General features: G+C 34.0%; 2 protein-coding genes across 2 annotated transcripts; one reads left to right on the top strand and one right to left on the bottom strand.

Moving 5' to 3' along the window:
* The first annotated feature begins 21,929 nt into the window (after window positions 1-21,929).
* On the top strand, window positions 21,930-98,168 carry LOC129221906 (sodium-coupled neutral amino acid transporter 7-like). Its single transcript, XM_054856282.1, has 9 exons — window positions 21,930-22,502; window positions 70,917-71,038; window positions 72,733-72,931; window positions 75,512-75,647; window positions 78,196-78,288; window positions 79,385-79,442; window positions 81,230-81,492; window positions 86,361-86,560; window positions 95,897-98,168. Exons 1-9 carry the CDS (start codon window positions 22,310-22,312, stop codon window positions 96,091-96,093), a joined length of 1,461 nt encoding a protein of 486 aa, XP_054712257.1. The 5' UTR covers window positions 21,930-22,309; the 3' UTR covers window positions 96,094-98,168.
* Window positions 98,169-105,115: 6,947 nt separating this feature from the next.
* Window positions 105,116-136,623, bottom strand: LOC129222490 (ionotropic receptor 93a-like). Its single transcript, XM_054857004.1, has 9 exons — window positions 136,477-136,623; window positions 131,537-131,719; window positions 127,166-127,269; window positions 121,374-121,464; window positions 115,478-115,633; window positions 113,960-114,119; window positions 111,164-111,381; window positions 107,520-107,800; window positions 105,116-105,540 (listed from the first exon to the last, which is right to left on the bottom strand). The coding sequence occupies exons 1-9, from the start codon at window positions 136,621-136,623 to the stop codon at window positions 105,264-105,266; spliced, it is 1,617 nt and encodes a 538-aa protein (XP_054712979.1). The 3' UTR covers window positions 105,116-105,263.
* Window positions 136,624-140,846: the final 4,223 nt, after the last annotated feature.

The following is a 140,846-nucleotide window of genomic DNA, read 5'->3' as shown; positions in this document are numbered from 1 at the left end:
ACTTTCACAGATGGTACATGGTGCAACATCTGCAAATGGCTATAGTGCAAAAAAAAAAAAAAAAGCAATGTGCATATTACTGTTCCATGAAAACAGATCTGTTGTGATCGAGTGTACGCAACTCAAGTTCTAGATATCCACCAGCTAAAACAATGAATCAATCAAGCCATTGGAGGAGTACTGGCTCAAATGCTGCAAAACACTTGATGTGAAGTTGAATTTCGGCTTTTTATTTTGAGTGCCTCTAACGGATCTCATGTGTTTCCTCAATTTGTTGTTTGTCCCTTAAATAAACAGTAGACTTTATTTTTGTTAGAAAATGGCAGCTGGAGTATACCTTTTACGTGAAAAAAAATGAGAGCAATTAGTCTTTTATTTCTCGAGAAATCCGTAAAAATTGAATTGTGAATTTTTGAAAGTTTCCCAATACTTTTGGTTATAAAGTAAGAGCGAGCGAGGAAAGAAAAGGTAATGCATTGTTGTTTGCTCACATCGGTTTTCGGTACAATTAACTTTTGATCACACCTCCAACCCACCAACAAATACAACAATGAATTACATGATCAATAGTAAAACATGCTTCATGCAATAAAAGAATTTGTGTACAGATTTAAAAAATAATAAGAGAGTAACACACTGCCCAATTGAACAATTCATAATTTATGCACTTGATAAGAAATACATTGAAGCATTTTGCTTAGGTACTGTTCAAATTGCACACATAGGGATTTCAAAGATTTATATAATTGTTTTCAAGGACTCTAGAAAAATTAAAATTACTTAAGACACCTCATTTGCACTTTTCAGTTTCTAACATTTTCGTACTTGATTGAAAGTTTGACAGTATTTTTTGAACTTTGTAAGAAACAGCTATTTTAAGTTTAAAAGAAAAAATAAACTGTAGATTTCTCATTACATCAACTTTATTTTCAATTATAAGTAGTGAAATACAGCTCTTTGTTGAAAAATGAAATTATGTTTTATTGCAGTAACAACCCAGAACCCACCACAGGTAGGTAGTTGCATTTTCTGTTCCACCCCGCAATTCCCGAAAATAGTTATTTACATAGCTTATGTATTTGTAAAAAAAATTACATTCACAATAACTATATTATTTAAAACAAGTTTCTACGTTTGGAGTAAGGCTTGAATTGGACTTTTGACTCAATTTTCGCATTGATGATCGCTAGCACAAAATTAAAAGTTTTTTTAATCCTACTCTTGCATCTTATACCTCAGATAAATTTCTGTATATTCACTGACCAGTTCCATAATGTTTTCAACTGCTTGATTTGATATGAGAATTTTAAGAATGCATATTTAAGCAAATGTAGAGTTTATAGAGATGGTAAAAGATCCCTTGTTTCTCACATGATCACTGAAGTGGAAGAAGAAAATAAATACGTTGATCAATCAACTGCTATTGTTCGAAGCTTCAAATTATCTTGATATTGGCGGAAGAAATTATCTTATAGCTATAGTTAGTTTTAAAAACTGACTTAAAAAAACGAGCAAAAGTATTTGATGGATATTGTTAAAGTAATACAGAAAGGCAAATGTGATATTGATCTCGTTCTCCTAAATTCAAGACCTTTCAGTCATTCGCATTCGTTAAAACGTGCTAACGGAGAACTAGGGCTGTATATTTTTCAAACTGAACTACAAATGTAATGTTGACACTCGTAAACTATATATTTAAAAATTATGTTTCTATGGTTCTATAAAATTAAAATGGTAAGAAAAGAACAGACTTCCGTGAAACATGGATCTGTACTTTTATTTTAATTTACAAAATCTAGAAATCAGCTGCTTGATGATCTTCTAAACATCGTGGATCATGTGATTAAAAGAAATGCTTACTTTTATATTTTTGAGAAATTGTTATTGGTCATGGTAGTGGACAAGAGGCGAAATATAAAAGACTACAGCAGGATATATACGCGAAAGATTACCCATCAAGAAACACTTCTATAGCTGTAAGAGAATTTCTTCCACCAATATTAACTTTTAAAGCTTCGATTATCAACGTATTTACTTTCCTCCACTCAATGATCACGTGAAGAAGAAGGATACTTGATTGTTTCTAAAAATTATTCATTTGCTTAAGCATACATGCTTAAAATTCCCACATCATGCTCAGGAAGTTGAAAGAATTGTAAAATTAGCAGTGAATCTGCAGAAATTCCTTGAGGTATTAAACGCAAGACATGGATTTATATGAAAAACTTCACACTCGCAAACATCAATGCCGAAACTGAGTCATACATCAAATTTCAAACCTTGATTGAAACGTACAAACTTCTTTAAAATAATATAGTAGTTATTGTTCTGTATATAATTACTTTTGTTTGAGAATTGCAGGGAGGAACAAAGTGCAACCACCTTCATGTGGTGGGTTCTGTGTTGTTAATGCAGTAAAATATAATTGCATTTCCAGCAAAGAGCTGTATAATGCCAACATGTTCTTAAAAAAATTATAACTGAGATCTAACAGAAGAAATACCGCAATGTGCAAAAAAAACTAAAAACGTCGATTTTTGGCTTTTTCACTTAATTTTGAGGCTTACGCGTCAACTAAAAACTGTAAAGAAATGAAAATTTTTTCAAAGATTTTTGAAAAGAGTATGAAAAAGCATTAAGTCGTTTTAGAACAAAAATTTTGAACATTGGGATTTTAATAACAATATTTGAAAATTGACCATTTTTTACCTTTTTATTACTTTTTGTTTAACTTTGCAAACTGCGCGATCTGAAGACGTAAATATTAATTTTTTTCATTGTTTTTCCCATGTTTAGGATGTCAATACACAACTTTTTTTTTTCTTGCTATTAGAAGTTGTTTCTGGAAAATATCCTTTTTTCGCCCCAACTTAATGTGGGCAAGTAAAACGGTTAAGATTGCTTTTTTTTTTTCAAAATGAACAAATTGGGAATTGTTTTGACCATTACGATACATAAAGAATACAAGACATAATGAAATTTGCATTGAAAGATTATTTTCAATTTTTTTCAATAAATTTGTATCTTCAAAAAGAAAAGGGGAAAATTTTCTTTCTTTTTTTTATGGGGCAAAGTGAAAAATTAATATTTTTCTTAAAAATAGTTTCTATTTGATAGTTAAATTATTTTTTATCAAATGGATGAATAAGTAAAAGAATGAATGAAGAAATTAATAGATATTGAAGCAATGTACGAATAAATGAGCATTGGCGTACCAAGAGATTGGCAGGAGTGTCTCTCGCCAGGAAGGCGGCATTTCGACCAATTTAAAAAAAAATAAGGAAAGAAGTTTTTATTGATTTTTTTCCCCTTGATCATATTAGTAGAAAAATGTTAAAAAGAAAAAAAGAAAACCTCGCAAGAAAAAAGCTACTACACACAATTTGTATACCAGGGAGTGGTGGTGAATGGCGTTCTATAACGGATGATCCCCCTTTTTTTTCGGGAAGGGGGGGGGGATAATTTGTCACTTGTTGTAAAAAGACATGTTGTAAAACATAATAAGGTGAGAAAACCTGTTTTGTCAATGTGTAAGGCGTTGGTTTTTCACATTGATATAATCTTATGCAAAAACTTTTCTGTTGGACGTCAAAGTTTTTTTTTTTTCTTTCTATTTTTTTTCACATCGTTAAAGTTCAAACAGACCTAAGAACGAAAGATTGATGATAGACTTCCCTGAGCATCACTAACTGCGCCCCCTCCACCACCCTACACAGTGTGGAGCTCTGTTCTCAAGCCCGGATTACCAATAGGCGAACCTAGGCCCTGGCCTAGAGGCGCAAGCCAAAAAGGGTGCATACCACGGAGGAAAAAAATGAACAACTCCTTGGGGGGGGGGGAGATGAAAGCGGCGTGCTAGTATTTGGAAAATAAAAATCCAGCTAGAACAGATTGCAACCTGTCAACCTGAGCAGAAAAAAAAAAAACAATTATGGAAGAGGGGACGTAATGCTTGAATCAAGGTACCGTTTCTCGTCAAAATAGATAATGTTTCAGGGGCGCAGACTCCAAGAATCCAACCCCACCGGCATCAAGCAGAAATACAACACCACAAAAAAAGGGCCGAATTTTTAAAAATTTAGTTAAGCTTAACAAAAAGAACAAATTATACTGCTGTGTTTTTGTTCTTACATGTTTGTGTTTTGACTTTCGCTATTATTTTCTCTGCTTTTTTTTTCTCGCGGAATTATTTTATGGAAAAACACCGAAGTAAAAGTTGATATTTTCCGCTAAGTGTTTCTGTTTACACAACTGAAGATCATTTTCTTGAAAGTTACACACTGAAAATTTGGCCTTGCTTGCTCCCCCCCCCCCCCCCTTTTTGTGCTCGGTATTTGAGCACCCTCACTGGTTTTCAAAACCCGGCGCCACTGTAAATTTTCAATATCTTTGATATGAACAATGAAAAATTTGTTGAAAATAATCAATTTTTCTCTTGATGTCTTTAAATCATGTCAGTAGGTTTGGCGGTAGGTTTAGGTTGAATTAATAAATTATTATTTTGCAATTAATAATTTATTAATTCATGTTTAGTTTTGTCAGTCAATAAAATAGCGGCACCCGAAGTTTACATTTTTGAAGGGGTGAAATTAATTTACCGAATGCAGGGTGGCGACAGATCAGGGAGATCAGGGAAAAATCAGGGAACTTTATTAATCAGGGAAAAGTCATTGAAATATCAGGGAATTTTGAAAAAATAACAAAAAATCAGGGAAAATTGATTTTATCAAGAAAAAAATTTTTTTTTTTGCTTTACAAAATTAAGTTCTCTAATTCCCTATGCATTTTCCGCCAATTATCTGTTCAAAAAAAAAAGAGTAAAATTAATGAGGTGCAATTATACACTGCCGCATATTTGCGCATCTTTTTTCCTCAACGTCAAACTATTGAATCTTACTTATTAACCACAGGATGAACTTCCTAAGATTGCTTCTGTGTCTGTTAGGTTGTTTATTTTACCAAGCTTGAAATTTCCTTTCACGCTTTCAATGCTACGTAAAATAAACAACCCTACAGGCAAAGAGGAAGCCTTCATTAATGCCTTAGTTCCTTTGCCTTTATTCCATTGTCTCGAAGTAATTAGCATACTGTAATCGCAATTTCAAGAAGAAATCTTTGGTTTTTGAATTAATACTACAAAAGCTTAAAAGTTATTGCTTCGTGTTTTTAATTTAATTGCTAAAATTAAACTTTCAATCAAAAAAACTTTTTTTTTTTTTTTTTGCCGTTATACTATTTGCAGTCACCACAGATCATAAAGGTTTTCTTTTCTTCAGTCTTTAATGATACTTTTATTTTATAACCTAGTTGTATTCTTCTTTTATATGTTTTGAAATTACCTAATTGCTTTTTTTCTATCATTTCAAAGTTGTTTGTTACAAAAGCAATCTAAGATTTTTTTCGCTACATACTGAAATCATTTGAAATAGAGTTAATTTACGTACTTAAGTAAATATCTTTTTTTTTATTGTTCAAATGCTGTATTCATTCATTAAAACCTGTGTTCTTGATTACAGAAAAGCTCCCTATGAATGGATGTCAAATGGTTTCATCTTTTTTGCATAAATATGTCAGTTAGTTATATAAGAATAACTACATTACTTCTATTCTTCTTAAAATTCTTATGCTAAGTGGTTTCTGGAAGTAAAGTTTTTTTTTTATTTTAATTTTCTATATTCTTTCCATATAAAAAAATTTAATATACTATTTTGTAGGTTCCCCCCCCCCCCCAAAAAAAAAATTTGACTTAATATGTTTTTTTTTTAAAGAATTTTATTTAAAAAGTAGCATCTTTTAAAAATATATCTTTAATTCAACAACTTAAAACGTTTAAAATACTGCATTTTATACAAACATACAATGGATTTCAAGTAGAGCAAAGAAAGAAAACCATTATCATTGGTAACGTAAATCAGGGAAATTTGGTGAACTTAATCAGGGAAATCAGGGAAAAGTCAGGGAACTTTTTTTCACAGTTCCTGTCGCCACCCTGGAATGAATCTTCAATTTTACGAAATGACAAAACACGAGTAAAGCACAATTACACGTGTAGCAAAATCTAACGAAAAGAGACAATAGACATCCTTTTAAAGAATATTGTAATGTTGTCTCCAAATTTTCCGAACCTTCAGACATTGTTTGGCGAATAAGGAAATTTTGGGGTGTTCACAGTGACCTCCTGTGGCCTTTGCCAGTAATATCCCCTATTTTGTACACAAAATATTTACCATAGTCTGCTTTAGTTCTCTACATACAAGCATTGCGTATATGTTCCTAATAAATAATTTCTTAGACACAATTTTCTATCTTTTCCTTTATAATTGTCTTTGCTATTAGGTTTTATTTCCAGCATATTATTTTTCTAAGTATTTTTTTTTTTTTTTTTTTTTCAAAATATCATCTTGAAGATCACAACAAAGTAGATAAAAATACATGGGATACCCCGAAATATGAAAGAAAACTTAAATACATTTATAAATAGAGAGACACCAGCAGTTCTTTAAATCTTTTCAAAGTAAAAAATGAAACTATCAAGGAATTCAAGAGTCATGATATTTAAATGTAAATAAAAAGGAAAAAAAAAATACTTAAAGATATCATTGCTAAACATCATCTCAGCTGAAACCGGTAATAGCTTTTTCTTAGGGCTACACATTTGTTTTCCAAACAGACAAAAGTTTTGAGGCAAAAAATTGAAAATTTCATTATGGGAAACCAAAACTGTTAAATGTTTTTGGAAAAGAAAAACTGGGGCAAGATGTTTTACAACATATTTTAAGAAATGAATGAAAGTTTCGGGACGTAGCAATGTGGGGAGGGTGGCGTTTTCTGAACCTAATCCCATCATGTTACATCATCAAAGGTAACCTAAAATTGCGAATTTTATAAATTTAACTAGCTGTACCCGACGCGCATTGCTACGCCAACAAAAAAATACATCATTATACTGATTTTCATGACAATCGGTTGAACGGGGCAGAAGTTGCTACTCTGCAGTGCCACCTGGTGGCGAGTGGTGTCAATGAGCATATTATGCACCTTCTTCGTGGAAAAATACATATATACATAGCAATTTTCATAATAATCGGTCCAGGTATCAAGTGAAGCCGTGGCTATACTCAAATTTTGTACTCACGCAGTTTGCAAGATCAATCACAATCGCTAAAAATATCAAATAGAAAAAGTTTTAAATCCCCCCGTTGCATGAAAAGAAATAAAACAATAAAGAAAGAATTTATTTGTTCAAACTCAAGAAAAATGGCAACAGCTAACTTCTTATCAATGAGATCTTTCACGCGAATTAATTTCTGCTGCCGATAATTTTATTCGTATTTATCCAATGGATTGTGACTTAAATTGGAATAAAAAAGGAACTATCGATCGGATTTTTTTCGAACTGGTCTATAAACATTCCCAGTACCAAAAATAACAAACGGTGAAAGTTTCAGCCAAATCTGCCGGGTAGTTTTTGAGTTCATGGATGACATACAGACAAACATTCATTTTTATATATATAGATTTCAGAAAAAAGTCCAGATTCCCCTAACCCAGTTCTACTAACATCTTCAAAGTTTATCTGAGCTTGCTTTTTATGAAACGTCAATTTCAAAAAGTTTCCGAGTGACTACAAGTGTCTCTTATTTTCTGAACATCATCGAAGACAGCCAATAATTTTTTTTATGGGACCTCAACTTCGAAACATCTGTGCAGAAGCGCCCCCCGCCCCCTCTAATTTCCATTTTGAATTTAGTCTAAAATCTTGGAAATTTTCCGAAAGAAAGTCCTCAAACTCCATCTCTTCATACTGCACCATCAAATCTTTTAGAAGTCCTACGAAAGCATATTTAGAATTTTTAATTCAAAAACTGTTCAGGGGAAAGCCTTTATATCATAATTGATCGTCTAAAATTTTGTTTCTAAGGCTCAAGACCGAAAAATTTCCAGGGAAGTGACATTGACTTCAATATCCCCCCCCCCCCTTCCCCAACTCATTTAAAATCGCCTAAGATTAGGACTTGAATGTTAAAAAAAAAAAAAACATAATAATAATAATCTGTGAGTCGCATACATCAGCCTTTCTCCAACATAATTAAAATTGTGTAAAGTTGTGTGTTTTTAGGACTTGAAATTTGAAAAATTTACGGAAGAAAGTTACCGAATTCCTACTCTTCTCCTTTTGTTATTAAGAATGGCTTACAATAAAGTATTTAGGTTTTCAATTTCGAAAACTTTCTGAAGGAGCTTGTCTTAACCCCACCCATTTCCCTAACATCATACAAGATGTCTTCGAATGTTTCTGTCTTTAATTTCAATTAAGTTTCTTGCTAAAGTCACCGATTGCCCAATCATCAAAAAAATATCCTCTAAAATTCTGTTTTAGGACCTCAATTTCTTCGTTCTTTCCCAGCATCATTAAAGTTTTTCAAAAATTTCGTTTCATGACTTTAATTTCGAAAAGAGAGGGTAGAGTTCCCTAACTCATCCCTTTCTGTAACATCATCAAAGATGACCGTTACTTTTAGTTAAATCGAATTAAATGACCTTAAATTGCATTTCTGAAGCGTCAATTTTAAAAATCTCCGGGGAGCACTCGCAAATCCCCGCTCTTCTGAACATCACTATGGGAAAATGAAACGAGCTGATGTGTGCCTCACATGACTTCCTTTTACTCCAACTTAATGTAATTTTCCCATTATTGGTAATTTTAATGTGATTCAATAGTTTACTCTCTAAATATCACCAGCAGAGACCAAATTGGAAACAGATTTTGAAAAAAAAAAATCGCCAAATTTGTTGCCAAGTTGGCGACAAAACTTAGCGACCGAAAGACTGATGATATATCGCCAAGTTTCCGCCAAATTGTAACACCACTTGAGTTTACATCGAAACTAGCAATGATTTCCCCACCCCAAAAAGGGGCAAAAGACTCTCTTAAAAACACCCGAATGCAACCAAAAAGGGAGGTACACAGCTAAACCCTACTAGGAGTCTACGTACCAAATTTCAACTTTCTAGGACATACCGTTCTTGAGTAATGCGACATACATACCCACATCCGTATATCCGCACATATATACTTTTACGTACATACAGACGTCACGAGAAAACTCGTTGTAACTAACTCGGGAATCGTCAAAATGAATATTTCGGGTGTCTATACGTTCTTAGGCAGTTATCCACGTGTGGTCGAGTCGAAAAGAAAACTCAACATTCATTCGGGGGTGAGCAAAATGCAAATTAAGGTCGATTTTTGAGTGAAATTTTTTTCGCGAATACAATACTTCCTTTTTTGTAAAAGAAAGTAAAAATAAAACCCATCCCTCAATTCTCAAACGGGAGAAGGGGTGTAAAATTTTCACTTATCCCCCGGACGCTGCTACAACTCTGAGAAAGACGGGGGGGGGGGGGAGTTTTCTATACAGTTCGGATATGTGAAAGGGGTGGGAGGGCGTAATCTTTAAGCTTGGCCTAGGGCGTAAATAGACGTTAATCCGGCCCTGTCTGTTCTGGTTTGGCAGAATGGAATTTAGCTCCATGGTGCCCATAAATTGACTTAAATCGATCGTTCCTATCTGCAGGAAAGAAGCAAGTCTTTCGTTTCCCATTCTTCATGCCACTTTTTTCACAATATCACTTCAACTAATTAATTGCTCTACTTAGAAAAATGATGAGCATTATTCACGATTTGAAACATTTCGTTACTCACTTTGAAAATATTTCAGGCGGAGTTTTTTGGAGTGTTATTTTGCCAAAAGCTAGGGTAACGGCACCAGTAACAGACATGCTATTCGAGTCTTTTCAAAAAATCGTACCAAGAGTCCACAATAAACCCTGGGGAAGGGGGGGGGAGGCGCAATTTCAGGGGTCTAAGGACCCTTAAGCTTCAAAATTTTCGACTTTCTGGAAAAAATATATGTTATGCATAATTTGATTCTGAACAATTTGATACCTTATTTTTTACCATACGCCAAAAACTTTTCAAGTTATGGCAAAAATGCGTAAACTTTCCCCCGTAGAGATTAATGTTAATAGAAGCTGTTTAAGCCTCTTTTTCTCAGGTAACGGTTTCTTCAGTTTTCTCGTTTTGCGCGCATGATATCTCAGAAAGTTTCTTATATATTTCCGTAAATTTTTTTATACATGTTTGTCCTGTATATATTTATGATCTGAACCTAAATTTTAACTAAAAATGAAAGGTAATATTAAAAAATATGTATATTTTTACCCAAAATTTTGGAAAATTTTGATTATGACTTGTAAAATTTCAAAAAATAAATAAATAATTTAAAAAAAATTAAACAATTTTAGGTTCAGTTCATAAATATAAACCAGACAAAAAGGTATGAAAAGTTTTACGGAAATATATAAGAAACTTTCTGAGATATTATGCGCGCAAAACGAGAAAACCGAAGAAACCAGCACCTGAGAAAAAGAGGCTTAAACAGATGCTGTTAACATAAATCTCTATAGGGAAAGTTTACGCGTTTTTACAATAACTTGAAAAGTTTTTGGCGTATGGTAATAAATAAGGTATCAAATTGTTCAGAATTAAAATGCGCATAACATATATTTTTTTTCCAGAAAGTCGAAAATTTTGAAGGTTAAGGGTCCTTAGCCCCCTTAGTTCGCCAGGGATGCTAGACCCCATAGACACGCTACTGTAAATGAATAAATAAATTAGTCAACATATAAGGGGGAAAAATAGTGAATAAATAAGAACATTAGTGATTGTGTGAGTAAATAAGTAAATTATTAAATGAAGTATGGTAAATGAATCAATTAATAAACGAATACGTAAGTGATTTAATAAAAAAATTGAATATATAATCTGAATGGATTATTTCACTTTGTCTCGCATACATTCGACTAATTGTACAAAATATTTAAAAGAAAAATGAGCTTAATCTATATACAGTAAACTCCCGATTATCGGCGGTCGGTTTATCCGCGGCTCGGATTATCCGCGGGTCTTTTCACTATTTTTTCAACGGTCATTAAACGTTTTTTTAAACTTATGATTGTGTTATTGTTCGTTTTTAGCGTTTACATATGTATATTTTTTACATCCAGTGTTAGTAAATGGAATGTAGCAATGTTTTTAGCAACAATTTAAAGGTGTTTGTGAGTGTTATTCATATTTTTTAGCTATGCTATACAGTAGTATTGTTTTTTTAACTATTATTCGGATTATCCGCGGTTTTCGCTAATCCGCTGTTACCATGCCACTCTATTCCGCGGATAATCGGGAGTTTACTGTATATATAAATGAATGTTTGTCTGTATGTCATCCATGAACTCAAAAACTACCCGGCAGATTTGGCTGAAACTTTCACCGTTTGTTATTTTTGGTACTGGGAATGTTTATAGACCAGTTCGAAAAAAATCCGATCGATAGTTCCTTTTTTATTCCAATTTAAGTCACAATCCATTGGATAAATACGAATAAAATTATCGGCAGCAGAAATTAATTCGCGTGAAAGATCTCATTGATAAGAAGTTAGCTGTTGCCATTTTTCTTGAGTTTGAACAAATAAATTCTTTCTTTATTGTTTTATGGCTTTTCATGCAACGGGGGGATTTAAAACTTTTTCTTTTTCATATTTTTAGCGATTTATTGATCTTACAAACTGCGTGAGTACAAAATTTGAGTATAGTCACGGCTTCACTTGATACCTGGACCGATTGTTATGAAAATTGCTATATATATGTATTTTTCCACGGAGAAGGTGCATAATATGCTCATTGAAGCCACTCGCCACCAGGTGGCACTGCAGAGTAGCAACTTCTGCTCCGTTCAACCGATTGTCATGAAAATCAGTATAATGATGTATTTTTTTGTTGGCGTAGCAACGCGTGTCGGGTACAGCTAGTATCAAATAAATAAATGCTGCTCCGAAAATTAGTAGGTTTCAACTAATAGTTAAAATTTTAATAACAAGAACTTTATCATTTTATAATAACAAAAAATTTTGACTTTCCACAAAATATATTTATATATGAGTATAAATTTTTGAAATTTACTTTTATTATCACATCCTTAGATCTTCAGGTAACTCTTCCAGACTGAAATGGAGTACATGTGGTACCTACTACATGTGGTACTACATGATTAAACGATTACTAGATAGGTAACACTAAAAACGGGAAATATTTTACTTTGCACCGGTATTTCACTTTGCCCCACACATGCCTCATTATCTTTTCTTTACTAATAATAAAGCTAAAAGTCTCTCTGTCGGGATCTCTGTCTGTCTGGATCTCGGGGACGTGCATAGCGCCTAGACCGTTCAGCCGATTTTCATGAAATTTGGCACAAAGTTAGTTTGTAGCATGGGGCACCTCGAAGCGATTTTTCGAAAATTCGATGTGGTTCTTTTTCTATTCCAATTTTAAGAGCAAAATTATCATAAGATGGACGAGTAAATTACGAAATTATCATAACGTGGAACCGTAACATGGGCACAAGCCAATTGGCGAGAAAATTCACCATACATTATTTGTAAATATACAGGCGAACCAAAAGATCTTTTAATTTTTCTATTACGGGCAAAGTCGTGCGGGTACCCACTAATGTACCTTATATAACAGCTAGTTATTATTCCTTCCATATTTCACTTTTACAAACAACAAATAGCTTTAAAGAAACAAGTGTCTTACAGGTAACAAGTGCATATTTTAGATTATTATGCAAATATATTTGTGTGCATCTGCGGTATTTTGGGAGTTAAAGTCAAATATTGGATAAGTACAGCAATTCTATGTCATTCGAATGGGTTGTAAAATGGATTTACCAGCATTTTTTTTTTTTTTTTTTACTGTATTACAACTTTAATATGTTTAAACGCCACAGAAATGAATATTGTATTTCAATTGTCGTATGAATAGTTTACGATTTCTTTTAAGTTCGAATTTGTCATTAGCATGGACAAATACTAGTGTCATCAGCATGGACATTAACAAATCCTGTTTTATTTTACAAAAATTTACTAACAGTAATAGTTTAAGGGTTTTTTTTTTTTTTTTTTTGAGCAATCACGATTGCTTATTGTTCTCATTTGACAGTCCTTGACGTTGTGGTTCCTTTTTCAGCTTGGACCAGCAGCACCATCGCCCACCGGCGGGGCGGCGCACAGTGGTTCAAGGGCGGAAAAAATAGCCATTTTCAAGTTTTAAGATAAAAAAAAAAAATTTCATGCCGTAATTACTTAGCCCTTGAGTTGTAGTAACTTACTCAATAAGAGTTTTTTGAAAAAAAAATTCCTTTTTCACAAAAATAAGCCAAGATTGTTGAACACTTTATACTTCAGTTTTCATTCGTTCAATAAGGAGGACTAAAATTTAATAAAAGTCATTTCTGACTGTTTTTTCACACTTCTAGGATGCATATTACATCGTAGTTAAAAATAAAAAAATCATAAAAATTGAAAACTACCTGAAATAAAAAAACATCATTTTCCAAAAAATATAATGAAAAATATTGTGAAATATACTTTTATCGGCGGCTTCCGGTGAGCTAAAATTTACATATATCAGTAGTTTAATACTTCCTGTAACTAAACAACAACATTTTAGCTGCGACCACCTGCGACTGTGGTCGTGGCAGATATTTTGTTTGATTTCCGCTATTTACAAACACCAATATAGTAAGCTATAAAATAACCCGTAACGTTATGACAGGGCTAAATTGCTTTTTTTATCAAAGAAATTGATCATCAAACTTGAGATGCTCCAGACAAAAGTATGTCACAGTTTCACTACTTTGCAGGAGAGCCTAAAAACGTTTGCTTACTATTTCCGAAAGTTGGGGCTCTTGAAACATTCATCAATAAATATAGAGGATTTTTTTAAACAGATTTACGTTGTTGTGGTTTAATGCTGAGCATTATTCTACATGCAATGCAATAGTAACCTGAAAATAACAATTTTCGGACCCGTTTCGTATGGCTTTAAAGAAGATACATATGAGAAAGAAATTTTTAAAACTCACACATAATTCTGTATGAAAAGTTAAATAACCATTTTGTTCATAAAACAATGAAATTAGAAAATCATCAAACGTTTGAAATTTCTGATTTCCTTTTCGAAATCATTCTAGTATAAAGCTGTTCTCAGTTTGTCAACATTGCCAGAAAATATTGTTCGACGGTATCAATTGCAATAAATAAACCTTGCGTGTGGCATACAGCTGATTTAATTTATATTTTTCGCTAAAAACAGAAATGAATTTGAACTACAGAGAAACTCCGATTTCACGTTTCTCAGTGGCCTGAATCAAACATAAAATACATAAAATATGGGAAAACGTAAAGTAAGAGAATTGTAGGGTCTGGTGGGGTAAAGTGGTCATAAAATCAAGGTTTTTTAACTTAAGTGGAAAATAAAAAAATTTTGAAAAAAAAAATAGAACCGACTTCAAAATTGCTCTAAAAAGTGAAAAATAATTTTATTCTTTAAACACCATCGATAATACTTTTAAACATAATTTTTGAAGTTGGCGCAAAAACGATCGATAAAATCATTCGCAGCCATAACTCAACTACAAGTATAAATTTAACCAGGTCCAGTTTCTTCACTACCACATGCATTACGCATTGATGACAGCATATTTAAGTAGCGATATAAATGTTTCGTTCCTAACTTTGGATGATTTTTTGATAAAAATATGAACGAAGCATGGTTACAATGGATTTTACGTTTTGTTTTTGCGCCAACTTCAAAAATTATGTTTAAAAGTATTATCGATGGTGTTTAAAGAATAAAATTATTTTTCACTTTTTAGAGCAATTTTGAAGTCGGTTCTATTTTTTTTTTCAAAATTTTTTTATTTCATTCTTTTTAGTGTAAATGTAGATATTTCAGTAAAAGTAAGAAGTTACCTAGTAAGAAGTTCGGTTCTATATCACTGTATTGCTTTAGAAAAGCCTTTATTCAAAATTATCATTACAATTACTATTAATGTTACTGTTATATGGCACCAAACTTTTATAACAATGAGTTTCATATTGTCGCGTAGATGAAGATAGCGAAGACAATGTGAAAGCCAAATGAAGCGAATACTTGAGAAAGTGCTGGAACTTTCCAGACTTGGAATGATACAGAAATTAATAGAACATTCGAGAAAATACGGGAAACAGTAGAAACGAAATTTTAGTAAAATTCACTTTGTTCTAGTCGGGATTTGAACCCGGGTCGCTCGTGTGGGAAGCGAGAATTCTACCACTGAGCCACCGTTATCCACGGATGAAAAGTGCGAACTTCGCTACAATATCATTTTAATTGCATAAAATTTACTGTTTTTTGCCCATAACTTTTTTTCTAAAGAACAAATATGGTCAAACAAAGTAATGGGACCTAAGTTGAGCCATCCCCTATCCATTAAAAAAAGAATCATCAAAATCGGTTCACTAGGTGAGACGCTATGAGTGGACAAACAAAAAAAAAAAAAAAACATACATACGGTATGAACTGATAACCGCCTCCTTTTTGAAGTCGGTTAACAAATAAAAGAAATTCCTTAAACATTTAAACTTTTTTTGTTGTTATTTTACATTACGTTAATGAAGAACACAATACATTGAATTTTAGAAAGAAAAATATTAATTTAAGTACTTTTATACCACTTTCTTTTCCCTATGTATTTATGACCACTTTACCCCATGGGGTGGGGGAAAGTGGTCATAGCATGGGGTAAAGTGGTCATACTTAAAAAAAGATGCAAAACCAGTATGAATAACCATATTATTTATATATTTTGGTTATTTATAATGATTAAACTTATAAACATGAGTATATGTATGTATACACGAGTACATACGTGCATACATGAGTATACAAGTATATACATGAGTATATGCATCTATGCATTAGATGCGAGTTCTGTACATGTCTAGTCGAGTATATACGTGTATATCCGAGCATATACGTGCGTACACGAGTCTTCACGAATATATGTGTGTCATGTGGAAATGTGTTTGGTAGAGTATAAACGAGTATTTACGCGTATTGACGTATATATACCTGTATAGACGAACATCATGTGCATGAATGTATATCTCTCGAGAATATACGTATATACACGATAATATACGAGTATACACGTACATATACGAGTATACACGTACATGTACGAGTATCACGTACATATAAGTGTACATACGTACATATACAGGTATACACGAGTATGCATGAATATATGTTTATATTTCTAATGCGTATATGTATTTGTATACACCAGTATGGACGTATATACGTACATATAGTTGTATATACGTAAATTAGGTGTATACACTAGTATCTGCACGTCATCAAATGCTTGTATGTAGGTGTCATCTAGTGTATGTATTCACGATTATATATTCATGGATATATCAGATGATTTTATGCGCGTGTATACTCGAGTATATAGGTAGGTGTTCAAGTATTTACCTGTTACGTGTTACGCATTTCATGAGGCTCCACCCCCTGCTCGTTCTGCTCGACAACCCCGTTTCCCACCAGCGGCGGGTGACAATTCATGCCTTTAATGTTTTTGATGATTTAATAACCGGCCCCTTATTTCCGGTTACCTAAGTATAAGAGGGGTGAGACAGGGCGAAATGGCTTCCCCTGAATCTCCTACATCCAGCAGAACCAGTATTGCCCTGGTAGACGTTGCCAGTCCGGAGGAGATTGGGTTACAGCCACAGACAGAAGCGCTCAGAAATTAATGCTATAGAGTAGGCAGCTCTGCCCCTGCTCGTTTCGCTCGCCAACCCCGTTCGTCCCCTGCGGTGACTCGAAACCGACTGCGTTTGACAATTATTAATTTCAAGTTTCTTCACCCGGATATCCGTCCCCTTAAGGTTTAGAGGGGTGAAACCGAACGGAATGGCTTAATCTGGACGTCCTGCATCCAACGGTACTAGCATTGACATGGAAGACATTGCCAGTGCATAGAAAATATGTTTAGATACGCACAAACAGACAGACGCGCAAAGAAAATAATTGTAAAGATAAGCGAGTATATACGTGTATAGACGAATATATACCTATATAGAAATATTCTTGTAGACACCCATGTAGGTATTTATTGGTGCAATTAGGTAAATGCCCTTTTTTAGTATACTTGTAACTCTAAATACAGGTGTATAATCGTTTATATACAGGTAAAAGCACGTGTTTACACTCGTGTTTACAAGTTCATACTCGTGTACACACGCATATACGAGTATATACTCGGGCCGACATGTATACCCACATACAGACTCATGTATGCATGTAGTTACATTTATGCTTCTCCATGCCCGTATATACTTTAGTATACAAATATATAGTATACGTATATACAAGTATATACACGTGTCGGCGCGCTCATATACGTATTTACGTAAAGCAATGTATTTATTCGGACATGTGCATCTATATACTATTATACGTGTTTACGTACAGATATAGTAGTATCACACGCATGTGTTCGTAAATTAAACTTTATTTCACACCATTTACTGTAAAAACAATACATGTTTAGTGAAATGAATATTTAATTAATATCTGCTTTGTACGTTAAGATTGAGTGACAGTAGGGCAACGATTTATGTTAAGCCTAATTATATGACCACTTTACCCCATCTTACTTGAATTGCTCTAAAATATTATGTAAAATAAATACAGGTAGCTGCTAAAGAGTAAGTGTTCTTGAGACATGTAGGAAGCTTCCTGTGCCGTCAGTTTGTTCGAAATTCACTTAAACAAAATTTCCCTGAGAAGTTAAAAGAGCTGTTTAGATTTTTAAGTTTTTCATATGCACACAAAATAATTTTTTTTTACTGAATAAAATATTGGCAGTTGTAAAATTTTGTATTGAAAATGTAGTTTCTAACTTCCCTACTCCAAAATAAAAAAATTATACTTATTCGAGCATTTATTTCCATGTTACAGCCATTTATTTGATGTATGACCACTTTACCCCATTGACCACTTTCCCCCACCAGACCCTATAGAAAGCAAAAATCAGATAAGGAAACAATAATAATAATAAAGGCTGCTACGATGACGCTTATAAAAAGGTAAAAACGCGATATTTTGCGAAAAGAACATTATTGTGCATACCAATTTAGATCATTCTAACATATTGAGTTACGAATCCGGGCGTTTAGGTTGAAAATAGTCAGTAATAATGAGTCATTGAATTCATTCAGGATTTAAATACTTTGCAAAGTTTTTTCCTGGTCTTTATGATAAAGAAAATAGTCTTTCACTATTAGTAAGCTCTTAAATACAGTATTGAATAAAAAAATTTTGAAAAAAAAATAGAACCGACTTCAAAATTGCTCTAAAAAGTGAAAAATAATTTTATTCTTTAAACACCATCGATAATACTTTTAAACATAATTTTTGAAGTTGGCGCAAAAACGATCGATAAAATCATTCACAGCCATAACTCAACTACAAGTATAAATTTAACCAGGTCCAGTTTCTTCACTACCACATGCATTACGCATTGATGACAGCATATTTGAGTAACGATATAAATGTTTCGTTCCTAAGTTTGGATGATTTTTTGATAAAAATATGAACGAAGCATGGTTACAATGGATTTTACTTTTTGTTTTTGCGCCAACTTCAAAAATTATGTTTAAAAGTATTATCGATGGTGTTTAAAGAATAAAATTATTTTTCACTTTTTAGAGCAATTTTGAAGTCGGTTCTATTTTTTTTTCAAAATTTTTTTATTTCATTCTTTTTAGTGTAAATGTAGATATTTCAGTAAAAGTAAGAAGTTACCTAGCAAGAAGTTCGGCTCTATATCACTGTATTGCTTTAGAAAAGCCTTTATTCAAAATTATCATTACAATTACTATTAATGTTACTGTTATATGGCACCAAACTTTTATAACAATGAGTTTCATATTGTCGCATAGATGAAGATAGCGAAGACAATGTGAAAGCCAAATGAAGCGAATACTCGTTAGTCTCAACTCGAGATCTTTATTCAGAACCACGAATGAACGTTACATCCTAACTTGAAAAAGTGCTGGAACTTTCCAAACTTTAAAAGATACAGAAATTAATAGAACATTCGAGAAAATACGGGAAACAGTAGAAACGGAATTTTAGTAAAATTCACTTTGTCCTTCCTAGTCGGGATTTGAACCCGGGTTGCTCGTGTGGGAGACGAGAATTCTACCACTGAGCCACCGTTATCCTCGGATGAAAAGAGCGAACTTCGCTACAATATGATTTTAATCATTTAATAGGGAAATTTACTGTTTTTTGCCCATAACTTTTTATCTAAAGAACAAATATGGTCAAACAAAGTAATGGGACCTAAGTTGAGCCATCCTCTATCCATTAAAAAAAGAATCATCAAAATCGGTTCACTGGGTGAGACGCTATGAGTGGACAAACAAAAAAAAAAAAAAAAAAACATACATACGGTATGAACTGATAACCGCCTCCTTTTTGAAGTCGGTTAAAAAAGAGACGAGTTGTGTTTCCTCTTCTTGTTCATCTTCATTGGCAGCCGAAGGGTCCACAAGGTTGGCTACGGATGAAGCAGTAGCATTTCTGTTTTCATGGATTATCTTTTAACAGAGTGGATTATGTTTAAAAATGCACAGAAGGAAACACGTTGCTTAATTTTAAAACTTTTTTTTTTCTTTTTTTTTTAACTGCCAAGGGAAAACGTAAAATGCGGGAAATTCATAACCAATGAACTTTCCATACGGGTTAAATTAATATTGTTAATACACGGAAAAACTGGAAATTGATGATAAAAATCGTAAAACGTGGGGAAAACGTTGATTCGGGGGACGTAAAATCGGGGTTTCGCAGTGAATACGATCAGCCAGCAGGAAGATAAATGTTACCATACAACAATTTCAACAATTTTTCATAGCATTTTTTGAGAAGATTCAAAGTTATTGAATTTTTTCCGGTTTTTTGTCGTTTTGAACCATTGTGCGGCGGCACGGCTGCTCTGGTCCTGAGCACTGTCCCCCGGAATCCACTTCTGCTGGGTGGTGGCGTCCATGTCATTCACACGCATGCTCATACACCCTCACCTACACGCGCGCGCCTTTACACACATACACAGGCCTACGTACACACACTTAAGTCTGCACACACACAACTATACACACATAACCACCCAGGAGGAGGGACATGCTTGGGGGGGGGGGTAGCCATTTCTAGAAACAATAACTCTAATGAGTAAGGTTTTGTCGCAACTCGTGATTGCGAAAAACATAATTTGAATTCAAAGTTTCAGAATTCAAATTAGAGTTGATTGGAGGAAGAGGGTCACAGGTTTTTTTTTTCTTATTTTTTTTATTTTATTTTATTTTATTTTATTTATTTATTTTTTTTTTTTTTTTGAAAAAAAATCTCCTATTTTCAGAATTACCCAGATGTGCTTTTAAAAATGCTCTATAGGCAAAAAAAAAAAAAAAATAATAGTTTAAAAGTTTGCATGATTAGTTTTTAAGCATTTTTTCATTGAATTTAAGTAGAATTTTGTTTTCTGAAGTCCGGGCTACTAATGATTTAGTTAAAATTTACAAGTATTGCGATGTTATAAACCTAAGAAACTCGGACATTTTGAGAGTTGTTCGGTGGAAAGGGAGTGATTTAAGAGTTACGCTTTAAAACTTAACGGTGCAAACACTGCATATAATGTAATTCGTTTTTGTGTTTTCTAAGGACAAAAGAGAAATTTTAAAGCATCAGATGACTGGAAATCAACTGTAAAATATCATTTAAATATTCTAAAACATAATGATGAATACCCCAAAGAAATAAAAACGAATTGAAAGAAATAATTATGAGTAAAGTTTTCTTTCTTTTTTTTTATTCAAGTATCGAGCAAATAGGATTTAAATTACTTGGAACATTTACGGACTTGTTAGGAGGCAGACTGTTTTTGGGGTATAAGAACAGGCTCATCATTTCAAAATTTTCCGCGGGGAGGGGGCAAGGGTTCGTGTTCAAAAAATTTTTTAGGGGAAAAAACAATAAAATAAGGACAGAACTAACTAATTTCATTGTTTCTTAGGAAGGGAAGGAGAGGGTCAAATGCAGGGGTGCCCCCTAAGAGCAAGGGCGCACCCCCCTGAACTGCAAAGACCGCCCCTAAAATCAAGAGTCCCCCCTAAAAAGTGATAAATACCCCTCAAAACCTCCTCCCCTAAAAATTTTAATGGCGCAGTCTGCGCAATGACCCGCCCAGCACCCTAGGTGGACATTCCTGTCAAAAGACCCCCCCCCCCCCCCGAGCGCCCAAATGACGGGTCTGTACAGGAGCAGGAGTTATAGGTTTTATAATTCCTGGAGTCAGTGTCAGAGCATTTAGATTTCCGTCTCAGTTTGCAGCTCTGTTGCGGAGTTGGAGCTGGAGTCGAGTACTTTAAAAGTCCAGGAGTCTGAGTCGGAGTGTGGAAATCAGTCATATTCCTCCCGACTCCGCTGCAGCCCTGTTTATTAGGTCCAATAGACAAAAATCCAAGCCCAGACAGGGACGGATTTTTTTTTCTCCGGCCGTGCAGATCCATAAACGTTGAGAGCTGCAAAAAAGAAAAGAAGGGGAATATGTCTTTTAAAATCTAAAAATAATTTTAAATATGATTAATTTAACTAATAATAATTCAAATTTGCTATTGACATTCCCATTTATCAGTCTTTCACAAGATTGAATTTAGATTCTGAGCACCAGAAAGTAAAACAAAAAGTGAAAACGCACTGAGCAATGTAATGAGTCCTACTTTCCCCAAGTGATTCATTAACAATAATAAGGCTGCAATACGATCGGGGAATCTTAAATTCCCTGTTTCTTCTGCCCAGTCGTAGTTATTTCTTGCGTGACGTCGAAACTAAACCAAGAACCACGTGAACGACGTCTATCCCCCCCTCCCCCCACAAGCACACGTAAAGGTTAATGTAAACAAGGCCAAAGTAGCACATGAGCGACCGGCTTGACTCAGATAGCAACTTTTAAAATCGTAGTGAATCTCTGGATGAGGAAACGCTTAAGTTGGGAAAATATCGCAGCATGAAACGCGTTGTTTTCGGAACAGTAGTACCAAGAACATTTTTAATAATGGCGGGAGATTAGAAACTTTCGTAAATTTTTATCTTTTAGTGTAATTTTAATTATTTATTTTTTACAAAATTACTGCTGAAAGATAAATTATACTACAGATTTAAACTCCCGCCATTTGAAAGGAATTTTTTTTTAAATTAAAAGTTTTTGTTGGATTTAAGAAATAATGTGTACATGCAAATTTAAAAATTGATAGATATTCATTTTTGGAAATTTTCCGAACGTTTGAGCGTAATGACAAGCTTAGAAGATTTATCAACGAACCTATTGTGGCAGTCGTTTTCTAAAGATGTCTATTCACAAGGAAAGTATGACTACAGTAAAAGCGGCCAAGAAACAATTTTGGAAGTCAGTGAGATTGACGAATCCAAACCATTGCTACAATCTAATCCAAATAGTGCATCTGGTAAAAAGATCAAGAAAAAAGGTTTGTTGATTAATTTATTTTTCTGTTTTGTTGTTTTCTTTCTTTTAAAAATTATCTTGAAAGTCCTTATGTTTAATATAATATTACATGTGTTTTAGTTTTAACCGCGACTGATTGATATTGACTTAAATGCATAATAAATAACTACATCGTTATCTCGTTCAGACAAACTCTGTAAAGAGTTTTCCCACCGGTATTCTAATAAAGAAAACCGCGCGAGTCCGTATAGGGCCCGATAGGAGACAAGGCGAGCCTCTGGTTCGTTTGTTCCCTTCCACCCAAAACACTTATCTTTGAATTTCGGGCCAGGGCCCCTAATGGGTCGGGCCTTTAGTTTCCGTTAAGGCTGACACGGTCTCTCGTCGGCATCTTTTTTTTTTCTTTTTATCCTTTCTTTTTTGCACCATTTTTTTCTCTGCGCCCTTTGAAGACCAAGGTTGGCGCCTTCTTGCAGACCCAGTCCGCCCCTGGTTGCACGCAACCTCAAATTTATTTTCAAAGTTACTTCAGAAAATTCAATGCAAAAGGCTCGATTTTTTTTCTAAACATGAAAAAGAGAAACATTTTTTACAAACCCATGATTTCGAATTTTTTTAGGGGGAGGGGGGGGGCAAAAGGTGTGTTCTCAATGTACATTTTACAAAAAAAAAAAAAAAAGCACGCCCACAAACAAGCAAATGTATATTGATTTCCCTATGTCCGGGATGGGGGGGGGGGCAATTTACCCTAAACGACCTGACTGATTTTTTAAAATATTATCCTGGGATTCTGAAGGTTTTTGTCGTATAAAATCAGAGCTGTGGAGTCGGAATCGGCGTCGAATAGTTAGAATCGGACTGATTTTGGGGTAAAAGAGTCGGAGTCGTTAGAAAACATGCCGACTTAGACTCTGCGTTTTTTTTTTCTTTGATTTCCACTGACTTTCTTTGCTGTTTTAATAAAACTAACTGCCGATCGGTTCGATTACATGTATAAAGGGCTACTTATAAGAAAATAACTGCCATTGACGGCAACCAGCTGTCTTGATTGTTTATCGAACTTTATGTAGCTGTTCCCTAGTTTGCTTGTTTTATAACTTTCTCTAATTTATTGCAACTGTTAACAAAAGGTTTTTCTGCCTAACACTTTCAAGTAATCACTTTCAAATAAACATATAGTAATGTAGTTTTTACTTCGATCTGAGTTATAAAATAATTAAAGGAATGTATTCTTGAGCAAGCCGCGGCCCGTAGTTTGCGCGGAAACTTCTGAGGGTGTTCGGCAAATTCAAATAAGTTTTGGCGCGAAATCATGAATCCAAAAGATCCGATAAAATATATCTGATGTTTTTTTTTCTATAAGCTTAGTTCTCAATAAAAAGTATGAAACAAAATAAGTATATGATTTCTAGGTTATAACACTCAATAATTGCAGTTAATCTTAAAATCTTCATATTAAGGTTAATTCTAAAGCCGCCAATAATAATTTAGAAATTGAGTGAAGAAATATAGGCATAGTAAAAGCTATTCGTACAAAGCTGCATACCACCACATTTTGCGTAAAATTCGCCCCAGACGTGCATGTACCCGGCCTCTCTCCGCAATATAGTGCGGAGAAATTTTATAGATGAATTATAATTTAAGATTTATTGGGGGAAAACTTCAGAATTCCTATTAAAAGTATTTATATCCTTTATAAACTTTGAAATTAACTTGAGGTGTCACCGCCAGATGGATGTCCCCTATGGTGAACTGCCCCCTCTCAAGAAAGTTTTTTTTTTTTTTTTGACTCAGCAAGAAAGCTTTTTTTCTCCCAAGTTACAACTTCAAAAATTGAAAGCACATGATTTGATTAACATCTATTGTATTTGTTGAACATTATAAAAGAGGAGAACATGAATCCTTTTTAGTAAAAAAAAAAAAAAAAAAGATTTTTACGTAATCTCACTTTAAAAATCGCAACTATTGGAAAACTTGATTTTCAAATCGAATTTCTAACGTTGTATGCATCTTTAGTTTACAATAAAATGCAACGCGAAAATTTCGTAAAAAGAATTAATATTTCAATCTATGTTTAGGGGGTTTCCCCTCTTCCCATGAGGGGGAAAAATTGAAAGAAAATAAATAAATAAATAAGCCAAAATCGGAGACGGAGTCGGAGTCGGCCATTTTCTTTCAGACTCCGCTATCCTGCATAAAATGCTTTTAATATAAAATTTCCTGCTCAGAAATTTATATAGAGACTCAAGAGAAGCGTTTTCACATTTTTAAACGAATTTTATGATATTAATGGAGCTTGTTTTGTATTTAAAAACTTGTCTTTTAAATGCACACTTTAGGAACTATTATGACGAGTATCTTTATATAGCTCTATTTTCTGGACAATAACGCAATTTTTAAGTTCTAAAGGTGTATTTTGGCGCTCTTTTCTAGAGAAATTTTTCGAAGTTCATGAAGTTTTATTTACAAACAGTAGTGAATTATATTGATAATAATCAATAGATTATAATCAATATTCATTAATTAATTATGGCAATAATTAAAATTATTAAAAAATAATAATTTTACTTATCCGGTAATTTTGATAAATTTTACCAATCGGAGATTTGTATTTTTTCGTTTATTTGGTGATGGTTTTTTAATAACCTTCGGTGACTTTTCTGAATAGTTTATGCGTAGTATTTATGTACAACTATACTACTTTTACTGTAAAATATTGTTCTTAGTAAATTACAACAAAATTTCTGCGACTAAACTAATAACAGTTCTGCAATGCTTTGTAAAGTACTTTTGTAAAAAAAATCAACGGTTCAAGAAATTGTTTTCACAAATTGTTACCACTTCGTGGTTCGTAAAAAGTTGTGAAACGCTGACGTACAGCAATAAATCCTTTATCTCAAACGTGTTTCTCTTTAGGTCAGGATTGGTTTAAACTAGGTTAAAGTTTGTCACTCAAGTTAACTACTTCAAAAATACAAAAACTAGTTTTGTATAAGTAGAAGGAGTTTTACTTTTGAAAACTTTATTTTTACATTGGGTGACATTAAAGAGTACTTTCTAGAGAATATTAGTTTTAAGGTACACACCACAGTTAAACAGATACAGTTAAGAGCTTGAGGTTGAAATAGTTCTTTCAATATGTTTGATTTTTGAGCAATACTTATGCCCTAGAACAGTGTTGCCCAACCTTTTTTTTTTCCTGCGGACCACAGCTCATATTAAGATCAATTCCGCGGATCTAAACAAATGTAACATTTAACTGTATTTTTTTAACTCACTTTTATTAGCTTCACCTGTATGTATGTATGTATGTATGTATGTATGTATGTATGTATGTATGTATGTATCTTGTAACGGAATCTTGCAGCTCAAACTTCGCCCACTTCCTGCGATCGGATTCTTTTGAAATTTGGCACGCGACCTCAGACCCGATGATTATGCAATATTCTGTAATCAAATTAATTAATTAACTCTTTTAATTGTTAGTTTCCTTCAATTTTAATCAATATGTTGACATAAATCTAACAATGTGAAAAAGGAAAAATTTTAAAAAATACATTAAAAATGCTCGCAAAAATTATTTAAAAATATCTGCAAAAACCTTTAATTTTTCTGCACCAGACAAAATTTGTTTCGATGTTCTAAGGTAATTAGAACATGAAATATGATTGTTTTTAACTAATTTCATGCCAAAATTTAGGTGAGCCTTCAACTGGAAACAATTGCTGATCAGACCATTGTTGAACAAAACTTTTGTTCAAATGCATCTCAAATTTTCAAAGTAATGTAGATATGATTTCCGCACACATACATCGATGACTGAGATGGATTAGCTGGATTAGACAATTACTCCATAGACAATTTATCAGCGAAACCAATTTATTTCTGCTTGTCTTCAAATTTGTAACAATCAGTCATAGCACTGAATGGAGATGATTAGTAGTCTTGAAAGCTTTCAGAATATATTTTTAGTTTCGCAACATTAATTACGACGACGGGCCACATAGTTTCACGGACCACATATGACTCGCGGGTCGTTGGTTGGGCAACAAAGCCCTAATAGAAAGATCAGTATGCACTTCACTATTAAAATTAGTTTTTAAAACTTCGCCGTTTTGCTAAACGAGCATAATGTTGCGCAAAGTATTTAGTTTTATTTATATACTTGATGACATTCATTCGTTTTTTTAGGTATCCATGTAATTTCGTGTAATAAATTCTGTAGACTGCGAAAAACTGTTTTGGAGCTTAAAAATTTGTTTTTGTAATAGCAGTGCGGCAAAAAAAAAAAAAAAAAAAAAAAAAAAAAAAAAAACTTCCGTCTTGATTAAAAATTATCTTCTACAATATTACCTGTAATTACTTTAGAATTTGGAGCATATAACCAAGCATTAATCAATAGTGCATCTGGAAAATTAACTGAAGCAAACTATACTTTTAATAAAAATACTTTTAATATACTTTTAACAAAAATACTTTTAATATAATTTTAACAAAAATACTTTAAATATACTTTTAAAAAATAAAAGCTTTACAGTACCATTAAAAAAAAAGTTTTTACTGGCAGTAATATCAAAAGCAATGAATGGATATATTCAGTAAGTTACCGCCCTATAGCCAGGGCTAAGGCAGAAATACATGAAATACACCGCCAGCTCAGCCAATTCCATGTGAGGACTGCAGTTTCGTGCTTATTAGCACTCATCAGCCCGGCATAGAAAGTGACTAACCTGGAGGTGGAAAACCTCTTAAGGAAGCCAAGAGTGCAAACAAACTGGTAGCTAATACAGAATTAGCATTGACTGAGCTGGCGGTGTATTTCATGCAGTGAATGAATGTTTTTCAGATTATAATGTTGAATTGATTCTGATGAAATAAAACTCTCATTTACTGTTTAAAAAGTAAATTAACAACATTTTGAGGTTTTGTAAAACTCTTTTATAGTTATCAATGTCTTAATAATTTTTAATTATTTAAACTCATGCATAGCTTTTAAGTTATTCCGATCCAAAGCTAGTTTGGAATTCAATAGTTTATCCTTTCTTGAACAGTAAATATTATTTTTGCAGATAGGCTGCAAAAAATAAACAAATAAAAAAAAACATTTAACTCTTCAAACCAAACGCCTATACTAGTTTTTATACAACGGGGCAATTCCACCGTATTAGACGTATTATTTTTGTACAAAAAACTTCATAAAAACTTCAAGTATGTTAAATCCTTGTTTTATTCCGCGTACTTGATGAAGCTTCTACATAATGCAATTAAATTTTGAAGATTTTCTCTAGTTTGTTTTGCTTAGCGAAGAATAGATCTCATAAGAGACAAAATTTCTCTAATTGATTCGTATTAATCATTTAAAAACTTACTTTCAGTTTTTGTATTTACTCAGGTGGAAATTTAAAAGATTTTATGAACAATTCCAATTAATTTGTATTGATGTTTGCCTTTTTTTTAAGTTTTAATGTACAAGTTATTTATTCCTTTTGCCTTTCACTTAATTTGAAAGGTTAACAATTAATTATTATTATTCGTTTTTCTTTAAATGTTGAAAGATTGTCTCAGTTAATAAATTAATGAATTTAGTTCTAGCAAAGAAACATTTTTTACTGCTTATTTTACTAGAATGTACGTTAAATACATTAAAAAGTTTCAATCTTTCCGAAAACGTTATTTTGAAACATCGATTTTTAAGTTCGATAGATCGAAACCATCAATGTCGCATCACTAGTAACGCAATGCCAGATTAAGGTATGGGCACATGAGGCACGGGCCCAAGGCACCAAAATATGGGGGGAAACCAATTGTTTAGCTAAAGTCTTTCAAAAAATAATAATAATTTCATATTGCTTAAAAGCATTGTAGACATTTTATCCAAAAAAAAAAATTCTCTTTAGAATTGTAACCTCTTTTGCAAATTCCAAAGACTCTCCTAGATTTAAAACTTAGAATATGTGTTCATTTTAAAGTTATATAACTGATACTTTTGATGATTACGCCTTTTTGCAATCAGGCAGAATTTGACGATACCTCGTATTGTAATTATTTTTTATTATATTATTTCTTTCCAAATATTTTAATTATTTCCCTAAATATCATCTAAGGAGCAGCAGTTCGTGCTCAGTGTCAGCAAAAGTCATAGACAAACCCTGCTATTGTGAATATTTTATGTATGTACTAGCTGCGTGTTGCCCGTCTTCTCAGAGTCTACCTTGAAAATAAAAATTGTGTCAAGTGACATACAGTGGCTCCCAAAAGTGTTCGTACACCTAGAAATTTTGAAGTAAAACCAAAATAACGCAAAACTGAATTCGAATATGAAGTCCATTTTTTTTTCACACCATTCCTATGCCATTCTAAATAAAACCCAGTAGTTGTTTTCAAAATATTGCCAGATTTTATTTTTGAAATTTGTCAAAAAACGAAGATACAGAGAAAAAATACGTTACAAAAGTCATCGTACACAGAAATATTTTCGAATAAATGCATGATTAAAATTATCATATGTGGTTTTTCTTATTATTTTTGCATTGTAATGACAATGTAAAGTCATTTGCCTTTAATTTTTTGTTTATTTATTCCTTAATATTATGCTTATTATTTTAAAATGGCAGGTATGCGTAGAAAACAACAAACACTATTCGAAATTTAATTTTTTTTCCCTTCACAGTAGCCATAAATTGGTTTGAAATGTCTCAAAATTAGTTAATTTATACCATTCTATAGTGAAGTGCTTGATAAAATGCTTTAAAGACAAGAATCGGATCGAAAACAAGGTAAGAAAAGGTCAACTGGCAAAGTTAACAAAGCGTGATCGGAGGTTTACAATTAAAAAAACTATGAAAAATAAACATTTGAGCGCTGAAAAAATTTCTGCAGAATCGAATGAAACATTTTACGTTTAATTTTAACTTAAAATTTTTCGCCAAGTTCTCTGATTAGCTGGATTAAAGGGAACATCTTCCCGCAGAAATTTTCTTGTTCGTGCGAAAAACAGTAAGCTTACGTTTTCCGTCGTAAAATTAATGATAAATAAGCTCAAAACGTTTTGGAACAACGTCTTACTTATAGATTAAAATAAATTCAATATTTTGGTTTAAATTGTTGTATAATTGTCAATGGAAGAAAAAAATGAGGAATTTAATCTTAAGAACTTAGTTGGATCGGTTAATCAGGACGGTGAAGGTGTTCTTGTGTGAGGGTGCATCTCAGCATCAGGAATCATAAATTTGGAATTTTTTGATGAAATAATGAATTATGCTGTTCATTTAAATATTTTAAGAAGCAATTTGAAACTATTACCCCAAAATTTGGTAATCGGAAACAACTTTGTTTTTTTATCAAGATAACGATAAGAACTAACGATTCGCGTTTGGCGCCTCAAAATTTGTCCTTAAGCTTAGAAATATCTCCTCAGTCGCCAGATTTAAACTTAATGGAACATATTTGGAGATATTTGGTGGCTAGAATATGAAAATACACCATTGAAACGAAAAGCGAACTAGAAACAGTAAGACTCAAAGTGCGTCTGAACACTTATTCAGAAATTGCATAAAAAAAGAAAGAAAAACAATGAAATCTATTCCCAGACGTTTAAAAGCTGTTGTTGATACTGCATGATATTCTACTAAATAATAATTTTGTAAAAAGTTATATTATTTACTAATTTTTGGATATTTTTTCAAAGTGTACGAAGACTTTTGTGAGATAAAATTTCCGGCACTTTTTGGTTTTTGATTTTTAAAAAATTAAGTTTTAATGTTTTATTGAAAATATTCGTGTAGTTTTGTTAAAAATAGATCTTAGATCTTATAATTAAATACCTATTCCGAAATATTAATCCTAACCAACATAGGGGACTATCTCATTGAAAGTTGTAGGTGTACGAACACTTTTGAGAGCCACTGTATATTCAGAAATCAGGCTGAGCTAAAAAAAAACATCATGCAAAATTTCCCTTAAAAACAATGACGACCGATATTAAAATATTTTTAAGAAGTTCAATCGAGAAAGATGGATTCAAAAAGTGTAACCATGGAAACACAAAATAAAAAAGTTTAAGGAATTAAAATGCGAAAGAAAATGGTTAACATTTTGAACGGATATGAGATTTTTTGAACTTGACTTAAAAAGGCTTGTAACTTTTTTTCCTTTGGAGATAAAGTTCAATTTTTTCGACCAAAGGTCGAGATAGATCGAGAGTAAAAAATGTCGCTTTTTTCAATGGTGTCAAAAAAGAAAACTGTGGGACAACCCCTTCACTTTTTATTGATACATATAATGAAGAAAGTAGTGCCTAAATTTCAGCTAAGACTAAAAGAATTCGAAGTAAAAACGCTAATAACTCCCGCCGTAATTAAGTTAGAGCGTTGAAACAAATTGCGTAGAACGCGGAAAATTCTAACCTTTCCAATAATATATAATATTAATATATGCAAGTAATTTTTCCCCCACATATTTGATAATTTGTGTGAAAATTCGGATTAAATTGGAATAAAAAAAGAACTATTCATTGATTTTTTTTGCGAACTGGTCTGCAAACCTTCTCAGGACTTAAAGGAACAAACTGGGTAGTTCTCGAGTTTTGCGGGTTCAAACACACAGACGCTTTTTGGAGACTTAATTTTATACTATGTAGAGATTTTTGTGAACAAGCTTTAATGTAGCTAAGCGGGTAATTGCTCGGCTGTTTGATAGAAACTTTGATGTCCATTTAACTACTTTAATAATAGAGTTGTACTTTTTCTTTCTGCATGTATCTGTTTTTGTTAATATTACCATGAAACGACGCCGACTGAATATGCATGAGAAATAGTCACGTGCGTACTATGTATTTATTTTGATAGTTTGCACGTGTGCAAGAGATTTGAATTACTTAATACTTTCTCTGTGTTTCGAATACGTATTACGCAGCACCATTCTCTCACTCCAGACGATTTCGTCATTTTGTGAACTGCGTGTTTTGAAAATTAACCACGATTTCAGAAGCACAATTTCGTAACTGTATCACGTTTCGAAGATGGGTAAAGCTGTCTTTCTTCTCATTGTAGGAAAGCTCCACCAAAAGTGTTTCTGAAAAATGCAGTTCGAAGAGTACAACTTTGTAAAAATCTTATCAAGCGATGGACTTGGATGACGACTCAGTAATTTAAAATTCAATATTAAAACATTAATGATAGTTATTCATTGACGAAAAAACATTGATGCTTTGAAACATTGATATTTTGATACATGCACTTCTTAAAAATGGTCACATTTTTATTAGTATAACTAAGAGCTTTGAACCGTCTAAAAATATTCAAAGATAAACAAAACAAATTAAAATCTATTATTTTCAAAATAAATCATCAAATTCGAATTGCATACAAAGGAGCCAAGTTCCTAACAAACATATATTTAAAATGCGCAATATTCATATATCACTATAAATTACTAAGAACACTTATGTAATAATTATATTTTATTTTTCAATTGAATGAGGCAGATAATTAAAATACAAATATTGAAGACAAATTATTATTAACAGCAGTTATGTCATTGTTTTACCCCCAAACTGTAAAAAATGAGTGAAGAATAGAAACAATTGAATTATGAAAACAATTCAAGGAGTATTACACATGCTTACAAATATAGCAAGTATGTCCCATTTGGAGATGCAGTGTCGATGTTTCTCTTCAAACATCGAAGTTTTTGTCTTTAATTTGTACCAGCCGTTATTTTTATGCTATCGATTTTTTATATTTTTAATGAAAGGATACCATTTAAAATAGGCGAATAATGGTTCTCCCTAATTTTACATTTTGTGTTTTATAACATGTACTTAACATGTACTGTAACCAGGGTTGTTTGGGCGAGGCCTTCGAATGGCTTCGTTCAAATGTAGAAGCTATTTTCACCCGTCATACCTTGACGGGCGATTTTTTAGTAAACAAAAAAAATGGTAAGGTCCTGCTGATGTAAACAAAAACAAAAGGAAAAAAAAAAGAGAAAAGAAAAGAAAAAATAACCATTATCTGTGTGTGTAATAAAAATTAAAAGTTTAATGAAGAAAAAAGGGCAGACAAATTTTTTTTTTACTAATGTTTTTTTTTTTTAATTTTCTTGGAAGAGCAAAGAATAACAAAAAAGAATAGGTGGGTCGCGGTCTAATGTGACCCGGGTCAAACAGAAATAAATTATTACAGCACTTCTTTGAAACCATGAATGATATAAATTAAAATGTCATTCATATCAAAAGTCTGGCACTTGATGTGCCACTGGGAATCAAAGGAAAAATCCTTCATGGGTACATGCTTTTCCTGTAGACTCTCTTTTTGAGCAATCACGATTGCTTATTGTTCTCACTTGGCTGTTTTTGATGTGCTATCATTTTATTTTCCCACCAGCACCCTCTGCCAGCACCACCGTCGCGTCGACCGGCCTCACGATGCTGCTCCTCTTGCGAAAACCGTCTCCAGGTTGCGTCCATATCCTACACACACGCACACACACGCACACATACACACACTCATGCCTGCGCACAGACACAAACACACACATATACACACACACATACCCACACACTTATGCCTGAACAAAGACACAAACACATGCCTACACACACACACACACGCCTGCACACAGACACAAACACACACCTACACACGCACACTCATACACATACCCACACACACACACATGCCTGCACACATGCAAAAAAACACGTGATTGCGAAAAACATAATTTGAATTCAAAATGTCAAAATTCAAATTAATTTTTTTTAAATTTTTTTTTTTCTTTTCTTTCTTTCTTTCTTTTTTTTTTTTTTACTTGGTGGCGTCAGTAGGATTGCGCTCTCCTTTCGAGGTTTAGTTAGCTTTCTGTAATTAGTATGCATCGTATATGATTTACCTTCCGTTACGTGGTTCACTCATTTTATTTTGTGCTATTTTCGTTGAATATATTTCTCTAAGTTATCTGTCCGTGTTAAATAGGGCATACAGAAATGCCCCAGACGTTATCAGACGACTTGTGCACAGTTTTCGGTGCTTTTACAAGCTTTGAAGATAATATGCTAATTTTTACTTTCATTTAAAACACACATAAAACGTGAGAGATGAACAAATATCTTTCTGCTACTAAGTAACAGAAAGAAAAACAACGTTAAGCATGGACAAATTTGCAACACTTATTTCGGGGTTTCACGAATCCCCTTTTTACATGCAGTAAATTGTGAATTTGTGGATGTAAAGTCATCCGACGAAAGTCACATTATCAAATATGGTGCATTTAATATGCATTTTGAAAACCATAGTAGTTACACGTTTAAACCTCAATATTTCTGCACCATTCAACCATTTGCTTTAATGGACATAATATATCTTTCTGACATGGAATACACCGACTTAACAATAAAATCTTTCGTGACAACAAGACAGCATGTCAATAGTATCGATAATACTAATTAAGAGATTACGATAATTTCGTAATAAAAAAATTAAGTCCAAAAAAGGTATGTTGAAGATATTTTGCCAACACTGTATGCAAAGATAACAGATTTCCTTTATCCAAGCGAAAAGGTTGGGAATTTTTTTCAAGTGCGCTTTTTCTCTCCACTTAGCTGTTAATTTAAAAACTAAAGCTGATTTAGTAAAATGAAATAAAAATGAGGTTCTTCTAAATATTAATCAAATTGATTGAATGTACATTGAAAAACGATGCATCCGTTTTGATAAGGAATAAACTTTGCTGAAAGTGTTTTGTTCTTAATGAAAGTGATAGCTTTTGTTTGTTTACATTAATGTTCAAAATCAGAGATAACTGAAATATAACTTCATGGCACAAGATATTTTCTACTTTGCTTAAAAGAGAAGCTTCATCAGCTCTAAGAGACAATCGGTATTAATACCGTCAATAAAAGTAATTTTACCATATCAGAAGTAAATTTGCCTCCTTTTAAATGCTAGTTTGTATCATTCCTGAAACTTGACATCAAATATAATGGATAATCCTTTCAATCAATACAGTTCATCTTCTATTTAAATGAAAAAATGAAAGTTGTCAAGCTTCGGAAATGATACAAACTAGCAGTTGAAAAGTGGGTAAACTTTTAGATGGTAGTTTGTACCATTTCTGAAGTTTGACAACAAATTAATGTAATGGATAAACCTTTCATTCAAAAAAGCTCATCCTCTATCTAAACGCCAAAAAGAAAGTTGTCAGCGTCAAGCTTCAGAAATGAACTACAATATGAAAGGGGAGCATATTCACTCCGGATTTTGCAAGGTCACCCTGGTTGGCGATGTTAAAGGACAGCATGAAATTTCGAAAATTTTCTTTTTACTGCGATTCAAGATTTTCCCGTTCTGAAAATGACTGCTATGCAACAGATGACGCCGTTCTGTTTTCATTTGGAACAGGAACAACTGATAGAATAGTTACTTTTTTGTTTATTTACCAACTCTTACTTTCTGTTTCTTTATCTTTGACCCACTGAAGCGGTTGCCCAGAACCAGCTAATACCGGTCCTGTTTGCAGTCATGTCTCCCCTCTTGTTTGTCCTAAAGGGTGCGCCATTAATCAGAAGATTTCAGTTCCTTTTTTTTCTTCGCTGATGAATTCAGATTCAGTATGCTGATGCTGCGCCAGGAAAAAAATTTGATTTATGATTGTTAGAACAAATCCGTATAAAATATGATAATTGTTGTTTTCATGTCTGAGAGGAAAATGAATTCGTGAAAAAAATGAAGCTGATATCGTGGAAGTACCTGTTTTCCTGTTTCATGGTCAATGTAAAACCCAGGGATTGATGTTTTTTTTTTATGTTTGAGACTATTCTAAAGTTTGAGTCGTAAATGTCGATAGATTGACTAAAACATCATACAAGGTATACTGTTGCATCCTTCCTAACAGCGAGAACCTGAAATGTATATTTAGAAAATATTTTAAAAAATAATCAAACAAAAGAATGTATGGTTTCATTTTTATCTACCATGTACAAAAGTGAATGTGTAGGGATTTGTGTGTACCTGTGAGTGTTTCGTATACAAAGCCAGTTCCGTTGGAATTTCGTCAAATTATTTTTCAGAGGTGCTTTGATGTCCATCAATTCACATAGGGGATTTTCAAAATTAAAAAACAAAAAACCGAAAAAAAAATCTCTCCAAAGCATTTTAAATTGAAATTTAGTTATAAAATTGATTGGAATTTCTGTACATAATTCTAGAACGAATCTTCGTATCTTTCCGAAATCTATGTCCCGTTCAAGCCCGCAATAAAACTACACTAGCAGAAAAGTTTTTCAAAGTCTGTGTACTAATTGGAACCCTTGGAGTATTTTTTTTTTAACTAATTAATGTGAAAAGGCTCAGCTCAACTTACCGTAGACTATCAAAGAATTTTGTGAAGAAATATTAATAAGTAAAACTAATTATGTCATGCGAAAGCGTTATTTCTTACTTTAATTTTCAGCACAAAGGTATTCATTTATTTATCTTACTAAAACGTTTTTGAGAGTTTGTATTTTGAAGGTAAAACAGCGGCAGACTTACAGGTCTTAAGTCTCAAAGCAGTTTTGGAGGCCAGTTAGAGATGAACATAACTACGTGAAATATTTTTCATATACCGTTTTGGATGCCCTTCGGGACCTCCGGGGGACATCGCAGTAGCGACATGATAAATCCGCTGCTGAAACAAAGGTGATACTTTTTTTCCATGTTTAAACACATGGAGTTTAATTTGTTAATTGTTAAAAACGAGCTGATGTGTGCCTCACATGACTTCCTTTTACTCCAATTTAATGTCATTTTCACATTATTGGTAATTTTAATGTGATTCAATAGTTTACTTTCTAAATATCACCAACAGTGGCCAAATTAAAACCAGATTTAAAAAAAAAATCGCCAAATTTGTCGCCAAGTTGGCGACCAAAAGACTGGCGATATATTGCCAAGTGTCTGCCAAATTGCAACACCACTTAAGTTTACATCGAAATTAACAATGATTTTCCCCCAGAAAGGGGCAAAATACCCCCGTAGAAACACCCGAATGCAAGCAAAAGGGGAGGTGCACAATTAGACCCCACAAGGAGTCTACGTACCAAATTTCAACTTTCTAGGACATGCTGTTCTTGAATTATGCGACATACATACGCACATACGCACACACGCCCATACATACATACGTACATACAGACGTCACGAGAAAACTCGTTGCAACTAACTCGGGAATTGTCAAAATGGATATTTCTCGTATCTATACGTTTTTCGGCCTTTATTTCCAATTTGCTCACTCCCAAATGAATGTTGAATTTCTTTTTCAACCCGACCACACTTGGATATGTGCCTAGAAACGTACAAACACCCGAAATATCCATTTTGACGTTCCCCGAGTTAATTACAACAAGTTTTCTCGTGACGTCTGTATGTACGTATGTATGTGCGTATGTGTGTGTATGTATGTTGCATAACTCAAGAACGGAATGTCCTAGAAAGTTGAAATTTGGTACTTAGATCTAGTGGGGTCTAGTTGTGCACCTCCCTTTTTGGTTGCATTCGGATGCTCCAAAGGGGGTCTTTTGCCCCTTTTTGGGAGAAAATCATTGTTAATTTCGATATAAACTCAAATGGTGTTACAATTTGGCGGACACTTGGCGATATATCGCCAGTCTTTTGGTCTGCAAGTTTTGTCGCCAACTTGACGACAAATTTGCCAATTTTTTTTTTTTTTTTTTTTTTAAATCTGTTTCAATTTGGCCACTATTGGTGATATTAAGAGAGTAAACTATTGAATCACATTAAAACTGCCAATAATGAGAATATTACATTAAATTGGAGTAAAAGGATGTCATGTGATGCACACATCAGCTCGTTTGTAAAAGGAGGCAAAAATGTGCTATCAATAGATTCCGGGACAAAGCTGTGTGGAATGAGCAAATTCATTAGAGAAAATATTAAAGATTTGAGGTTTTTTTTTTTTTTTTTGTTAATCATCAGTGCATTTCAATTTCTTCCTCCTTAGTCGCAATCGAAACACACTGACAGATTGCTGAACAGGTAATGGAGCTTACTCAAGAAGTAGCAATTCACGAGGTCTTGAAAAAAAACTTTGTCCTCAGTGTCACAAAGCATTCATTGAAAATATACTAAAAAATAACAGTTAACTTTTTTGAGTGAAAAAGAGCAAAACAAAACAAAACACAAAATGTAGTAGAAGTACTGACATTTCTAAAAATGTAATTGAAGTTAGAGGTTATGGTTAGTTTTTGCTCGACCTTGTTTTCTGTTTCTCTGCTTTTAACTCATTTATTTAAAGCACTTTACTCATTTATTATTATTACTTTGCAATAGTTTTTAAATTGTCAATATTTACTTTCTCTTGTCGGATTTTCTTTTTCCAAGTGTTTAATTTTCACAGATAAACGGAGAGCAAAAACTGTTAATGATTTAAAATTCATCACTCATCAATGGAGTGCAGAAGGTTATGTTTATTTCATTCCTTCTCATGAACAACATTGGTTAATGAAAAAAAAGAGAGAGAAGGAAAAAGTATGACGATTGTATCTATGTGTTCCCGATATGTTTCACTTATCTTTTAGATGCTTGATTATGTGGAATACGCGTTTCTTCAAATGTCGAGTCTAGAATGTGGATTATGTTCTCAATCTGAGATAACTTAAGAGATTATTCTTTGAATCTCAGATAAGTCTGATGCTCGTTCGATCCTTACGCCATTTCTTCCAGGGTTGTCAGACGTCCCGGATTTCAAGGGACAGTCCCGTATTTTGAAAAATTATCCCGCGTCCCGGTGAACTTCCATACGGGACGGCTTAGGTCCCGCATTCTAGCTTATAACAACATTTTATAAAACGAAACATTATTTTAAGGGGGAAAAATTAAATAAAACAAAATATGTAAAATAAAGAGCAATTAAAAAAAAAATCATGTAGCAGCAAACGCAAAAATTATTTTAGTTTTAATATGGTTTTTGTTTTGCCGGCAGACCATGAGAAACCGAATGATTGCTTCCTCTTTGCTCATTGACCAATGTTGGAAAAATATCTCTGCGCATGCGTCGTCAATCGCAATAAAAACGAATTTTTTACTTTGATCGGCGACATTTTGTAAAGTTTTATGCTTTGTTACGATTGAATTTTTCAGATTTATCATGAAGAGACATTCTATGTTGGAAAGCACCCCTTAAAAATACACCATATCCAGTAATTGCCCTCAACCTCAAAAATATCCCCCCCCCCCTTCACTCTTAGAAGCCCGTCCCTTATGTACTATTCTTAAATCTGGCAACCTTGATTTCTTCGGCTGTTGTTTATATGCAACAGCCGAAGGGTTTTTTTTTTTCCAAATCAAGCTATGCTTCTTAAAAGAGAAATTCTAATTCTAATCAGTTCTACGTCTTAAGACATCAAATATTTACACAATTAAGAATTAGCTTGCTTCTGGGAAACTACAGCAGCAAAAATCTCTTCACTTAGATTTTACGTCTGCGCAGTGTGTGCAGATGTAAAATATTGAATGCAATGCTTTAACGCAGAACATAGGTGACTTAATTTTTGCTGTTTCTCCTGGTATTTAAGCCAGCTTACGTACCAGCCTTTAAACAAGTCTAAATTTAGGGTAAATCCGGGAGGTAAGCAGCTCTTTTTTTTTATTTTGCTGCTGCGTAAAATATCTGATGGTGCTCGTAAAACAGAATAAATCATTTCGTGCAATTCAATGATAAATGTTTAACAAGTATATTTCGCCAAGTATACGGGGTGAGTTTAAACTCTTGGGCAAAACTTTAAGGAATGTTAGAGGTGACGATTAGGAGCAAGAATCATACAGGAACATTTTGTCACAACGCTCTAATGCACAAAAACGCCGTAAACTGATGGATGCATAACAGGTGAAAAAAAATCATTACACTATAGACTATTTTGCACAACATTTCAGTACCTCAAAACCAGACGGACGTCAGTCCAAAAATGACGATTTTCAGTTTATATTATTACACTAGCAAAAATACCCGGCGTTGCCTGGGTCAGTAATAATTATTAGAAAAAATCGTTACTTGCTTTTGTTTTCTGTTTTAAGTGAAAGAATTTAAAACACATCTTTTTGACGTGATTAAAAATCGAATTTCTTCCTTACCCATAAAACTAAAATAGCAATAAGTATAAAGAACAAAGTAATATTGATTTAGAAACGAAAGCACTATATTTAAGCATATACAAATTTAAAAAACATGAAATTAATCTTCTCATATTTAAAAAGATTAATCTGTTGATACTTTTTTTTAACATGGAGTCTAAAACCTTCTCTGTATGGCTAATGAAGTACGAAGTGATTTAAAAAAAGTAGCTGCGCTCGTAATCCCCTTATACTTGCTTTAGTTATTTCGGGAAATTTCAATCATTGTGGCTCTTGGTGCGATTTTACCGAATTTGCGAAAGTCGTTTCAGGGTACCTTCGATGATGCTCCCCCATTCTTTCCTTACTTTGTAAAACGATATGATATTAATTTTCGTTACAGAGATATCGTCGCTAGATGCTGAGATATTTTTGGTCACCATAAAATGGCGCTAAACAGTTTCATCCGAAATGTTACCAAAATAAGTAATACAATTTGGTGATTGTTTGAAATTGTGTAAAAAGGAAAATTAATGGAAGTTTTTGTGCTGTTTATGGATTTGCCTAATTTAGTTGCTGGATTATTTAACACAGTAAAAAAGGTCTTTTGAAAATTCTTTGATTGGCGATATTTTGTTTACATGGTGAAAGCTGAGAAACATTATGACGTAGTCTTCGGCTTCAAAAACAGCAACGTTGAAAAAACTGCCAAATGCATCAGCTACGGAAATCTTTCTGCAAAAATTTTGGCGATCTGCTGGTTGTTTGGATAATGAGTAAGTGTTCAATCAGCATAAATAATAATAAAAACCATTAATTACATTAAAGTTCCGTTTAAATGGAAAATCATCAGCCAAATCATGTATTATTTGCCAATCTTGTGCAAAAATCCTACTTCAAGATTTGACTTGAGAAAAGCCTTGAAAAATCACGAAAAGCAAAGAAAGTCAACAATACAACAATTGTCGCTATCGACAGGGAGTTGAGATGATACACTAAATACTGTATTGAGTTGGGGAAAGCCTTCGAACATGGATCTAAAAAGCTCATAACTCGTTTTTTATTCTACTTAGAAATTTCGAACAGGTGCCATCTTCAGCAGAAAAATCAGAGCTTTCGATGGACATATAATGTAAATATGCGCAAGTATTTTTTCATCCCAATATTAGAGAATTTATACAAAAATTGTGTTTTATTGCCCCCTAAGGGGGTTTTGCCCCCCATAACAGGACGAAAACTACCCTATGTGTTATTCTGATGCATAAGCTATATTATTGTAAAGTTTCATCAAAATCCGCTCAGTAGTTTTTGCGTGAAAGAGTAACAAACATCCATACATCCATCCATACATCCATACATCCATACAGACAAACTTTCGCATATATAATATTAGTAAGATTGTATGTAGCATCGTATGCCACATTGAGGCATGACAACGTAGTTTAGCTTTATCTTTACCTTTACTAATAATAAAGCTGAAAGTCTCTCTGTCTGGATATCTGGATATTCGGTTCTCTCTCTGTTGGGATCTCTGTCTGTCTGTCATAATTTCTGTGATGCGCATAGCGCCTAGACAGTTCGCCCGATTTTCATGAAATTTGGCACAGAATATATAGCATGGGAATGCGCACCTCGAAACGATTTTTCGAAAATTCGATTTTGTTTTTTTTTTCCTATTTCAATTTTAAGAAAATTTTTCCGAGCAAATTATCACAATGTGAAATAATAAATTACCAAATTATCATAACGTGGAACCGTAACATGGGCAAGCAAATGAACACAGCAAATTGGCGAGAAATTCGTCGTCCATTATTTGTAAATATACATGCGAACCAAATGACCTTTTAATTTTCTACTACGGGCAAAACTGTGCGGGTACCACTAATAAAAAATAAAATAGTAAAAAAAAAAAAAACAATTTTTATAATTTAACTAGTGCTGTAAAAGTGTATGTAAGCCCCAATCTTTGTTTGAGCCAGACAAACATTAATCTATTTAACATATAATTGGCTCTGAATTTAAATTAATTTTTCAATCCAGAATTTTGATTTACCGGATTACCCCCGATCCCATTTGAGCCGATTAATTGGGAGTTTATAGTATTTTTTAAACTGAAAACGATGACTAACTCGGTTCAAAATATGACAGCATATTAAAGAAAACGATCCGTAGCTTGTGTTCTAAAACGGTTCGGAAGTTCTTGATTGGGCTACGCTCAAAAGTGGACTACCTTGACGCTGACCTTATACCTTCGAGCTGAAATAGCGAATCAAGATCCCATGATGTAAAAGTATTTTAATTAGAATTTTCTTTTTTGCTTGTCTGTCGTCTGAAAGCTAATGCACCATTAAGCTCTCATAATCAAACCTATTGAAACTTTGTATTCCCCCCCCCCCCCTGGATACTGAAGGAGCTTCGTAATTTTGGTATCTCACGAACATTTAATTATACTACCTAACAAAGTTAATGAGGCTTTTAACATTTGGTATTTATTTAACTGATCAATTTAAAGGAGGATGTTAATACATAGTGATTCTCAATGTGGAAAAATTAAATGGTATTGACACATTTCGAGTTCAATAGATAAATTTTATTATTCTTATTGTGAAGAGAGAAAACAATTTTGATTATTTATGTACATATTGCACCTCGTCTACAAAAGTGACATAACTCAAAAAATAAGTAAATAAGTACGTAAATAATACGACAAATAATAATAACAATAACAATAGCTATAATATATTATTTCAGAAAAATAATTATTACTATAATCATTTTTCTGAACTTATGTAAAAAAATAAGTTCAGAAAAATAATATATAATTATTTTTCTGAACTTTTTTATTACTATAAGTATTTTTATTGTTATAACAATAATTATAATACTAAAAATAACTATAATAATAAATAATATATTATAACAGTAATTATAATAAAAATAAATAAAAACTTTGGTGAAAATCACTGATGAGAGTCCTGACTGAACCGAAGTAAGATTTTTAAAACATAAAAGCGATGCGTTTGATGCTTTTCGAGAAGTTAAAAATTTGTTAGAGAGGCACCCAGGAAACAAAGCTACATTAATTCAGACGGATTCAGGTGGGGAATATTCGGACGAAAATTTTAATACTTTTTTGAAAGAGTTATTTATCGCTCGTAGATTCACTGCAAAGCATACTCCCGAGCAAGGGGGGAGGAGTGAAAGACAGAATAGAAGTGTTTTTGGATATTACAAGATGTATTTTAATTCAGCCAGGTTTGTCTGTTCGTTTTTGGGCTGAAGCCATAGCGACATCATGTTAAGATAGAACACCTCCAAAGTCTTTAAATGGAAAAACCCTCGATAGTCTTTGGTTTGGAAGGGAACCAAATGTTGGATATTTTAAAGTTTTTGGCTGTGAGGAATATATGTGAAATAACTTAAAAAATAAAAGAAAATTAGAGGAACGAGGGATGAAGGGTATGTTTTTGTGATATGATGAGCAAGTAAGGGGTACAAGATTTATCTTGCAGGTAAGAAATTCTGTTGAAATAACTTGTAGTGTTAAATTTTTGGAATTTTGGAAATATAATATTCAGTTGCCGGATGGGAAGATATGCTTTTCATTCCAAAAACCGCATGCTCCATTTCAGCATATTGCAAAAATTAAGGTATTACATTTTACTGTGTAAAAAATAAATGAACTGCAAAATGAAATTTGCAAAATTAAACTTAGGTTAAATAGTGCACTAATTTTAAATTGAAATATCATATCGTCAAGTGTAGTATAGTCACGGATGAAAATAAAACAAATATAATTTTGAACGTGTACTTGGGGTTACATTTTAAACTAGTATGTTGTGGCCATCACGAAACTTTCTTCTATATTTTTCTTTTTTTTTTCTGATCCCTCCCCATGCTTGACGAGGAAGCAATATTCCCAACAAAAACAAAATTACACATGCAAAAACTTGACGACTATCCCAATGTCTGAATTATTGCAAAAGCAAAGCAAAGAGCGAAAATCGAAAGTTTTTTTAAAAGCCTTGCTTGAATTAATTACAAATATTTTATTTGTTAACAAGCATAAGATGGCAACAGTTAAAAATTTTAAATCATTGAGATAATATTTCCTATCATTTCCATACAATTAAAATCACGAGAAATACGCAGACGACAATCTATTACGATTTATCTTTCTTATTGTTGCATTAATAAAAATATTTTTATTCGCAAAAAAAAAAAAAAAAAAAAAAAAAAAAAAAAAAATCAACACCTCTTGGAGCGATCGGCGTCAAAATTGAACCAAAGCCTGTTTACACATGGATTCACATATATTCCAAATTTCAACCAGAACGTAGCATTACTTCTTGAGATAGGACACTCAAAATGGAAAAAAAGAACGGGTGATTGCGCTACCCCCTTTTTAGCTGTTGACACAAAAATAAAATCAGTTCTTATACCCACTAAGGGCTACTTGCCGATAAATTTTTCTTTCATTCCGTTCATTATTTCTTGAGATACAGCAGTCACAATTGACGACAAAAAACGTTCTATAGCTCAACCCCCGTTTGCGTTATTGACACCAAAATTGAATCAGCACCTGTTCCTGTTAATACCAACATATGGACCAAATTTTGTTTGATTCCGCCAGTTACTTCCTGAGTAATAGCAAGCACGCGTAACTCGAAAAACGTCCCATTGCTCCACCCCCCTTGGAGGAATTCGCGCCAAAAACTAATGGGCACAAGTTCACATAGGGGCACATATGTGTACCAAATTTCGTTCGATTTCATGCGGTAGTTTTTGTTGTAGAGCGGCCACAAAAAACTGGTCACACACAGACGTGACACACATACACACACACACATACACACACACATACAGACAGACAGACATTTTCCAAAAATGGTCGAAATGGACTCAGCACACCTCAAAACGTTCGAATCCGTCAAAATTCGAAATTCGAAAATTTGCACGAATCCAATACTTTCTTCTATATATTAGATATAGAAGAAAGTAAAAATGAAAATCACGAAATAAATAAAAGAGAGAATTACCAAAAAAAAAAAAAAAAAAAAAGAGAAAGAAACTGGCTATAATACATCAAACATGAGGACAAAGAAATGTTTATTAAAAACTATGTACGCTAAATCATAAACTTAACAAAAATATTCTAATCATAAAACGTCTGCTTTTTAAATCAAACTGGCGTAAACTCTCGAAACTGACCTTTTTTGACACAAAACAAACATCTGTCAACCATGACATCTACGCAAATTAAAACGAGGTGCGTTCCTTCAAATATTTTTTCCAGCTACAGCACTGTATACATACATATAAGTATTCGTACCAATAGAATGAAAAAAGTAACAACAAATATATTGGTAGCTCAGCCGGATACTGGATAATTAAATTAAAAAAAAAAGATCCACCTAAATATTAGAGAGCTTCAAAATTATTCTACAGTACCAATAAGAACAGGGAAAAAAACCGCAACATTTTTACTTTCTTCTATATCTAATATATAGAAGAAAGTATTGGATTCGTGCAAATTTTCGAATTTCGAATTTTGACGGATTCGAACGTTTTGAGGTGTGCTGAGTCCATTTCGACCATTTTTGGAAAATGTCTGTCTGTCTGTGTGTGTGTGTGTGTATGTGTGTGTGTATGTATGTATGTGTGTGTGTATGTATGTGTGTCACGTCTGTGTGTGACCAGTTTTTTGTGGCCGCTCTACAACAAAAACTACCGCATGAAATCGAACGAAATTTAGTACACATATGTGCCCCTATGTGAACTTGTGCCCATTAGTTTTTGGCGCGAATTCCTCCAAGGGGGGTGGAGCAATGGGACGTTTTTCGAGTTACGCGTGCTTGCTATTCCTCAGGAAGTTACTGGCGGAATCAAACAAAATTTGGTCCATATGTTGGTATTAACAGGAACAGGTGCTGATTCAATTTTGGTGTCAATAACTCAAACGGGGGTTGAGCTATAGAACGTTTTTTTGTCGTCAATTGTGACAGCTGTATCTCAAGAAATAATGAACGGAATGAAAGAAAAATTTATCGGCAAGTAGCCCTTAGTGGGTATAAGAACTGATTTTATTTTTGTGTCAACAGCTAAAAAGGGGGCAGCGCAATCACCCGTTCTTTTTTTCCATTTTGAGTGCCCTATCTCAAGAAGTAATGCTACGTTCTGGTTGAAATTTGGAATATATGTGAATCCATATGTAAACAGGCTTTGGTTCTATTTTGACGCCGATCGCTCCAAGAGGTGTTGATTTTTTTTTTTTTTTTTTTTTTTTGCGAATAAAAATATTTTTATTAATGCACCAATAAGAAAGATAAATCGTAATAGATTGTCGTCTGCGTATTTCTCGTGATTTTAACTGTATGGATATGATTAGAAATATTATCTCAATGATTTAAAGTTTTTAACTGTTGCCATCTTATGTTTGTTAACAAATAAAATATTTGTAATTCATTCAAGCAAGGCTTTTAAAATAACTTTCAATTTTCGTTCTCTGCTTTGCTTTTGCAATAATTCAGACATTGAGATAGTCGTCAAGTTTTTGCATGTGTCATTTTGTTTTCGTTGGGAATATTGCTTCCTCGTCAAGCATGGGGAGGGATCAGAAAAAAAAAATATATATATAGAAGAAAGTTTCGTGATGGCCACAACATACTAGTTTTTAAATGGTGGAAAATTAGACAGTAACAATCTTTATTTAAAATCTATGGACATTAAATGCTAAATAAGCGACTTGGAAGTCGCCAAGTAAAAATAAAACCAAATCAATATACAGTGGCTCCTAAAAGTGTTCGTATACCTACGATTTTTAATGAAATATACCTCTATCCATTGGTTGAAATGAATTTTTCTGAGTAGGTATTTAATTATAAGATCTATGATCTATTTTTAACAAAACTGCATCAAAAAAAAAAAAAAAAAAAAAATTAATAACATAATAAAACTTGATTTTTAAGAAATCAATAATCAAAAACTGGCAGAAACTTTCATCTCATAAAAGTCTTCGTACACTTAAACAAATTACCGATATATTAGTAAATAATCTAACTTTTTATTAAGTTATTGTTCAGTTGAATATCGTTCAACATCCACAACAGCTTTTAAACGTCTGAGAATAGATTTCACCGTCTTTTTTTTTTTTTTTTTTTGTGTGCAATTTCTGAGTAAGTGTTCAACCACACTTTGAGCCTAAAACTGTTTCTAGTTCGCTTTTCGTTTCATAGACTAATAATAAGAGTAGACCGAGCTTTCTCATTCTTGCTGATAAAGAAAATTGGTTCATAGATGTATCATGTGACTAGTGGAAGGGCTTGGCGAAGACTTTGGCAGCATGGTTGCTAGATGGCAGCATTATCTATAGTTTGGCACTCGACATGTATTTTAAGACAATATGTTTTCATTAAAAAAAACTTCCAGGTGCAGAGACTGAACTGTTTCTTTTAGTTATGCATTATTTTGACATTAGTAATAGTTTTTGATCAGTTTTCGGTAACTTTTATTTCATTTGGAGCTGTCAGCGTTGGCGTGAACGAAATGGCGTAAACGTTTTGCGTTAACGCAAAAATGTACTAATCGGTATCTTAAATTGAAACTGTAGGTAAAAATCTTACCGTTTGCTGATTCTTCTTGGTCGCTTGCATCTTTTATTGCTTGGAGAGTTATTGAAATTGACTAAAGAAAATGCACAATGCTATCTAAACGAAAAACTCACTATATTAACAAAATATTTACAACTTAGAATAACAAATTTACAAATCGGACTCCATAAAAGATCATTCTTCCGTGTTCCATCAATTCTATTTATTTTATTTCGCGCTGGCGTTGATCGTCTGCTACGATTAACGCCCGCTGTTGCTAGGATATCCACCAGTCACATGGTTTGGTTTATGAGCAGCAAAAGGGTTGCCATAGCTCGGTCTACTCTTATTATTAGTCTATGTTTCGTTTCAATGCCTCATTTTCACAATCTAGCCTCCGGATATCTTTAAATTAAAATAGGCGATTGAGAAGATATTTTCTAAGTATATGGACAATTTTTCAGGCAACAAACGTAAACGTTGAAAATCGTGTGCTTTTTATCGTTATTATGATAAAAAATAAAGTTGTTTCCGATAACGAAATTTTAGGCTAATAGTTTAAAACTGTCTTTTAAAATATTTAAATTAACAGCATGATTCATTATTTCATCAATAAATTCCAAACTACCAGGTCCTGATGCTGACATGCACCCTCATACAAGAGCGCCTTCACTATCCTGATTAACTAATCCAACTAAGTTCTTAAGAAAAAATTCCTCATTTTTTTTCTCCTTACAATTATACATCATTTTAACCAAAATTGTTGATTTTCTTTTCGTCTGCAAATGAGACGTTATTCCAAAATCTTTCGAGCTTATTTTTTATTGATTTTGCGACCAAGGCCGTAGCCAGGAATTTTTTTCGGGGGGGGGGGGGGGTTCAAAGTGAACGAAATTAATCTGTGAAAAGACAGAGTTGTACAAAAGGTTACTATGTCTTTTGACAGAATGGGATCATAGGCTGCTCGTACGGGAGGAGAAGAGGAGGGTGTTGTTAGTATTCACTTTTAAAAATGGTGGTGGTGGGGGGGGGGGGGGGGCTTGCCCCGGTTTTTTTTTTTTTTTTTTTGAGTGATAAATTAATGGTCCGTTGAAAAACGATATTTTGCTGGGTAGGCTAATTTATTTTCCGAAAATAAAAACTTAAAAATTACAGAGGTTTTTTTTTTTTTCTCATGGCATTGCACATGCACAAGTATGGAACTTTTAATTGGAATCGAGATTTCTATGGTGGTCATCCGGTATGGTGGTATGATTGAGAGTATTTTGGACTTGTACAGGAAGGAAAGGTAATGGACAACACTGTACTAGAAGAGGCTTTTGGGAAGAAGGGGTTGAGTCACTCTCTTCTCCTGCTTCATTTTTTAAATAACTGTTGAAATAATTATGAAGACTTCATGTTCATCTGCCAACTTCCTTTCTGAACTATCTTTTTCATAAGACTCTGTAACATCTATCCGCTGCTCTAACGTTAAAGTAACTCGCTTATTCGACATGTTTTAGCACCGGCATACACAAGACTAGTCACAGAAGTGAACAGCAGACATTCCTCATACATGCTCCTTAAATTCACACCAAACCAGTGGCGGATTTACTAGGGGGGCGGTGGGGGCAATCGCCCCCTCCATGACCGTCATTTGTTGAAACCAGTTACATTGATATTACTAGCAATCGATAGTATTTTAATGAAATAAATTCCATAGTTTTGCTATAAACTTGTTTTAGGCAGTTTTGTAGTCCAGGATGTGCGGAATTACCCATTTTTTCACGTTCGCCGAGCTCGCACCCTCCCTGTTTAAAGTTTAATAATTTTTATATTTGTATATGTAAGTCCACTTTTCCATCATCATCTTCCAGGACCAAACTATACATGTACAATAAGGCGTTGCTATGATTTAAAATGTAATGTGAGTAGTGTGGGGCAAAACTAGTAGATTCAGACTGGGGGGGGGGGGGCAAACCCGTCATTTCGAATTTCTTCGGGGAGGGGGGCATTTCAAATTTTATCGGAAAACAACAAAATCCACGCTCACTTACATGGAAAAACATTAATTTTTCAAATGCCGAGGTGAAGAGGGGGGGGGGCAATATACTCCCTACCCTACTGTGTGACGGATTTGGGAGGATGGCTTTAACAGTTTTCAACCGCCACCCCCTTGAATAGACTCTAAATCCGCCTCTGCACCAGACTAAAGCCCTCGAACGGAGAAGAAGTAACGACATCGTTTTCCCCCATTGTCTGGTGCCGCTTTCAATTCTTATTGGATGTGACCGATCACGTGGGTCATCATTTGACATCTTGGGGCCAAAATCTGAGTGCTTACCGGTCTTATAACATTGCGTTCTCGCTATTCTTGCTCATATTTATTTATCTGGATATTTATTTCTTCGTTCATTTGAGCATCTACTTACTGTGCCGTTAAGTGCGTTAATTAGGCAGGATCGGTCACCAAAATATATCGTTTACCTAGAGGGAAACGAAATAAAGAAAAACGTAAAATCTGGGTGCATTGAATCGGCAGAGATGACTTAACTTCTTTTATCTACCCCCCCCCCCTCCCCAGTGTGTATCCCTGTATAACTCAATGATTTTTGTATATATTTTTAATATTCAAACTCACGTTTTTTTTTTTTTTTTCCAACGCATCGTAGTTTAAAATATTTCATTCCTTGAGTTTTTACTTTTTTACAGTGAGATCTTGTTCATTTCTTCTTTTAGGATTATTTTAACAGAATATTTTTTTGCCATTTTTTGTTTTTCATAAAGTATTTACTGTAACTTTTCCGTGTAAACACGAATTTATTAAATGGCCAGATCCTTATTTATTTACTTTTCTTCAACAATATCAATATATTTGGCCAAAATTTAAAGTTTAAATTATTTCAGCGCAGTTAATATTTAAAGTTTTATCGTCAATGTTTCTATTTATCTCAGATCTGTAATCTGAATGCTTGTTTAGTGAATTCGGGGAAAATGCCAGTGAAACGAAAGCAACATTTTGAAACAAGCAACTATTACTTTTATGTTTAACAAAATTGTAAGCATGCATTAATGTGCAGTACAAAATCAATAACGCGAGTAATTAATTCATCTCTTTATATGTATTTTAAAACTTTTGTTTAAAATCTTAAGCTAATTTATTACTTTTATGCTATGATTCTGTGAGTTAATATGACAAATGTCTCCTTTTATTCATTATCATTGACATTTAAAAAAGAAAACAATCGATTATTCACGGACATTATGTTGTTGAGAGAGTTGATGTTGTATAAAAACATTTATACTAATGCAATATCTTACATTTTAACAATTTTGCAATATAAAACTTGAAACACTCACTGTATCTTGCTGTTATTTTTAATGAACATGCTACTTTGACAACATTTATTTTATTTTATTAAAAGGCAGAAAATCTTACTCTGCATTTCATTACGTTACTCATTCTAAGTTTTATTTAAATCCAATTTGTGTAGTGAAACTTTAATGCTGAAGACGATTGTTTATATCTTAAGTAAATGATTAAATATAATTATAAGTTTTCAAAGAAGAATTCAATCCTTGAAATAAATAGCGAAAGTTTGTTTTAATCCATGAGTTTTATGGATGAAAAGAAAGCCACTTTATTTTCAAATGCTACATTGTTTTAAATTCGAAATTTCATTTCAGTTTAATAATAAAATCTTATATTCTATACAAACTGGAACTGCAAGTATTATATTTATATATTGGTTATGTTACTTTAAAATTCAAAGAATCACTTGCAAAATTCAAAGAAACCCTTGTAACATACAGCTTAATTTTGTGTCTGTACGATAAAAAAAATCTACTTTTTGGTTAATAAAGTATATCTGCTGCGATTAATCAATGGATGATTAATTATTTATGCTATTCTGATAATCAATACAATCATAATATCTATTCTTTCAACATAAATATCCTACTGCCATGCTTTCGGGGACGAGCGTAAAAAAATATTTCGCAAAATGGTCGAGAATTATTGTGAAACATCTTTTCACATTAAAATGCCTTAATATCAAAATTAGTTTCCTTACCAAGTAAAAATTTAAAAAAATGTGCATTCAAATTTTTGTTATCTCGAAGAATCTAGGAAGATTTATTAACAAGGAGTTACTAAGAAACCACTATTTCATCATAGCAGGCATAGGAAGACAGCCGGTGTTTGGCCCCAACATGGCCGACAACTCCCCGTGTCGGGACAGAGAAGACCTGGGGGACTTTGCTGTTATCATCCCAGAAAAATTTTCGGACAACGGGTGAGTTAGTGGTCGTTTGTGCGCGAAGAGTGAAGGAAAGATTTTCGACTGGTTTAGTGGACAGTAATCAAGTTGATTCCAATGATTTATTATTATTATTTTTTATAGCATCAAACACTTCACACCTCCCAGAAATTTCAGGAAGGTGGGGGGGGGGGGGGTAACACTCACTGACCATCCGACGTTTTTTTTTTTAAGCATTTAAAATTTTGAAAATTTCGGGGGGGGGGGGGGGGTTGACCCCCGGACCCCCCCCCCCCCGCGCTGGCTACGGCCTTGTTTGCGACGGAAAACATAAGCTTTCTGTTTTTCACACGAGCGAGTTTTCTGCTGGAAGAGCTCCCATTCAATCCAGCTCCTCAGAGAACTTAAAGAACAATTTTGGGTAAAATTAAAACGCAAAATTTTTCATTAAATTCTGCAGAAGCTTTTACAGCACTGAAATGTGTATTTTTCATAAAAATTTTTAACTGTAAATCCCCTATCAAATTTTGTTATTTTTGCCAGTTGACCTTTTCTTACCTTGTTTTCGATCCGATTCTTTTCTTTAAAGTATTTTATTACGCACTTCACTATAGAATGGTATAAATTAACTAATTTAGTGATATTTCAAACCGATTTACCGCTACTGTGATGAAAAAAAATGTGTTGTTTTTCACGAATACCAGCCATTTAAAAATAATAAGCAGAATATTAGGTAATAAATAAACCAAAAAATTAAAGCCAAATAACTTTTAAATGCCAACATAATGCAAAAATAATAAAAAAAACGACATATGATGATTTTAACTATGGGTTAATCCGAAATTATTTTAGTGTACGATGACTTTGTGGCATCTTATTTCGCTGTCTTTTCTCTTTTTCACCCATTTCAAGTAAAAAATCAGTAAATATTTGGAAAAAAAATACTGAATGTTACGTAGAATGACTTAGAGATGATGTGAAAAAATATTGGACTTCCTATTCGCATTCAGCTTTGCGTTACTTTGGTTTTACTACAAAATTTCAAAGCGTACGAACACTTTTGGGAGCCACCGTAGATGACAGTAGTTGATAGGAGGGATGTTATAGAAGACAAATCGTTAAAGAGAAGTGATGAATATAGTATCAGAAAGAAAAAAGGTTCGAAATGAATAGATTGCACTGCACTTAAAAAAAAAAAGGATTTTAAGATTGGTTAAAGTTAAAAATTTAAAGGTGAGTGTAATTCAAAAAAAAAAAAAAAAAAAAAATTTTGAATTTTGACATCTTGAATTCAAATTATGTTTTTCGCAATCACAAGTGTGTGTATGTAGGCGTGTGTGTTTGTGTGTAGGGGTATGTGTATGTGTGTGTAGGTATGTGTGTTTGTGTCTGTGTGCTGGCATAAGTGTGTGGGTTGTTGTGTGTATGAATGTGTGAGTGGGGGGTATGTGTATGTGTGTGTAGGTATATGTGTTTGTGTCTGTGTGCAGGCATGAGTGTGTGGGTAGTTGTGTGTATGTGTGTATGTTTTTGTGTGTGTGTGTAGGTGTCTGTATGTATGTGTGTGTATGTGTAGGTGTCTGTATGTGTGTGTGTATGTGTTTGTGTATGTGTGTGTAGGTGTATATACAGTCCAGTCACATTAATGTGACCACTACGCACTTTCCACGTCAGAGTTAAATAACCAATCAAAGAAGGCAGGTGGCAGCACAAAGCAGTTGAGCGTATATAAAGGGTGTGTGAGGGCTTCGGAAAACACTTCAATCGTTGGCGTAATGCAGAAACGAAGCGATTTATCCGACGTCCAAAAGGGCATAATCATTGGCTTTCGGGCCAAGGGTGGAAGCATTTCCGAAACGGCTGAGTTTGTGAACTGTTCGCGTGCCGCCGTGGTAAAGTGTACCGTGCATGGCAAAATAGGACTGTCCAAAATCAGCGACGTGGCAAATGTGGTGCACCACGGGCCATAGATGACAGAGGCGAACGACGGTTGCGGAGATGCGTTCGGGCAGATAGACGGGCTACCGTTGAGCAACTGACCACCAAAATGAACCAAGGGGCTACCAAAAGTGTCTCCCAAACTACTGTTCAGCGAACATTGCTGCGTCTGGGCCTCCGAAGCAGACGCCTGGTTCGTGCACCTATGCTGACTGCTGTTCATCGACGACGAAGGCTAGAATTTGCACGCCAGTACAGCAGCTGGACGTCCACTGAGCGACAGGTAGCGTTTTCAGATGAATCGCGTTTTATGCTCCATCGGACAGATGGACGTTGGCGTATAAGGCGTGAAACCTCTGAAAGGAACCACCCTGCAACCATTGCCGGAACGGTCCAAGCTGGAGGCGGGAGCATTGTGGTCTGGGGAATGTTTTCCTGGCATTCTCTGGGTTCACTGATCATTGTGGAAGGCACGATGGATCAATATAAGTACGCATCTGTCCTTGCGGACCATGTCCACCCCTACATGCGCATTGTTTTTCCTCAGGATGATGGCATCTTCCAGCAGGACAATGCGAGGTGCCATACAGCTGCCAGTGTACGTGCGTGGTCCGAAGAGCACCAGGATGAGTTTACTGTCCTCCCCTGGCCTGCAAACTCACCTGACTTAAACCCAATCGAGCATCTGTGGGACCATCTCGATCGAGTTGTTCGCGCCATGGATCCTCAACCGCGTAATCTAGCGCAGCTGGCCACCGCATTAGAGTCGGTATGGCTCAACATCCGAGAGAACACCTTCAGGGACCTAAAAGTGACTCTCTTCCTGCACGTCTCGCAACAGTCCGCTCTGCGAAAGGTGGTTATTCTAGCTTTTGACAGATGGTCACATTAATGTCACTGAACTGTGTATGTGTAAGTGTATGTACGTGTTTTTTGTGTGAGTGTACGTGCGTGTATGCATGGGTGTAAGTGTAGGATATTGACGCAACCTGGAGACTTTGCTCGCTAGGGAAGCAGCATCGTGAGGCGGCCGGTCGACGGTGATACTGCAGAGGGTGCTGGTGGGAAAATAAAATGATAGGAATTCAAAACAGTCAAATGAGAACAATAAGCAATCGTGATTGCTCAAAAAGCGATTTTATCACAAGTGCATACATACAATGTTCCAAACTGCTCACCGTTCAAAAGAACGGTCGTTCATTTTCTAGGTGAACGAACGGATCCGTTCATTTTAAAGATTCGTTCTTTTTGACCCGTTCGTTCATGAACGACGCATCCCTAGTTTCAACTAAATAATTTGCTGAACAAAATTTTTTAGTTGAAATATTTTCGTCTTACACATCTGCTTTAAGTTTTGCCAAATGTACTTCCTCCTAATACTTCCTATGCGTGCCAAAATTTAACATTAGAGGTTTTGATATTATTATTTTCATTTTTTTCCTAGCGAAATCTTAATAGAGCTATTTAAAAACGGAAAGAAAGACCGAACATCTATTTATAACAAAAACACCTTCACAACCACATACTTTAAGTACCCATCATTAAAAATGTAGATGAAATTCAAAACTCAGCTTCAGTTGTTAAAAATAGTTCAATCATTAAGAAAATAACTTTTCCTGTCATGTCCCCATGTTTAATTTTTTTACTTATAGGAATACATTATATTCCAACAATCTAAAAAGAGATGAAGGCTAGTGGAAACCATTCTCCAATTGACCTTCCAGAAAATTATATATATAAAAAAAGAAATCTTTTCAGGGTCTGACAAACCAGTTTTTCGCGCCATTTTTTAGAGATCAATATTCTAACAGGAGAAATTGGATGTAGAGAAGGATAATTACGCATAAATTTCGTCTGCAGATGATTTTTTCAAAAGACAGAGAAGAAAAAAATGTCCAAAAGTTGGCGACAAATAACTATGTATGGAAAGCAGATATTTTAAATGTTTTTATCAGTGGTGCTCAACTTTTTCTTCCCTGAGGTTCGTACCTTGTAGTAAGAAGATTCTCGCACAAGCCAGAGCACATATAAAATTTCAAAATATTAAATAAGAATTTGAACAATGTTGGGAAAACATGCAAAAGAAAAGAGAATTACAAACACCAATAACGGCTCTTATAATTACTTGATGCATATTTTATTAATTCGAATTCTGCATCTATTTTTCAGAAACTAATTTCTAAAGATTTGGGTCTAACTTAATGACATTATGACGAATCGTAGTTTTCGATTTGTTAAATTGAACAAAACAACGGGCCACATAGATCAGCTTTGCCTTATTTGCGGGCCGCATTTGGCTCCAAATTAGTAGGTTGGGCATCACTCCTTTTATTATACCTGTTGTATTGTGAGAGTTTTTTGTTTTTTAAACTCCTCTCCCCCTCCTCCTTTTTCACTAACTTTTACAAAAAAGGAAGTATTGTATTCGCGAAAAAATTTCACTCAAAATTCGGCATTAATTTCCATTTGCTCATCCCCGAATTAATGTTGAGTTTTTTTTTCAACCCGACCACACGCGAATAAGTGCTTAAGAATATATACAGTGGCTCCCAAAAGTGTTCGTACACTTTGAAATTTTTTAGTAAAACCAAAATAACTCAAAACTGAATTCGAATATAAAGTCAAATATTTTTCCACATCATTCCTATGTCATTCTAAGTATAACCCATTGATTTTTTTCAAAGTATTGACGGATCTTCTTTTTGAAATGGGTCAGAAAACGAAGAGACAGAGAAATAACACGCACAAAAGTCATCGTACACGCAAATATTTTCGAATAAATTCATGATTAAAATTATCATATGCCGTTTTATTAGTATTTTTGCATTGTGTTGACCCTTATAAGTCATTTGGCTTTAATTTTTTTGTTTATTTATTCCATAATATATTGCTTATTACTACAAAATGGCTAGTATTCGTAAACAACCGCAAACTCCATTCAAATTTGAATTTTTTCCCCACAGTAGTGGTAAATTGGTTTGAAATGTCTCTAAATTAGTTAATTTATTTGCTTATATAGTAAAGTGCTTGATAAAAGGCTTTAAAGAAAGGAATCGGACCGAAAACAAGGTAAGAAAAGGTCAACCGGCAAAGTTGACAAAACGTGATCGTAGATTTAAAGTTAAAAAATTTATGAAAAATACACATTTGAGTACTGTAAAAGTTTCTACAGAGTTAAATGAAACATTTTACATTTAATTTTCACCTAAAATTGTTTGCCAAGTTCTTTGATTAGCTGGATTAAATGGGACCTCTTCCCGCAGAAATTTTCTTGGTCGTGCGAAAAACAGAAAGCTTACGGTTTTCGTCCCAAAATCAATGATAAATAAACTAAAAACAGTTTAGAATCATATCTTACTTACAGATAAAAAGTAATTCAACATTTTTGGTTAAATTGTTCTATGACTGTAAGTAGAAGAAAAAATTAGGAACTTAATCTGAAGAACTTAGTTGGATCAGTTAATCAGGACGGTGAAGGTGTTTTAGTGTGAGGGTGCATATCAGCATCAAGACTTGGTAGTTTGTAATTTTTTGATGGAATAATGAATCATGCTGTTCCTTTAAATATTTTAAAAACCAATTTTGAACTCTTAGCCAAAAATTTGGTTATTGGAAACAACTTTGTTTTTTATCAAGATAACGATAAGAAGCACACGGTTTTCAACGTTTGCGTCTAGTGCCTCGAAAATTGTCCTAAAGTTTAGAAAATACCACCTCAATTTCCAGATTTTAACTTAATGTAACGTATTTAGAGATATCTGGAGGCTTGATTACGAAAATAGGGCTTTAAAACGAAAATAGAGCTAGAAATAGTAATACTCGAAGTGTGGTAGAACACTTACTCAGAAATTAAGCTAAAAAAAGAAAGAAAAAGAATGAAGTCTATTCCCAGACGTTTAAAAGGTGTTATGAATACTGTATGATATTCTACTAATTAATAACTTAATCAAAAGTTAGATTATTCAATAATATATAGACATTTTATAAAGTGTACGAAGACTTTTGTGAGATAAAATTTCGGACACTTTTCGGTTTTTGATTTTTAAAAAATTAAGTTTTAATATTTTTTGAAAACTTTTCATGCAGTTTTGTTAAAAATTGATCATAGATCTTATAATTAAATACCTATTCCGAAATATTAATTCTAACCAATGATTTAGGGCCTATTTCGTTGAAAGTCGTAGGTGTACGAAGACTTTTGGGAGCCACTGTAGGCACCCGAAATATCCATTTTGATATTCCCCGAGTTAATTACAACGACTTTTCTCGTGACGTATGTATGTATGTATGTATGTATGTATGTGCGTATGTGCGTATGTATGTCGCATAACTCAAGAACGGTATATCCTAGAAAGTTGAAATTTGGTACGTAGACTCCTAGTGGGGTCTAGTTGTGCACCTTCCCTTTTGGCTACATTCGGGTGTTTCTAAAGGAGTCTTTTGCCCCTTTTAGGGGGGGGAATCATTGTTAATTTCGATGTAAACTCAAGTGGTGTTATAATTTGGCGATACACTTGGCAATATATCGCCAAGCTTTTGGTCGCCAAGTTTTGTCACCAAATTTGGCGATTTTTTAAAATTTTTAATCTGGTTTCCATTTGACCATTGTTGATGATATTTAAAGAGTTTTAACTATTGAATCACATTAAAATTGCCAATAATGGGGAAATAACCTTAAATTGGTGTAAAAGGAAGTCATGTGATGCACACATCAGCTCGTTTTCTTTTGTTGAAGTTCATCGATTGATAAAGAAAGCAATTTTTTTCAGTCATTCCTTTTGTTCGATACTTAGGTAGTAACCCAAACGAAGGACCATCTTGTGCAATTATGTTTGGCTATAAAACGGCCAAAGCACAAAGCGCCTCTATGATAAATTTTAAGCTTTAAGCATCGTGATTAAGGATGAAAAGTACATATCGCATGTTTTTTCACGCATTTTTTCTGATATACAGTAAATTTTCTAATATAAAGTAAAAAATTCTGCTGATTTAATGGAAAATGCTCATATACTCGTACTTTTGAACAGTTTGATCTTTACAACATTTTGAAGCCTGTAAAAAATTACATATTACAAAACTTATAAGCAGCTCATATGACTGTTTGAACGTGCCGATTTATAGCTTTTAAGTAATTGTTTCAGTAAGTCGAAATAAATCATACTAAGTTGAAATAAATCATTAAATATCATAGTCTGCGTTGTTAAAAGTAGCTCATGTTGTGAAAGCGTTACTTTTACAGGGAGCTTGTTAGAGATGCCCTCCTGTGGTCATTGGCTTCCTCCGAGAGTTCGGGGAGCTACTGCAATGCGGTCAAGAAAGTTAACGGCAAATATTTATAATCATTATTTCTAAAGCTTGTCAAAAATGGAGTTGGCCCGTTGATCTGGCGAAGGGGCCTTGGAATGAATATAGTTCTTGGTAATGTTACTTAAAGTCGATTCTTAGGGTTTTGTTGGCAATGTTGTCCCTTTTTTTTTCGCTTAAACCAGTTGTGCTGAACGAACGGTACGCGGACCATATGTGTCTCATGAAGTGGACCAGTGTGTCCTATTAATTTATACAATGTTAGGAGACAAAAATCACTTTCTGGAACTTCCCAAACTGACTGCCAGCGAAACCATCGTGGACAATCCTGCCGTGTGCAGGTAAACGGCAGTATCTGCAGAAATGAGTTTTCGAGATATTTGAAAAAATCTGTGTCGGATTCAATATTAACTATAGGAAAATCTTGGAATAAAACGATTTTTTCGCGCCTTTTTTTCGGCGGAAACCAAATAAGCAAGCTTCTACAATAAAGCTAACATATAGATGACAAAAATGCAAAAAAAAAAAAAAAAAAAAAAAAAAAAAAAATGAAAAATGAAAAATGAAAAATTTGCAGTTACTGCCCTTTACCTGCACACGGCAGAATTCTGCTTTAATTCCAGCCAAGTAGCAGTAAATCAAATTACTTTTACACTTAACCGCCACTGAACTTTTTCTTTTTCTTTCCTGTATTTTGGACTCCTAGTCGCAGGCAATTTGTCAAAATGTTACTAATTTCAGACAAGTGCTCTACAAAACAGATACACATTTCTCATTGGTAAAATAACCATGGAGTAGGGATGACAACAATGCTTAATTTGCTTTTTTCTACCCTTTTCCATGTTTTCGAATATCATTCCGAAAACAATAATTAAGATTTTATGCGTGTTTTGACTCGTGAGATCAATCTTAATATAAGGTTTGGCTCGCTAGTGAAAAAGGTTAGGCCCTATACTGACTTAACTAGTAGTTCTGGTGAAATGAAACGGGGTGAATATAATTCTTGGATTAAATCCAAGAGTTTGGTACTAACTGCGCCTTAGAAATTTTTATAGCTTCAAGTTCTTATTATGATAAAACTTGTGATAAGAATACTGCTATACTATTATTTACAATCTAATCGCAACAATGTTGAAAGCTCAGCATGTCGGCAAAACGTTAATTGAATGGTCATATTTTGTTCTAGACTTTTCGTTCTCATTTATTTTATTATTTGCTTACATCAAGATTGAACTCCCAACTTTTGAGAAATCGTTGTAGAAGTTCAAGTAGCGTCTTATTACCGTTAGGGCAAACGGAGAAGCTCTCTCTTTCTACCCCCCCCCCTCCCGATTCGATATGAGAAAGGTTTTTTTGTGCATAAAATCTCTCTAAACCATTCATTGAGTTGCTGTGTTTAAAGTGTCAGCCAAAAATTATCAAGATGAAGACAATATTTTTACTTTATTACTTTGGATAGGTTCCAAGTGTTCGCAATTTACTTGACTCATCTCACACCACTATTTATTACTTTGGATAGGTTCCAAATGTGTTGGCAACTTACTTGACTCATCTCACACCACTATTTATTACTTTGGATAGGTTCCAAATGTTGACAACTTACTTGACTCATCTTACACCACTGTTTATTACTAAAGTTTTGTTCTAATAAGTACCTATTTTAAGAACTAACGTTTTACACGGCAATTTACATGGTAATTTTGTTTAATGGAGTTCTTTGTAACATTACTCGTAGCCTGATATTAATCAAACGAAATTGTACCTGAATGGTAATTTTATACTTTAATTAAACATCTTAAGTTTGTGCTTCAAAATAATACTTTATTTTATTACTTAGTTTATTTCATAACATCACAACTTATTTAGTGTAATAAATAATGCCTATTTAGCGATCCTATGCTTTGATTTAACATTTTATTACTTCCTTTTACAAAAAATGAAATTTTGTATTCGCGAAAAAAATTTCACTCAAAAATCGGCCTCAACTTCCATTTTGCTCACTCCCGAATAAATGTTGAGATTTTTTTTTCAACTTGACCACACGTGGATACGTGCCTAAGAATGTATAGACACCTGAAATATCCATTTTGACCATCCCCGAGGTAATTACAACGATTTTTTTTGGGACGTCCATATGTACGTATGCATGTATGTGCCTATGTGCGGATGTGCGTATGTATGTCGCATTTTTATGGGAAATCGTTGTAATTTCAATGAAAACTTCAGTGTGTTATAATTTGGCAAACTCTTGGCGATATATCGCCAACCTTTTGGTCGCCAAATTTTGTCGCCAACTTGGTGACAAATTTGGCAACATTTATTTATTTATTTTTTCAAATCTGGTTTTATTTTGGCCATTATTGGTAATATTTAGAGAGTTGACCATTGATTCACATTAAAATGTCCAATATTGGGAAAATTAATCTGTATAAACGTTTTTTTTTTTTTTGCTCCGGTTCGCAACAAAGTTGGGGTAAAAATATTTAAAGTGCTTCTTTGCTTAATCCAAGGCACTACTATCATTAAATTGACGTAAAAGGAAGTCATGTGATGCACACATCAGCTCGTTTATTTTACTCTAGGCATTATTTGGACCTAACATGACTCTTTACAAATACTGTTATCATTTTTTCAAACAACTGAAGTTTAACATTTAGCAAGGCTCTGATTTTAGTTTATTTTCTTTACTATAATATCTATTTTATTTTGCATTTGTTACATGTTAGATCCAATGAAATTTTTGTAAAGTTTGCTTCCTTCGTGTATCAAGAGCCTCGAAGGGAAACGGGATAGAATCTTTGGATACATCTAATTCTGAAAAATAAATGATGACGCAGATTCAGTTATAAAAAATGAATGGAATTTTTCCTTTTTTTTGTATAGAATACAGTAAATTTGAAATGTGTGCAAAAAATGTAAACTAATGTGTTTTCGTGCAATTTATAAAAGCAGCTATATACCTTATATAGTATGTATTTAAAACATGTATGCATGGCGGAAATTTTTTACTTTTATTTCTTTCTCTCCGATGGCAACGATCTAAATTTAAAATTTAAGTATGTGCACTAGTACTCCTTGAGGTTTGGGTTGCCACACTGTTTGATCACAGGACGCCCCTGGTACACGTTGACTACAGCGTGACAGTGGATCACTGTACATCACACATAGTGATTGCAATACCGTTATCCCGGAATACTAAATACCGGTATTTAGAGCAATTTTGCAATTTCGCAATACCGGTATTAGCTGAGGTAAAATACCGGTATTTTCGGTATTAGTTGAAAATAATAAATAGTTTTAATTAAAGAATTTTCAATTTAGCTTATTAAATATTAACTTTTATTTTAAATGTAACATTTTTTTTTTCATTGCTAAAGAACCAAAATCAATCTATGATGTAAAAATTTGGCTTCAAAAGCAGGAACTAATAGAATATCATTAAACAAAAGTAGCGGAAAGATTGCAAAATGATATTGTCATTACTAGATGGTGAGATGAACCACATTTTCGTGCGCTTTTGTGCACCATGTTTTCATTTTTTTCCACTTCCCTGATCACTCATTTTCTCTTTTGTGAAAGTTAATTTCGAGTGTAAGTTTTGAATGCATTTGTCCTATGACCAACTTATTCCAATCATCAATTGCAGTAATACTCTAAGATTTATATTTTAATTATTTGTTTTATCTGTACTAAATTTTGACAAAAACTTTTTCTTGTGAGCACAACAAATTGTAGTTTGTTGTCACCAATATTGGTTTGTCGTCCTGTCTCGCTATTGGCTTTATACTTGGCAAGATAATATTTAGAAATTATATGGAGCCTCGAAAATTTGCATAGAGGTAAAGCATAATCAATTGAAACATATTTTCAAATATTTACGCAGCTATAACTCTAAAGAATTTGGAAAAGAAAGCGAAAACGATTAATAGAAATTAACAAGATCAAATTTAGTCATGTTTATCGTAAATTTCAAACCAAAGGAAAAGCAAACACAAACCTCTCCTGCTCAAGAGAAAATGATGCTAATATTGGAAAAGTATTGTCTCTCGGAAAGAAACTACAACTAGCTATAAATTGAAAAAGAATAATAATAATAATAATACATACATACAATACAAATGAAACACACACAAACAAAAAGACTTATCCAAAAATAGTACGAAAAAGACCGCATTATTTAAAGATGAGGCACTTCTAAACAATTAGAGGAGGTGTATCGCGCATTGTTAACAATACCACCGACCTGCATTCAGAAAGAGTATTTTCAACTGTAGGAAAGTTGATTACTAAAATAAATTCCAGGCTTAGAAACAATTCAATAGATCCATTATGGTTTTTAGTAGAATAGATTTTTTTGCGACATTTGATCCTTCATTTTATATTTCCCCAGAATACGTTTTCATAAATAATCCAATTTTAGTTCAAAATTATGAAATGTGGCAACGAAACAATATGTTTTCAAGCGTTTTTTTCAGAAATTTCAAATACCGGCATTCCGGTATCACGTTTTAAAAATACCGAATACCGGTATTGAATTTTTGGTCGGTATTGCAATCCCTAATCACACAAGATGTGGAACTCTTTGTTCTGCCATTGTTTCAGGTTGCATACCACGCGGTATTGCAGCAAGACAATTGCGGGCCTCATGCCGTACGGCGAACTCATAACCACTTGACCTAACATCCTTCCCTGACTGGCGGCCTCTCGAGATCTGAATACCATAGAGCAGGGCTGTCCAACTGGCGGCCCACGGGCCGCATACGGCCCGCCAACACATATTGTGCGGCCCGCATCGATGTTAACATTCCTGCCTTTGTCAAGAAGGCGGATCGGCCTCAGTTTTCCCAGTAAAATGTAAGCGAATTGTTTTAAAATCCTTGTTTCATTGTTTTATAATTAATAATTCAACTATTAATTGTTATTGTATAAGAGGTAAGAGGTTATTGTTCAACTTTTTCAAACTGCGGCCCTCCAGGTGATCAGTGACCGAAATTCTGGCCCGTAGGCTCTTTGCAGTTGGACAGCCCTGTCATAGAGTATCCGTTGGATGAACGGAGGACCGTTGGCATAAACCATTGATAAACACTACGCAATAAAATGAACTTTTTGTATGCATCCTGATTTTACATAGTCAATTCTTACTAATTTTGGGTCGAAAAAAAAACGAATATGTAACTGATTTTTTTTTCTTTTTTCGCTCTTGTTTTCAAGACGCACAAATGCCCCCTAGCGAAAGTTTCGCAGCAACTACCCGTTGATTCGAAGGTAAATTTAAAAAGAAAGAGAAAATGCTGTGCATTAAATGTAATGGGGTTGTATCCTTTAGTCAAAAGTAGTACTTTTAGTCACTGAAATTGATAGAATAAGCAAAAAAAAAAAACATGGACCCAGAAATTCTTTCCTTTTCCCAACAGTTATTTTTTAATTAATTTTTTAAACTGTTCGATTTTTCAAACAACGCGTGGTCTTCATGATGTCACAAATGATGCTCTTTGGCGCATCTTTGTACCGCGTTTCCACGAATCAAGAAGCGAATTAAAATTGCGCTCTATGTGAGAATTAAATATTTTGCTCTGTGAATGGCAACACAGAATGGCATTTCATCATTTGTGATGTCATCGGCAAGAAATGTAAACAATGAAAGCTCACCAATTTAAGTAATTTTTTAAAAATATTAAACTTAAACAAATTATTTAAAAAATAGTTAGATCCTACGTTTTAAGCACGTTCTTTCAGAAAAAAATACTTTTAAAATTTTGGAAACGATAAATTAATATCATTAAATTGACGCTATTTCGTTAAACAGTGTTTATTTTCAGAAAGCAGTGATTGCTTTTGTTTTATTGCAAAACGCTTCATTTTTAACTTGCTTCTTGAACGTCAAGGAAGGATCATCTCTTGTAATAGCCCAGCAGCATTCGGTAAGCATTAACTCGCCCAAATGTCCCTCGTATCTGCCTTCCATTGTAAAGATATCTTGGTGAAACCTTTCCTCATCCTCATCGCTCATAGCTCCACAGTTTTTAAGCAAATACGTATCCTGGAGGAAATGGAGTTTGAGAGACGCATATTTCGCCAATGGTCACAGAACTTCTGTAGAGTTTTCTGACCAACTGTATTAAATTCTCGTCATTTCTGCGTATCCATTACAGAGATACCTTGGTGAAACATTTTCCCATGCTAATCGCTCACAGCTTCACAGTGTTTTGTCAAAGTATCCAGCTAGAAAAGGAGGAACTGGATTTTCAGAGACATATACTGTATCAATGGTCACAAAACTTCTGTAGGAGTCATTTGACAAACTGTTCATATATTTCGTCTTCTCTGCTGCTTAGAAATACATGTAACACATCGCTAAAACGCGTCTAAAGGTGTTTTCTCCTCCCCGCTAAAAGTTTTATCAAAAACAGTTGTTGCTGTCTTGTGCCAGCTGGGCTGGCAATTTGGGTTGCGTTGCTTCACTTTTCCAACTGTACCGTAATTTGGTGTGAAGTCCGACTTCTACAGTACACACATGCCATAGAGACCCGTTAATAGGGTAGGCAACCATTCACAGCATAACAACACATTCACACAAAGGAAGCACAAGGATAGGAGAGAGCAAGTACATCCATGCTCGAGCCAGGACTCGAACCCGGGACCACCTCATCGCAGTCAGACTCCTCTGACCACTAGACAAGGCGGGCAGCATCAAAAACAGTGATCTTCATAAATGTGTGTATTTGGAGGGCCCTTAAAAATTCTGTCCTTAACCTTAGCTTCAACATATCTTGGGTATTTTCCTCTTAGGTATTGGAAAACCATCTTTGTTCATACTTTTCACGAAATTCTTCATCATTCCCAGCAGAATGAGTATGTAGTATGAGTTTTATTTCGTGAGTATGTAGTATGAGTTTTATGTCGTGAGATTTTCTACTCAACCAGAAGTCGAAGTCTAAAAGACAGTCAGTTCCATGGGAGGTGTTCCTATGTGCTGGAAAAAAAAAGGAAAATTAGTTATATTTCACAACTCTAATTGGGCTCTCGAAAGAACTGTATCTTGAAAACAAGAGCTAATCTCAACTTTTTATGGTAATTTTGTGTTATTTAGAGAGATAAAATACTTGGGAAATAACTATTTTTTTGAGTCGGATGCAGTTTTGATGTTGGAGTGTAATTTGCACCGAACAGTGGATATGGCTTGGCTAAAAAAAAACTTCAAGCAACCATCAACGAACTCATTGATGGTCGGCCTGGATTAAGGCCTCTATAGCTGCCCGAAGTGGGCACATTAGATACTGAATAACTTAGTTAAATTTTACTCATTTTCGTCTGTTTTTAGATCATTTGCAAATCTATCTCACCACTGTCGCTCTGAAATTTACATGGCACTACGCATATTCTTTCTTGTTGTTGCATTTATTTTTGAGGAGTGTGTGTAGTAAAACAGTTCTCGCGTTCAGAGCATCAGCAACTGGGTGTTTTATTTGTTTTATATAAGTAATGTAAAAAGTTCTGGAAGAATTTTAGAAATATTTTGTTAAGTGCACATGTGCTTGTTATTTATTTATTATTTCTTCGGAAGTTGATCATTAGATAACCGAAAAAAAAATTCTGGAACAAAATTTGACAGCTGTTGCAATCCAGGCTAGATTTCACCTATCTGATAGAGATATGTGTCATCATCCTAAGTAGGGCAAGATAATAATAAAAAGGCGGGAAAATTCGATGCTCCGTTAATGGAATATTCAAGTTGTTATCTACATGAAAGCTGTAAAGCTGAGCTAAAATAAATTCCTAAATTTGTACAACGTAAAATTATAATTATGAAATAAAACATTATAACTGTTTTATCACAACCATTTGTAAAAAGAAAGTTTTATGGATGGATTTACGCTCAGTTGTCTAGATAAAGATATGAATAAAATGGTGCTGAACGGAAATATTATTTAATAAAAACAATGTGAATCTATTTCTTAAAGTTTAAAATATATATATATATATATATATATATATATATATATATATCCCACTTTCCTACATATTTTCTTGTAAACAGGCAGTTTTTTTTATTTTAGTTTTTTATTTTACAGTGCAGACTTTTAGTTAAGGTAGCCGCAGAGCTTTAACATCGGAAAATACATTGATTTTTTGTCAATATGCCAACAGAGTGGTGTAGTGTTTAGATGCTGGGGTCTTACTCCCAGAGGCACAGGTTCGATCCTGGTACCAGTCGGTGGATTTTCAAGATTCAGAAAATCGATCGCATCCATGTCGTTTGATTATACGGCATGTAAAAGGTCCCTCAAGTACTCGTATGAATTAGAGTACTCTTGGCAAAATTAAGTAGCCAGTGCAGTTTCACATCGAATAGAATCCAGGCGCCTCCATCTAGTGAGGAAACTGGGCTTCAAAATTCTCGTGGTAATGACCGATAGTAGTGCTTCATGATAGATTGGATGTCATATCGAGAGATCGCACAAGGGTACACTAGGTAGGGCCTCTAACGCTGCGAAAATTATGATTGAAAACTGGGTATCTATTAGAGCTTGATAACCGCTGTTGTAAGGAATTTTTCTCGGACATTCTTTTTCATCTAGTTCAGTTGATGAGTTATGAAACAGTTAGGCTTTCTTACTCGGCATTTGGTCTTATGCACTTCTTATTTAGCCAACAATTTAGCTACGAAAGTACAGAGTGGCCAATAGAAAAATTAGCCAAGGTTCCATATTACGAGTACATATTTTTGTAATGTATTGTACGTTATGTACTGTCTTCCATAAAACTGTGTACGTATAAGGTTAGATGAGGTTAAATGCACAGACTAACTACAAAAAGTGGACATAGTTTCCAAACTTATTGTTTAATCGGCATGCTGGTTTTTTGATAGATTATTTACATCATAAGCAGCAATTGCAAATTTCTTTAAAAAAAAAAGAATAAAAACGTTTAAACGCATGCAAGGATAGGACGCGCGCGCTCTTTTAACACTGATAAAAAATACAGAGAATTTTTTTTGAGCAATCACGATTGCTTATTGTTCTCATTTGACTGTTTTTGGCGTTACGCTGATTTTATTTTCCCACCAGCACCCTCTGCCAGCACCACCGTCGCGTCGACCGGCCGCCTCACGATGCTGCTTCTCTTGCGAAAACCGTCTCCAGGTTGCGTCCATATCCTACACACACACGCATACATACACACACACACACACCTACACACACACACACACCTACACACTTTAAAAGGTTAAAAATTAGAGGTTAAAAATTCTAATTTTTAACCTCCATAATAAAAAATGCCATTCGGAAATAATTGAAAAAATTCGTCATTTTCTTTTAAGTTTATATGAGAAAAATTTTACTATAGACATTCAGTGGATCAGGGGACATGCAGGAAATCGTGGAAATGAAAAAGCAGACGAGCTTGCCAAGTTAGCGGCTCAATCAGAACTTCCAATTAGTTATAAAAAGGCTCCAAAGAGTTTCATTTCAAGACAGATACACGAAAAAATTGTCGACTTGTGTCAAAAAGACTGGCTTATTACTCAACATGGGAAAATAACTAAAAGATTTTTTCCATCTGTTCATGAGAGATTGGACCAAAATCTTAATCCCTCATTTATACTCACCCAAATTTTATCTGGACACTGCAGAACAAGTGAATATTTATTTAGATTCAATCAGGCGACCTCCCCTCTGTGCTCTTGCGACCTGAATGAACTTCAGACTGTTGATCATGTTTTATTCTTTTGTCCTCAGTATGACTTTCTTCGATATGAACTTTATAAACAAGTTATAACAAGTGGACTAACGTGGCCTCCAAAAATTTGCTTGCACCTGAGTACATTGTGCAATTCCTTGAATTTATTCACAGTATTCCTTTTCTTTGTCTTTGAATTTGCAATCTGTTTTTCATCTTTGTCTGTCGCTGTAAGGACACTTGATTTACGTTTTGTTTTCTATGCATCTTTAGCTGAATGTAATAGATTGTGGATGCATGTGGTATGACTTGCGTCATGGAGCATGCTGTAAATAAATTATTTAATAAAAATATTAAAAAAAACACACCTACACATACACACACACACACCTACACATACACACACACACCTACACATACACACACACACACACCTACACACACTTACGCATACTCCTACACACACATACACACACTCATGCCTGCACACAGACACAAACACACATGCCTACATACACACACACGAACGCCTACACGCACAGCACTGCATACACAACACTCACACACATGCATACATACACACACATGTGCCTACACAAATACACACACATGCACGTACACAAACACACACGTGCATTCATACACACACACTCGTGATTGCGAAAAACATAATTTGAATTCAAGATGCCAAAAATTCAAATTAATATAATTTTATTTATTTATTTATTTATTTTTTTGAGCAATCACGATTGCTTATTGTTCTCACTTGACTGTTTTGATGTGCTATCATTTTATTTTCCCGCCAGCACCCTCTGCAGCATCGCCATCGACCGGCTCCTTACGATGCTGCTCTTCTAGCGAAAACAGTCTCCAGGTTGCGTCAATATCCTACACACACGCGCATACATACACAACTACACACACACACATACACAAGCACATACACACAAACAAACACATACACACACTCAAACACATACATACACACGCACGCACACAAAAATACATACACCTACACACATACACAAGCACATACACACAAACACATGCACACACTCAAACACATACATACACACACGCATACATACAGACAGATACACATACATACAGACACCTACACATACACACACACACACCTACACACAACTACCCACATACTCATCACACTCATGTCTACACACAACTACCCACACACTCGTGCCTGCACACAGACACAAACACATATGCCTACACACACATACACATTCCCCACCACACACAAACACTCATACACACAACTACCCACACACTCATACCTACACACATGCCTACACACATACACATAACCCCCTGCACACAAACACACATACCCCCCACACATATAAACACACATGCCTACATACACACACACACACACGCACTCGTGATTGCGAAAAACATAATTTGAATTCAAGAGGTCAAAATTCAAATTAATTTTTTTTTAGAATTATGTTTGCACGGCTCGATGTGGACGAGAATTATACATACAATGCAGTAATAAGCAGAAAATTTTGAACTTACGTCTGTCTGGCTCTGAGGTACCGAAACGACAGTTATTATTTTAAATTATCCTTCACAGTTAATCGTTTCGGTCATCTGTAATCAAATTTATCTTTTTCCGGGACGAGAAGTAAACCGTTCCGGACACCGGGATTTTGTCTGAAAATCGGGACTGTCCTGGTCAAACCGAGACGTCTTCTAGCCCTAACACCTAGAATATATTACTGTGTCTAGATAAATTGTTTATGTTTGTTTGCATTTTATTGTGATGCTTAAATATAATGGGGAAATATAACCATAGTATTTGTCTTAGTTATTTTGTGCATTTAAAAGCAACGTTTACTGTTTTAGATATGTTTCTCTCTCTCTTTTTTGAGAAAGACACGATGTACAAGTCAACATGTCTCTGGTCAATATCACCCAGTGAAGCAGATATTGCCTTGAATAATTCGAAAATAAAACGAATATGTCTATAAGCAAGAACAGGGGTGCTGATAGAAAATAAGGTTGCTGAAACCTTCAAGAAGAGTTGAGAAGATGGAAGCTTGTTATGTTTTGATTACTGAGGCAAAAATATTGCCCCAAGTCAGATAGTGATCAAAGAAGAAATCCAAACTGAAAACATTTTGACACATTCCTTTAGGATAATTATTCACTTGCTATTGGATACAGGTCAAGTTCAACGGCAGAAAACTGATCAAAACATTTTTGTGTTGCTTTTTTCCAGCAGAAAAATCTATTTATCTTCAATTAAATATTCACTGGTAGAGAACTATACTGTTCCAAAACACGCAGATGTCGATGAAGTTGAAAGTAACAACGTCCAAATATTGGATGAGCAAATATTCACTCTTTGAAGACCTTACAAATTGCATGTATTCAGTTTCAATTTTGAAATTATGCATAAACATATTCAATAATGTGTTCGTTGCCGTACAAGTATTGAAAATAAAGAAAATGCTTTTGTTGAAACAAGCTTCTGAAGAAAATTATTTTAAGCACATTACAAACTTGTAAATTTTGTAGCAAGTTGTTGAAAAAGTCTTTTTTTATTCCTTTTTAGGAGCCGGATGGCTAACAACTGCTTTTCTAATTGTGAACACAGCATTGGGCATCGGTATTCTCAACTTCCCCGCTGCATATGACCAAGCTGGTGGAATATTGTATGCAACGTGCATTCAACTTGTAAGCTTTTTCTTTTTTATGAAAGCCAAATTAAATTTATTCCATTGCAAATGCTATATTTAATCTTTAGTATAAATAAAATAATAAGTGTGTCTGTGAAAGTCTTTCCGTATTTTAGGCTAAAAAATGTTTTGAATACAAATCATAAAAAAATATAGTTCTTCCTATTTCGATACTTTACCTCTGGAGGAATGAATTAAATTGAAATATTTTCTCAGATAATAAATATTATTTACTTTAGTTATCATAGATTTATTAAAGTCGAAGGTATATTAAACAAATAAAAACTTCCGCCATTAGCAAAAGACAGCAGCGTATAAGCCGACCACAAATAATCCAAAAAAAAAAAAAAGCTGCAGTCGTTCAGGGTATCTTTGAGCCATAATTTCTTTATTCTGAACTGACTTTCTCATATTGTAATAGTTTTCCTGTATTAGTTGGTTCAACTAAAGTGTTGTATAGTTATCCAAAATTAAGAATTAATATATAGTAAATCCATTGAGAATGAATGAGTAGCCTGAATCAAAGCTACCCTGTCATTTACGGTCACTTTGAACGACATCGGGAATAAGCAAAATAAATTATCTTTAAAAAAGTAGTGCAACTTTAATGCAACTATTTAAATTTTCTAAACGTCTTAAAAATGCCCTTTAGTACTTAACAGCAGTACAAGATTTCTGTGACTTGTAATAGTGCGCATTACAATGTAGAAAGAGCAATATCAATTTTTTCAAAAATCGTTTTCAGAAAGTAACTTCAAAATAATTGAAGATGCAATGTATATTTGCTGTGTATCATATCGCCAACGCTCATAGGTAAAATAAACTTTCATTACTTTGCCGGAAACTACTTACTAGTTTTTTTTTTAAAGTCAAATACACAAAAAAATTTGAAGAAATGTGAAATCAAACGGCTTGGCTCAAAAAAAAAACCCGAATGGCTGTACCGTTTCTCCTTGCATCCAGCAGTTTTAGCTTTCTTTTATTCCAAGTAGAAGTAGTAATAATAATAATAGTAGTAATAATAATATTACCAAAAAATATAATGTCAATTATTATTATTGTAATAATAATTATTATTAATATTAGGATAATTATAACAAATATAATAATAATAATAATAATAATTGTTACTATAATCATAATAAATACAATAATAATAATAATATTTATTATTTCTATGATTACATTAAATATAATAATAATGATTATTATTATTATTATTATTATAAATATGATAATGATAATAATTACGAGTATTATAATTATAATAAATGTAGAAATAATAATAATAATAATTATTATTATGATTATAATAAATATACTAATAATAATAATTATTACTACTGTAATAAAAATAATAATACTAATAATCATAATGGTGAAAAGGGGAGCATAAACAAGTGCTTTGTGAAAAATATTGATTACTAATAATATTGACAAAAACAAACTAACATAACTCGCTAGTATATCGCACAAAATAAGCGATGAAGTCAAATTGCAAAATGATGTCCGCCATAATGAATGTCGGTTTGTTCTTTGATATTGCACTTTTATTTATTTCTCTTTCATATTGCATTTTTATTGCTCTTTCATTTTGCATTTTTATTTCTCTTTCATATTACTTTTTTATTGCCCTTTTATATTGCATTTTTATTGCTCTTTCGTACTGTACTGTTATTTTTCTTCTTTTAGATAATGGTGTGTCTAATGATGTCAACAATGTTTATTCTCGCCTACTGCTCCGATGTGAATGGTGACAAAACCTATCACGATGTCTTACTGTCCATGACTGGTAAAAAAGGGCAACGAATGGCAGCCATCTCCATTACCTTGACTTTATATTGTGTATGCGTTGCCATTCTCATTATTATCGGTGACCAAATCGATAGCTGTAAGTCTCTTTCGAAGTCGTTTTATAATTGTTCAAAAAAAAAAAAAAAAAAAGTAAGAAAGAAAGAAAGAACTAAGATTTTGTCTCAATCCATTTTTTGCAACGGGATATAAGAGCACATTACAGTGAAAAAACGAGCTGATGAGTGCATCACATGACTTCCTTTTACTCCAATTTAATGCATTTTCCCATTACTGGCAATTTTATTGTGATTCAATAGTTTACTCTCTAAATATCGCCAACAGTGGCCAATTTTGAAATAAGATTAAAAAAAAAAAAATAATTCGCCAACTTGGCGGAAAAAACACTGGATATATATCGCCAAGTGTCCGCCAAATTATAACACCACTCGAGTTTACATCGAAATTAACAATGATTTCCCCCCCCAAAAAGGGGCAAAACACCCCTTTAGAAACACCCGAATGCAACCAAAAGGGGAGGCGCACAACTAGACCTCACTAGGAGTCTACGTACCAAATTTCAACTTTCTAGAACATACCGTTCTTGTGTTATGCGACATACATACGCACATACGCACATACGCATGTACATACAGACGTCACGAGAAAACTCGTTGTAATTAACTCGGGAATCGTGAAAATGGATATTTCGCGTGTCTATACGTTCTTAGGTCTTTATCTACGTGTGGTCGAGTCGAAAAACAAACTCAACATTCATTCGGGGGTGAGTAAAATGGAAATTAAGGTCGATTTTTGAGGGAAATTTTTTTCGCGAATACAATACTTCCTTTTTTGTAAAAGGAAGTAATAGGTTAAAGAAGACGCAGTGCAATGAAACAATAATTTCTTCTTTTTTTTCAATCCGCAATATTGGACGCACACAAATATACTTGATGTATTCTTTTAATTTGCATTCTCCCCTTCTAAACATAGTTTTAAGTAATATGTTTCCTCTTGGAAAAAAAGAACAAAAAGTAAATATCCGAAAGTGTATTGTCAATGTAAACATACTAAAAAAAATATATATATATATATAAAACCAGGGTTCGTCAAGACCCATGATACAAATGCGCTTTTCTGCTACTCTTTCATAAGGGGTAGGATCTTATAGTTTCAGCACATTTATTTTTTTTCATTCTTTTCATATTTCAGAAATATAAGCTCTTACAGAGCACGAAAATTCAAAAGTGGAAGATATTTCATATTTGACTTCATTTGAGTTTGTTGTCGTATCTTCAAAAAGAAGTTTCATATTTGACTTCATTTGAGTTTGGTGTAGTATCTTCAAAAAGAAGTTTCATATTTGACTTCATTTGAGGTTGCTGTAGTATCTTCAGAAAGATGTTTCATATTTGACTTCATTTGAGTTTGTTGTAGTATCTTCAAAAAGATGTTTCATATTTGGACTCCATTTGAGGTTGCTGTAGTATCTTCAAAATGATGCTTCATATTTGACTTCATTTGAGTTTGTTGTAGTATCTTCAAAGAGATGTTTTATATTTGATTTCATTTGAGTTTGTTGTAGTACAGTGAAAGCTGTGAAAGTTGTTCACTTGCAGTGCACTGTTTTAGTGGTCAACTTAAACAGGTGGTCAACTTATAGAGGTTGTATTATAGGATATAAATTTAATTCTGTGACTGAAAATAGCGGTCAACTTAGACAGGTGGTCAATTTACAAAGATGGCCAACTTTACAGTTTTTACTAAATCTTCAAAAAGATGTTTCAGTTCACCCTCTGCGATTGAAACGTAACCAGATTGTGTCACACATCTTATGTATCCTGATGACCGGTTGGTGCTGGAAAAGTCAGGGTCATGGTTATCATCACCTTTAGAGTCTGTAGCAGTATAGTTTACTAGAGTGGTTATAAATAAAAGCTTTTTGCTTACATACTTATTTTTGAGCAATCGAGATTGCTTAAGTTACTTTAATTGTTTTTGAGATTTTTTTCTTCTAAATCGGATAAAACTGATTAAATCTCAGATATACTCTTGCATGTAACTACATTCTTCGCTTATGCTCGAAATTTCGCTCCTTTATAATGTTCTTTCATAAGTATATGACCTGTTAATGTTAGGTGCTGCTGTGTTCTTAGTGAGAGTGTATGTATTACATCTCTGCTGCAAAAACCAGTAATGCATTATTTTATACCAGTGATATTATATTCATTAGTGGTACGTTAGTGGTTGTACCCCGACCGCAAGTGTTTCGTTGTGCCCACAATGAGGTTACTGAATGAAAGATTGTTTACAAACTTTTAATGCAAATGGTTTTTACTTTGGTTTTGGAGATATAAAGACAATATTGTATAGAAAAAATAATTATTACATATCACATAAGGGTTAAGAAACAAAATTGATTTTACAAAAAATTTACTTCCAACGGTGAAAAACCAATGATCTTTTATAACTAATGTTGGAGATGTATAAATGTATACAAATCTCACCTGTAACTGGAATATATAGTTGTAAAATATTTATACTAACTGCAACTTTCAATAATTTACCTAAACAATTTTAGAAGCAATGTTTCATTAAAACCTGTCTTCCTCTATGCTTGAAAAGGTCAACGTGTTATTGTCAAGTAAGTATTTATAAAGTTTTATTTTACTTTGTCTAGTATTTTCATCTATATATGGCCCTGGTTTTTGCAACTACTGGTATCTGGACCGCTGTTTCACGATTCCTGCCACGGCAATTTTCTTTATTTTGCCCACCTGCTTTTGTAAAAGAGTGGACTTCCTTGCAGGCATTGGGTAAGTGAATCATAATAAACGATGAATCTGTAAAATACATTGCTAATTACATTTTACATGTGAGTGCATTAGTGATAGCTAATTTAGCAACGGAAGATGATTTAGGATAGTTTCATCCAATTGTTTTTCATTAAATGAATTTAAACTGCACTTCTCAACATTAAACTCAAATCATTAAATTCGACGAATTGTTTTGAAACTAATGAGCCCAGCGGGTCACCGAGTCAGCTTTTAATCCTCAGGCCGACAGCATTATTATATAGCTCAGGTTAATTTCCAATATAACGAGCTGATGTGTGCATCACATGACTTTCTTTTACTCCAACTTAATGTCATTTTGTCATTGGTAGTTTTAATGTGATTCAATTGTTTACTCTCTAAATATCACCAACAGGGGCCAAATTAAAACCAGATTTAAAAAAAAAAAACTTAAAAAAAATCGCCAAGTTGGCGGCAAAACTTGGCGACCAAAAGACTGGCCATATATCGCCAAGTGTCCGCCAAATTATAACACCACTTGAGTTTACATCGAAATTAACAATGATTTCCCCCCACTTTTTGGGGGGACAAAAGACCCCCTTTGGAGCATCCGAATGCAACCAAAAAAAAAAAAAAGTGCTTAACTAGACCCCAGTAGAAGTCTACGTACGAAATTTCAACTTTCTAGGACTTACCGTTCTTGAGTTATGCGACATACATACACACATACGCACATATGCACATACATACGTACATACAGACGTCACAAGAAAACTCGTCGCAATTAACTCGGTGATCGTCAAAATGGATATTTCGGGTGTCTGTACGTTCCTAGGCATATATCCAGTGTGGTCGGGTTGAAAAATAAACTCAACATTCATTCGGGGGTGAGCAAAATGGAAATTAAGGCCAATTTTGGAGTGAAAATTTTTTCGCGAATACAACACTTCCTTTTTTGTAAAAGGAAGTAAAAAGTGCGGCAACTCTATTCTCTTCATAAATTAGTAAATTTGATACGTAAATCGAGTTAAATCTTTCTAATGTGTGTAAAAGTTCACATCAAATCGAAAAGTGTAGGAGCTCCTATGAAAATCTAACCCTGGCTCAGCGTAAGAAGTAGCTTAAAAGTTCAATTTAATAGATATAAATCAAATACCGTTTTAACGAAGTACAAGGGACCAGTAAACTCATATCCTTGTAACGAAATTTCATTACACCGATATTACTAGTTTTGATATTGTTCCTATGAAATTTGAAGGGACGAAGTGAGGGTATAGGGATGACGTTTTTGTGTCCTATATTCACCTCTTCAGGGGTGATGTTAGCCCCGAGTTCATTTCAATGTACGATAGCGCAAGGCCACACAGAGTTAATATCTGGAAGGTTATGATATTCGCCGAATGGATTGGCTAAGAACATCTCCAGACTTCAAACCAATAGAGATAACTCTCTCAGGAGGGGTGGTTTCCTTCAGTCAAAAGTACTACTTTTAGTCATTGAAATGGATAGAATGAGCAAAAAAATTATATGTTCCCAGAAAATACTTTAATTTTCCCAACAGTTATTTATTAATTAATTTTTTAAAATGTCCGACTTTCCAAAAAAGGCGGGGTCTTTATGACGTCATAAATGATGCAATTTGGCGCATCTTTCTACTACGTTTCCACGTTATGATAATCAATCAGCGAATTAAAATTGCGCTCCACGCTTGCTACCAAACATATCGTTGCCAATACAAGTGAGTAAAGATGCGAATTAAATATTTTGATGTGTGAATGGCAACACAGAATGGCATTTCATCATTTGTGATGAAATGCCATCACAATCATTACACCACACAGTGCCACATAGTGTCACATCATTACACACGACAGAAGTGTAAACAATGAAAGCGCAACGATTTAAGAAATTTTTTTAAACTATTAAACTTAAATAAATTATTTAAAAAATGGTCAGATCCTATGTATTTAAGCATGCTGTTTAAGAAAAAAATACCTTTAAAATTTAGGAAACGACTCCATTCTCAAGCCCCCTCAGCGGACCATCCATGGAGTGAGAACAGCGTGGTTAAGCGAGTGAGGCCAATTGCCCCAGGAACTTATAAATTGCCTCATTCCAAGTATGGAATTATGCTGAGAGACCTGTATATCTGTTAGAGTGCGGACCATATCCCCTACTAACCCAATTTTTATTCAATTTTTCAACCGCTGTTTCATACCTTCCGACTTTAGCGGGTGTTGTTCATGATCATGCTTGTGTATTTTAAATGTTGGATGATTACTTGTTTTGTATTGTACCAATGTATGTGCATGATAAATTTCATTAAAATCGGTCCAATAGTTTTAGAGATAATTGACAAAATCTGATTGAGATTTTGTCGATTATCTCCTTATTGATTTCACACAAGTGAAAAATTGTTCAATGAATTATGTTCTTTCACATACTGATTTTATGACATGAATGTAATTTGGACTATTCTATGAAATATTAATGATTTATCTTTAATCATAAAAAGCTTTGGAAATATATATAAAAGTTTTACTAAGACCACAGGTTTTATTTTTTTTAGATCCATTGGAATATTTGCCATGTTGTATCCAGTATTCCTGACTGTTTATGGTTACTTCAAAATAGATATTAAACCATCTACGATCAAAACACAGTAAGTAATTTTCAGGCTTCTATACAGAACGGTTACACAGTCCAGCTTGTATGCACTATTTGTGATACTCTATTGAAAGATCAATTTTGTTCGTGATCTATTCAAATCATTCATTTAGAATTTTATTTCACATCACATATTTGTTAATATCATATTTTTTCTCACACAAAATCGTAAACTCGTAAGAACCGACATTAAATATATTAGTGAAAGATTCAAGTACAGGTTCACTTTTATTTTTACCACGTTTAATACGAAATCCCGGCTAAAACAAACATTTTGTTCGGTAAGCTTGGTTTTCACTTAATTACATTTAAAATTTCGAATTACGTGCATTAAATTGACAGTCTCGGCCTAGACAAACAAAATGTTTTTACCTGTTCGCTGAAAATGTTCCTCATTGAATAATATAATTTTCATTTTTAGAAATTATGAATAATTTTGTGAAGGTCTATTGTATATCGAGCAGAAAATGTCAAATATTTTGTATAGCCAATACATTTTTTACAAGTTCTGCCGTGCTAAGCGCAAAAGTTATATCTGCAGCAGAATCCAAAATGAGAAATTGCTTTTTAAAGTTTTGAGCCTCCATGTATTTGTTCAGATGCAACGTTTTCGAAAATTTTTTAAAAATATTTACCCTAGATGAAAACGAAATGGAATCTTAAGTATGAATAGGGGGGAGGGGTTTGAAAAATCTTACGTACTGTCCAACCACGGATTGCATGGATTTTTCAAACGTCCAGATAAGACGAATCTATGTGAATAAGGGGAAAAGTAAAATTTTGATGCGCGTATTTCGCTCATTTGAATGAGACTCTGCTTCTGCAAAAGCTGACATCGGTAAAAAAAATCATAGATTCGTCCATTTCCGGCTGTAAAACGGATGTTTGTCTTTCCATACAATCCGTTGTCAGACAGTACCCTTACATGAGGGTAGGGGGAGTCAAAAATTTAGAAAATCATCCTTACGTTAATGAATGGCCTTTTAGCTGTACTGTTTGTTGTTATCCGCATTTTGTGATTGTTTCCATTATGATACACATTTTATATATTTTTGGAATAACTTTCCAAATTCTATCTCTTTATTATCTAGCCCCGATGATCTTACCGCTATGCTTGCTATGCTTCCAGTCCTCGGACTTGGGTATCAGGTATAGAAAATTTATCAGTTTCATCTCTCTTTTTCTCTTCCCCTTCCTTTATTATTGTTCTTTAATCGTTTATGGGCAGTTCCATAGGTTGCCTGACGTTTTCAAAAATAAACCATAAGCCTTTGTCCCATTCCACGCAAAATATCTCTCGGTCCATTGTTGTATTTAAGCGAAATGTAATTACATAATTGAATGCCAAAAGATGATTTAAAAAAAAAATAGTTAAAAGCATGGCAAGCGACTAAAAAGCACTCTGTCAGTTAACATTCAAAAATCAACCTAAAAATTCTATTAAAATTACATCATTAAATTCAACGTAAAAAGAACAATAAACCAGGGGAAATGATTTCTTAAATAATGTATATTTTGCGTAGAATGTGGCAAAAGTTTTATGGATTTGCTTCGAAATATAAATCAGCTACCCGAGTAAGGTTTGCCCAAATGAAAAGTGGACACGTGCTATAATATCTAAATGAATGATTCAATTACAGCGCCACTGCACAAGTATATAAAGGTTGGTATGAGGTATGCATCTCAGATTCCATTCAGCGGTGAAAATGGTTTGCAGTAGAGGAAATTGTACAAAAGGAAAGTTGTGCTATCCATGGAAGCTTTCAAATCGGAACAACGCGCGGTAGTACAGTTTCTGGTTACGGAAGGTGAGCGTAATGCTGACATCTATCAGCGAATAGTAGCAGTGTATGGCTATGCTTTCAGTCCTAGGACTTGGGTATCAGGTATAGAAAAATTTTAAGTTTCATCACTCTTTTTCTCTTCTCCTTCCTATATTATTGTTCTTTAATCGTTTATGGGCAGTGTCGACCACTGTTTAGGTCGTACGGGGCTGTGAACAAGTGGTGTAAAAGTTTTCGAGAAGGGTGGCAAACGACATCGGATCTGCCGAGATCGGGCCAAGCAAACATCGCAATCACTAATGATTTCATTGCCTTCGTTAATGAAATGATCCGAACTATTCGGAGGATTATGACACGTGAAATCAAGGACGAACTCAACCTGAGTAAAGGAACGGTTCACACAATCATCCACAAACATCTGCAGCTAATTAAATGTCCACAAACACGACCCTGAATAAATTCCATTGGGAAGTTTTGGAGCGCCCTCTGTATAGTCCGGACTTGTCACCCTGTGACTTCCACATCTTTGAGCCATTTAAGAGAGCATTACAAGGGAAACGTTTCCATTCTGCTGATGAAGCGAAGGAAGCCGTGCAGGACTTCCTCAGGAATGAGCCCCGATCAAGGGCGCCCATATGCAAAATTGTAAGGGGGGGGGGGGCTCAGATATTTTCCCCATGGTTTAGCAGGATATTTTCCTGATTTTAGTGCAGATTAGAGTTATCAAAATTTGATGTTTTTAATAACTTATTCATTAACGGCTGGAGAAGAAATGTTTTCACATTTTTTGCAAAGAAAAAAGTACTAAAAGCAAAGAAGTTCTAATTTCAAAAGGGGTGGGGGCTTGAGCCCTCCCCTTGCCCCCCCCCCCCCTATATGGGCGCTCTTGGACCCGATCTTTCTACAGCAAAGGCATCGACCAGCTGCCGAAACGCTATGACCTGTGTTTCAACGCCCATGGCGATTTCTTTAGATTTACATTAAAAGCATTATTTTTATTCAACGTGTCCACTTTACATTTGGGCAACCCTTATAATTGCCGTTACATAAAATTCATCTACTTCAATTTTCATCATAATACTCGTAGTTGTAGCCAGTGAATACTTCTATGGATAATTCTGAAATATTTATGCATTTCGTGTGTTTTCGCAGTGCCAAGAAGTGTGCGTTCCAATTTATTCCTGCATGAAGGACAGAAATCTCTGCAACTTCGCAAAATCGAGCTTCGTGGCTATGGGATTTCTCTTCGTGATCTACTCGATTACCGGATGCTTCGGATACCTGACATTTGGCTCCGAAGTGGCACATAACGTTATGAAGATGTACAATGCCAAGGATCCATTCGTTATGGTTGGGGTTGGTGCCCTAATCCTCAAAATGATTGTCACCTACCCAATCCTAGCACTGTGTGGCAGGTAAGTCAATTTATTTTGAACTAGTGGTACCCGCACGTCTTGCCCGTAAGAGAAAATTAAAAGGTCTTTTGGTTCACCTGTATATTTGCAAATAATGTATAGTGAACTTTCTCGCCAATGGGCTTGTGCCCATGTTAGGGTTCCACGTTATGATAATTTCGTAATTTACTCGTCCATTTTATGATAATTTTGTTCTTAAAAGTGGAATAGAAAAAGAACCACATCGAATTTTCGAAAAATCGCTTCGAGGTGCACATCCCCATGCTACAAACTAACTTTGTGCCAAACTTCATGAAAATCGGCCGAACGGTCTAGGCGCTATGCGCGTCACAGAGATCCTGACAGACAGAGATCCGGACAGAGAGAGATCCTGACAGACAGAGAGAGATCCGGACAGAGAGACTTTCAGCTTTATTATTAGTAAAGAAAATGACGTTATAGCAATAATATGTTTGTCTAAGTGTCAAAAAAAAAAAAAAAAAAAGAGAGAGAGAGAGAGAGAGAGAAATATAATGTTTCTTAAGAAAACAAAGTGTTTCAGTTTATTGTTTAGTGGTGGTTTGTGGGAGGCGGGGGGGTAATGGAAGTAGTTACCTCTTCCAGGAATCGGAAGTTTTTTTTTTTTATTTTTAAGTTTAATGTATTTAGTTCAGTTTTATAGAAAAGTATCGAAGTATGTAAGAAGGTTTAATAGACGTTTAAAATTTGGCTGAGATCAAATAAAAGTCAAAATTAAATCAATTATTTTAGGAAAAGTTTGAAAGGACAAAAGTTTGAAGGACTTCTCCTTGCCTTAGGAGCAATATTAGGCTTATTCGAATCCAGCTATTCTTAGGTTAACAAGCTCACGGTCAGGATCCCCCATTCTCAAATTTTGCTTTTTTTTGCGTAGAACACATATTTGTTCGAATTTTAACGATTGAAAAAAAAAACAAAAAAAACAAAAAAAAACATTACCATAAGAGACTAAGTGGCAGTTTGAATCCTATATAAACCTTCATCTAACAGGTGAATTTGTTTCGAACAAACTTGGTCGAAAAAAAAACATGCTAAAAAGGAAAAAAAAAGCTATGATCTTTAGTGTGATTATGTTTTTTTTTTTTTTTAATTTTTAGGTTTTTAATTTAAAGCAATGTTTTAGCATTAGCAATTACGAGAGAAACACATACCCCTCCACCTAAAAATCATGAATGAAATCGATATATTTTTACTCATAGAACTTTTAACGTTCTTTTCATTACCACCGTAGACATCCGCTCTAAAACCACCCTCGTTACAATTTCAGAACTTTGGAGACGGATAGAGTAAGCCAAGATGACTCGGAATTATCGTGTCTACCATCTTTCGCCCCAATTCCCCAGAGGGATTTCTGCTAGAGCGTATGATGGATGGGAATTTCGGAATTATGTATATAGCAAAACAATGCAAAGGATCGGAAGTACTTTTTCCCTACTTTCCTGAAGCTGTGGTGCACTTAGAAACATTAGAAGGAAAAACTGCCACATCAGTTAATACTAGTTAAATAATAAATTTACGTGAACAAAAATAACATTAGACCTAGTGTTTGAAATCTTCCGTGCCATGCAAACAGTTCTGAAACTGCATTGTTGCATGATTCTTATTCATCGGGGATACACTCTACCCCTCTCCGAAGCTTTGCAGCGGTTAACTGAAGCACCCTATATACATTTAAGAGAAAAAGCAAACCAAAATCGTTTTGAAATCTATTTTAGCCAAGATTTTTTATAATTTTTTTGTAATAGAATTTATATAATAAAAAAACCTTGTTTATTTGAGGAACAAACTGAATCATATTCACTTTTCGTTAGAACTGTAGTTCCTTCAATGATAAGAGCTATATCCAATGAATAAACTGTTTTTTTTTTCCATCTTGGTTTTGATGGCGTTTGATTATAATTTCAAAATATTTCAAATATTCTTGATTTTTTTTCACTTTTATATTAATTTGCGAAACTAAAGTAAGGGGTTTCATGAGCTGAGTCTGAGAAAAAAAATCTTAAACTTGTGAATACAATAGGTTACTGATTGAAAACATAACTGTCTATCTATTTAATAAGGTTCTTTTCGGCTCAAGGTATCTCTTCCGGTTACTTGCTTATTTTTTTAAGTTTTCTAACACTTGAAACAAAAGGATCTTTTTTTTTTTTAATTCTTGAGGCTTCCTAATACTCTCTTTAGAAATTTCATTTTATTAGATGAAAACATTTTAGTCGTTAACGCGACCGTTATCCTCTACAACTGTAGTTAGAAGGTCTAAAACAAAATATGTGTAGCAATTAATAATCAAATTCTTGAAATATAATACCAACACACCACCACACACAAAACCACGTTCATTCCACCCCAAAATGAAAGGTAAGTGGTTTTGCATAAGAGAAAATAGCGAAAGCCTTTCCGTTAAAAAAAATCATGGAAATGTTTAATGGAGGGAGATATTGCAAAAACATTAAGCCTGTTTAAAAAGTAACAGTATCGGACAATTTTGTTCAATAAAACTGTACAGGGTCAAAGTTATCCTTATATTTTTGCATTAAAATACCATATTTTGGTTGTCTAGATTCTAGCGCCTTCTGAAACTAGGTATAAATCTTTTTGGGGATTTAAGTATTTTAGTACAGATTAGCTTGAAATGATATCTTACGATGTATTAAGTATTTTGATAGTAATAATTTCACATAAAAGATTTTGTTTAACCTAAACTAGTTACAGGTTTCATAATTTGTGAAAAAAATCCAAATCGTGTGACTGAAATAGTCCAAAGGACCAAGGACCGAAGCTGTTTTATACTCGTATTTTAAAGTGCAGAAAAATGACAACATTGCTGACATTTTCTCACATGGAGCAAATTAATTTTTATCAAGAAAGAACTCAAGATTATAAATTTCGCTTTTACATAATTGCATTGTAGCGGTGTCTAATGTCAAATTAAACTTCAAGTTCTAATTTTCGGCTAGACATTTATCATTTCCTCAGCGTAATCTGCTACAACATTTATGTCGTCAAATAAAATGGAACAATTTTACCTGTTGAAGCATTTAAACAATGAGAAATAGACAGATGAAAAAAAAAAATTAATTTAAAAAAAAATTGAATTTTGGCCTCTTGAAAAATGTAGGTTGGTGCAAAATGCAGTAGCAGCTGCAACCAAGAATGGTATGCAAAATGTGAAAGGTTTTTAAGTAAACAGATTGTAAATACCTTCGTAACGTTATTAATACATTTTTTAACAGTGTAAAATTTCAAAACCTTTAAATTTCTCCATCCGGATAAACCCTTTTCTTGACAAAAATACCAGGGAAGTTGTAATTGAAAGTTGAAGTTTCAATTGCATTTGATTCATCATGCTGTGTAATAGGTGGTTCGAAAAACTTTTGATTACTTTATTTCGGAATCGCGTTACCTCTCAAAAGTTGTAGTTTGGTATCGTCAATGGGGTCGTTTCCAAAATTTTAAAAATATCTTTTTCTGAAAGAGCATGCTTAAAAACATAGGATCTGACCATTTTTTAAATAATTCATTTAAGTTTAATATTTTAAAAAAAAATACTTAAATCGGTTTCATTGTTTACACCTCTGTCATGTGACATCACAAATGATGAAATGTCATTCAGTGTTGCCAATCACAGAACAAAATATTTAATTCGCATCTTTACTCACGTGTATTGGCAACGATATGACTGATAGCAAGCGTAGAGCGCAATTTTAATTCGCTGCTTGATTATCATAACGTGGAAACGTAGTAGAAAGATGCGCCAAATTGCATCATTTGTGACGTCATAAAGATCACGCCTTGTTTGAAAAATCTGACATTTAAAAAAAATAATTAAACAAAATTTGTTAGGAAAATCAAAGTATTTTCTGGGTCCATGTAAATTTGTTTGCTCATTCTATCCATTTCAATGACTAAAAGTAGTACTTTTGACAGGAGGAAACCACCCCATTAGGGAAAAATAATAAAAATATTCCAAGTTGACATCTTCAGTTCGCGTATGAGGCTGAAAATTTGACAAAATATGCTAAAAATGGAATTTTTCAAAAAATAATAAAATTGTTTTTTAAATCTTTTTATAGCGCAACAGCCATAAATTGGCATTATATATACAGTTTGAACCTAAAAAAAATTTTATAGCTTTTACATAAGATGTTTTGTTTGCACATGCGCCTTAAATTGGGCTAAAATCTCCTGCCCAAACTAAGGCGTATGCGCGAACTAAAGATCTTAAGTAAAAGCTATAAAATATTTTTTAGGTTCATACTACGCTATATGGTGACAATTTATGGCTGGGGCATTATGAAAAAATACAAAAAGACTAATTTTATTATTTCCTGAAAATTTCAATTTTTAACATATTTTTTCAAACTTTTTGCCTCATGCGCGAGCTGAAGATGTCAACTTATAATTTTTTTTTCTTTCCTAATTGAGGATACTAAACTACAACTTTTGAGAGGCAACGCAATTCCGAAATAAATAAATCGATTTTTCGAACCACTCCACTGGGTAATGTCATCTTGTGCAAATTGCTAAGCTACTTTAGGAATAGTGTAAGCTTTAGTTTGTAAATGAAAACTATGTCGAAGATTAAATTCAGGAATCCCTAGCTAAGCCCTTTTCTGATTTTTTCCCGCAGTTGGTAACTGTTAGAAAAAATCCGAAAACTTATTCATCTGTCTTTTTCTCCCCTATCTCGAAGTCTGCTTTAGTTCAAGGTATTTTTCGTAAGAGAATTTCTTCGATTCTACTGACCTTACGTTATTTGCTATTAAGCTATGCACCAAATATATTTTAATATTTCCAATTCAGAAATTATGTCTACCTTCCTAATGAAAAATAAACTTATATTCATTTAGAGATGCCACAGCGGGGATTTACGCCGAAATTCGAGGTCTTAAGCCAGTCGAGCTCGCAGCAGGTGAAAAAAGTCGCCGTTATGTCTTCGCCGCCATTTGGTTTACAAGTTCTCTATTTCTTGCAGTAGTTACGAGTGGCATCGGAATCGTCATCAAATACTTAGGTTCTGTGGCCTCAGCAAACATATTCATATATCCAGGTACGTTTTTTTTTTTTTTTTTTTTTTTTTGCGAATATTGTTGACGCGATAGGAGATAGTGACTTCGTTAAGAAAATTTGAATATTTGTCTTGTATGATATTTCCTTCTCATCAAAAAAAAAAAGAATGCATCAGTGATTTTTACTTCCCTTTACAAAGTAAAGGAAGTATTGTATTCGCGAAAAAAATATCACCCAAAAATAGGCCTAAATTTCCATTTTGCTCACCCCCTAATGAATGTTGAGTTTATTTTTCAACCCGCCCACACGTGGATATATGCCTAAGAACGTATAGACACCCGAAACATCCATTTTCACGATCCCCGAATCAATTACAGCGAATTTTGTTGTGACGTATGTATCTGCATATGCTTCTCGCATAGTGATGTAAAATACCCGGGTATTTATTTTTAGGGGTAAATACCCAGGGTATATACCCGGGTAAATACCCAAACTGGGTATTTACCCAGGTATTTATTTCAAAAATTTATATTCAACTAAAATACTTTTCTGTATGTATTCCGCTATGTATATATATATATATATATAACCAACCATATACAAAAGAATACATTTTTGCCCAAAAATTGTATTTTGATCACATATTTAAGAAATTATTGTGTGAAACAACTTAGCAATCTAATATGATATACATATTAAATGTGTTAGATATGCCTAATCAATGTTGATAGCGAAATTTCAAACATAAAAATTCATTCTACAAAAAGTAAAAAGCTTAACTGGTGACAAAAAAAAACCATCAATTTTTTTAAGGTCCTAGTTTTTTATAACCCAGTAATATATCCCTGCATGACATCAAAATGTAACGAAATGTCGCTCAATTTATTGATACTATTTATTTACCTATATCTTTTGCAGAAATTTCCTCTAAACTTAGTTCAAGTGTTCAGGCGTATTCTGCATCTCATACAGTGCCGTATTTACATATGGGCTTACTTAGCTATAGCCCAGGGCGGCACTTTTTCCCCATACCTTTTTACCCTTTTTTACCCCCATTTTTTTTTATTTTTTTTTATATAGTAATGAGGACATTGGAGTGGCCTTTCATGGGTTCTTTCATAGGATGATCAACCAATTTCATATTTACATACTAACTGCAGATATAATTGCCTGTTTCGCACCTCAAATCAATTTTAAATTGTAATTTGCTAACTGTATAACAGTACATTATTATTACTACATTACATTTAGCAATATCTAAAACTTCAGAAACTTCTGCTATTTTTGAAAGTTTGATATTTTTATAAATAATCTTAGGGAGTAAAAAAAAATAATTAAATAAAAATATCATCAATTAAAAAAAGTAAATGAATTACTATAATGAAATGCTTCAAGACGATAATTATTATTACTTAGAATTAGCGATTATAATTTTGTTAGTTTAATGTTGATTATTATTATTGCATTTCAAATTTGATTTTGATCAAATTTCATTAAAAAAATGATTTAAATTTAAAAAAAGGCTGATTCAAATTTTAAAAAAATCAGATTTAAGTATTAAAAAGAAATCGTGATTTTTTCCTCCCCAATTCTGTAAATTAACACAACTAGAGGGCGGCCAGTTTCAAAAGCCCGGGGCGGCTTCACATCCAAATACGCCTCTGATCTTATATAACAAGAGATACAATTTAAGACAAATTTAAAATAGAAATTCAAAGAAATTGAAGAAACAACGACATTAAAAACTGAAAGAATAAATACAAAAGTGTACCGTAATGCCAGCGCAAAGTGCTAGAAACAAAAACAGTACAAACATATTCACACAAACAGTCAAAATACAAATGAAAAAAGCAAATGAAAAAAGTGAGAGAATCAAAATGGTAAATGAAAAAGGTGAACCCAGGACCAACACTTTATCAAGGGGGGGGGGGGGGGATTGGTCCTAAAGTTCACAAGGCATGTGATAAGTGCACTTTATCAAGGGGGGGACCCACTTTATCAAGGGGGGTTTTCCATTTTGATGTTCTCGCTTTTTTTCATTTGTATTTTGACTGTTTGTGTGAACATATATATATATATATATATATATATATATATATATATATATGAGATGCGTACAATGTCATAATTGGAGAAGTATGAGCAATTCAATGATGAAATTCAATTATAGTGCCTAGAAAGAGTAGTGTGCCGATCGGCGGGGAAAAAGTGAGGTCAGATCTGAGGAAAATCCAGGTGGCGCTGCACTCGAGTAGTACGTTATGCTCCTCAATCAGACTCGTTTTAAATCAGCGATTGCATGCTGATTTCGCAGTTTAAAAACCCCATTTTTCGGATTAAACTTATTTCTGCGCAAAAGACAAATTCTGTAATAAGTGCTAATTGTTACATGGGTGTTCGTTTATTTTTTGAAGCATATAAAATTACCTTATTACCTTATTATAAAACTACCTTACTTCAATGAAAATAGTAGACTATAAGGGCCCATTCATTAAATACGTAAGGGTCCCAAGGGGGAGGGGGGTTGGAAAAGCCTCTACGTACCCTTACTTGGGGGGAGGGTCAAACTCATTCTTACATAATATTTTCCAAGTCGATATTTCACATTAGACATTGCGCGGTCAAGTGATTTGGCAGAGATTATGTTCTATTTGCGTCTGGAAGGTAAGAAACGTGTTAGGATAAGATGTTTTTTTATTTGTTTTACAAAGAATTTATAGTGTAAAATATAATAAAGGAGTCGCATTACGTACGGCATGTTTTATTTGTAATTAATATTACATCAAAAAAAAAAAAAAAAAGAAAAAAAGTCGAAAAAACATTCAGTTTAGATTCTTTTCAGTAACTATTTCTTTACGCAAAAGGTTTAATTTAATAATGTGAATTTAATAACGATTCCAGTGATGTAACGATTCAAGATTTGTTATTTTATCATTTTGAAAAACGAAATGGAATCTTACATAAAAATGGGGGGGGGGGGGGGTGTTAAAATTCTTACGTACCCTTACATGGGGGAGGGAGGGTCAAAAATTGCCAAAATCATCCTTACGTAATTAATGAATGGCCCCTAAGTATTCAATAACAGTGCGTCTACTAATAATAAAGCGGAGTCTCTCTGTCTGGATTTCTGTCCGGAATTCTGTCTGGATCCCTGTGACGCGCACAGCGCCTATACCGTTCGGCTGATTTTCATGAAATTTAGTACAAAGTTAGTTTGTAGCATGGGGGTGTGCACCTCGAAGCGAATTTTCGAAAATTTGATTTTGTTCTTTTTTTATTTTTAAATTTTAAAAACAGTTTCCGAAGCAGAATTATCATAAGATGGACGAGTAAATTACGAAATTATCCTGACGTGGAATCGTAACATGGGAAGAGCGAATGAACATAGCCAATTGGCGAGAAATTCATCATCCATTATTTGTAAATATACAGGCTAATCAAATGACCTTTTAATTTTCTCCTTCGGACAAAGTCGTGCGGGTACCGCTAGTTACAAAATAAAACTGCTTCTAAATTATTGAAGCTAATTAAAATTATCAGGGCTTCTCAGTCTGAGTCGAAGAACAGGATAATCTACTTTTACACCTTTGACCAAAATAGTAGCATTGATTTGTAAATTTTCTTCTACTTCAATAATGATCTTTTTATCGTCAATATTATTTTCCACATAATTTTCATTATATACAAAAACTACAATATTTGGAGATTTTTTTAATTTCATACAAACCCAATATTCGTTAGGCAAATTAATATGAACAATTTCATCTATAATAGATTTATACGTGGTTATTTCAGTTACATCTGCGGAAAGATCAAGTTTTATTTTTTTCAAACAGGGAACATTTTTCTTAACTGCATAATTCCTGATGGACCTTTGCTTTGGTATTTTTTTAGTAAAGTATGTTGGCAGATTTGGGAAAATTGTCGTAATTGCCTCGTCTTTTAAAAAAAGTTTTCCCTGGGGAATCAAAACTTCCTCACCATTTATAATATGCTCATTATGCGTTTCAATAAAATGTTTTTCGAAATGCAGAGCACAAATTGAGCAATATTTATCAAAAACTTTTATCTAACCTGGGAATTAACGAGTTCCACTTCTTTAGTTTTTCTTCATCTGCTGGAGCTTTAAAAAGCGAAACTTTTTCTTTGCATGTTTTGTATCCACTTTTGCACCCTGGTACGAAACAAGATAAAGCTTTACTTCTTCTAATATTAAACTTTGATGCCTCCATTAAAAGCCTTAAACGCTGTTTCATGAAATATTCACGAAATAAAGGTAAAAAAGAGAAACGCGGAACTAAATTGTAACAAAATCCCGCGTCTACTAATGTAAGCACCGCGAAATTGAACGTACACCTCGACCGCACTGCCCTCTAGCGGTTTTCATACATTTTGTCTTCAAGAATCGAAGGGGAAAAAGCGCCGATCGGCACACTATTCTTTCTAGGCACTATAATTCAATGCAACTTCATGATGAATAAATTTTCATCATGAAGTACCGGGGAGTAAATGCAAATAAGCATGGCAACAGAAAACAGTATTTTGATTTTATTATTTGCTTATTAATGTGCAAACTGTTTCTATATTTGCCACGTTAACAGTAATAAAATAAATAACATCATAATCTTTTTAAATTCTCAGTTTATTCTCCCAAACATCCCTCATGCTTCCTTTTTTTTTTTTCCATTTTGGATATGACTAACCTAAATTTTGATTTTGAAATCCTGAAGTACATCATTGAATTGCTCATACTTCTCGAGTTATAACATTGAAAATAAAGATTCTTTGGTTCACGATATGTTTCTTTCATAATTTCATCAAATCTTTCAATGAAAATATTATAAACTGTGTAATACATATGTATGTATCAGTTTTACCAATTATTTCATATTTAGATTTAAAAAAAAAAATTCCCATTCACTTTTTGCATTTTTTTGTAAAATACCCAGTTTTTGGGTATTTACCCAGGCCTTGGGTAAATACCCGGGTAAATACCCAAAAAATATTTACCTACCCACTGGGTATTTACCCGATCCACATCACTATTCTCGCATAACTCAAAAACGGTATGTCCTAGAAAGTTGAAATTTGGTACGTAGACTCCTAGTGGGGTTTGGTTGAGCACCTCCCCTTTTGGTTGCACTCGGATGTTTCTAAGGGGGTCTTTTCCCCCTTTGGGGGGGAGGGAATCATTGTTAATTTAGATGTAAACTCAAGTGGTGTTATAATTTGGCAAACACTTGGCGCTATATCGCCCAGCTTTTGGTCGCCAAGTTTTTTCGCCAACTTGGCGACAAATTTGGTGGGGTTTTTTTTTGAAATTTAGTTTTATTTTGACCACTATTGGTGATATTTAAAGAGTTAACTGTTGAATCACATTAATTTCTCCAATGTTCGGAAAATTAATCTGTATAAAACGTTTTTCTTCTTCAGTTAACACAAACTTGGGGTAAAAATACTATTTAAAGTGTTTCTTTGTTTGCTTCAAGGCACTACTATTATCATTAAATTGACGTAAAAGGAAGTCATGTGATGCACACATAAGCTCGTTTTATATATTGAGTTTTTCTTCATTCTTCCATTCTTTTTCTGCACTTAAAAATCTCGCAGAAATTCCACTTAAGAGTTATTTTCATTTGCTACGTTTCCTCAAAATTTACTATGAAACAAACTCGCCAATTTCATGAAAATGAGCAAAACATTGAGCCTTATCAGTAACAAAACAAAATGCACTATAAAAAAAAAACACTCACCAGAAATTTATTTCTGGTTTCTGTTCTTTGAATTTAATTTTAATCAAAGCTAGAAAATTGAAAGTAATTTTTTTCTATTTATTAAGTTAAAAATAAACTTGAGGCTTTAGGAGGAGAATCTGATAAACTAACAAATAGGCAAAAAAAAAAAATCACTTTTCTACTGCGAAAGTAGACTGAGTTATAAAGTTTTGAAAATCACTATTAACAATTTCTTCTTGCCAGAAAAAAAATATTTAGGGGCTTTAAACAAATTGATATTATTTTACATGTGATTTGTCTGTAGTTTACATGTAGATACTATTCTTTATAATTTTTACCTGCACATAATAACACCTCACATAATTTTTCTCTACCTTAGCCCTGGCTTAAGGGTGGTAACTTACTGCTTAAAACCTCTGTTTGCTTAAATTGTTCTTACGAAGTCAGCTTTCTTTAAAAAAACCTAATACAGTGAAACCTGTGTGTGACGATACTGTCTATAACGATAACCTGTCTATAACAACATTTTTTTTTTTTTTTTTGACCCCAGCAAAATGTCAGCATGAATAATCAAACTGTCTATAACGGTAACCTGTCTATTACGATATATTTTTAGGTCCCAACAGTATCGTTGTAGAAAGGGTTTACTGTACTGTAGTTTAACATATTGCTGTCTGTGTTAGAGTATCAATTTCTTTTTACTGAATAAGATTGCTAGAACCTGAAAACTGTATAAGATTTATGTTTTGTAATTTTGATTGCAACATTTATTGACTACAACAGTATAATTTATAATTCCGTGCATGATTTAAAATACTTTTCGGGTTTAAACTGCCTTATATCACGGTTCAAAAGTTCTCTATTAGGTCAGGATATGGTAAGTGGGTAGCCATGTATAGGGTCTGGTGGGGGAAAGTGGTCAATGGGGTAAAGTGGTCAGTCGTCAAATAAATGGCTACAGCTTGCATATAAATGTTCGAATGAATGTGAAAATTTTATTATAGAGTAGGGTAGTTAGAAACTACATTTCGAGTACAAAATTTTACAACTGGCAAAATGTTATTCGGTAAAAAAAAAAATATTTTGTGTCAATATGAAAAGTTTTTAAATCTAAAGACCTCTTTTAACTTCCTTGGGAAATTTTGTTTGTTAGAATTATGAACAGATTGACTGCATAGGAGCTTCCTACATGTCTCAAGAACTCTTACTCATTAGCAGTTAGCTGAATCTATTTTAGATAATTTTTTAGAACAATTTTAGTAAGATGGGGTAAAGTGGTCATAATATTACGCTTAACAAGTATTGTTCTTCTAATGTCACTTAATCATTAAGTATAAGGCAGATATAAATTAAATATTAATTTCACTTAATATGTATTGTTTTTTCAGTAAATGGTGTTAAATATACGAGTATATGCGTAAGTATACGCATATACTCGTGTAGGCACGTATATAGACGTATTCACATAAATGCACCAATAAATACATATATGGATATCTGCAAGTATTTTTAATCTATACAGATATACATTCGACTATAACGTATATACTCGTTTATATATATAAACACTTATATACTCAGGTAGACACTCATATACGCGTGCGTACTCGAGTAGACACTTACATACAAGCATATGATATACAAGTATACAGGATGAGTTTAAACTTTAAAGCAAATTGCAAATTATTAAAAGGTGTTAGAGGGGAGGATAAGAAGTAAGAACCACATAAGGAAACAAACACAATACTGACGCGCTACATGCACGCAAAGTCAGAAACTGGTGGATGCAAAACTGGTCAAAAATTTATTACACAAAGACAATTTTACACAACATTTTAGGTTTCAAGAAAATTTTAAAGCGATTGATGAAATTTGCGGCCTGCAGCTGTGATATATGTGCGTCACAATCACAAAGCACGCTCTGTTACAATAACGAGACTTTTGAAAAACTTTCATCAGCCGATGCGCCTTTGTTGCGATGCTTGTATTAGAGCTACAGGCCGTAACTTTTAACAACTGCTCTAAATATTTCTTAAAAACTAAAATCTTGGGCAAAATCATCTTTGTGTAACAAATTTGTGATTTGTTTTCATTCCATCAGTTTCTGGCATTGTGAGCATGTAGCGCGTCAGCGAACGTAAGTTCTTTATAATTCTTTGCTTCTTATCCTCCCCTCTCACACCCCTTAGATTTTTGCCCAAGATCTTGTTTTCACTCTGTAGGCACACATGTATATAAGCTTGTGTACTCGTGTATACATACATGTACTTGTGTATACACGTAAATGTACGTATATACGTCTATACGGGTATATAACCATGTTTGCACGTATACATACGTATACGCGTGCTTCACAATGTGAGTAGACACGTACCCCCAAACATACACTGGATGTATCCACGAATTAACTCGTGTATACCCGTATATTTGTGTATATACACTTATATATGCGTGTATGCGTTTACTGTACACGTATATACTCATGTATGCACGTATATACACAAGATACAAGTGCATACACTCATATGATGTTGGTTTACACACATATATACCCGTACATACACGTGACACGTATATACTCGTGTATACACGCATACACTCCTGTAGCTTATCACGTAAACATGCTTATATACACGTATATGCTTGAGTAGGCACGTGCATGCATGTATCTGATGCATACATGTATCTACTCATATATGAACGTGTTTACTAATGTTTACACGACACGTATATACTCGTGTATACTCACATACGCTTGTGCATATGCTTGTGCATATACTTGTAACTATAAAAATAAGCGAAATATACAAATATTAGGGTTGTTTATAATGGTTTGGCATCTATTTTTAACTATGACCACTTTACCCCATGCTATGACCACTTTCCCCCACCCCATGGGGTAAAGTGGTCATAAATACAAAGAGAAAAGAAAGGGTTATAATGCTACTTAAATCAATATTTATTTTCCTAAAACTCAATGTACCGTGTTCTTAAATAATGCAATGTAAAATAAAAACAAAAAAAGTTTAAGTGTTTAAAGAATTTATTGTATTTATTATTCACCTAAGTTGAAAACCTACGATTTTATGACCACTTTACCCCACCAGACCCTATGTAATTAGCCGTAAATTACCACCGAAACCAGGGCTAAGGCAGAACTAACGCAATACATCAGACAGCCCGATTATCACATCCAAAGACTGCAGTTTCGTTCTTATTAGAACTCATCAGCGTGCATTAGTGAATAACAGAGCTGGAGGCAGATGTCATCTCATTAAAGCTAAGAGTGCAACAAACAAACTAAAAAATACATTTATCTCACCAACGAGTGTCCGTGAAGTATTCACGATGATGAGCATTCCCCGTGAATTATTCACGGGTCGAACCTCAGCATGGTGCGGACACTCGCTGGTGAGATAAATTTACTTTATCTACCAGTTTGTTGGCACTCACTGCTTCAATGAGATGACATCTGCCTCCAGCTAGGTTATCCTCTAATCCAGACTGACGAGTTCTAATGAGAACGAAACTGCAGTCTCTGGGTATAATAACCGGGCTGTCAAGAATATTGCACATGTTTATGTATTTCGTGTTTTTGTGTGTATGTGTATGTACGAATAAAAAATATCAATATGTTTCAGGAATTTGTTTGATGAAAGTTGTGCTCAAAGAAGATCCAGACATAGTGAAAACAAGAAGCAAAGGTCTGATAGTTTATTCTATATTTATTGCCGCTGTGGGAGCCTTTTGCTTCGGAGAAGTTCTGCTTACCGCTATTCTGAACTCAAAATCAGAACTACCCGATGATCTGTGCGTGAAGGAGCTCAAAGCACCTTGAAATACCCACCTGTATTTCGATGCTTAGTTTGAGGCTTCTTTTCAAGAGGAGGGAGAAATCCAGCGCTCAACGATTCGAAGAATTCAGTGATAAAACTTGCACAATCTTATTTCTTATTGTTAGAACGAAGCGTTTGTAAATTTTTCATCTAGCAACAAAAGTTTTTGTTGATTATTTACTCTGGTGATAATCTTGTAAATATACATTCTTATTATGAAGAATTTTATGATATTAGTGCCAAAATGTTAATGATTACTTAAAAAGAAAAGTATAATTAAACTCCACTTTTTGTAAATCTTAATTTATGGCAGATAACACTAGCAAAAATGATAGGTGAAAACGGTGTTGGTTGAGTTTGCGGACCAGGACCCTTCTCACAGGAGGTAGACGGATCATTGACTCTAGAACCAATATTGATTTCTGCTGAAATTTAGAGCTATTTGAGATAAAATGTCAGATTGTTGGCTATAACAACAGACTCTGCTATGTATAAAATTACTTGTCAATTTCTGTTTGAGTAAATTTATGAAAATTGTGATCATGGCTATAGTGATCAGTCAAGTACATCCATAGCAACATCACAATTCAATACTGTCATGAGCAGGTAAACGGTAGTAGCTGCAGAAATGAGTTTTCGAGGTACAGTAAAACCTGTGAAGTTGACCACCCTTGCAACTTGACCACTTGTCTAAGTTGACCGCTTTTATCTGGCTTGGAATTGGTCATTACCATATAAATCAAACTCTGTAAGTTGACCACCTGTTTAAATTGACTACTAATGTAGTGAACCGCAAGTGGTCAACTTACACAGGTTTTACTGTATTTGAAGAAACGTGCATTGGATTCAATACTGACAGTAGGGAAATGTTGGTATTGGACGTTTCTTTCCCGCTATTATTTCAGCGGAAAACAAATAACCAACCTTGTACAATGAAGTTAACGTGCAACAGATAACGATAGAAAAAATGCAGTAACTGCTCTTTACCTACCCATGGCAGAACACTGTTTTCATAGTTCTGTCATCTTATTAATGTCTAGTTTATATTAATATATTAGTTTATATTAATGTATAATAGTTCCAAAAAATCTGGCATGTTTATAGATGCAGTACTTCGAGTGCAGATCTAAACATCTCTTCTTAAATTTATACTCACCTACTTGTTAACGTTCCCTCTGGACAGTATGCAATGTGGCAGTGGCCAATAGGTGAGTTGGTGTAAACGTTCCGTTGGTATAAACGCTACTATGATGTCAATTCAAACTATCTTTTAAAATTTAGTTGAAAATCGACATCAATAAATGTCAATGATAATTGAGTGCCATGCTTCATGACTTTTGAAATTTTTTATTTGATACGCGTGTGTCAACAGAAATTTGATTTAAGTTCTAGAAGTGACTTTTTGTTTACTTTCTTTGACCCAAGTCCTTTCCGTCTTCTAAGACTCTATGTGCATCCCTTACACTTTTCTTGTTAGTTTTATTTTTTGGTGGTACTTTTACATTCCTCCAAGAAAATCAGTGTATATTTATTGTTCTGATACTATTGCTACTGTTAAGAAAAGTTGTACTGATTCGTGATTTTTTTTGACAGTGATTTATGTCAACTCTCCGCAAAATCATAGCGGAAAATTGTGTTTCGAATCGTTTTATTTATGCTTAGAACTAGCACAATACATATATATTTCTTATGTAGTTTTTGCAAAGTTTAAAACAGCAGTTTTGCCAGGGATCCGTGAAAAAATGTATTTTGCAGTTTTTCCTCTGGAAGAGAGTGTTTCATCATCATATGAATCAGCAACTGTTCACTGTTGGTAATGTTCCACAAAAAGACTATTTACTATTCTTTTTTAATGGTTCCAAAGTAAGCCAAGATGTTACGATTTTGATTCTATCGGACCCTAGACAAAATTGCTTTATCATTTGCGTCTCAAATTTATACTATCCGGATAGAATGATTTTTTTTCAAGCCAACATTGTTGTAATTTTTTGAGCCTAGTAATATTGTAATTCAGCCAAGTGACCAAACTTATGTAAAAAAGAAAAGAAAAATAAAACCTCTGTTATTAAAAAAATTATTTTATAGTTATTTTGCTGTTAAAATCTTAATCTAAGAGTTTAATTGTACTTTTTCATTACTCAGAGCGAATATTTTGACCAGGTGGCTCTATTTCCTAATGCCGATATCAAAATACTCGAAGTTTTTTTTCCCCTTTAAATGTTTGAATTTTGATTCGCAACTCCAGAGCTCGAATACGCTACCTTGCGGTGATTAACAACACTAAAGAAAAAGGTAAATCATTCCATTCCACGTGTTTTCTTTGGGGTAAATTACAGGCTTCAGACAATTTGTGATGTAATGTAATTTCAGAAGAATAGAAGAGAAAGCTTCCCACAAACACGACGAAAAATTACTGTCATTCACTAAGCGTCAAAGCAAGTTATAAGTTACGGCGTGTGTTTGTTTTACCTTTTTCATCCGCCATTAGACAGTGGCTGCAGCGCCCCCTATAGTTTATTGGAGTTGCGAATAGTCTTATGAACAGAAGTAGCATTTTTGTTGAACAAGACTGAAGTGAAGAGAAATGTTAGTTGGAGTAAAAATAAATTTTTTGGAAAAAAATATTGTATTGTATTGTTTGGAAATAACGCCAAGATTTTTTTTAATTGTTTTTTATATGTTGCAAAATCAGAGATGTCTGCAGAGGACTTTTAACTCATCATGCTAATTTCAATTCATTTTTTAACGTATCGAAAGAAAATACTGTAAAATGCGGACACATTACACCTTTTTCACCCAATTTACTTGACAAACTCCCTGATTGAGTCGATGGGAGTAAAAGCCTGACCAACTACACCATAACGAACCACAACCAACTTCACAATTCAAAAGAAAAAATAATTATTTGCAGCAGCACAGTAACGTAAAACAAAAAACTAGTATAAGTCTATTTAATAGTCCAAAATAATTTTATCTTGCTCACATAACTATCTCTCCTATCACAACGTGCCAAGTTTTGAATTGAATAGAGGAAAAGCTACATTATCATTTTTATTAGAAGTTATTTATCACAATAATTTGTTTCAAACACAAATGATTAGTACAGTAGATTTAAAAAAATTAACGCAAGCACATATAGGAGCCAAGCGGAATGTTAATTATTTTTTTGAACCTTTAGGTATTACAATACAGGAAACAAGATTTCTCTATGTGTTGCTGTCCAATAATGAGGATATAAATCATTTTTAAAAGTAAAATGACTCGATTCCTCACTTTGTTATTCCGTAATAAAAAATCTGATGCCGCCTCCACCACAGCCTACCTTTTCCATTAGATAATATATGTCTTTTGATAACTCAAAAAAATGGATGCGTACATTCATGCGTGTGCGTTATGTTTTTTACACGTTTTCCTACACATATGAAAGTATGATAAACATATAGACAATTGAGTACTTTTCCGTGGTATGTTATGCTTGTAATTTTGCCTAAATATGAAGAGGACACAGGGGCCATATCAAAAGTTTGCTTTTGTGTTTTTTCATCAGTTAGGTTGTTTCTCATTTTTCAAAAATATTGTGTTCTGAAAGAGCATAGTCAAAAGCATGGGGTAAGTTACCTTTTTTCTTAAATTTGACTTATTTTCTCTCTCTCTCTCTCTCAAAAAAAAAAAAAAAATCTTAAACGACATTCAGCCGTTGCTTTCATTTTCGCTGTGATGTCAAAAGTGAGCAATTCCCTAGGGTTACTAGAATTAAGGTTCAGGACACTGCCAAACTTCGTTAAATGAATATTTTATTTAACTAACAATTGTCGTTCCGCTAATAATTGCTCTAAGTAAAACAATCACCAAAAGACGATATCTCCCCAGAAAAGACAACCACACGCTCCGATTCAAGATGGTTTTTATGACTTGTGATGCCACTGGATGAAACAGTTTGATTTAAAAACCAGTAGTTAAAAAAAAGTAATAATAATTGAAAACAAAATGTTGGGAAAATAAAAGTATTTTCTGAGTCCATGTTATTCTTTTTGCTTATTTTACCAATTTCAGTGATTAAAAGTAATACTTTTGACTGAAAGAAATGTCCCGCAATGTTGTTTTCGCTTCAAACTCTTAATATGTTACCTCTGCGCCTTATTATGACCATTTTTGCAATTGGAAGTATGTATCTAAAACTAACGGTTGCGAAAAAAGGGGACCTTGCAGGTTGAGCAGGGACACGCTGTAGAACAAAACATCCGGTTGCAACGAAAAAGAGAAGTGCTCAATTAGACGCTGTACTGTACATGTATTAAATATAAAATTTCTTCATTCTACGCCTAACCGTTTTTGAGTTATGTGAGATACGTCGATATGTACTTACAGACGTCGTGACAACTCTATCAAAATCAATTTAGGGATGATCAAAATTTATAGTTTGAAGTACCATACATTTCGTTACCTAAATACGTACAGGCGTCACGAAAATATTAATTCAGGAATGATTAAAGTGGAAATTTACATTGAAGCTTGAGAAAAGTTTCGGTAGTAACAGTTTCTTTTTTTTTTTACTTCGTACATAGAAGTATTTAGCTTTTACTTGATAAAAATGAAAATTAAAAAAGAAACAGAGAAACCAAAAAAGGATGTCTACAACAAGACTCAAATGTTAAAATTTTGTACAGACTCTAAGTACAAAATTTTAACATTTTACAGCTACAGTGGCTCCTAAAAGTCTTCGTACACCTACGACTTTGAACGAAATAGGCCCCATTCCATTGGTTAGAATTAATATTTCGGAATAGGTATTTAATTATAAGATCTATGATCCATTTTTAACAAAACTACATAAAATTTTTTTAAAAAATATTAAAACTTAATTTTTTAAAAATCAAAAACTAAAAAGTGCCGGAAATTTTATGTCACAAAAGTCTTCGTACACTTTATAAAATTTCTATATATTATTGAATAATCTAACTTTTGATTAAGTTATTAATTAGTGGAATATCATACAGTATTCATAACACCTTTTAAACGTCTGGGAATAGATTTCATTCTTTTTCTTTCTTTTTTTTTTGCGTAATTTCTGAGTAAGTGTTCAACCACACTTCGAGTCTTACTGTTTCTAGCTCTATTTTCGTTTTAACGCCCAATTTTCGTAATCTAGCTTCCAGATATCTCTAAATACGTTACATTAAGTTAAAATCTGGAGATTGAGGGGGTATTTTCTAAATTTTAGGACAATTTTCGAGGCACCAGACGCAAACGTTGAAAACCGTGTGCTTCTTATCGTTATCTTGATAAAAAACAAAGTTGTTTCCAATAACCAAATTTTTGGCTCTGAGTTCAAAATTGGTTTTTAAAATATTTAAAGGAACAGCATAATTCATTATTTCATCAAAAAATTACAAACTACCAAGCCCTGATGCTAATATGCACCCTCACACTAGAACACCTCCACCGTCCTGATTAACTGATCCAAAGAAGTTCTTAAGATTAAGTCCCTAATTTTTTCTTCTACATACAATTGTACCAAAAAATACCCAAAAATGTTGAATTCATTTTTATCTGTAAGTAAGACGTGATTCTAAAACGTTTTTAGCTTATTTAGCATTGATTTGCGACGAAAATCGTAAGCTTTCTGTTTTTCGCATGACCAAGAAAATTTCTGCGGGAAGAGTTCCCATTTAATCCAGATAATCAGAGAACTTGGCGAACAATTTTATGTGAAAATTAAATGTAAAATGTTTCATTTAACTCTGCAGAAACTTTTACAGCACTCAAATGTGTATTTTTCATAATTTTTGTAACTTTAAATCTCCGATCACGTTTTGTCAACTTTGCCGGTTGACCTTTTCTTACCTTGTTTTCGGTCCAATTCCTTTCCTTAAAGCACTTTATCAAGCACTTTACTATACAAACAAATAAATTAACTGATTTAGAGACATTTCAAACCAATTTACCACTACTGTGGGGAAAAAATTCAAATTTTGAATGGTGTTTGCGGTTTTTTACGAATACCAGCCATTTTACAGTAATAAGCACAATATTAAGGAATAAATAAACAAAAAAATAAAACCAAATGACTTATAAGGGTCAACACAATGCAAAAATATTAATAAAACGGCATATGATAATTTTAATCAGGAATTTATTCGGAAATATTTGAGTGTACCATGACTTTTGTGGCGTGTTATTTCTCTGTCTCTTCTTTTTCTGACCCATTTCAAAAAGAAGTTCCGTCAATATTTTGAAAAAACCAATGGGTTGTATTTAGAATGACATAGGAATGATGTGAAAAAAATATTGGACTTCATATTCGAATTCAGTTTCGAGTTATTATGGTTTTACTAAAAAGTTTCAAAGTGTATGAACACTTTTGGGAGACACTGTAACCATTTTGGAGTTTTCGAGATTCATAACGGGACACAAGAGTTCTTTCGAGAATGTTCGTACGACAGTACAAAACTTGCCAAAACGGTTTCAAGGATGGTTAAAATGGATGTTTTTTTCGTCGATTTTTATTGCCTGTAAATAAGTACTTACATACTTACAGACATCAATGGAAAGCTGCCCTAAAGTGTTTCCACTATTGGGATATTAGGTTAAAATATTAGTGGGTAAATTTTCAGCAATTGTAATTATTTCTGTACTTTGGGCAAGAAAGTAAATTGTTTCTTCTAAAATTTTACATATACACTTTGTTTCTGTTCAACTTTAATGTTTCAATGTGTTACAATAAATAGTTTATCCTCAACGGTTTCCTAAAAGTCATATGTGAGCATTTGTGATTAATGTTTGTACATATAAAATCCTATAAAGAGTATAAAGCAACTGATTTTTATTAAACTTAAAATATTTTGCTCTAATCACAGATTATATTTTTTGAGAACTAAAAATACGACTTGGTTAGGTCTTTGAACACGCACATTAGGGTGGTTCGAAAATACATGTAAAAAAAAGTTCCTCCTAGATAACAGGACACCCCTCAATATTTTTAGCCATGTGGATAGCAATATACTGGAAGAATTTTAGCTTCGTATTTCAACTGAAAGAAAGTGCTCCAACCCCCTCCCCTAAAGAACAAACGTATGGGGAGGGGGGTTAAAAAATCCATTGAACTGAAAAAACAATGCTACACGTTATCATATACACTAGTAATATGCATATACATTGCAATAAAATAATTATTTACAAAAAAAAAAAAAAAAAAAGCTGGGAAAACTAAATGTTTCTAAATAGGGGGCATTTTCTATACTACGGCTAATGTTAAATTGAGGGGTCAATGAGCACCCTCTTAAAATTTGAGTAAGAAGCTAAAATTTTTTCAGCATGATACTAATAGTAAGTGTAAAAAAAGTAGGAGGTGTCCCGGGTCTAGCAGAAAATAGCTTTTTTTGAACCACCCTAATTCACATGCGTCTAATGATATTTAAAATCCTTAAACAACAATCAATGGACATGAACTGGTCGTCTGATCTAATCGCTAAGCCCTCCCCCCCCCCAATAAAAAAAACATACTCATGTGTCTAATAACATTTAATATCCTTCTTTAGCCGATAGTCAAACTGACGGCAATGACAACTGTCCGTCTGATTATTGAATACCACAAAAAACATGAAGGGTTCCTTGAAAAGAATATACAGCAGAACTTAGAAAGAAAACTAGAGGAAACACTGAAATAAAATGTTAGGAATTTTGTTTTAATATTTAGGGCAACTGCTTCATTGCTAAAGCTTGACCACGGAGAGATGGCGTATGAACTTGAAGCGGAAACGTCATTTGTATCGTTTGTAATAGATACAGAATCGGCCAGAAAGTGCCGAATAGTAAGAGGCGCATTCTCGCTGATCCTATCAATTACAAAATATAATCAGGGATCGATTTACTCACCTGGGTGCCCCGGGCACTGACAGATATGGTGCCCCCCCCCCCCCCCCCCACACAAAAAAAATATGAAGGTAAGTGTTGGACATTATTTTGATAGAAAAAAAACTTTAAAATATCGTTTTCGTACGGAAAAAGTTAATAATTTAGATGTTTTGCAAAGAAATCATTTAATATAAATCTAAAATAATTTTATGGTTTTCATGTTAGAAAAGTTTTTACAGTCGCAGATAGAAAAACTATGATACAAATGGCAAAGGTAAATCATAATGTGCTTTCTGCGCATCAATGATTCTTTATATTTTCCCCTTTGTTTTCTTGTAGTAAATTCATGTATAATGTCCTCATAATCAATTTTTAGGTCAAACTTACTTCTATTGATAACAGAGTTAATAAAGATAATTTATCATCAGAAATGAGTACGCAAAGGACACTTAATTAAAAGGACTCTGCAATAGCGAATGATCGTTCTCCACAACAATTGGCTAATATGCTTTCATTTAATAAAAAAATTGTCAAATGACAAAATTTTTTTTGTTTCCTTCAGTTGGAGGCCCTGAACACTGGTCCCTTAAAAAAAAATAATAATTTGAATTTTGTCATCTTGAATTCAAATTATGTTTTTCGCAATCACGAGTGTGTGTGTATATGTAGGCGTGTGTGTTTGTGTTGAGGCATGAGTGTGTGGGTATGTGTGTTTGTGTCTGTGTGCAGGCATGAGTGTTGGTATATAATGTGTGTATGAGTGTTTGTGTGCGTGGGGGCGGGGTATGTGTATGTGTGTGTAGGCATATGTGTTTGTGTCTGTGTGCAGGCATGAATGTGTGGGTAGTTGTGTATATGTGTGTGTATGTGTTTGCGTGTGTGTATGCGTTTGTGTATGTGTGTAGGTGTAGGTGTCTGTATGTATACGTGTGTGTATGTGTATGTGTATGTTTGTGTATGTGTGCGTGTGTATGTATGCGCGTGTGTGTAGCATATGGATGCAACCTGGAGACGGCTTTCGCTAGAGGAGCAGCATCGTGAGGAGCCGGTCGACGATGATGCTGCGGAGGGTGGCGGTGGGAAAATAAAATCAAAGGACGCCAAAAACAGTCAAATGAAAGCAATAAGCAATCGTGATTTCTCAAAAAAAAAAAAAAATGATGACAGAAATTTGGTGCCCCCTTTCCTTTGGTGCCCCGGACCCGGGCCCCGAATGCCCTGCCGTAAATCAGTCCCTGAATATAATAACAAACCACCTATTACAAATGATGTTTCCGCTTAAAATGTCATCCGCCATCTCACCGTGGCCAAGCTTTAGTTACCACAAAGAAAGTGCCATTTTTTTTCGATATGGTTTTCTTTTCAAGCACCGGGAGTGTCGAGCTTTCAGAACCCTTAAGCAAAACTCCACTGATAATAGAGTCAGTCCTATGGTTGAACCCAAGGCCAGAAGATAGAATGGTCCTTGAAGATCCTGGAGGCTCACTTTTGCTCGCCCCTTGATGGTGGTTTGTACTTCGAAACATTCTCCCTTGCTAGGACTGTATTTATTTTTCCAAAATCTCAGAACTCCATGCTCTCTCATTTGTTGAATCCTTGATGTAGGAAAATAAAAGAAAAATGCACTATATGAGTGAGTTTACAATTATCGTAGGAAACTATTAAAATCTTAAAATAGGCGCTAATGGGAAAAAAAATTTGTCAAAACTAATTCATAATACTTTTGTATTTTTCAGAAAAAAAGGTTTATTTTAATTCCATACTGTATGCATGTCGAAATTGGGGAAAAAACTTTTTTTCTATGGAAAGATAGTCTTTAATTAAATGAAAGACAACACTTTTACATATTGAGCGCACTTATGAATGCTGCGCATTAAAAGCTTATGGCAGAACTACCCTATGAGACAGGATTCATCACCCCAATAATGTTCGCACTTATGCCAATACTAGCTTTGAGGAGGAAAGGTTTTTAGCGCGTGTTAGACAGAATCATTATTTGGCGAATAAACAGTACGTTTCTGCCTTTATTTTTTCTGTCTGAAAATCGAAAAGCGATTCGGATAGTCGGAGTTCGAATAATTGGAGCTCTACTGCACTTCATTTCAGGGTTGGGGTTTTGGACGTCCAAAACTGGTTTTGGACAGAAGATGGGGTTTTTTCCGTCCAAAAGTTCCTAAAACTATCCAAAAGTGTCCGAAAGTGTCTTAAACTGTCCAAAAGTAAGTTAAAGCTAAAGGGATCTAAATCAATTCGCATTTACTGCAATACATGTAACGCATAAGTATAAATATTAATAAGATTTAATTGATGAGTATTTGATAATGTTTTCCTATGAAATGTTCATTTAAAAAATATTTTATGAAAAGTTCCATTTGTAACTCAAAGGAGTGCAATTAAATGTAATATTTTGGTGTAAAAATAGCTTAATTTTTTTTAATTGGATCTGCATACAGAGAACTTGGTACTCTCGAATAGTTCTTTTGCGACTTTCGGTTGTGTTGGTGAGCTTTTTGCACGAAGAGGCTCCATTGTAGCATTGGAATAGCTATATGCTGTATTTTCTTCAAAATTTGTGCTTTATTTACGTTGGTTCTTCACTTTAATCATATTGTAGCACAAAGCTTATGTGATTATTTTTCATTTATATTCATAAGTGTTGAGTTTTACCACTCAACTAATCCCCCATCCCCAAAAAAAAGCTTTTCCTATGCACACCCATGCTCTTGTGTCTTATATAGATGCTTGAAAACTTTATAGATTTTAGAAAGAGAACTAAATGCCTCTAAAATATTATTCAACATCCGTAAACTTACTTTTTGTCTGAAAAAAAAAATCAAATTAAAAAATATATTTCGCTTAGTGCCTTCTTTACTCAAAATTTTGGAGTTTCTGGTTTCTGATATTAATATTGTATTTGAAAAGATCAAAAGCATTCGAACTGCTAAAACTGATTAATATTGCCCATAAATGAATCGATTGTTTCAGAAAGGGCTTAAGTCCAATCGATTCCCGTAGGACTTCCGTCCTATCGGAAAAAATCGATTCAAGTGAGGATTTATAAATGAAAATACAAAACGAAAGCAAAATATGCAAATTAATTTGAAGTTTTTCACACTTTTGCTGTAGCTGTTGCTTGAAACCAGTGTAACTTATACAAAAAAAAAGAAAAAAAAAACCCTCTTAAAAACTTTTGGAGTTGCTATAGAAGCAATTTGAATGAATTAAGAAAACAAAGATCGTAATGAGTACGGAAAAAGTTCAAAATCACCACTTTCCTTATAGGAAACGCCTATAAACTAAAGGATAAATTAAGGAATTGTTAGGATTTGATGCAGGAAAAATTTAATGACTATGACTTAACGGAAAATTTCTAAATGGCTGAGGTAAAGTCTGATGCAAAGTAAGGATTTTTTTCCAAATAACATCGATTATTAATTTTTAACTCTGAAAAGTGAGGGGAAAAGCCCCTTTACTTTCTAAAGTGAGGGGGTTGTTGCCCCCCTCCCCATCCCGTACGGCCGCCTATGTTGGGTAGAGTTTTCTCAGTAACTCATAGAAAATGTATGCTACTTACTCCTCGTTGACGAGAGCAATCATGGAGGACCCCCTCCTCATTCCAAGAGCAAGATCCATCCTCGAGAACTCTTCATTGGCTAGTGTAATTCTGCATTTTCCTTTTTCGAGAAAATCCTCATTTATTAAACGGTTTAAGAAGTTGACGTCATCGATGAAGACGGTTTTGCCTTCTGCCACCATGTCTGGTATCGGATGATGTTTGTCCTGTATTTGGTGGCTTCGACGAAGGTTACTCAAGTAGACTTCGCGAATTTTCTTGTACAGAGTAATGTTGGATTCCTATGAATGGAATCAAAGAAAAACGTCAATGTGCACTCTAAAATCAACAATTTCAAAAGTGATGAAAAAGTACTCAAGTTTGAACATATCGCAGAGTGAAAATAACTCCGACAATGTGGTATTCGAATTTAAAAAATTCAGAGACACAAATCAACATGTGCTCATTTTTGAGGTATTTGTGCTCATCTTTGTATTTGTAATAATTTCAAAATTGAATATGTATGAATCGAGTTATGCAGGGGAGACCGGGGCAAGATGACTATGTTAACAATTTTCGTTATTTATTTATTTACTTTTAAGGATAGTAAAATTAATTTTACATGACTCGTTATAGCAGTCCTTTGTAGTATAAAATTCATTACCAATTTAATTTTGGGAATAAAAATAATGAAGGATATTTTTATTTTTTCATAACCTTACCATATCGTCATCTTGCCCCAATACTGGGGCAAGATGACTTTCACTTTGGGGCAAGATGACAACACTGAAAAATGTTGAACATATTTTATGTTTTGAGTATGTTACCTAGTTTAACAAATGATAACTGTGTTTTTACATCTTACAAATTATCAAAATAAGCGTAACACATTGTAGCGTAATGTTGAAGTATTGAGTTGTGCAGCTAGCAATAGACAAATAAAAATGCCATTTTCATACTTGGAACATTGCTCATGCCTCCACTCTTGGCTTTTACAGCACTGGATCCATTCTTCTGTTGGATGGTCACAATATTCCTCTGGACAAGCAGTGCATACTATAACACCATCCTTTAAAGTTGTTGCAACTAGATTGCTTGGCAGGATTTGTATAGATTTGGACCTACAGAAACTTATTAGATTAAGTTTTTGTTTACTCCCGTTTTAGCTTCACAAGCTTATTTTCCCTGTTTTTTAATACTCTTTTTTTTCCCCTTTCGTTTTGCTCCTTGTTCTGACATTTCGTTGATAGGTGTATGTAAGAATGTTTGCTCTCATCAGTTTTCTGCTTTTCCCTTTTTTCCCCCCTCACATTATGTTGCTATAGGCAATGCATAGAAACCAGAAACACTAACAGGCTTCTTTGGTGCATCGGAATCAGCATTTGCCATAAGTTCTGCTTCGTCTGGAGGATTTATATGTTAGTCTTCTACTCCCTCGTCATCTTGCCCCGCGTTTTGGCTCGTCATCGTGCCCCGGACTGCCTGTTTGAACGGATTCTTCTCCATTGCCATGAAGGAAGGCGATTAATGATGGTAATAGGTGGTATTTGAACTAAGTTACTCAAAAATACTAAAGAGACACGAGAAATCTTACCTGTATCTGTAGCAGAGCTTATTTACATATGCATAAAAGTTACAACGTGGCAACGGTAAATAATCAAAACTTCAGAAGTAACACAAATGTGGCGATTTCAGCGTTTTTATACTATTTCTGAGCGAACAGCAGATAGGAGAGCCAGTAGTATCCAGTTAATGCTGTTACCTATTGGTAAACGGAAAAACTAAGGCATTCGGCATCTTGCCCGGCTCGTCATCTTGCCCCGGTCTCCCCTACTCACTTTTGAGTATGAAATAATTCAGCACACTTTGTGAAAACATGGGTACTCATATTTGAAAAAAGGTTTCAAGAAAATTTGAAAGCATGAATGTAGTCATTTTTGAAAACTTCATTTTTCTCTCTGTGTGTGCGATTAGTGTTAAATTTCAGTTAGTTAAAATAATAGAACACAGTGAATTGGGGTTGAAAAGGTAAATTAACTTAGCACCATTTTATATGATTCAGCCTATTTGACAGCAAAAGAAACTGTAAAAGACCCAATGATGTGCTCTGCTGACGAAGTTATAATATCCATTTTCTATTTTTACTTTTACAAAATAAGTTAGCAACAGCACATAAAACGAGTTCTCTTACAGAAAGAAAATTGTTCACCTGCAGTTACCAGATACTAGCTTGCAAACTTCAGTTAATATAGAGAACATACAAAAAAAGTTGGGGCTTTTTTTACGATTTGTTTTAACACCTAGTTGCCATGTTTCGTGGAATTGCCCTTTATCAAATCTTTCATTGACTTACGATTATTTTCCAATATCTTTTTCCAGTAGATGACAGTCTGGAGAAATGGAACAGCGCTGGAATTATGCCGAAACAAAATGTAAAAAAAATATTTCTAGCTTCTCCAGTAGATGTTGCAGCTTTAGATTCTTGTTGCTACATCTACTAGCTAGAAAAAAATCATATTTTATTTCGGAATAAATGCAGCACCGTTCTATCTCTCTCAACTCTCCACCATTGATCTAGCGTTTTCTATTGGGGTTCTTAATATCCCTGATTTAAAATGAAAAACTCAAAAAACTATAATGAGATTGTTTAAAATTTGATTAAGACAGAATACAGGAAATGATTTACATGATGGTGTTCCATATTTTAACGATTGATTGCATTCACCCTAACGTTAAACTAGAAACTCACAAAATGTAAATATACAAGAAATTTTCGGAACAGAATTAAATGCACTTAGTAACTATGACTTGGTCACTTTATTCAACTGAAATCTGATTTCCTGCCGTGGACCAAATTTTAGACCGTGGACCATAGTTTGGAGAACCCTGGCGTAAGACGACAAATTAATGAAAAGCTGCTTAATTAGGGTCTTAAACCGTCCTCTGTTTCACTTGATCATTTTAGTTTTTGAATGATTATCTTCTAAATTTTACTTTAGTACACTCATTCTTAACCCCTTCAGTCGGAAATATGAAATACTTGACCAAATATTTTTGTATTTGGTACACAGTATACTATGGTAAAGGGTATCTTATAGACAACATTTCAGGTTTGTTGGAGAAAAATTTAAAGAGATATGTTACGTTCAATATTCCGGACTTATATTTTTGAAATTAATATTCGATGTAAGAAAGTGATAAAATACCAAACAAACTTCATTATAAAGTGTTGTTTAAACAATAATAAAACATAATATAAGCGTTTGAAACGATTAATTAAAAATTATATATTTTTAAAAAAATCAAGAAAAAAACCTCGCTTTTCGGACGAGAATCCATAGTTGGAAAAATGAGCCGCTCTCTCTCTCCCAATCCTTTTTGTCAGTGTTGCCCATCCCAAAACGAAAAATTATTTCACAGATTATAATAAGCAGATTGGCAGAATGTAAAGAGTCAACTACAAGAAAAAATCACGTAAATTAATAAATTATTAAATGATTAACAGCTGTTTAAAATGTATGCCCGGTATACCGGACGCCAGGTCTGAAGGGGTTAATATTTTTCAGACAACCAACTTGCTCCCAGGAGTTTTTGCACGGAATTCAAGCTCATTTGAAAGGCTTTCACTCACAAACACATGTTACAGAAAGAGTAGAATGTTATACTTTAAAGTCTTCCAAAACTGGGCAGCTCGATTTGATGGAGAGGTGAAGTGTCTTGTGATTGGCGAGATCTTCCAATTTCTTCAGCACCCACTTCATTTCTGGAAATGCGAGGAATGCAATCAGGTTGGCGCTGTAGGTGGCCATAATAACCATTACGCCTAACCACCATGACGAAAGAACCAATCGAGCTGAATTGGTTACGGGCAAAGATGTTCCACCTGTGAGTAATTCAACTTGTTAGTTTCAGTTTTTCCCAGGAAACCACTAGTTAGTGTAATAATGAAAAAAAATAGTAGCTATCGAAAGAGCTTGTTGCTTGATGCATACTGTCCGCCTCCGAGAAGTTGAGCTATTGCCTTGAGCAAGTCCATTTCTTTCAAGGGAGAGCAATCAGTAAGAAGAGGAATTGTTAGGCGCAGAGTTGAGCTATCATTAAGCTTTGTGACCTTCAGCCGTTTTTCTTCACCCCTATTTCAACAAATGGAATCGTTTAATCGGCCGATCAGCGGAGTTCAACTTGCCAGAGGTGGACAGTAACTTATTTGTCGTGTTTTCGCTACAGATATCCAAGTCTTAAAGCCTGCCAAAGTTTTAAGAAAATTCGCCAAATTTAACGATTTTCTGTGAGTAATGGAAGAAATTTTTCATACGATTTACAGATGGATGTCCCGCCACGCGCAGACGGAGAAATCGCTTGGTTTTTCAATTTCTCACCAAGCCTTTAAATTTGGCACTTTTCTTAAATTTCCGACTAGCTTTAAGACCTTCAATTTCTAAGATTTCGACTGCCGACCAAACATATGATCAAGACCTTATATCTGATAACGGAGGCACGAGGGCAAATAACATTTGTGTCAAAATGTGCCACAATATGTCTTTCGGTTGCCACTCATTTGAACTTTTCCCATTGTTTCACTGTTCGTGTGTTTTCCTGGTTAGATTCGGTTGAGACATCGAGGTCACGATTAAGGAACACCGGGTTGGATGCCCTAGCTATCACAGAATGTAAACACAAACCGAGTACTGGTAGGATTCTTACTCGTAAATCTGTGGGCTCGAAAATCCTGAATATCGGCAGTGGAGCAGTTCCTTTGAATACAGGATGATGAAGAAAAATTCCTTTCCCATCAGCTCATGTCTAAATTGTGGAAGGGATTGGTAACGGTAATTCTTGATGGTTAAAATTAGTTATCACTTGAGTAAGATGTCAAATCTCTAGAAACAATACCACCCTTCTTTCTGTGGATAGGACTATTCATAAACACGACAATACTAGCTACAATCGTGATGAATTCGCAGTGACCAAATTTGTTATACACGTTAAAGCAGCACGTAATAAAAAACAAAAACAAAAAAAAAAATTGAATTCTTAAATTTTGAGTTCAAGTTATGTTTTTCGCAATCACGAGTTGCGACAGGACTCTACTCATAGGAGTTATTGCTTCTAGAAACGGCTCCTGTCTCCATAAGCCCGTCCCCTCCTCCTGGGTGATTACGTGAGTACAGTTGTGCGTGTGTGTAGGCGCGCGTGTGTGTAGGTACGAGTGGGTGTAGGCGCGCGTGCGTGTTGTGTAAGCTCGTATGTGTGAGTAGACCTGTGTGTATGTACGTAGGCGTGTGTGTATGTGTATAAAGACATGCTTGTGTGAGTGTGTATGTGTGTAAAGACATACTTGTGTGAGTGTGTATGTGTTTAAAGGCGTGTTTGTGTGATTGTGTATGTGTGTAAACGTGCGTGTGTGTAGGACATGGACGTCATCGCTCAGTAGAAGCAAATTCCGGGGGACAGGGCGCCGGCAGAGGCCCCTTGTCCATGCTGAAAAAGGAACCAAACATCAAAGACGGTCAAGAGAGAACAAAAAGCAATCGTGATTGCTCAAAAAATTTGAACTTTGACATCTTGAATTTAAATTATGTTTTTCGCAATCACGAGTGTGTGTGTGTGTGTATGTAAGCGTGTGTGTTTGTGTGTGTGTGTTCGTGGGGGGTATGTGTGAGTGGGTAGTTGTGTGTTTGTGTGGGAGGTATGTGTATGGTGTGGGTAGTTGTGTGTGTAGGTGTGTGTGTATATGTGTTTGTGTGTGTGTGTATGTAAAGGTGTCTGTATGTATGAGTGTGTGTAGGTGTATGTGTGTGTGTAGCTGTATGTGTAAGTGTAGGCCAGCAAGTGACGCAACCTGGAGACGGTTTTCGCTAGAGGAGCAGCATCGTGAGGCGGCCGGCCGACTGTGATGCTGCAGAGCGAAGCGAGGGGAAAATAAAATCATAGGAATTCAAAACTGTCAAGTAAGAACAGTAAGCAATCGTGATAACGTTGTAAAATAAATAAAATAGTTTTTTTATACAAAATCACCAAAATATGAATCGTCTGTTCATTTTTTTGCCGAAAGTGAAAACAATCTCCAAAATTATACCTTATTTATGAAGTTTGATAAAGCAGCAAATACAAATAATAAAAAAAAACTTTGTGCTGGAATTTTAAAAGGTAACAGCGTATGAAATTCACAAATTTGCATTAAATTGCATACACGTGTTTCAGAGTTAGAAGGAACTCATTTTCAATGAACTAGAAGTTGATGAAAAATCATCCGACAAAACCTTTTCCCGGATGTTATTCAAGAAATATTCTAATCACGCCTAAAACACCAAAATTTTGAAGCTTAAATATGCTACCACATATATGACGACTCGCAAATTTGACTATCAAGTCTCATCATCTTTTATGGAGTCATCAACGTTAACTATGATTAAAATAATAATAATAATAACAATAAAAAGTTTAATTAAAAATATTACCTTGTTGTAAAGTAGCTCCATATATAATCCAGAAACAGTTCGAAAATGACATAAGACTTTTCGCTCTTTTTGAAGATGCATCGAAATGCGAGCTCCATGTGTGAATTTTCCAAAGCGCATAACTTACTAAGAGGGCTGCGAACATTAAGCTAAACCAAACCTAAATAAGTAAATAAATAAATAATTATATATATGTATGTGTGTTACGAAAAGTTAATAAATTTGGATTATTTTGTAAAGTATCGATGTCTTAATTCCAAAACATGAATATTTTTAACACTGACAAATTCGTTGAGAATTTAAGGAACGTCATAATAGCTATGAAACTTAAAAGAAAATTTAAATTGGAAAATTAATTAAGGTGACACTTTAGTACTTTTATTGGGTATATTAGAACATATAAATTAGAGCTAGCATTCTACTTATTATAACATATCTCGTAAAAAGTATTGAAAAGTATAAAATGTTTAATGCTGCTGAAAATAAAATAAAGGAAAGCTTGTTGTTTTGGTAAATACTTTTATCTGAACAAAACAGAACTTTGAATTAAATAACAACTAGTAGTATTTCTAGATAACTTTTATGTCTAGTTCAATAAAAGCTCTGAAGAAAGAATACAATTTAATTATTAGAATAGTTCTACATTCAAAACAAAACCCGGATTCTAGAGAAAAAAATATTTACTTGAAAGTCTACTTATTTAGATTCAATATATACCTTTATGAAAATTTAACTTTAAGTTTGTTAGATTTTTTAGATTTGTACTTTTCCGATTTGCACTACCTCATGCAAACCCATCGATGATATATCCGACCTCCAGAAAGAGATGAACTTTCTAACACATTCTGGAAGTGATATTGTTCGATCTAGAATAATTTCAAATTCATAATCTGGAATTACATGAAATTTAGTTTGCACGAGAATTTTTAAAATAATTCCTCTTCAAGATGAGCTTGAAAAATATGAATTTACAAGATCATGGGAAAAGATACTACATCTAGGGCCTGAATAGCGCACAGGCCAACTATGCCTGGGCCTGGGATTCCGGGCAATGGGCCCTGGGGGCAATTATTTGAAGAACTATGCATAGCATTGCAACTGTACGAAAATTACATGTATTTTTAAAGTAATAATAAAAAAACAATGACTTTTTAGTTGGAAAAGACCTTTCTTAAAGGAGAATTTTTATTAATTCTGCAGTGGCGAATTTACCATTTCACAATTATGAGGTGCCCTAAAGGGGATTCATGAATGCACATAATAAATGATTTGCATAGTTCTGTGATAGACAATGTGGCGCTCCAAAAATGCATTCCGACCGAGCTATAGAATCTTCAGAAGATTTTGAAGTTACTGTGGGACTAGGGCCTCACTTTTCGTTAGTCGGACCCTGACTACACTGTTCACGCATTTCTCAGAATATTATTTGTATTTCTTCTAGTAAATGGAATATTAAAATGTGAATATTGGTGTATATGGCCAATAAAACACATTTTCTTTTCAATATCATCAACATACTTCTTTCGTGTATGGCCTCAAGAAAATAAATGCCCTCGGCGGCTCTCTTGGGAATGGAATAAGAATTTTATATGTCACGTAGGCCAAAGGTTTGCTGAAATCCACTGCTTCTTGACGGGACGGTGTCATTGTCAGGTACGGAATCATGTCTGCTTCCTTGAGAAAAAGAGAAGAAAAGTCATGTTTGCTGAATAATGAAACATAAAAGGCTATTTTGTAGTCGTGGCTGCAATACATATCATAAATACATATTAAAGAATAATATACACACTGTTTAAAAAAAATTCTGAAATTTTACGGTAGAAGCTACTGACATCCATGTTGCCAGTCACTTTTATCGTGAAATCCTATTTTACTGTAAAATTTTCCGGTGGACTAAGCAAGAGTTAAAAAACGTAACATACGCGCAGTAGGAACGAACTTGGAAACTTCGTATTGGCAGGCGGCTTCGCTGCACGCCATGACAGTTGGGACACATCGAGCGAGGAGAAATACGGTGTTATTTGCTTCGCACTGTAAGTTACATGGTGCATCAATCGTTAATTTTTTTCGGTACAATTTACTGTTCACTTTTTCTGTACTGTAAACACTCCATTTCGCAGTAATATTTACCATAAAAGTTTCCTAAATTTTTAACAGTGCAGGGTGAGCACAAATGATGGACACGATTTTTTTTTTAAATCAAAACTACAGTGAAGTCCAGATTATCTGCAGAATAGAGTGACACTGTAACCGCGGATGGGGAAATTTCGCGGATAATCCGCTAATTAGGTAAAAGGGGTCACTAGCGTATTCAAGAGGTTAAGAGATTAACAACACACGGATGCATTTAAACCATATAGCTAAAAACGACAACACTGTATGAAAAAAACTATGTAAAAGCTAAAAAAAGATCGCTCATTTTTGAAAACGAATTACACACATACGCGAGGAAACAGTGCAAACATATTTACTGAAACAGATCAAGCCTATCAAGCCATCTAACAGATCAAGAGCCAAGATCATATAGAGGAGGGGAGGGAATAACTGGTCTGGTCACTCGTTTATGCGCGTAAGTAATTTAGATTTAAAAATAAAAAAAACAGTATTAATCTAAAGCAGTAAGTAGTGTTAATCTAAAAATCAATTCTGGTTTATACGATTTTGGAAAATTTGATGTCATTGGAAGTGAAGAGATTTTAAGAAATAGGAATGTATGGAATAGATTTTGTACCTGTCAAGTAATTTTAATGGTAAATACTTCCGAAGTTAAATGCATTTTAGATCACTTGCAGTAGCTGCAATTTTTCAGTCAAACAATTCGTGAACCAACCTCCTGGCAGATTTTTGACTTCATTCATATTTATTATGAAACTTATCATTATATGTAACTTAAGCACAATTAAGATTTTGAAGGTTTTCTTCAAATTTGTTTTCAGGATTTACTAAAGTTTCTGAAACTGACATTTTGTCTCAATGGGGTCGTTTCCAAAATTTTAAAAGTATTTTTTTCTGAAAGAGCATGCTTAAAAACATGGGATCTGACCATTTTTTAAATAATTTGTTTAAGTTTAATATTTTTAAAAAATTACTGAAATCTGTTCGCTTTAATTGTTTACGCTTCTGTCGTGTGACATCACAAATGATGAAATGCCATTCAATAATGCCATTCACAGAGCAAAATATTTAAGTCACATCTTTTCTCATGTGTATTGACAACGATATGGTTGATAGCAAGCGTAGAGCGCAATTTTGATTCGCTTGTTGATTATCATAACGTGGAACCGTAGTAGAAAGATGCCCCAAAATGCATCATTTGTGACGTCATAAAGACCACACCTTGTTTTCAAAATCGGACATTTTAAAAAATTTATTAAAAAATGTCTGCTGGGAAAATGAAAGTATTTTCTGGGTCCATGTTATTTTTTTTACTCATTCTATCAGTTTCAGTGACTAAAAGAAGTACTTTTGACTGAAAGAAACCACCCAATTGCTAAAACTTTCTCAATATATTTTCGCATGCCACTGTGGCACGTGTGCCACGGGTTGGTCATCCATGCCATAAAGCATAAAAAGAACACAGCAACCCCGACCGTGAAACTGTCGAACAAAATAGTTTCAAGAGCAGTACGTTAGAAAAAAGGATAGTAAGAAACGAGTAAAAAAAGTAAAAGAAATACGCCAAGAACAAAATTGACGCTAAACAAATGAATGCAACTCTAAATTAAAGGTTCTTTATTGCGTGAAAAACTAGCTGTGTGCATTACATGACTTCCTTTGACTCCAATTTAATGTCATTTTCTCATTATTAGCAGTTTTAATGTGATTCAATAGTTTACTCTCTAACTATCACCAACAGTGGTCAAATTAAAAACCAGATTTTTTTAAATTTTTTTTTTAAAAATTGCCAAATTTGTTGCCAAGTTGGCGACAAAACTTGGCGACCAAAAGACTGGCGATATGCTGCCAAGTGTCCACCAAATTATAACATCACGTGAGTTTACATCGAAATTAACAATGATTTCCCCGCAAAAAGAGGCGAAAGACCCCCTTTGGAGCATACGAATGCAACCAAAAAGAAAGGTGCACAATTAGACCCCACTAGGGGTCTATGTACCGAATTTCAACTTTCTAGGACATTCCGTTCTTGAGTTATGCGACATACATACACACATACGCACATACATACGTACATACAGACGTCACGATAAAACTCGTTGTAGTTAACTCGGGGATCGTCAAAATGGATATTTCGGGTGTCTGTACGTTCCTAGGCACATATCCACGTGTGGTCGGGTTGAAAAAAAAAAAAAAAAAACTCAACCTTCATTTGAGGGTGAGCAAAATGGAAATTAAGGACGATTTTTGGGTGAAAATTTTTTTGCGAATACAATACTTCCTTTTTTGTAAAAGGAAGTAAAAAGTGATATGGAAGAAGGGAGTTGCAGTCAAATAGATTTGGGAAAACGTGCAAGCACTTAATGAACATTTTCTGTACATGCCTAGTGTGTGACCGCGGAATGTACATTAAAATCCTCTAGTAAAATTTCATATCTAAAAGTAGTGGAGTAGTATCAAATACCCAAGCAAGTTCGCGCACATAGAGTAGTTGGGATCACGGCCCACTTAAGCAGAAACTTTTAAAAAAATATTAATATTGACGAAAATTTTAAGATAATACTCGTACCTCCTGCCTCTCTTAATGTAGGTTCAGGTGCTGTGTAAAAGCTATCATGATCAAAAACTACGAGTAAAAATTTTTTTATTGCAAAAAAAAAAAAAAAAAAAACTGCTGCTTAATGGCATATTACCTATGCAATCAGGCAATTCATCCTGCTCCATCATTTTAAATGGCCCACTTGAGGTAACATCACTAAATTTGTTATAAGAAGCAAAAAGTATTTAAAATAAACCAAACTAATGCAAATCAATACAAATCATAACATGAGCAACGACATGAAAAACCAAAATCAATTTTATTCTAGCAAAATAAAAATTTAGGAAAATAAAATGTAAAAATTTTGAAACTGCGTTAAAAAGTGTCACTCGTTCCTTTCACTTTGCTATAGGGCAATTCCACAGAAAAGGGGAAAAGGTGGCAGAAAGTTCTGAGGCTTCAAATCAGGTTGTTATGATCATGTTCTTACGAGTAACTTTTTTTTATACGACTTAAGAATGGCTGTTTGATACTTGCAATGTCGCATTTTTCAAATATTCTCTCTAAAATATGCTTCTCAGAACTCTCTAGAAGAGTTATATACAAAAAAATTGTAGTTTAACTGCAAAACGTAATTTTTAGGGATTTTTTCATATAAGGCATTTTTGTAATTCTACGTCCGACACCAAATTGGCTGAAAGTTTATATTATGTAAAACTGAGTGGAGATTTTTACAAAATATTTTGTCTGCAAATAAAGATTTTATATGCAATTAAAAATAATCATTTAAATTAAATTTCAAAATACTAGTTATGCTTAAATAAATGGTCAGAAAAATTTCTACGTCCGACACCAATATTTTCCTAACTGAAACTAGGGGTTTATAAGTATACGAAAATTCCTGGTTAAATTAAATAATTCACACATGCTATTCATGCCTAATTATGTATTTATATTTATATTTTACATTACATAAATTTAAAGAACATATACACATATTTTGACTGGGGAAAATATCTGAAGATAAGAAATGAGTCTCATATGTTTATCAATAGCGATTAAAGTAGTTATGTATAAAATTATGAATATTTAAGAAGCATTAGGGTTCTCAGTACAAAAATAACACTCCTCCCTTCCCCAGTTTTCACTTAAAAACTCTCAGGTATTTTTGGCGAACTCACAACAACCCTTGTTTGTGCCTAGAAATGCTCAGTTTCGTTTTCAACAATTTGTAACCAACATCCAAATTTCTTATTATTTGTTAATAAGTTAGATTTTTCTTCATTAAAATTCTACAAATCAATCTTCATTTCTTTTCACCCTAGAGGTTGAGTTCTTTGTTGTTCACATAGAGATTGTAAAAAAAAAAAAAAACTTGACAAAAATGCGTTTAATCTTTCTTGTTCTCGTTATAGTATTTTCCTTATTTTATGAGTGAAAACTTAAAATACAAATTTCCTGGAATGGTATGCAGATATTGATACATTAGGGGTGTCCATCTCCCCAAAAGCAATGAGATCCCCCCTGCCCCCCCCCCCTCAAAATCCCTCTAGAACACCCAGAAGAATAATATTTTGTCAGAAAAACAAAGAAATGTCTTGAAAAACATTCCTTGTAAACAAGTTCTATGACATAACTTGAGCCATGATCCCCCCTCCCTACATTCTTTTTGCATAAAATTTTTAGTTTCAAATTATTTCAATTTTCACAAAATTATTTGATTTTTCACAAAAAATGGAGCCCAGGGAAAAATTCTGCACAGACTCCTGTTATGCATATTTTCCCCTTTTTTAGGCTTTAAAATACCTTAATATATAATTCCATAAACAAATTAAGAGTTAAACAGCTTTTTAAGATGTTTATTTCATGTCGGACGTTGTCTGCTTTGCACATTCTACGTCCGACACCAAGGGAAAAAAAAATTGTACTATTTATCCGTGAATTAATTTGGTGAAAAAGGAAAAATTATTCATATTTCAGCTTTGCTTTTCAACATTCAAGTAGTCAGAAAATCTGAAAACAGTTCATTGAGCTGAAACTTGGGGTTTTTCAAAGTACGTCAATTTTCAGTTCCCCTTTCATCTACGTCCGACACCATGAGATTTTTTATTTTTAATATTTATAGTTTGAATTTGTTTCAAAAATTCTATAAGTTTTTATATTGTTCCTACATACATAAGTATTGAGAAAAAAAAATTGGCTCATTTCATCCATTTTAACTATGAAAAATATGAACCTTTATTGGTAAATTTCGTGCAAATTCTACGTCTGACACCGTGGAATTGCCCTATATACAACTGTAATTACTTCTTTACAAAAGCTCAAAATGTCTGTAGTAGGTGCATAAAACTTCTTTATTCACAAATAATCTTGAAAAAGTCGACACAGGCGCACTCTGTTGCTGAAATCGTGAAATACAGTTACTGGGGCATTTTACATGGCGCGGCGTGACACCCCGACCTACTCAATCCTAACTGGGCTTTTGCTGTTGCTGAGTGGAACATAATTTCATATTTCAATGTAAACTGTATTTTTGAAAAAAAAAAAAAAATGCTTGGAGTTTATCTAGACGACTCAATATCAATCCAAAACTTAACTGCATACAAATCAGCTCACCCGTACGTTTGAATTTTAAAGCTTGGGGGAATTTTCAAAATAATTTCTTCACCAGTTCAGAATTTAAGTGCAAAAGCTGATTGTTTTAAGATGCACTTACGTTTCAACTTAAATATAAACTTATATATATAAATACATACTCACACCACGAATAATCATTCCTATTGCTCCACTCCACTGATTATTATTCAATTTACTTCCCCATTCTTCATCGGGAGGTGTAACCAATTTATATCTGAAACATAAACGAAAATAAATAGTAAGTTACCCACTTAAGCCAGGGCTAAGGCAGAACTACATGCAATATATCGACATGTCACTTTGAGACTGCTGTTTCGTCCTTGCCAAGAATTTATCAGTCTCTTATTGAAGCTAAGATAACCACCAAACTGGTAGCTAAAATTAATTTAGCACACAAAGCCAGAGCTCACAAGCAGTCGTATGGTTCAGCTTGAAAACGAATGTAAACATTATACTTGGTGGATACCAGGAACGGACCCCTAGTTAGTAGTAGATTGTTTTAAAAACAACGAGCATTGCGATCAAAGACCACGTTTTCTCTCCCCTCCCACCTAACACGCACATATATCACACGCATATTGGAATGTTTCTCTAAATGGAATGTTATGCGAAAGGCAGAAAAGGAGCACATTTTTGTTCTGACACGAAAAACTCAGATTCAGAAGCAAAACAAATTAATAATCTATACTAATATTATACAGAGAGAGGGCGGATTTTTGTGTGTTTATATGTTCAAGGTAATCCCCGGAACCACAGCACCTATTTGAAAAATTCCTTCATGTGTTTTTCTTACTGAGTGACATAGGCTATAATTCGAAAGAATACGATCAATTTCTTTTTTTTTTATTCAACTTAGGCCCAAATTTCACATAAATTCCCGAATATGGGAGTGAAAAATTATTTGCACATATTAATATTATATATCGTTGAAAAGGGCAGAATTTCCCGCGTTCTAAAGAATTTGTTTCAATGCTCTAACTTAATTACGGTGGGAGTAATTTTCGTTTTTAGCTCGAACTTTTTTAGACTTAGCTGAAATTTAGGCACTACTTTCTTCATTAAAAAGATCAATAAAAAGTTAAGGAATTGTCCCACAGTTTTCTTTTTGACACCATTGGAAAGAGCGACATTTTTTGCTCCAGATCTTTCTCGACCTATAGTCGAAACACTTAGCTTCTATCTTCAAAGGAAAAAAGTAACAAGCGTTTTAAAATCAAATTCGAAAAATGCAAAATTCGAAAACTTGATTTCTTAAACTTTTTTTATTTCGTGTTTCCATGGTTAGGTTTTTGAAATCCATCTTTTGCCCTCGTGGCAAAAAGGAACATAAATTTCACTCTTGGACAGATAGCTGCAAATCTACCAACCGTTACCGGTACGCATGTTTCTGCAATAACTATCTCACGGCGAGTAAAATAATGTCGGTTTGCATGCAAGGAAGCCCGCACGTTGCAGCCAAGTTCAACCACGCCATCCTCGATAGAGATTACGCTGGTGTAAGGAACATGTTGGTGGGATCATCAAAATTGCTCTAGAGTGATGTTCTCTGACGAATCTCGTTTCAGTGTGACAAGTGATTCTGGTCACCAACTACTGTGGAGAAAGCGTGGAACACGTTATGCACAAAAATTTGTTTGCGAACATGATCATTACGGCCCAGGCGTCATGGTATGAGCAGGCATCATGCACAATGGCAGAACACACATTTTTGAATAAGAAAGCGATACGTCGCAAATGTATTGCAGAGATGTTATGCTGGACCATTTTCGTCTTTTTAGAGGGGCTCTAGGTCCAGACTTTCTCTTTACGGACGACGATACACGGCCACTCTGGAGCATTGAAGTGGCAGACACACTGCAAAGCGAAACATTCTCCATATGTAGTGGATTGCTTACTTTCCCGACTTAAATCCAATTGAACTTGCCTGGGAGGCTCTTGGCAGACGTGTTGCGTGATGAAGAACCGTTCCTCCCAGAACAGTACAAGAACTCAAATCCGCATTGAGAGAGGAGTGGGAAAACATCCCCCAAGCACTCTTCAATAATTAGTGGGTAGTATGGAAAACTGATGTAAATTGTGCATCAGTGTCTCTGGTAATCATACATCATATTAAGGTACTCATGTCTCCATCATTCTGAACTAGATCTTTTTTTTTTTTTGTGGTAGTATGAAAATCATCTAAGTAGGATTATTTTTTTATTTTTAAGTTTTTACTTCATTGATGCAGTAATATCTGTATTATTTTGTACTTATAATAAAGGCACATCCTCCCTACTAACTATATATTTCATTCTGTTTCTTTAATCAATAGAAAATTCTTAACTATTCCAAAAAACGTAATTGTTCCTTAGTAATTGTCAAGCAGTGTACATAAAGATTTGAAAGCTACTGTTAATGTGATTTTACACTTTTTTGTTTGTTTGACGAAACATTTATTATTGCCAAAGTAAAAACGTCCGTTTCACTCGCAAAAGGGCTGGGTTCCGGTAGCGTGGTCACTTGGCGCGTTAGGCGCTGAGCAGTTCAGTCTAGGATTATTGTTTTAAAGCAACCGTAAATGTAATTCATTTTTTTGGCGATTTGTTTTGAAAGAAAAGAAACTTTTGATTTGTTTGATTTGTTTTCATCCGAGTGAAATGTGCGACATTTTCTTCTTTTTTCTGATAATGATTTTTGAATGTTCCACTGGATGTATTTTTTTTTTTTTTTTCGTTAGACGGAGGGATTATGATAGCATGGTTGCTGGGCGAGTTTGGCGATAAACAATAGAGCTGCAGAATTATTTTTGCATTTGAAAGATGCATGTCTTTTTTTGTCTATTTGGCGAAATATTCTAAATTGCAGTAAAAACCGCTTCACTCGCTAAATAGAGTTTTAAAGCAACTGTAAATTTAATTTAATGATTTGACGAAAAGTTTTAAATTCCAAAGAAACTTTAATATTTTTTTTTTTTTTTTTTGAAAAGGTGTGTACGCATTTTATACAAAGAATAATGATCATTTCACATTAGAGGGGGAAGGGGCGTCAATTTTTTTTTATTCAACGGACTTCCATTAAATTTTTAGCACGGGCATCGCTGTGTGAGTACTGCTAGTAGTTAATATAGTAAAACAGCTTTAAAATATTTTGTAAAAGAAAACACTTAGCGTGATCTGTCATGTTTAGCCACTAATAATTATTCTTTTTGGCTTTTTTAACTATAAAAGTCATGTCTTTAGGCAGATTTTAGAAAGCTTTGGACGCGTTCGTCAAACTTAATTCCTTCCCAAAGTTACTGTTTCTTTTTCGGAAAAGGTAGACTCGCACCGTATCTCAATTAGTAACGCATTTATTCAGCTTAAAACCAGGATATCTCGAACTCGAATCAATTGAGATCACGCCTTTAACAATCAAGGTGAGCAAGTTTTTCAGACACAATGTCCTTCATGTTAAGTATCCTTATTGGTTTTCGATCATTCAACGAGTAGATGAGAAGCGGTTCTTTCTTTGAGGTGCTCTATATTCAAATGTACTTTGTGAAATAGCTGAAGAAGCTTAGAATCTATACAGCATGATTTTTAATGAAAGAATAAGCGGTAATACGTCATAAAGCTTATACTTATTCAAAGTAGGATCCATTTAACTCCGAAACACCGTTTTGAACTGTCAACAATGGGGTCGTTTCCAAAATTTTAATAGTATTTTTTTTCTGAAAGAGCATGCTTAAAAACATAGAATCTGACCATTTTTTAAATAATTTATTTAAGTTTAATATTTTAAAAAAATTACTTAAATCTCTGCGCTTTCATTGTTTACACTTCTGTCGTGTGACATCACAAATGATGAAATGCCATTCAATGTTGCCATTCACAGAACAAAATATTTAATTCACATCCTTACTCACGTGTATTGGCAACGATATGGTTGATAGCAAGCGTAGAGCGCAATTTTAATTCGCTGCTTGATTATCATAACGTGGAACCGTGGTAGAAAGATGCGCCAAAATGCATCATTTGTGACGTCATAAAGACCACGCCTTGCTTGAAGAATCGGACATTTAAAAAAATTAATTTAAAAAACACTGTTGTGAAAATGAAAGTATTTTCTGGGTCCATGTAATTTTTTTTGCTCATTCTATCCATTTCAATGACTAATAGTAGTACTTTTGACTGAAGGAAACCACCCCATTATCCATAGACTTTTAAAATTCGGTTTTAGGAATGTTCTTCAGCACCTGTGTCACGCTGCTTGAATGGTTGGAACACCGCCGTAAAAAGCTCCTTTCATTGCAGTTTTCAGTTTCGGAAATAAGGAAATAGTCATACAGTGAGGACACAAATCTATTTTCTGTTACTTTCAGTGATGCTCCCATCAATTTTTCAGAGAATACACTCCCAGTAATCCATTACGCACAATATGTGTTTGTGATCATATGCATAGTGTGTCATAATATGAAAAGTCATGAAGCTTGAGGGTATACGCTATATGTTTAAAACATGTTTGAGAGTATACGGCGTATATATGGAGTATACCCTATGGGAACACCACTGGTTACTTTAATGTTCTTCAGCATCTGTGTCACATTTGCTTTAATGACTGGAAAATCATCATAAAAAGCTCCTTTCGTTGCTGTTTTCAGTTTCGAGAATAAGGAAATAGGGAAATAGCCATACAGTGAGGCCACAAATCTATTTTCTGTTCCAGAAACTGAAAACTGCTATGAAATGAGCTTTTTACTTCCTTTTACAAAAATGGAAGTATTGTATTCGCGAAATTTTTTTCTCAAACTCAAAAATCGGCCTTAATTTCCATTTTTCTCACCCCCGAATAAATGTTGTTTTTTTTTTCTACCCGATCACACGTGGATATATGCCTAGGAACGTACAGACACCCAAAATATCCATTTTGACAACCCCCGAGTTAATTACAACGAATTTTCTGGTGACGTCCGTATGTACGTATGTATCTGCGTATGTCTGTATGTGTGTATGTATCTCGCATAACTCAAAACCGGTATATCCTAGAAAGTTGAAATTTCGTACGTAGACTCCTAGTGGGGTCTAGTTGTGCACCTTCCCTTTTGGTTGCATTCGGATGTTCCTAAGGGGGTCTTTTTCCCCTTTTTTGGGGGAAATCATTGTTGATTTCCATGTAAACTCAAGTTGTGTTATAATTTGTCGAAGACTTGGCGATATATCGCCAGTCTTTTGGTCACCAATTTGTCGCCAACTTGGTGACAAATTTGGCGATTTTTTTCTTTTTTTTTTAAATTTGGTTTCAATTTGGCCACTGTTGGTGATATTTAGAGAGTAAACAATTGAATCACGTTAAAATTGCCAATAATGGAGAAATGACATTAAATTGAAGTAAAAGGAAGTCACGTGATGCACACATCAGCTCGTTACGATGACGGTAGTGATTCAAGCAGCTGTGACTCAGATGCTAAAGAACATTCTCAAAACTGAATGCAAAAAGATTTTATCAACACCAAAAAGTTGCGATCTCACATCTCACTCACATTTACTTCATATATCTCTGCAGATTCTTTTTGTACATTTATGCTTTAAATCATATCATAGTAACAAGCTCATTTCCACACCATGGTAACGTGTTCGATACCTCTTCTGCTAAACTGGGTTTGTAAAATAACAATCTCTTGTTTCTTTGCCTAAAAAAAATGCTGTTTAATCTTAATTTCAATCTATTATTTTCTTATCAGCTTACGAATTTAGCATAAAATGAACAGCCAATTACATTTTAATTTCAGAGCTTTAACTGTTCAACTGAGAATTTTCTTTTTAAGATAACATTATATTAAGATTTTTTCATGTGTTCTTCATTCATCAAACGTTTGCCTCTCGCTGGTAAAAGGATGATAAATACATACATTTCAAAGAAATTGTGAACAGTATAAAATGTATAATCATATACTTTACCTGAAATTAAGTCTTTCACTGATAAAAGAAATGATTTCTTTAAAAACACAATTTTCCAAAGTTACTTCTCCTCCTTTGGATTTGACTATCATGTAAGGATCGTACTAAAAAATATTAATTTAATGTCATCAATTTTTAATTATCAAAATACTCTAACACAGGGGTTCCCAACCTGTCGGTCGTGACCCCCAAGGGGGTCGCGAAGCATTTCTAAGAGGGTCGCGACATTATCCCTAGCATAGTTGAAAAATTTCAAATACATAGGGGAAAAATAGCATCATTTTAGAGTAGCATCAATCCTTGAGCACAATGGCGAATCCAGGAGAAAGGCTATGGAACTACAGCAACCTCCCCCCTCCCTCATGCTAGAGAACCTGATCCCATAACGTTCTCTAAGATAATCTTAAGCTTTGGTTTAAGGATCTTAATCTCTGCAAATTTTCGCGAAAAGAGTCCCGAATTCACTTCCTCTAATATCATCCAAAATCGTTTTTGGAACTTCAGTTTAAAATAATTTCTGTGAGAGATTCTCTAAATCCAGATCCTTATCCTGAAAGATGTATTGTAGTTGCGTTTTTAGGACTTAATTATTGAACTACTCCGAGGAAGAGTCCTGAACTCCAACCCATCGAAAAAAAAAAAAAAAAGCCAAAAATGTGCTTTTAGCATTTTAATTTCGTAAAATATTCCAGGGGACTGCCTGCTATTCCCCTTCACACAATTAAAGGTCATATAAATTTTCATTTTAGGTCTTAACTTTCAACAAAAAAAAATCAGGATGAAGGTCTCCGAACCTATTTACTTCTCACAAAAGATAACCTACTGTCATGTTTTTCGGACTTAAATTTAGAATAATTTCCTTGTGAGTACCCGAAATCCTCTCTCCACATCATTAAAACTTGTCTAAAGTTTTGTTTTTGGAACTTAAATTCCGAAAAAAATCTGGGAGAAGGGTGGCTCCGAATCCAAACCTTTTCCCTAATGTTTACAAATAAGGCCTATAATTGCGCTTTTAGAATCTCCAAAAATGCAATTATAATATTATTAATTATAAATGCAATAATAATATAAATAAATGCTTTCTTTCTGATTCAAAAATTTTTCGAGATGATGAATGGCCCGAACCCCTTTTCTTCCCTTAACTGTAACAAAGACACCAAACCTACAACTAAGTTTAATAAGGACACATCATTTTCATTTTCGAAAAATAAGAGAGCATCTCCAATCTATCTCCACTTTTCCTCATCGTTAAAAATCATCTAAAAATTCACTTTTAGGATTTCAACTTCAAGAAATTTCAAAGACCTTCTTTGAGCTTGAACCGTTTATTCAAGTCCCTGATCTTCTTCTCCTCCGAATACCACCAGAGATCGTATAAACTGCAATTTTAGCACTACGATTTCGAACAATTTCCAGGGGAGGACCATCGCAAATGTTACACATACTGTAGATTCTTATTGTTAAATCTCTTTATCCACTTATATAACGCAACTCTCTTAATTTGATTACTCATATGCTTGTAATGACACCCCCACCCCCTTCAAAAAAAAAAAAAAAAAAAAAAAAAAAAAAAAAACGCCCTCCTCCAATTTTTTTAACTCTCGATGGCCTTGTTAAAAGAAAATGCATTCACTCACTTCAATAAAAGTAGGAAAAAGCCAACAATTCTGCATTCGCCACTGCTAGGACGCATGAATTTTGAAAGTATAGGAACATACGTTAACATTATCGAGATTATCTTTTTCTTTATTTCTGCAATTATTGTAGACATAAAAAACAGCCATTAAGCTTAAGTAAAATATGCACCTTGAGCAATTATGTTAAATATGCGCAATGTCTGCGCCAAACCAGAAACACACACATACATTATATGTATAGGGGACACGTAGGGGTCGCGGAATGTTTAGTTATTAAAAAGGGGGTCGCGAAGTGAAAAAGGTTGGGAACCCCTGCTCTAACAAAAACGTAAGGCTGAAAAATTGACTCATACGGATAAAAATGCATTGATGTTAATTCAGATACGTCGTTTGATTTAATTGTAATGTAAGTATCATAATCAAAAGCATTGTGTTCATATCCGTCGTTTTTAACCTTTAAAAAAGTAAGGCTAAAAAAATAACTCTTGCATAGTTAAAAATACGTTGATATTTCCTCTTTTTGATTTGATTATCATGTAACAAATGACAGTAAAAACTAATTAACACCATTTCCAATCAAAATCCACCCGCTTAGGGCGTGCACAGTAATTTTGAGGCCCGTCACAAATAACTTTTATAGGCCCACATCATATTGTTTACCCCTACGTCCCTACACATATTTCATCCTTCATTAAAAAAATATCTGGCCCCTTTCAAGCTCGGGTTCGGACCAACAGGTGTCCCTTCTCCCCCCTCCCCCTTGCTCACGCCCCTGCATCCGCTTAAAGAATTTTGCCCCATTCCTTGCATCACTCTTTGAGGGAGATCGTCCAAAAATATATTCACTAAACTATCGAAACACACGGACAGGCATCTTCCAAAAACGGGAACACTCACGAGCTCATAAAACGGGCAAATCTGTCAAAATGCGACAATTTTCATTAATCAAATTTTTTCTTTTTATTTTTTAGATATATACTGAAAATACTGTAGCTTCCATATTGAACCTTTTAGGCTGAAATGCTTGTAGCAAGAGCAGCACCTGGCCAAGAGGTTTTTAGTGTAAAAGAAAATGACATAAATAATACATTTTTGAGCGAAAATGACATATTTTGAGAACGGTTTCAGAAAAATAATAATTTCGTTGGAGGACCCCTTGCTACCTTCTTATATTCTCGAGAATATTCAATACCTCTGAAAATTTAACTCTTGACTTCGCTGCTGGAAATCTGTTTTTTATTCGCATTTTCGAAATTTGGAAACTCGGTGCTTCAGTGTTCTCAGATTCGATTTAAACCATAGAGCAGGAGTTAGTGAATGGAAGGAGCAAGTCTAATCATTGGCTTAGCAAAGCTAAGGCTAAAACTAGAAGTCACGTGACTCCACAACGGCGAATGATTGACACGTTTTGCGTGAAACTAGCGAAAGAAACCTGATTTTTTCCAATGCTTTTCTTTACAATCTATCACGTGACTTGGGGTCTTTGGTTCAAGAAAAAAAGTCCTCAATCCCTCTATTTTATATCTTCTCAATGATTTGAACAGTAACAATCGAGCAGACATCAGTAAGTACCTAACACTCGCAAGTACTTTTTCTTCGTGCTTATTGCACAGATTTTTTTTTTTTTTTTTTTTTGATGAGGACTATACAATCTAAGTGTTTCGACTCCCTTACATATGATATAATTTACTCCATATACTAAAAATACATATAAACTGCAAATGAAAGAATTTACAGCACAATGAAAGGAAAGTACTTCCAGAGCGAAGGAGGGAGTCAAGCCCCGCCGACTCAAGTGTGGAAAGCAATCGCTTAGACCACTTGGTCACTGAGGTCCCTCGCAAGTACTAAATGCAGCACTCCGATTTTGAAGTACTGTTTGACCACGGATTGTATGTAATTTGGCAATCTGCCAAGTAAAGACGATTCCATCTGAATGAATCTAGCAGGGGAGAAGGGAAAATAACTCTGGGATTTTGATGCACGTGTTTTATAATATCACTAGTGCCTTATTCATTTATTGCATTCTCAAAAATAAAATAAGGGGAAACAAAAATAGTTACCATGGAAACCACAAAAATAAAATAAAATATTTTCATTTCGTTCAGGAACGTAAAATCAAAATGGTAAGCTCAAAACTGTGTTGTGAATAAATAAATAAATAAATTTTTGCCATGAGAATATAGATCGAATATACTTTAGATTTAAAAACTGCTGCTGGGAGCAAATTTTCATTTTTACGAAACTAAGACTGAATAATAGAGAGGCAAAAGTGCACATCTGAAACAAACCAACTAACATCCCTATAAACTAATAGATACGCCCATTTCCGCCTATAAACCGGATATTAGCCTTTCCATGTAATCGATGGTCAGACAGTATAAGACGTATTCTGTCAAAGAGCACAATTTTAAAAGGCGTGAAGTTGTAAGAGAAAAGTAAATTTATGCATCGCTGTGGCACACTAAAAAAAAAAAAGAGTGTATTAAAGAAAACCAAATTTTTACCCAACCAATTTTAACTGGTTTATTTTCAAGCTCTAAGGTACACACAAAATATTTATGAGAAAAAGCATGTAATTTACATTTAAATGAATAATTATTATTTCTTGTAGTTTTTGAGACAGATCACTTAGCATCGCGGGTGAGCGATATGTTAAGAAATTAAAGAATGGTACTACATTTTCTATGAAAAAATAAATAAGACATAAACTTTAAAGTACAGTAATTCTTACTGGCAGAACTGCAATCCTTAGTGTTATCATCTCTAAATCGATGCTGGACATACGGAATAAATTTAAACTTTGTGACCACAAAGCAACAGGTTTCAGTCGCTGAGTTCCGTTTTCGAAAGGAAAACTTCTCCAGAAAGTGTACTCTTCTTCTCTTTTCCTTGAGCAACATCTTGAGAGTCCATTCTATAAAAAAATTAAGCACTTTAAATATATTTATTATCCACAAAGCACCTATACTGCGTGCATGGAAAAGATAGACCAGAAGTTAACAAACAGGTTGTCAGAAGCTTTGCCATTATGCCACTTTTGGAGATTTTCTCTGGAATAAAAAAAAAGTAAAACAGTGGAATTCGCTTTTCCCACCTACTTGGCACCAATTTATTGTCGTGCAAGTCAAAACACGTGATTGACGTCACAAAATGACGCATTTCTCTGTTTGCCTCTAGTCTATCTTTTCCCTGAAAGCAGAATAACGGCAAAATCCAATATCCACAATAGAACCTTATGCCTAGTTGTAATTTTTTTCCGCGCGAGTCGTTATTTAAATTTGGAAAAAAAAAAAACAAACAAACAAACAAACAAACTTGTATCTGATCAAATTTCCTAAATCTGCACAATTAGATTATTTTCCTTTCAGAAAAAATTCAAATCCCATAATAAAAATGTTTCAAATTCTATCATGAAATATTTTTAGATTCTTTAAGCGAACATAAAATAATTAAAAATAAATAACATGCTGCGTTGTATTTAATCCAAAACTGAGAAGGGCTAAGAATATCTAAAAATAGTCATCGCTTTTTTTAAAGAGACTCTTTCTAAATTGACCTGTATCTCTAATAGAATCTTTCAATTCAATCTTTATCCACTTCTCTACACGTACTATTCGCTTGAAATTTAGGGTTACGGCACCAGTAACAGACAAGGGTCCAGTAACAAACAGTCATAAGTTTGGATTTAAATCATAAGAATTTTATGTGGGTAAAACTGGTGTTGCTGTGGCCCGAGAATACGGCGCAACCATCTAGGGTTTATCAGATTAAATTCTATGAGCCAGTTGGTATTTACTAAGCAGTGGTGGAAGGTACCACGAGGTCAGCTGGTGTTTCATGTTCATTTGAATTAAATAAAGCTTTGGTTCTAACAATGAAGAACTTTTGCACGTTTTGAAGAGAAAAGGGGGATTTTGACCATTAGTCATTCTTTCGTCATCCTATCTGATACTGGGTATCATCAGATTTTTTCGGTGTCTGTTATTGAGGATCGTACCTTTTTTCCAAATTATGCAAATAAAAATAGAATTAACTAATTCAGAGGGTCTAGAAGCGGCCAAACGTTAAATGAGATGTAGTGTCGCATAAGAGATAGTTCAAAAATTCTAAATACATTAAAAGGCACAGAACCTGAATTGAGTTAATCTGAGAGCGATGTCTTAACCATGCCTGTTACTGGTGCGGTTACCTTAGTATACGAGATGTGACCACATAGTAAAATTTTCAATCCTCATATTCATTAACTAGTGGTACCCGCACGGCTTTGCCCGTAATAGAAAAATTAAAAGGTCTTATGGTTCACCTGTATATTTACAAATAATGTATGGTGAATTTTCTCGCCAATTGGCTTGTACTCATGTTACGGTTCCACGTTATGATAATTTCGTATCTCGCCAATGGGCTTGTGCCCATGTTACGGTTCCACGTTATGATAATTTAGTAATTTACTCGTACATCTTATGATATTTTTGTTCTTAAAATTGAAATAGAAAAAGAACCACATCGAATTTTTAAAAAATTGCGTCTAGGTGTACACCCCCATGCTACAAACTAACTTTGTGCCAAATTTCATGAAAATCGGCCGAACGGTCTAGGCGCTATGCGCGTCACTTAGATCCAGACATCCACACATCCTACAGACATCCAGACATCCTCCGGACAGAGAGACTTTCAGCTTTATTATACGTAGAGAAGAAAAAAGATAAAGATAAAGAATAACCGCAAATGAAATTTTTAGTAACATTTTCGCATAAATTTGCTATAAATTCTTAATTGGTATTCTATCAGTTTTTTTTTCTAATCTAAACCTCCTGTTTTACTTCAAAAGCAAGCATTAAAGGCTTTTTATACTGAATCAGTCTGAGAGGAATGATGAACTCTCATATGTAAGCTGCCGTGGGCACGTAAACAGCAGTATCTGCAGAAATGAGTTTCTGAGCTGTTTGAAAGAACGCGTTTTGGATCCCATACTAACAAAAAGGAAATGCTGGAATTGAATTTGGCTGGATTGGAATTTTTTTCCGGCGGAAATCAACTAAGCAAGCTTCTTTACTAATAACAATGCTGAAAGTCTTTCTGGAAGACTGGATATTTGTCTGGATCTTTGTGACGCGGATAGCGCCTAGACCGTTTGCCCGATTTTCATGAAATTTGGCACAAAATTAATTCGTAGCATGGGGGTGTGCACCTCAAAGCTATTTTTCGAACATTCGATTTTGTTATTTTTATATTCCAATGTAAGAACATTTTACCGAGGAAATTGTCATAACATAGACGAGTAAATTACCATAACATGGACGAGCAAATTACTATAACATGGGCGAGCAAACTAAAGCTAACGTACTACAAATGACACAAATGAAAAATTATAATTTTGCAGTTGATGCCCTTTTCCTGCCCGTGGAATGGCACCTTCGTCTCGAGAACAATCGATCATGTTCTATTCAATCGAACTCTATCTACCAATAGCGCAACAATAAATTACGTTCTTCACATCCAGAAGGTAATTTCTCGCAGCGCTATTGGACGATCAACTATCAAAGGGACCTCTGGCCCTCAAACCATGAAGGACTGCGTGCCAGGTGCCTTGCCTTCAGAAGACAACACAATAGATGGTGGTGCCATCTATGGACAGTTCGAAAATTTAGAACCAGGCCAGGAGCCGAATAATTTTCTGGTCTGGCATCCCCAGAGGTATCGTTTCACTTGGAGGACAGTTTGACCACGAGCATATTTAACGTCGCCCAGTCATGACGACCATTAATGACGACGGTGGATCTTCGATCCAGCGAGAATCGAACCCAAGACCCTCCGGCCCTAAGTCCAATGCCATACCGATCAGGCCACCACGGACAATTGGACGATAGAGTTGGATCGACTCGAACACGATCGACTGTGTTAGAGATGAAAACGCCCCTTAGACTGTAATCGAACCAGTTTGAAGCTTTCGATTAATTCACAATACATTTGATTTATGAAAATATAAATGCATAACTTACATGTATGTCTGAAATGACGGATTGTCCTAACATTCGATATTCTGTTGATAGATTCGAGCATTTAGTAGCAGTTCGCTGGCTGTGGTTTCCGATGGGCAAAAACTACATTAATTAGAAAAGACAATCAAATTAAGTTTTAAGCATGTAATTTGCATTCAAAAATCGGATGGAGCAACCATAAAAGTTTGTAAATTTCATTTATCAACCTGTTCAATCACCTGCTGTCGAACTTCATATTAAAGCAAATACAACTAAATACTAAGGTCACAAAAACACCTTCATTCCGACAAGAACTATATCCTTACTATACATTTTTAAATGCTATATGAAGTTAACTATATGGCAGTACTGATTATGAGTTTTTGGTTTTATTCTATTTAAAGATATTTCGGTGAGGAGTCAGCGATATTACCTGCTGAGTGTCATCACCCTACTTTTCCGTAAAAGTAAGAGTATTGTCCCTTTAAGGCACTTCGCCACGCCTCTTCGAACGCAGAGTTTCATTTTACGCGGGGGTGATCGGTAAGCAATCCACGCGCTTCTAAAGGAGACAACCAGACACCCTTAACTTGGGCGCGCATTTTAATGTGCAAAAAAAGTCTAGTGTCCTTTACATTACTTGTTTCATTTGTCTGTTGTCATTTTAGTTATTCTTACATTTTAAAGACTGCTGCTTTACAACAAAATGCTATGCTTTGAATATACATTCTGCCGAAAACAGACAAATAGAATAAGATACCATGTGACGGGGGAGGAGTCAAGTGCCTTCTCGTGGAAAACGGACAATAATGGGGTGGTTTACATCAGTCAAAAGTGCTACTTTTAATCACTGAAATTGATAGAATAAGCAAATAATAATAATAATAATAATAATAACAACATGGAGCGAGAAAAAACTTTCATTTTCGCAATGCTTGATTTTTAATTATTTTTTTTAATGTCCGATTTTGAAAATAAGGCGTGGTCTTTATGATCTTACAAGTGATGTACTTTAGCGCGCTACTCCATTGCCGCTCTAAATGTTTTCGCTTTGCTGTAAACCGCGTTTCCAGGTTTTTACACTGTACGCTAATGGCATCAGTGAATGACATTTCATCGCTTTTGATGACATGTGCTGAAACGTAAAAAATGAATTTCAAGCTGCTCACCAATTAAAATAATTGTTAAAAAACATTAAATTTTTTCAAATTATTTAAAGAAATGGGTAAAACCTATGTTTTTAAGCATGCTTTTTCAGAAAAAAATACTTTTAAAATTTCGGAAACGATCCCATTACCGAAGAATGTCCTTGGGCTCATATGTATATCACGTTTCCACGTTATGATAATCAAGAGGCGAATGAAATATTGCGCTATACGCTTGCTATCAACCATATCGTTGCCAGTACACGTGAGTAAATATGTGAATTAAATATTAAGTTCTGTGAATGGCAACAGTGAATGGTATTTCATCATTTGTGATGCCATGGGCAGAAGCGTAAACAATGAAAGCGGAGATGATTTTTTTAAAACATTAAACTTAGTCAAATTATTTAAAAGATGGTCAGATCCCATGTTTTTTAGCATGCTCTTTCAGAAAAAAATACTTTTAAAACTTTGGAAACAACCCCATTGTGAAATGAAAAATTCTCGACAAATTGCTCACATTCAAAATTTCGATAAATGTGACTTACTTCGATTGCAGTAGGACAATCATCTAGATGAACACGGCCATTGGTAACGATGATCAAATCAACTTCGTATGCTCTGACTTGATGTAATCTTTGCTGCCACTTTTCAACGCTGTCAGCAACCAGTACCTTAGTCCTCTTATTGTGCATGTTGCTTTCCAGTAGCTGTAGATGAATTACAAATATCAGAACATTGGACCCCATATTCTCAGAAATGCATCCTCATATCTTGCGAACTTTTTGTTGTATTTGACGAAGTTGATTCGTGAAAAATGCTCCGATTAAACTTATCGTCAAGTGAGTCAACTTTTCGTGGAATTGGCGAAATTTTTGGCATGAGTTCATTTGAGCGTGAGTTTTTGATTCAGTGAGGAAAGAATCGTCGCAAATGACGAACTTGAGCTAACTATTGACTAATTAGTAGAGGGGCTATGGTAGAAAATATAGCCGAAAACTGCATTTAGTGATAAAAGCATGAAACTTGGCATGCATGTAGACAATGTCCTTACAAATATTTTTAGAAGGGGAGGCATTTCAAAATCCCCCCCCCCCGCAAAAACCCCCCTGGCGGCCATTTTTGGTCAAAAATACAAACAACTTTTACTTTTTATTTTTAGAAAAACACCCACTGTATCTTCTTTTGTGGGTTCTATTATGCTTACTAAAGAGTGAAAAGTCATCAAAATATATCTTAACCTCCTAATTTTTATAATAATTTCAAAAACTTTGATTTTTTTTAAACGAAACTTTAACTAACTAAAGTCTTTAACATTTCTGGAGGGGTTGTTTGAGAAATGTTTTTTTTATGCATTTTAAAGCACTATGTTAAAGAAAATGAAATCATTTATAGTGGATCCCAATAATCCGAATCATTAGAAAATCCGAACATATGTTTTAAAAATTACTAATAAAAACTGATTACAAAACTAAAAATAAAACTAAAAATAAAAATCATAAACAAAGCTAGTAATTTTTTCAAAACTTGAAACAAACATTTGAATTGTTATTTAAGTATGAATAAAATACCTTGATTAGTTAAAACGAAAACAATTTTCATTATCGGCAAAAAAAAAAAAAAAGAGAACTTCAAACACTGTTTCGGCAATTTTTTGGAAGTTTCACTTTAGTCCAGTCAATAGGTAGAAAAAAACGGGCTTGCCTTACAAAAAATGGGGTCAAAGATTTTATTTTTTAAATTTGTGTATACTAGTGCCAATATGAAAAAACCAAGTTATCCAACACGAAAGACCTCGGGAGAAGTTTTGGGGGCCGAAAACCCCCCAAAAATTGTGACTTTTTGTGATATTTTCAAAATATCTCAAAAATGGTTAAAATTACAAAAAAACTTCCAATGCAAATGTTAAAGAGGATTAAATTTCCTTCAACTTTTGTCATTACAACATTTTTGTAGCATGAAAAGCAAGCGAGTTACAGCTTCTTGAAAGTCACACTTTTTCTGAATCCCCTCAGCGAAGTGCGTGAAAGCGCATCGGATAACGGAGGAAAAAAGGAGAAACGCCGGCAGTCTGACCTTGGAAATCATTTGTCTTTCACAACTGAGGGTAAATGCCTCCGTTCCCTTTAACTTAAACAAAACACCCCCATTCCATCCCCCCTTTTTTTTCTCCAAATGAGATGAAGCGACTCAATAGTTACTTATGTTGGTCACTTCAGCGTTTGAGCCAGAGTATGTTTTATCAATTTGTGTGTTCTGTATTATAATTTTTTTTCCGTAGAAATGAATACACCTGACCAAGGTGTTTTATTATTATTATTATTATTATTATTATTATTATTATTTGCGAAATCAGTTTGCGTGAATGCGAAATAAAGATTGTGAAGGAAAAGGGAATATAAAATCTTCAAAGATGCAGCGCAAAACGGCAAAATGAAGAACATCAGCGTTTTTTTGAAGTTCTTAAAAGAAGTGACAATTCACACTGCCTGTCAAAAATGCTTTATCAATGAGCAATCAATCTCTTCCCTTGAAGTAATGATTGAACCTAACATGTTAACTAAATTCCTCAAGAAAGATTTCTGACAAATTATAACAACAAGAATCGTCTTATTCAACTTCTTGAGACATATTTCGAAGAGCGTGAGATTGAAGTCAGGCAGACTCAAGATGATGCCGACTTATTACTGCTCTTTCAAAGGCAAAATAAATTGAAAAGTTTGTTATAGTGAGCTAGAGGATATAGATCTGTTGGTGCTGATGACAGCTTTAGGACAGCCTTTCAGCAACTTGTTCCTTTTAAAACCTGAAAGAGGGAGTACTTGTGATTTGTTTTTTCCCCCACTAAATCTTTTAAGTTTGACCCCAGCAATATTCTTTTCATCCATGCGTTTAGTGGGTGTGATACGACTTCGGCAATCTTTGGCCAAGGCAAAATTAAGTTGTACAAAATAGTCAAAAAAGAAAAAAAACTCCTGAAATTAAGGAAGCTATTGAAGAATTTATGACCCAATCTGTCATCGTGATGCCTTAGCTGCAGCCGGAGAAGACATTTTGCAAATATTATACACAGGTGACGTAAAGTGTTTGAACTTATCTTTGGATACTTTGCAATTTAATCTTTTTATAAAACTAGTACAGGGCTAAGATAAATCTTGAAGGGCTACCTCCAACGTGCGAAGAGGGGGGGGGGGGGCGTTATCACTAATATCGGTTCTACCACCAAATTCAAAGTTAGTTGAGCAACATAATTGATCCAGAGAAGTAGGGTTGGGAATGCAGAACGCAAGATCTAATGCATGCTGACACGAAAAGAGATTCAGTTACTCAGAATCTTTTGAAAATTGTACCTTGTACCTGCAAGAAAAATTGCACTAGAGCCTGTTCTTGTCATAAGGCAGGTTTAAAATGCTCCAGTACGTGCAAACACTGCAGTGGCACAAATTGTAAAAATGTTGCAGAAATTTCATCTTTGGATGAGACTGCTGAAGAAGATGATTTGTTCCAGGAGCTTTTGGAATTACCGCAACAAGGAGATGAATAATTAAAGGACCACAGCTTCTTTCTACCCCCTACAGATTCTGAACCGGGAGAACCTGGACCTTCAAAACGGCTTCGAAGAAGATAAACAGCGTATTTTGTTCTCCTTTCTCTATTTTCTTTAAGGTCGAATGAATCTCTCTATAATTTAGATCTGTATTATTCTGTCTGTAATTAATCTGTATTAAGCTTCTACAGTTGGATTTTCATTTTGAAGGGTAATTCTTTTGAGTTTTTCAGGCCTCAAAAAGTCAGTTTCTGCAGAATTTTTTCAAAGTGTTCATTACGTATTGCTATTGTACATTTATTTATGCATTATTATGTCTATTGTTTGCTTATTATCACCCTAATATTTATTCATTCACATTTATATTTTCGAATATTGCATTTTCACTTGTAATAGAATAGATGGTACGAATTATGTGCTTTAAATAAATGAGAAGATTATGTAATTCAATTACAAACTGCAATATAAATCATATGTTATTGGAATCTGACTGAAGACTACCTCTGTCAGACTAGAAATATTAGTTCGTGAGCGATGGGGGAGGGTTTATTATTATTATTGTATCAGAGCATAGGATGCATGACTGTGTTGATTGTTTGCTTATTAGCTGCCTAATATTCTTTCCTTCACATTAATATTTAAAAATCGCATCTTTGTTTGCAATAATTAGATTAGAATGTACGAATTACATCTCTCAAATGAATGTAAAAAATTTGTAATCCAGTTATAAATAGCAATTTATCATCTATTTTTGGAATCTGATGAAGACTACCTCTGTCAGATCAGAAAAGTTAGTTCGTGAGCAGTAGGGAAGGTTTTTTTTTTTTAAATTATTGCATAGTCGTATGTGCTTTAAATGAATGTGTATATATGTATTTCAGTTTCATAATACATCGTTTGTTTTTGGAGTCTAGTGGGAACTAATCTGTCAGCCAGAAATGCTACTCTGTGTCTAGCGGGGGGGGGGGGGGGGGTGGAGCAAGAAACTCAATAACTGTCGATAAACTCTCTGAAACTAAAGTTTATATTCAAGTTCTAATAATTATGACGCCTTGCTTTCGGTGTGAAAGCTTTTTTTTTTCGGAGTGGAGGAAAACTGCCTATTTTCAAAGAGCTATAGCAAGCTTGTCATTTGTGCTACAAAAAAGTTGTAAATACAAAAGTTGTAGGAAATTTTATGTTCTTTAAACCTTACATTTAAAACTTTTTTCTAAGTTGAACCATTTCGGAGATATTTTGGAAAAAACAAAAAAAGTCATAAATTTTTGTGGTTTTTCGGCCCCCAAAAATTCTCCCGGGGTCTTTCGTGTTGGATAACTTGGTTTTTCTATGTCGGCACCAATATGTACAAATTAAAAAAATAAAATCTTT

The sequence above is a fragment of the Uloborus diversus genome, chromosome 5 (assembly GCF_026930045.1).
Source record: "Uloborus diversus isolate 005 chromosome 5, Udiv.v.3.1, whole genome shotgun sequence".
NCBI classification, from domain to species: Eukaryota; Metazoa; Arthropoda; class Arachnida; order Araneae; family Uloboridae; genus Uloborus; species Uloborus diversus.
This window is presented reverse-complemented; position numbering and strand designations above follow the sequence as displayed.

Coding starts and splice junctions, on each gene's coding strand:
- LOC129221906 (XM_054856282.1), top strand. CDS start 22,310: ATGACAAGCTTAGAAGATTTATCAACGAACCTATTGTGGCAGTCGTTT. Junction 72,932..75,511: donor CGGTGACCAAATCGATAGCT/GTAAGTCTCTTT, acceptor TACTTTGTCTAG/TATTTTCATCTATATATGGC. Junction 86,561..95,896: donor AAACATATTCATATATCCAG/GTACGTTTTTTT, acceptor AATATGTTTCAG/GAATTTGTTTGATGAAAGTT.
- LOC129222490 (XM_054857004.1), bottom strand. CDS start 136,623: ATGCACAATAAGAGGACTAAGGTACTGGTTGCTGACAGCGTTGAAAAG. Junction 131,720..136,476: donor ATTGTCCTACTGCAATCGAA/GTAAGTCACATT, acceptor ATTTTTTTATAG/AATGGACTCTCAAGATGTTG. Junction 127,270..131,536: donor TAAGGATTGCAGTTCTGCCA/GTAAGAATTACT, acceptor AATATTTTTTAG/TACGATCCTTACATGATAGT.